The sequence below is a fragment of the Somniosus microcephalus genome, chromosome 29 (assembly GCF_052327205.1).
Source record: "Somniosus microcephalus isolate GS21.2 chromosome 29, FLI_Smic_1.0, whole genome shotgun sequence".
NCBI lineage: Eukaryota > Metazoa > Chordata > Chondrichthyes > Squaliformes > Somniosidae > Somniosus > Somniosus microcephalus.
Window position 1 is genome coordinate 38,510,041 of NC_141015.1, and position 106,899 is coordinate 38,616,939.

The 106,899-nt window shown below is 48.1% G+C and overlaps 2 protein-coding genes across 7 annotated transcripts; one reads left to right on the forward strand and one right to left on the reverse strand.

Annotated features, from left to right (window-relative positions):
- Window positions 1-4,353: 4,353 nt before the first annotated feature.
- anapc16 (anaphase promoting complex subunit 16) lies at window positions 4,354-30,095 on the reverse strand. The gene is made up of 3 exons (XM_085970653.1): window positions 29,921-30,095; window positions 6,332-6,406; window positions 4,354-4,751 (listed from the first exon to the last, which is right to left on the reverse strand). Exons 1-3 carry the CDS (start codon window positions 30,042-30,044, stop codon window positions 4,636-4,638), a joined length of 315 nt encoding a protein of 104 aa, XP_085826779.1. The 5' UTR covers window positions 30,045-30,095; the 3' UTR covers window positions 4,354-4,635.
- A 282-nt stretch (window positions 30,096-30,377) lies between these two features.
- ascc1 (activating signal cointegrator 1 complex subunit 1) lies at window positions 30,378-106,279 on the forward strand. 6 transcript variants are annotated; one of them, XM_085970648.1, is made up of 10 exons: window positions 30,378-30,479; window positions 31,982-32,151; window positions 35,004-35,103; window positions 49,070-49,167; window positions 50,216-50,394; window positions 58,744-58,880; window positions 79,273-79,392; window positions 83,418-83,542; window positions 91,103-91,182; window positions 104,154-106,279. In XM_085970648.1, the coding sequence occupies exons 2-10, from the start codon at window positions 32,040-32,042 to the stop codon at window positions 104,268-104,270; spliced, it is 1,068 nt and encodes a 355-aa protein (XP_085826774.1). In that variant the 5' UTR covers window positions 30,378-30,479; window positions 31,982-32,039; the 3' UTR covers window positions 104,271-106,279. The 6 variants fall into 6 exon arrangements, with proteins under 6 accessions (XP_085826774.1, XP_085826772.1, XP_085826778.1 ...); XM_085970646.1 differs by lacking the exon at window positions 30,378-30,479 and adding an exon at window positions 30,532-30,636; XM_085970647.1 differs by lacking the exon at window positions 30,378-30,479 and adding an exon at window positions 30,536-30,640.
- Window positions 106,280-106,899: the final 620 nt, after the last annotated feature.

A 106,899-nucleotide genomic window follows, 5' to 3' on the forward strand; every position in this document is an offset into this window, starting at 1 on the left:
CCCGGATACCAGAGAGTTTCCTGTACTAGGGTGTCAGCCCAGACTATGTGCTCAAGTCAGAGTAGAACTTGGACCCACGATCTTCTGACACCAACTGAATCAAGCTGATAAAGCCTCGTGCTAGCCTCAGGGTGAAATATGGTGGTTAATTCCACCTTGAAGGGTGGCACAATCTTGTACATCAATGTTTCAACTCACCTATGCAGCCACAAAGAATCCTGGACGTGTGAATTAGATGGATAGTAAGAGCCCTATTTAAATAAAATTCCCCTTAATTTTTCTCTTCCTTTCCCCCGGGAAAGATATGCTGAGACCCAAGGGGGGAGCATCTTTGCTGCTTGACACTTGGCTGCATAGCATGGGACACATTACATAGAAACATAGAAGATAGGAGCAGGAGTAGGCCATTCGGCCCCTCGAGCCTGCTTCGCCATTCAATGCGATCATGGCTGATCATCCAAATTCAGTACCCTGTCCCTGCTTTCTCCCCATACCCCTTGATCCCTTTAGCCTTAAGAAATATATCCAACTCCTTCTTGAATATATTTAATGAATTGGCCTCTACTGCCTTCTGTGGTAGAGAATTCCACAGGTTCACCACTCTCTGGGTGAAGAAATTCCTCCTCATTTCTGTCCTAAATGGCTTACCCCTTAGACTGTGACCCCTGGTTCTGGACTCCCTGACCATCAGGAACATCCTTCCTGCATCTAGTCTGTCCAGTCCTGTCAGAATTTTAAAAGTTTCAATGAGATCCCCTCTCATTCTTCTAAACTCCAGCGAGTATAAGCCCAATCGACCCAATCTCTCCTCATACGTCATTCCTGCCATCCCAGGTATCAGCCTGGTGAATCTTCGCTGAACTCCTTCCATGGCAAGAACATCCTTCCTCAGATAAGGCGACCAAAACTGCACACAATACTCAAGATGTGGTCTCACCAAGGCCCTGTACAACTGCAGCAAGACATCCTTGTTCTTGTACTCGAACCCTCTTGCTACGAAGGCCAACATACCATTTGCCTTCTTAACCCCCTGCTGCACCTGCATGCTTACCTTCAGCGACTGGTGCACAAGGACACCCAGGTCTCGTTGCACTTCCCCTTCTCCCAATCTATTGCCATTCAGATAATAATCTGCCTTCCTGTTTTTGACACCATGCTTCTGCCCAATCACCCAACCTGTCCAAATCATCCTGGAGTTTCTTGGCATCTTCCTCACAGCACACCCAGCTTTGTATCGTCTGCAAACTTGGAGATATTACATCTAGTTCCCTTGTCCAGATCATTAATATATATTGTGAATAGCTGAGATCCAAGGACCGATCCCTGCGGTACCCCACTAGTCACTGCCTGCCACTCAGAAAAAGACCCGTTTATTCCAACTCTTTGCTTTCTGTCTGCCAACCCGTTCTCTATCCAAGTCAATACCTTGCCCCCAACCCCATGTGCCTTAACTTTACACGCTAATCTCTTATGCGGGACCTTATCGAAATCCTTCTGAAAGTCCAAATACACCACATCCACTGGTTCTCCCTTATCTATTTTACCAGTTACATCCTCGAAAAATTCCCGTAGATTAGTCAAGCACGATTTACCTTTTGTAAATCCATGTTGACTTTGTCCGATCCTGTCACTGTTTTCCAAGTGCTCTGCTATTACATCTTTTATAATGGACTCTAGCATTTTCCCCACTACCGATGTCAGGCTTACCGGTCTGTAATTCCCCGTTTTCTCTCTACCACCTTTTTTGAATAGTGGGGTAACATTAGCTACCCTCCAATCCATGGGTACTGTTCCAGATTCCATCGAATGTTGGAAGATGATCAGCAATGCATCTACTATTTCTAGGGCCACTTCCTTAAGTACCCTAGGATGTAGATTATCAGGCCCTGGGGATTTATCGGCCTTCAATCCCGTCAATTTCCCTAACACCATTTCCCTACAAATACTGATTTCTTTCAGTTCCTCCCTTTCATCAGACCCTATGTTCCCCGACATCTCTGGGAGGTTATTTGTGTCCTCCTTTGTGAAGACAGAACCAAAATATGTATTTAATTGGTCTGCCATTTCTTTGTTCCCCATTATAAATTCCCCTGATTCTGACTGCAAGGGACCTACGCTTGACTTCACCAATCTTTTTCTCTTCACATATCTATAAAAGCTTTTACAGTCAGTTTTTATGTTCCCTGCAAGCTTACTCTCATATTCTATTTTCCCCTTCTTAATTAATCCCTTTGTCCTCCTTTGTTGAATCCTAAACTGCTCCCAATCCTCAGGTTTACTGCTTTTTCTGGCCAATTTATATGTCCTCTCCTTGGATCTTATGCTATCCCTAATTTCCCTTGTTAGCCACGGTTGAGTCACCTTTTGTTTTATTTTTATGCCAAACTGGGATGAACAAATTCTGTAGTTCATCCATGCGGTCTTTGAATGTTTGCCATTGCCTATCCACCGTCAACCCTTTTGAGTGACATTCCCAAATCAATCCTACCCAACTCGTGCCTCAGACCATCGTAGTTTCCTTTACTTAAATTCAGGACCTTAGTCTCTGAGTCAACTACTTCATTCTCCATCTTAATGAAGAATTCTATCATATTATGATCACTCCGACCCAAGGGGCCTCGTGCAACAAGATTGCTAATTAATCCTCTCAATACATAATACCCAGTCTAAGATGGCCTGATCTGGTTGGTTCCTCGACATATTGGTCCAGGAATTCCTCCTCCACAGTATTGTTACTAATTTGGTTGGCCCAATCTATATGTAGATTAAAGTCACCCATGATGACTGCTGTGCCCTTATTGCACGCTTCTCTAATTTCCCTTTTAATGCCATCCCCAACCTCCGCATTACTGTTTGGAGGTCTATATACCACTCCCACTAACGTTTTCTGGCCCTTGGTATTTCTCAGTTCTACCCATACAGATTCCACATCATCAGAGCTAATATCCTTCCTTACATTTGTGTTTAACTCACCACTCCATTAAAATTTGCAAATATCGAGTTGCAGACACTAACAGATCTTGATGTTCTGATTTAGGCTTTGTCCATCAACAGCACTAAGAACAGCCTGTTACGAAACTCCAGGCCTATGAAATTCAAAAAGAAAATAAGACAAACAGAAGTGAGTTGTCTCAACTCAAGTTATGGGCCATAACTTGGACACTCGTCATCCAAGATGATTTCTCCAAGCTCTTCCATTGTGTATTTTCTTTATATAACTTGCGCTTAGATAGTATTTAACATAGCGCAAGATCCCAAAGGGGCAACAGTGGACACCATGAGGCAAAAGCGCAGTGGAAGAGATAGAACATAGTGGGGTTAAAGGGAAGAACTCCAGACATGGGGCTGAAATGGCTGATGGATGAGCCTGGCAAATTACAATTAGATTTAATGGCCCAGAATTTGCCGGGAAAGTAACAGCGAGTTTGATGCACACACCGTTTAGTTTGTAAAAGACCCAGCAATTTGTGGCGAGGAAGAGATACACTGTGAATTGCGAATCGCCACAAGTTGCTGGACGAGTTGCGCCGCTCATTAGCCTCGCGAAAACCAGAGCTCACCATCAACTTCCCCGTGAGTTTCAACAAACTGCTGCATTTGCGCAGTTCAGAGGAATTAAACTTGCCGCAAAAAGTTGGGGCTGGTATTTAACAACGCAAAGACCCTTTTAATGACGAAATTTATGTTCCTGCAATGCCACTCAAGCTGGGAGCCCCAGAAAGGGAACAATTGAAACTGGAGTCTCACTCCAGCAGGTAGTAAATTGTTCCTAGAGCTTCTTAAAATTTTATTTCCTTACTTTTCCTTTTGTCTCTTATTTTCTTTCTTAATCCAATCCTTTCAACAAAAACTTGCATTTATATAGTGCCTTTAACGTAGTAAAAACATCCCAAGGCGTTTCATATTTCCCGCTCTAATTTGACTAATTCACCTGACTTCCTTCTCTCTTTCTTTCTTCATCCTTATTTCATTGGTTAAAAGGAGATAGACTGTTGGTCCCATTGCTCACCAAAGTCCCACATGGCCCATTACCAACTCGCACTTCCAGCAATTTGTGGTGCAATATTTTTGGAGCTGAAGGATGAGGGGGAAAAAATCCAACTGACAGGGCACACCACAAAATGCCCCGCTCCAGCAAATTCTGCCCCAATATTACAAATATGATCCATATTTGATCAGTTGGACCACCAGTAAGTTGCTAAAGATTTGCCCTATAAAAGTCTGGCTTCCAAACACAAGTTGTGAATATCCTAAGTGGAATTTTAGTCCTCCAGCCCTTCAACCACCAGATCCTTGTCTTTTCCAAACTAAACTAAATACATATTGTCTGAATTTAGCATTCAGTCCAAGAAATTAGTTTGTAAAATAATGTCAAAATTTATTAACTAACACAGTCCGGCTCTCTCAGATTCATACATCATTTAAAAAATCTTTAATGTCCCAAATAAATCCCCTGAACACACAGAACCCCACGTCTATTATGTACATTTAAAACAGTATTCAAAACACTCACTAGTACACATTTTTTTTTTTTTTTTTTTACAGAGAAGAATATTACGCGTTTCTCCCACAATTTCAATCTGCCAAGAAGCATAAAGCTTTCAAAGTGGCGAAATAAGCCCAGTCTGTTTCATCTCATCCAGAGGAAGGAGTGAATCCCAGCAGCTGCTCGATTGGTTTGTAGCGCCATTCATCTGCCTCCAACTCTTCGACCAAACTAGCCAGCTTCTCCATCCGTGAGCACTGTTGTTCTAAGAGGGGGAAGAGACGAGGGGAATAAATGAAATTATAAATTGGAAGAAATGTTTCAGATGCAAGTTCACCATTTGTTTTGGTATAGGCAACATCATTCTTCAGAGCCGTAGCTTGTTTCCTGATGACAGATATCCTCCTGATATGCACTTGAAGTGCCGTAAACTACAGGGCTACGGACCAAGAGCTGGAAAGTGGGATTAGGCTGGAGAGCTCTTTTTCGGCCGGCACAGACACAATGGGCCGAATGGCCTCCTTCTGTGCCGTAAATTTCTATGATTCTATGAAATCCAGCTCGGCTTCTCAATATAAAAATAGAGCTTTGGTTTCTCCTTCCAAGCCAATCTCACATTTACCGATTTCTCTACGGATAGCCTGACTCCCATTTCAGGAGAAAGATGTGCTCCTCTGGCTCGTTTGTCAAGAATAATGGAGTTTGGTGTTTGTGGAGACTTTCTAGGAACTTATTCAGCTACGGTAGATTTACAAAAATGACTGCAGTTCCGGGAAAACCTACTCTCATACAACCGAGTGCCTTCCAGAATAAAGAGCTTACTCTGAACTCTGACAAGTCTCAAAACCCTTTAAAATGTTTGCCATCTATGGCCAATATTCCTCCCTCAACAAGTACCCTGAGAAACAGATTAATTGCTCATTCATCTCCATACTGCTCAAGGCAAAGTAGATGCTGCAATTAAATAACAGAAAATGCTGGAAATACGCAGCATCTGCGGAGAGAGAAACAGAGTTAACGTTTCAGGTCGATGACCTTCCATTAGAACGTAGATGCTGCATTTGACCATCATAGCCCATCGCTTTCAAATTATTCATTGAATAAATCACTGTGGCATTTTGAGATAATGGCTAAAACGCTATGTAAATTTAAATCTTGCATTTCCGCCATGGAGAAAAATCAATAATCAGGAGGACTTGTCTGAAAGAGAAGGTAAGACTTGCATTTATATAGCGCCCTTCGTGACTTTAGGACATCCCAAAGCCCTTTACAACCAATTAAGTATTTTTGAAGTGTAGTCGCTGTAGGAAACGTGGCAGCCAATTTGCACACAGCAAGGTCCCACAAACAGCAATGTTATAATGAGCAAATAATCTGTTTTAGTGATGTTGATTGAGGGATAAATATTGGTCAGGACACCAGGGAGAACTCCCCTGCTCTTCTTCGAAATAGTGCCATGGGATCTTTTATGTCCACCTGAGAGCAGACGGGGCCTCGGTTTAACGTCTCATCCGAAAGACGGCACATCCGACAGTGCAGCACTCCCTCAGTACTGCATTGGGAGTGTCAGCCTAGATTATGTGCTCAAGTCTCTGGAGTGGGACTTGAACCCACAACCTTCTGATTCAGAGGCGAGTGTGCTGCCCACTGAGCCACGGCTGACACACCAAAGAATTTTTTTTTTTTTTTTTTTGAGGGGAAAATTGGTTGTACTAAATATAGTCCTGCAGCATTTTATATTCACTTCACATAATTATTCACATCATATATATATATGCACACACACTATATTTTCACATCATATAAATATATTGTTGTATCTCCACTGCTGCTCTGTGACTTTACCTCGTTTAACCTGCCTCAACGTGTGAGCCACCTGATAGCTGAAAACTGCTTCACACAGGAACCTCTCGGTAGCATCTGTCAAAACAGAAAGAAACAAAGCGCTGAAATACGGCCCACTTCATTTAGCAGCAAGTGCACACACAAATTCTCCTGAACAGAAAATGTCGTCTGTATGCAGATTCATTTTTCTCTCTCCTGCCCGTAAAAGTTATTTTACAACAGTGAAGTTTTACAGACGACGAACCTCTCGTGCACAGTGCACCCAGTCGCATTTAAACCGTCGGATTGTCGTAACCAATGCTTGGTCAGAGGTAGCTTTTAAAGAGCGACTTAATAGAGGAGAGATAGAGGTTCAGGGAGGGGATTCCAGAACTCAGGCAGCCGAAGGCACGGCTGCCAATGGTGGAGCGAAGGAAATCGGGGATGCGCAAGAGGCCAGAATTGGAGCAGATATTGGAGGGTCGTGGGGCTGGAGGAGGTTAGAGATAGGGAGGGGGCCAAGCCATGGAGGGATTTGAAAACAAGGATAACATTTCTTTTTAAATTGAGGGGTTGTCGGATTGGGAGCCAATGTAGGTCAGCGAGCACAGGGGTTAAGGGTGAATGGGACTTGGTGCGAGTTAAGATACGGGACAGCAGGAGTTTTGGATGAGCTCAAGATTAGAGGGTGGAAGCAACGTTCCTGCTAAGCTGCGCAGCCGGAGGTTGCACCCAGACCGGCTCAGCGGCTTTAACATGGAAGAAACCACACATGCGCGGAAATTTGACTGGGCCGCACAGCCAGTTAAAGGGAACACGCACAGAATTTTTTTTTTTTTTTTTTTTTTTTTAAAAAGAGGGAACATTGGGTGGAAGGCGGAAGGCTGGCCAGGAGAACATGGGAATAGTCAAGTCCAGAGGTAATGAGAATCTGTGAAAAGAGAAACTGTGTCTCCTCAGAGGCTGATGAGTGTTTGCAGCATTTTATATTCACTTCACATCATTATTCACTATATATCTATCTCATTAATTTTCCTACCTTTCCCCGTTTTTCCAGGTAGGCCTCGAAGCCTCGGCCTCTCCTCCGCACCTACGCCCGAGCTAGGCACCTCCCGGCCCCCGATCGCCGCCATCTTTGTGAAGGCTGGAGGGGCGGGCCTCAGCCGAGCGCCGCTACCGCCGCCATCTTAGTAAAGGCTGGTGCGGCGGTGGCGGCACGGAGCTCTGCGGAGCAGGTGCACGGCGTCGTCTAACTCGCGCGCCCCCCCCCCAGTCTGTCTCTCTCTCTCTCTTCCCCGCGCCTCCTGACTGCGCGGGGGAAGAGGCCCAGCGCACGCCGCATTCGGAGACTTCAACTCCGTGACAGGTAAGAAGGGTCTTCGTTGACGTTGGGCGGGTCCCTCGGGTGCTGATCCCTGGCGGTGTGGGCCGGAGCCCGGCTCTTACCTTGCCCGGAGAGCGGGCGGACGGCGGGGCCTGGAGTAGCAAATCGGGCACCACGGCAGAAGAAAAACTGAGAGCGACAGAGGGGAACAACGTCAGAGAGACAGAGAAATAGGGAGGGAGGAGAGGGAGAGGGGCAGGGAGGGAGAGGAAGAGAGAGAGAGGGTGGGGGGAGGGGAGCGAGAGAGAGGGGGGGAGGGGAGCGAGAGAGAGGGGGTGGGGGGAGGGGAGCGAGAGAGAGGGTGGGGGGGAGGGGAGCGAGAGAGGGTGGGGGGGAGGGGAGCGAGAGAGGGTGGGGGGGAGGGGAGCGAGAGAGGGGGAGGGGCGCGAGAGAGGGGGAGGGGGGCGAGAGAGGGTGGGGGGGAGGGGGGGCGAGAGGGGTGGGGGGAGGGGGCGAGAGGGGGGTGGGGGGCGGGGGGCGAGAGGGGGTGGGGGGGCGAGAGGGGGTGGGGGGGAGGGGAGCGAGAGGGGGTGGGGGGAGGGGAGCGAGAGGGGGTGGGGAGCGAGAGGGGGTGGGGGGAGGGGAGAGCGAGGGGGTGGGGGGAGGGGAGAGCGAGGGGGAGGGAGAGAGTAAAGCAGGGAGAGACAGGAGGAGAGAGAGGGTGAGGGAGGGAGAGCGTGAGGAGAGGGGGAGGGAGAGTAAAGCAGGGAGTAAAACTCCCATACCTACTGGGGGAGGAGAGAAGCTGTGTAACACTGGCGGCACACTATGTTACAGCTTGCCATGAACAGAGGGACAACCAGTAAACTAAGAAAAGAGTATATATAAATAATGCGATTGTATATTTATACACTCAGGGATATACCTGTTTATACACTATGAATAGAACTGCGTTTATGTGTTCAACCATAAATGTATTATGATGCTTTGGCAACATAAGATGTACCTTATCATGCCAATAAAGCGATTTGAATTTGAATTTGAGAGGGTGAGGGAGGGAAAGTGTGAGGGGGTGGGACAGGGAGGGAGAGCTTACCTTCTTCCTTCGCGGGGTCCATCGGGCCAAGTTCCCCCCCGTCGCACTCTCTCTTCCCCCCCGGTCGCTCTCTCTCTTCCCCCCCAGTCGCTCTCTCTCTTCCCCCCAGTCGCGGCTCACTCTCTCTTCCTCCCCCCCAGTCTCTCTCTCTCTCTTCCCCCCCCAGTCTCTCTCTCTCTTCCCCCCCCCCCCCCCAGTCGTTCTCTCTCTTCCCCCCCCCCACAGTCGCTCTCTCTCTCTCTTCCAACAACAACATGCCCTCAAAAAAGCCTCGGCACCGCCGGGCACTCCAGCTAGTATAAATATATATACACACACATCACATAATAAGAACATAGGAGCAGGAGAAGGCCATTCAGCCCCTTGAGCCTGTTCCGCCATTCAATGTGATCATGGCCGATCAGGGACCGAACTTTGCCCCATATCCTGTACTACCATTGGTTAACAAAAAGCTTTCAATCTCTGATTTTAAACTAACAATTGATCTAGCATCAATGGACATTTGCAGAAGAGGGTTCCAAACTTCTACCACCCTGTGTGTCTGGAAGTGTTTCCTAATTTCACTCCTGAAAAGGTCTGGCTCTAATTTTTAGACTCTGCCCCCTAGTCCTAGAATCCCCAACCAGCGGAAATAGTTTCTCTCTATCTACCATATCTGTTCCCCTTACTATCCTGAAAACTTCGATCAGATCACCCCTTAACTGTAGTGTATGTAACCTGTACCACCTTAAGAGACTACCTTAAGGTGATGAACTACTTTCTGATGGCTCCTGTATATTGTAGTACCGGTGGTGACCACACCGGTATATAAACCCTGTGGAGCAGTTTGTATTTCAGTTCAGCCCTGACCCTCAATTACTAAAGACCTGTTTAAGTATTCTGTTGTCTGGGTCCAGTTATTCAGCATAACTACATTTGGGAAAACACAGACTCAACAGTGGCGACGAGTCTGATCGTACCTAGCGGCAGAGTTGCATCCAAGGAAGCTTCGTCCTCAGAACGGGCGTCGAAAAGGGGCATCCGCCCTCATCATCCTGCTGAGCACCGCATCGCACGGGAGGCATCGAGAACCCGGTTTGGATTTGCTGGCCACGAAGTCCACCACCAGCAACAGGCAGTGATCATCCCTTCTACGACAGCGGCGGGTAAGCCCGATCTAGCGACACGGAGAGAAAGTCGGCCGAGTTGTCAGTGGGAGAAGGGGAGGGAAACCGAAGAAAAGGGCGGAGAACATGACCGCAGCCGGTGAAAAGGGCCGGACTGCAATCGGGCAGAGACGCGCAGCAGCCAGAAAAGCGTTAATGTCCACGAGGACCGCGGGAGCGGCGGGGAACAAGAACAGCAGCGTCGGGGGAAATAAGGACCGCTGGGAGGCGAGAACGGCAACAGCGCAGTAATCGCCATTTTAGTCGGAGGGGGAAGATGATAAGCGCGGGAAAAGCCGCCAAGCGCGGGAAGCCGCCATTTTGGAAAAATAAATAAAATAAAGGAAACTCAACAAGATGCCAAAAATGGGTAACATCACTGCTTTTGATAGCGATGTAGAAGATTGGGCCACTTATGTGGAACGCGTTGAAGTTTACTGTACAGCGAATGAGGTACCGGCGGATAAGAAAGCACTAACCATATTAAACTCGATGGGTGCGAAGACGTACGGGTTAAGGCACCTTGTAACACCAGATAAACCGGTAGGAAAGAGTTTCGCTGAGATTGTTACTATCCTGCAAGAGCATTTAAACCCCACGCCGCTGCTGATAGCAGAACGATTAAAATTTTACAAAAGAATTCAGCTTAAAGAGGAAAGCAACGCTGAATTCTTAATCGAACTGCGCAAGTTATCAAAGTACTGTCAGTTCGGTACAGGACTAACAGACGCTCTGAGAGATAAGTTCGTGTGTGGGCTACTAAAGGAAGGAACCCAGAAGCGACTGCTAGAGGAAAAGGATCTTACGCTGGACAAAGCTTTCAGCATTGCAGCATCGCACGAGGCAGCAGCATGAGGCACTGCGGAAATGCAGCAAAGGCCATCGGAATTCAGCACCAATGAAATGGCATTGGGTGCAGCAAAGTGTTATCGTTGCGGAAGGACAACGCATGATCAGAACCAGTGCTGGTTCAAAGATAAAGAATGCAGGAAATGCGACAGACTTGGTCACATAGCGAAAGTATGCCGGTCAGGAAAGACCAGCAACAAAAAGTCGCCGCAGGAGAAGTACAAGAAAGTACACAAGGTGACAGAGAACAGTTCGGATGAACAAAAGACAGATTCAGACTCCAGCAGTAAGGAACTGGGTTGTCTAAAAATACATAATGTGGGTAACACAGCAGACCACCAAACTATCTGGGGTCATGCCTCGGATAGCAGGAGTCCAAGTGAAGATGGAATTGGACACTGGATCGGCATTGACAGTCATGAATAAGCAAGAGTACAAAAGGTTATTCTCACACATTCCCCTGAGGGATACGGAGATTGTATTGAAAACATACACGGGGCAAAGAGTATACCCCATCGGAAAGATAAAGGTAAAGGTGGTCTACAATGGTAAAGAAAGTCAGGGAATGGACTTGTATGTGTTACCTGAGGGAGGTCCACCACTACTGGGACGGGAATGGATCCGGAGAATAAATATGGACTGGCATTCCTTACAAGCACTAACTGTAGATTCCTGTAAAGAGGACGATGTCAAACCTAAACGACTGTCCAAAATATTGGACGATGCTAAGGAGGTGTTCCAACAGGGACTGGGAACACTGAAAGGAATTACGGCAAACATCAAGGTTGAAGAACATGCAAACCCAAAATTTTTCAAAGCCAGACCGGTACCTTATGCGATACGACCTGCTGTGGAAGCAGAGCTGGAAGGGCTAGAGCGTTCAGGAGTACTGTCAAAGGTGGACTGGAGCGAATGGGCCACGCCCATTGTTCCCGTCATGAAGCGTTCATTGAGCAAAAAGCCGGGGGAACCTGGGAAGGTTCGCATCTGTGGCGATTTCAAGATCACTGTTAATCCGGTTCTTCACACGGTGCAATATCCGCTTCTGCGGATTGAGGATATCTTCGCTTCGCTGTCTGGCAGGAAACACTTCACCAAGATAGACCTGGCGCAGGCGTACTTACAGATGGAAGTTGATGAAGCGTCACGCCAGTATCTCACGATCAACACACATAAGGGCTTATATCGGTATAATAGACTGGTTTTTGGAGTGGCATCGGCTCCAGCGATTTGGCAAAGGGCCATGGAGCAGGTATTACAGGAAATTCCAGGCACACAATGCTACCTGGACGACATTCTGATTACAGGAGATGATGATAAGGAACACCTCGCGAATTTGGAGCAGGTGCTCACCAGATTGAAAGAATATGGACTCAGAGTTAATCGCCAGAAATGAGAGTTCTTTCAGAAGCGAATCTCGTACTGCGGTCACGTCATTGACCAGGAGGGGCTTCATAAGTCACCTGACAAGATCGAAGCTGTTGTGAAAGCTGCCGCTCCGGAAAATGTATCCCAGTTGAGGTCGTTCCTTGGGTTGATTAACTATTACCACAAGTTTCTTCCAAATTTATCCACGGTGTTACACCCGCTGAACACTTTTGCAAATGGGAGTAACATGGAAGTGGAGCGAAGACTGTAAGCGGGCTTTTCAAAAAAAGCAAGGCACTGATCACCTCTAAGGAAGTGTTGGCTCACTTTAACCCAACGCTGCCTATTCGTTTAGCTTGTGATGCTTCTCCATATGGTATCGGGGCAGTGCTCTCACATAAGTTGCCAAATGGCTTGGAAAGGCCAGTCGCGTTCGCATCCAGATCATTGACCTCCGCTGAGCGCAACTATGCTCAGATAGATAGGGAGGCTCTCAGCCTCGTGTGGGGAGTTAAGAAATTTAACCATTACCTGCAAGGCCAAAGGTTTACGCTGCTGACAGATCACCAGCCGTTGGTTTCCATCTTTAACCCTAAGAAGGGTGTTCCGGTTATGAAGGCGCAGAGGCTTCAGAGGTGGTCCCTTTTCCTAGGGGCACATCAATATGATATCGAATTCAAAGGTACAAAGCAACATGGTAATGCTGATGGGCTGTCGCGCCTGCCACTACCTACAGCGGAAGCGGCACCGGCAGTTGACCCTGTCGAGATATTTCACTCGACCATCATCGAATGCTTACCAGTCACCAATGCGAGTATTGAGAGAGACCAGAAATGACCCGACACTGTCTCGGGTCTACGATTTGACAGTGAAGGGATGGCCAACACATGGCGAACCACTGTTACCGGCATTCTCAGCCAGACGAGAGCAGCTGTCCGTCTGTCAAGGAACATTGATGTATGGAACAAGGGTGATTATTCCTCCTAAATTAAGGGAGAGAGTTCTGAAGGAACTGCATGAAGGTCATCTGGGGGGAGTCAAGATGAAAGGCCTTGCTAGGGCTTATGTGTGGTGGCCAGGTATCGACAAACAAATAGAGGATCTGACTAAAAGCTGCTCAGGGTGCCAAAAAGTTCAAAATGCACCTCCAATTGCACCGCTGCATCCGTGGGAATGGCCTTCAACCCCATGGCAACGTGTGCATATCGACTTTGCAGGTCCATTCATGGATTCCATGTTTTTGATAGCGGTAGACGCACATTCTAAATGGCCAGAAGTGATTAAGATGTCGACCACTACCTCTGAAAAGACGATCGCAGTTCTAAGAACCATATTTGCAAGGAATGGGCTGCCGGAACAGATATGTTCAGACAACGGACGACAGTTCGTGTCAGAAGAATTCCAGAAATTCATGAAGAAGAATGGGGTGAAACACTATACATCTGCCCCATATCATCCGGCTACAAATGGGTTGGCCGAGAGATTTGTACAAACGTTCAAAAAGGCGATAAAGGCCATGAGCGAAGACCATATTCCACTACAACACAAGGTGGACAATTTCCTGATGGCATATCGAAACACCACGCATGCAGTGACAAATCAAAGCCCTGCCATAATGTTCTATAACAGGAGGTTGCGGTCCCGATTGGATTTGTTAAAACCCAATGTGCGTAGGGAAGTCGAAAACAAACAATTCCAGCACGTAAATAACAAGGGCACTCGGAGTTTCGAAATAGGACAACCAGTGTTGGCCAGGGACTATAGGAATGATAAATGGCAATCCGGAACAATTCGTGCCCGACAAGGACCCTTGATGTACACGGTAGACGTTGGTGAGAACGTAATACGACGTCATGCTGACCAACTTGTGGAATCGAGAACAAGGGTCGACCCCATGTCTACGGCAGAGACACCAGTTGAAGAAGTTATTGAGCCTGTAGCATCTACCTCAGACTCGAACGTGCATGATGATGTTCAATCCATAAGAGATCAAATGGATGAGTCACCCCAGCAACGAGAACCAGAGACCCCTGAAAGGCGTTATCCGGCCCGGATCAGGAGGCCTCCTCAGAGACTGAATCTTTGAACAGTTTTGTATGAAAGTTGTATATATGTTATCCATGTTATGTTTAAATTGGGGTGTACACTGTTAAGCTAAAAGGGGAGGAATTGTAGTGTATGTAACCTGTACCACCTTAAGAGACAACCTTAAGGTGATGAACTACTTTCTGATGGCTCCTGTATATTGTAGTACCGGTGGTGACCACACCGGTATATAAACCCTGTGGGAGCAGTTTGTATTTCAGTTCAGCCCTGACCCTCAATTACTAAAGACCTGTTTAAGTATTCTGTTGTCTGTGTCCAGTTATTCAACATAACTACATTTGGGAAAACACAGACTCAACATTAACCTTCTAAATTCCAGGAATACAACCCTAGTTTGTGTAATCTCTCCTCGTAACTTAACCCTTGGAGTCCAGGTTTCATTCTGGTAAACCTACGCTGCACTCCCTCCAAGGCCAATATATCCTTCCTAAGGTGTGGTGCCCAGAACTGCTCACAGTGCTCCAGGTGTGGTCTAACCAGGGTTTTGTACAGCTGCAGCAGAACTTCTACCTCTTGTATTCTAGTCCTCTAGATGTAAAGGCCAGTGTGGTGTATGTGCCTTTAAGAGCCCCAGGTGTGCTTGATATACCTATCAATTCATCGCGACGAGTTAAGACAGTAACTATAGGTTTTTATTGGCTAAATAACAGAGCCCACCCTCGTGGGTGATCGGATCCAACAAGGAGGAATACCAACCAGTCGACCACCTTTATACCTGGGCAAGTAGGTGGAGCCATGGGCGGAGTCAGCAGTGGTCAGCCCAGGTATAACAGCGTGACAAGAGGCGACCTCGTGTAGTGATACAACAGTGTAAACAGTGATAACCATAGTGTAACGATAGTGAACGATAAAAGTGGTTTACCACATTCACCCCTTGTTTAGATTTGAGTCCGGCGGGGTGAAGTGTACTACCAGTTCGGGTATGTCAGTCTGTCCGGAGGCCTCGTAAGCCTTTCCGATCGTCGCAGCAGCGGCGGCGGTGATGCAGTATCCGATGTTAATGCTGGTGTCTGCGTGGTCGGCGAAGGCTCGTGGGGTTCCGGCATGCCGTCTACCTGGGCTGGATTTGGGGGGGTGGTGGGGGGTAACGGTGGTGTCTCAGGGGTGCCTGAGGGTGCAAGGTCTCGTAAGGAGACTGTGTCCTCCTGCCCGTCTGGGTATGCCACATAGGCGTACTGGGGGTTGGCGTGCAGGAGGTCCACCCTCTCGACCAGGGGGTCCGTTTTATGGGCCCTCGCGTGCTTTCGCAGCAAGACGGGCCCCGGAGAGGTCAGCCAAGTTGGTAGCGTGGTTCCCGTAGTCGACTTCCTGGGGAAAACAAACATTCGTTCATGGGGGGTGGCGTTAATGGCAGTGCAAAGCAGTGACCGGATGGAATGCAGCGCTGCTGGGAGGACTTCCTGCCAGCGAGAGGTTGGGAGGCCCTTGGACTTTAAGGCTAAGAGAACGGCCTTCCAGACAGTCGCGTTCTCTCTTTCCACCTGGCCGTTCCCTCGGGGGTTGTAGCTGGTGGTCCTGCTTGCAGCAATACCTCTCGCTAGTAGGAACTGGCGAAGTTCCTCGCTCATGAAGGAGGAGCCCCGGTCGCTATGTATATAGTTCGGGAACCCGAACACGGCGAAGAGGTCGTTCAGGCATTTGATGACCGTGGTACTGGTCATGTCTGGGCAGGGGAAGGCAAAGGGGAAACGGGAGTACTCGTCAATGATGTTGAGGAAGTACACATTGCGGTCAGAGGACGGGAGGGGCCCCTTAAAATCGATGCTCAAGCGCTCGAAGGGGCAGGTGGCCTTGATCAGGCTTGCTCTGTCCGGCCTAAAGAAATGCGGTTTGCATTCGGCACAGGTTTGGCAGTTCCTGGTCATGGTCCTGGCCTCCTCGATGGAGTAGGGCAGGTTGCGGGCCTTAATGAAGTGGTAAAGTCTGGTGACTCCGGGGTGGCAGAGGTCGTTGTGGAGGGTCTGCAGTCTATCAATTTGTGCGTTGGCGCATGTACTTCGTGATAGAGCATCTGGGGGTTCGTTCAGTTTACCAGGCCGGTACAAGATCTCATAATCATAGGTGGAGAGCTCGATTCTCCACCTCAAGATCTTGTCGTTCTTGATTTTGCCCCTCAGCTTGTTATTAAACATAAAAGCGACCGAACGCTGGTCGGTGAGGAGGGTAAATCGTTTGCCTGCCAGGTAATGCCTCCAGCGTCGTACAGCCTCCACGATCGCCTGGGCCTCCTTCTCGACCGAGGAGTGTCGGATCTCAGGGCCCTGGAGGGTCCTTGAGAAGGAGGCCACCGGTCTCCCCTCCTGGTTAAGGGTTGCGGCTAGGGCGAAGTCAGATGCATCGCTCTCCACTTGGAAAGGGATAGACTCATCCACCGTGTGCATTGTGGCCTTAGCAATGTCTCCCTTAATGAGGGAGAAGGCTGCGCACGCTTCTGCCGTCAGGGGGAAGGAGGCGGACTTCATGAGGGGTCTGGCTTTGTCCGCATAATTCGGCACCCATTGGGCATAGTAGGCGAAGAGCCCCAGGGTCCTCTTCAGCGCCTTTGGACAGTGGGGGAGGGGAAGCTCCATGAGGGGGCGCATTCTTTCGGGGTCGGGGCCGATGACTCTGTTCTCTACTACGCAGCCGAGGATGGCAAGGCGCGAGGTGTTAAACACACATTTCTCCTTATTGTAGGTGAGGTTCAGCCGTTGGGCCGTACGGAGGAATCTCTCCAGATTAACATCATGGTCCTGCCGGTCGCGGCCGCAGATGGTGACGTTATCTAGATAGGGGAACGTGGCTTGCAGCCCATTCTGGTCAACCATCCGGTCCATCTCCCTTTGGAAGACGGAAACCCCGTTGGTGACGCCGAAGGGAACCCTAAGGAAGTGGTAGAGGCGGCCATTCGCCTCAAAGGCGGTATACTGGCGGTCCTCAGGGCGGATAGGGAGTTGGTGGTAGGCCGACTTAAGGTCGATGGTAGAGAATACTCGGTACTGTGCAATCTGATTGACCATATCAGATATGCGGGGAAGGGGGTATGCGTCCAGCTGGGTGTACCGGTTTATGGTTTGGCTGTAGTCGATGACTAGGCGGTTTTTATCGCCGGTCTTAACAACTACGACCTGGGCACGCCAGGGGCTGTTGCTCCTCTCGATGATGCCCTCTTTCAGGAGATGCTGCACCTCAGAGCTAATAAAAGCTCTGTCCCCGGCGCTGTACCGCCTGCTCTTGGTAGCGACGGGTTTACAGTTGCGGGTGAGGTTGGCGAACAGGGAGGGGGGCGGAACCCTGAGGGTGGATAGGCCGCAGGTGGTACGCAGTGGGCGGTTTAAAGGCTGTTGGTTGTCGACTGAGAGTGGGGGGAGGGGTCCACCGTATGCCAAAGTGACACTTTGAAGGTGGGATTGGAAATCCAGCCCTAGTAGGACGGCAGCGCAGAGTTGGGGCAGGACGAGAAGTTTAAAATTTTTATACTCCGTGCCCCTAACCGACAGGGTCACAACACAGTATCCGCTGATGTCTGTTGAATGGGACCTCGACGCCATCGAGATCCGGTTGCGCGTTGGCTGGACAGTGAGGGAGTAGTGGCTCACCGTGTCTGGATGGATGAAACTCTCCGTGCTTCCGCTGTCGAACAGGCAGGTCGTGGCGTGGCCGTTTACTTTGATGTCCATCATGGACTTGGACAGGTGGTGCGGGCGAGCTTGGTCCAGTGTGACGGAGGCTAGTGTATGGCTGAGCGAGCTGTAGTCTGCGGGTGAGGCTGTGGTCGGGTCTGGAGACAAGGTGGCGGTCGAGTGTGGTGAACAAAATGGCGGTGCCCACGACGTTACACAAAATGGCGGAGAAGATGGCCGCCCCCACAACTCACGAGGCACTGCCGGTGTCGGTGGCCTTGATCAAAGATGGCCGCCCCCACGACTCACACGAGGGGATACTGGCATCTGTGGCCTTGATGAAAGATGGCCGCCCCCACAACTCGCATGAGGCACTGCTGGCGTCTGTGGCTTTCCCCCTGCAGGCCTTCGCGAAGTGGCCTTTCTTGTGGCAGTCGGAGCAGGTCGCGTTTCTTGCAGGGCAGCGCGCCCTCAGGTGTTTCGCCTGGCCACAGAAAAAGCAGCTGGCGTCCCGATCGCGGGGCTCCGATGTCGCAGCCGGTACCGGGGGTGGCGGTCCCGATCGGGTCCGGGATGCCGACGCTGAGGTAGGTCCCAGAGGCGGCGGTGCGAGGGGTATTGTGGTCGGGGTCGGGCCCGAGTCCCAGGGTCGCGCAGCACAGTACCTGGAATACGCCTCGAGGTCCCGATGGGCCACTTCCAGAGAGCGAGCGAGTGCTGCAGCTGTGTTCAGGTCGAGGTCCTTTGATTCGAGCAGTCTTTGCCGTGAGTAGTCGGACCGAAGGCCTTTCACGAAGGCATCGCAGATATTCCCTTCAGTATTTTCTGCAGCCGTTACAGCTTTAAAGTCACAGTCCCTGCCGAGTGTTTGTAGCGCCCGTAAAAATTCATCTACAGACTCTCCTGGCTGTTGCGGGCGGGATCTTAGGAGATGTCTGGCATACATAGAATTTACCGGGCTCCGGTACTGCTCTTTCAGCAGGTTGAGGGCGGCCTCGTATGTAGTAAGGTCCTGGATGAGTGCAAATACTTTAGGGCTCACTTGGGCGGTCAGAACTCTTAGTTTGGATCTCTGAGGCACGCCGGATTCTCCCAGGTAGGATTCGAAACAGCTCAGCCAGTGTTTGAAGTCGAGGACTGAGTTTGCTGCCTGTGGGTTTAGATCCAGGTACAGCGGTCGGAGGGCTCGCAGTCAGGCCGGCTGCTGTGGCTGTTGTAGCTGGGCGTCTGACTGGTCGTTTGGCTGCTCCGTTAAAGACATTTCAAAATTTAGCCAATAAAATTGATATACCTATCAATTCATCCAATGAAAAGCGACGAGTTAAGACAGTAACTATAGGTTTTTATTGGCTAAATAACAGAGCCCACCCTTGTGGGTGATCGGATCCAACAAGGAGGAATACCAGCCAGTCGACCACCTTTATACCTGGGCAAGTAGGTGGAGCCATGGGCGGAGTCAGCAGTGGTCAGCCCAGGTATAACAGCGTGACAAGAGGCGACCTCGTGTAGTGATACAACAGTGTAAACAGTGATAACCATAGTGTAACGATATAACAGTGATAACCATAGTGTAACGATAGTGAACGATAAAAGTGGTTTACCACAGTGCTGTAATGCCGGTAATTGCCACTCGGGCTATATAAGCCTGTATATTGTGTATATCCGTTAGAACCCCCCCCCCCCCCCCAGACTTTGCTTAGTAAATACCTATGAACCAACTCCTGTCTTCAGTGTCTTTATCAACACACGGACACTACAGTGGCGACGAAGTGGAAACGGACTTACCTGCAATTCGGCAGCACCTCAAGGACATCGATTCCTCGGGCGTCCAGAAGACTCAAGGAAGTGAGAGAAGCTGTGGTTTCACCAGCTGGCCAAGCTGGTGGCAGGTACGGCGCTAATCCTTCCTGGGCGTCAGGCTGGGGCTCCAGCGGCTGGCTCTACTGCTGAGACAGGCAGCGAAATCGGAGGCAAGCAATAACGGACTGGGAGGGAGCACTCGGGAGACGGCCCGCGCGGCAAGCAGGTCAACGTTCAGACCTCCGGCGGGAACGAGTCTCCAACAGTAAATAAAAAAGAGAACGGAAACCGCAGTAAACAGCGTTGTTATCGGCAGCAGCGGCGGGAAAGCGCGGGAAGCGCCATATCTTTGCTCCAGAAAAGAAAAAAAAAGCGCGGGAAGCGCCATATCTTTTCTGAAATGCTTAAATCTGGTAATATTGATGCTTTTGATAGCGAAAGAGAGGATTGGACCACATACGTGGAAAGAGTAGAGGTTTATTGCACTGCAAATGGAATAGAAGATGAAAAAAAAGCTTCAGTACTTCTGAACTTAATGGGCGCAAAGACATACAGGCTGTTACGAAATGTAATCACTCCAGCCGAACCAAAGGACAAGAATTTTAAAGAAATTGTTGATACCCTGCAGGAGCACTTAAACCCAACACCGCTGCTGGTAGCGGAACGATTCAAGTTCAAGAGAAATCAACACAAGAATGAAAGTAACGCTGATTACCTAACCTAATTAAGAAAGCTATCAAAGTACTGCCAATTCGGGGCAGGACTATCAGATTATCTTCGAGACAAATTCGTTTGCGGTCTTGTGGTAAACCACTTTTATCGTTCACTATCGTTACACTATAGTTATCACTGTTATATCGTTACTCTATGGTTATCACTGTTCACACTGTTGTATCACTATACGAGGTCACCTCTTGTCACGCTGCTATACCTGGGCTGACCGCTGCTGACTCCGCCCATGACTCCACCTACCTGCCCAGGTATAAAGGTAGTCGACTGGCTGGCATTCCTCCTTGTTGTATCCGATCACCCACGAGGGTGGGCTCTGTTATTTAGCCAATAAAAACCTATAGTTACTTTCTTAACTCGTCGCTTTTCATTGGATGAATTGATAGGTATATCAATTTTATTGGCTAAATTTAAAAATGTCGACACCTGAGCAGTCAAACGACCAGCCAAGCGACCAGCCAGACGCCCAGCTACAACAGCCACAGCAGCTGGCCTGGCTGCAAGCCCTCAGACCACCGTACCTGGATCTAAACCCACAGGCAGCAAACTCAGCCCTCGACTTCGAACACTGGCTGAGCTGCTTCGAAGCCTACCTGGGAGAATCCGGCGTGCCTCAGAAATCCATGCTAAGAGTTCTGAACGCCCAAGTGAGCCCTAAAGTATTCGCACTCATCCGGGACCTTAAAACATACGAGGACGCCATCAACCGGCTGAAAAGACAGTACCAAACCCCGGTAAATTCCATGTATGCCAGACACCTCCTGAGATCCCGCCCGCAACAGCCAGGAGAGCCCGTGGAGGAATTTTTACGGGTGCTACAAGCACTCGGCAGAGACTGTAACTTTAAAGCGGTAACGGCGGCAGAAAATACTGAAGACAATGTCCGCGATGCCTTCGTGAAAGGCCTGCGGTCCGACTACTCACGGCAAAGACTACTGGAAGCAAGGGACCTCGACCTGGACAAAGCTGCAGCCCTCGCTCTCTCTCTAGAGGTGGCCCATCGGGACCTCGAGACATACTCAAGGTACTGTAACTCGCGACCCTGGGACTTGGGACCGACCCCGACCGCGATACCCCCCGCAGCAACCCCCCTGGGACCTACCTCAGCGTCGGCGTCCCGGACCCGATCGAGACCGCCACCCCCGGTACCGGCCCCGACATCGGACCCCCGCGATCGCGCCGCCGGCTGCTTCTTCTGCGGCCAGGCGAAACACCCGAGGTCGCGCTGCCCAGCCAGGAACTCTACCTGCTCTAACTGCATGAAGAAAGGCCACTTCGCTAAGGCCTGCAGAGGTGGATCATCAGAGGCCAGCAGTGCCTCATGCGAGCTGTGGGGGCGGCCATCTTCCTTCAAGGCAACAGAGGCCAGCATCCCCACGTGAGTCATGGGGGCGGCCATCTTTGATACAGGCAACCGACACCAGCAGTGCCTCATGTGAGTTATGGGGGCAGCCATCTTCTCCGTCATTTTGTCCAACCTCTGGGGAGACGCCATTTTACCCACCACGCCCGACCGCCACCGTGCCTCTAGACCTGACTACCGCCTCAACCGCAGACTACAACAACTCGCTCAGCTATACACTAGCCTCCGTCACACTGGACCAGGCCCGCCCGCATCACCTGTCCAAGTCGATGATGGACATCAAAGTAAACGGCCACGCCACGACCTGCCTGTTCGACAGCGGAAGCACGGAGAGCTTCATCCACCCAAACACGGTGAGCCACTACTCCCTCCCTGTCCTGCCAATGCGCAACCGGATCTCAATGGCATCGAGGTCACACGCCACAGACATCAGCGGCTACTGTGTTGTGACCCTGTCGGTTAAGGGTACGGAGTATAAAAATTTTAAACTCCTCGTCCTGCCCCAGCTATGCGCTGCCGTCCTACTAGGCCTAGACTTCCAATCCCACCTCCAAAGCGTCACGCTAGCATACAGCGGACCCCTCCCCCCACTCACAGTCGACAACCAGCAGATTTTAAACCGCCCACCGCGTAACACCTGCGGCCTATCCACCCTCAAGGTCCCGCCACCTTCCCTGTTCGCTAACCTCACCCCCGACTGCAAACCCGTCGCTACCAAGAGCAGGCGGTACAGCGCCGGGGACAGAGCTTTCATTAGCTCTGAGGTGCAGCGTCTCCTGAAGGAGGGCATCATCGAGGGGAGCACCAGCCCCTGGCGTGCCCAGGTCGTGGTCGTTAAGACCGGCAATAAAAACCGCCTGGTCATCGACTACAGCCAGACCATAAACAGGTACACCCAGCTGGATGCATACCCCCTTCCCCGCATATCTGATATGGTCAATCAGATTGTGCAGTACCGGGTATTCTCCACCATCGACCTTAAGTCGGCCTATCACCAACTCCCTATCCGCCCCGAGGACCGCCAGTATACAGCCTTCGAGGCGAACGGCCGCCTCTACCACTTCCTTAGGGTTCCCTTCGGCGTCACCAACGGGGTTTCGGTCTTCCAAAGGGAGATGGACCGGATGGTTGACCAGAACGGGCTGCACGCCACGTTCCCCTATCTAGATAACGTCACCATCTGCGGCCGCGACCGGCAGGACCATGATGTTAATCTGGAGAGATTCCTCCGTACGGCCCAACGGCTGAACCTCACCTACAATAAGGATAAATGTGTGTTTAACACCTCGCGCCTTGCCATCCTCGGCTGTGTAGTAGAGAACGGAGTCATCGGCCCCGACCCCGAAAGAATGCGCCCCCTCATGGAGCTACCCCTCCCCCACTGTCCAAAGGCACTGAAGAGAACCCTGGGGCTCTTCGCCTACTATGCCCAATGGGTGCCCAATTATGCGGACAAAGCCAGACCCCTCATGAAGTCCACTTCCTTCCCCCTTACGGAGGAAGCGTGCGCAGCCTTCTCCCTCATTAAGGGAGACATTGCCAAGGCCACTATGCACGCAGTGGATGAGTCCATCCCCTTCCAAGTCGCGAGCGATGCATCCGACTTCGCCCTAGCCGCCACCCTTAACCAGGAGGGGAGACCGGTGGCCTTCTTCTCAAGGACCCTACAGGGCCCTGAGATCCGACACTCGTCGGTCGAGAAGGAGGCCCAGGCAATTGTGGAGGCGGTACGACGCTGGAGGCACTACCTGGCAGGCAAACGATTTACCCTCCTTACCGACCAACGTTCGGTCGCTTTTATGTTTAATAACAAGCTGAGGGGCAAAATCAAGAATGACAAGATCTTGAGGTGGAGAATCGAGCTCTCCACCTACGATTATGATATCTTGTACCGGCCAGGTAAGCTGAACGAACCCCCCGATGCTCTGTCACGAATTACATGCGCCAGCGCGCAAAGTGATAGACTTCAGACCCTCCACAACGACCTCTGCCACCCCGGGGTCACCAGACTTTACCACTTCATTAAGGCCCGCAACCTGCCCTACTCCATCGAGGAGGTCAGGACCATGACCAGGAACTGCCAGACCTGTGCCGAGTGCAAACCGCACTTCTTTAGGCCGGACAGAGCAAGCCTGATCAAGGCCACCCGCCCCTTCGAGCGCCTGAGCATCGACTTTAAGGGGCCCCTCCCGTCCTCTGACCGTAATGTGTACTTCCTCAACATTGTTGATGAGTACTCCCGTTTCCCCTTTGCCTTCCCCTGCCCAGACATGACCAGTACCACGGTCATTAAATGCCTGAACGACCTCTTCGCCTTGTTCGGGTTCCCAAACTATATACATAGTGACCGGGGCTCCTCCTTCATGAGCGAGGAACTCCGTCAGTTCCTACTAGCGAGAGGTATTGCTGCAAGCAGGACCACCAGCTACAACCCCCGAGGGAACGGCCAGGTAGAAAGAGAGAACGCGACGGTATGGAAGGCCGTCCTCTTAGCCTTAAAGTCCAAGGGCCTCCCAACCTCCCGCTGGCAGGAAGTCCTCCCGGCAGCGCTGCATTCCACCCGGTCACTACTTTGCACTGCCATCAACGCCACCCCCCATGAACGAATGTTTGCTTTCCCCAGGAAGTCGACTACGGGAACCACGCTACCAACCTGGCTGACCTCTCCGGGGCCCGTCTTGCTGCGAAAGCACGTGAGGGCCCATAAAACGGACCCCCTGGTCGAGAGGGTGGACCTCCTGCACGCCAACCCCCAGTACGCCTATGTGGCATACCCAGACGGGCGGGAGGACACAGTCTCCTTACGAGACCTCGCACCCTCGGGCACTCCGGAGACACCACCTTCACCCCCCCCCCCCAATTCCAGACCAGGTAGACGGCATGCCGGAACCCCACGAGCCTTCGCCGACCACGCAGACACCAGCATTAACACCGGATAATGCAACACCGCCGCTGCGACGATCAGAAAGGCTTACGAGGCCTCCGGACAGACTGACATACCAGAACTGGTAGTACACTTCACCCCACCGGACTTAAATCTAAACAAGGGGTGAATGTGGTAAACCACTTTTATCGTTCACTATCGTTACACTATAGTTATCACTGTTATATCGTTACTCTATGGTTATCACTGTTCACACTGTTGTATCACTATACGAGGTCGCCTCTTGTCACGCTGCTATACCTGGGCTGACCACTGCTGACTCCGCCCATGACTCCACCTACCTGCCCAGGTATAAAGGTAGTCGACTGGCTGGCATTCCTCCTTGTTGTATCCGATCACCCACGAGGGTGGGCTCTGTTATTTAGCCAATAAAAACCTATAGTTACTTTCTTAACTCGTCGCTTTTCATTGGATGAATTGATAGGTATATCAGGTCTCTTAAGTGAAGGAACACAAAAAAGACTGCTTTCTGAAAAAGATTTAACATTGGACAAAGCTTTCAGTATGGCCCCAAGTGCGAATTTTTCCAAAATCAGATATCATATTGTGGCCACAAAATTAATAATGAAGGGTTGCATAAGTCACCTGAAAAAATTGAAGCGGTTATAAAAGCCCCAGCACCTGAAAATGTTTCACAATTAAGGTCGTTCCTGGGATTAATAAATTACTATCATAAATTTTTACCGAACTTATCAACTCTTCTACACCCTCTTAATGAACTTCTACAAACAGGAGTGATTTGGAAATGGAACGAAGACTGTAAACGTGCCTTCCATAAATGCAAAGACTTAATCACATCCGAAGAAGTTTTGGCTCATTACAACCCGTCACTGCCAATCAGACTGGCGTGCGATGCATCCCCTTACGGCATAGGAGCAGTATTATCCCATAAATTCCCTGATGGCTCAGAACGGCCGATAGCTTTTGCGTCACGCTCATTAAACTAAGCTGAGCGTAACTATGCCCAAATCGACAGGGAAGCACTCAGCCTGGTATGGGGAGTGAAGAAATTCAACCATTACCTTACCTTGTTGACTGACCATCAACCCCTCATCTCCATATTCAACCCTAAAAAAGGTGTTCCCATTATGTCAGCACAAAGGCTACAGAGGTGGTCCCTTTTTCTCGGGGCACACCAATACAACATAGAATACAAAGGGTCAAAACAGCATGGGAATGCTGACGGTTTATCGCGCCTACCGTTGCCAACGGTAGAAGAGGCACCTACAGTAGACCCAGTAGAGATGTTCCACTCTACCATAGTGGAATGTCTACCAGTGACAAATTCTGCCATTGAAAGGGAGACGAGAAATGACCCGACTCTCTCACGGGTCTACGATTTAACAGTGAAGGGATGGCCAGCACATGGCGAACCACTGTTGCCAGCATTCTCGCAAAGAAGAGAACAGCTGTCAGTGTGCCGAGGAACCTTGATGTGTGGATCCAGAGTGGTGATTCCACCCAAACTCCAGGATAAAGTGCTAAAGGAGCTTCACGAGGGGCATCTGGGTGGAGTGAAAATGAAGAACCTAGCTAGGGCGTTTGTATGGTGGCCAGGTATCGATGGAGACATCGAAGAAATGACCAAGAGCTGCCTAGGATGCCAGAAGGTCCAAAACGCTCCACCACAAGCCCCTCTACATCCATGGGAGTGGCCCTCATCTCCCTGGCAAAGGGTGCACATCAACTTTGCTGGTCCATTTATGGACTCAATGTTCTTAATCGCGGTGGATGCACACGCCAAGTGGCCGGAGGTAATAAAGATGTCCTCCACCACCACGGAAAAAACCATCACAGTATTATGGACCATATTTGCCAGGAATGGGCTGCCGGAACAGATATGTTCTGATAATGGACCGCAATTTGTGTCCGAAGAATTCAGAAAGTTCTTAAAAAACAATGGGGTTAAGCACTACACGTCCGCCCCATACCATCCCGCCACCAATGGATTGGCTGAAAGGTTTGTCCAGACCTTCAAGAAGGCCATAAAGGCCATGGGTAATGAAGACATAAAACTTCAGCACAAGGTGGATAACTTCTTATTCGCATACAGGAATGCAACACATATGGTTACCAACCAAACTCCCGCCATGATGTTCTTCAATAGAAACCTAAGATGCCGGCTGGATTTGGTCAAGCCCAACATCAGAAGGGACGTGGAGAACCGGCAGTTTCAAGGCATGAATGAAAGGCCAACTAGGGCCTTCCAGATAGGTCAACAGGTTTTGGCCCGGGACTACCGTACCGAGAAATGGCAGCCTGAAACTATCTGCACACGACTAGGACCACTGATGTATACCGTGGACATCGGAGAAAGCATAATAAGGCGCCATGCTGACCAAATCATAAAGTCATCCGAAAAGGGACAACCTACACCACAACTCTATACATCTAACGATGAAGTAGAGATACCCATATCTACCTCCGATCCGGTGATACTGGAACCCGATGAACCCGACACTGGCATTCGAGCCGAATCAGCCTTGCCAGAAGAACCTACTACACCACAAGAAACTACTACACCCACGAGGCGTTATCCGGACCGAGTCAGGAAGCCTCCTGAGAGACTAACTTATAATTAATTAACTACAGCAATGTATATTATTTTGCTTATAACATGTAATTAATAATTACTTAAAATATGATGTACTGGTTAGCTAAAAAGGGAGGAATTGTGGTGTATGTGCCTTTAAGAGCCCCAGGTGTGCTGTAATGCCGGTAATTGCCACTCGGGCTATATAAGCCTGTATATTGTGTATATCCGTTAGAACCCCCCCCCCCCCCCCAGACTTTGCTTAGTAAATACCTATGAACCAACTCCTGTCTTCAGTGTCTTTATCAACACACGGACACTACAGCCAGCATTCCATTAGCCTTTGATTATTTTCTATACTTGTTCATGACATTTTAATGATCTATGTACCTGGACACCACCCTCCCCCCCAGTCCCAGTCTCTTTGGACATCCACTGCTTTTAGCCTTTCACCGTTAAGAAAGTACCCTGTTCTATCCTTTTTAGGTCCAAAGTTCACATTTGCTTACACTGCAATCCATTTGCCACAGTTTTGCCCATTCACTTAATCTATCAATATCCCTTTTTAATTTTATGTTTTCATCTACACTGCCACCTATCTTTGTGTCATCAACAAATCTGGATATGACTTTCTATGCCATCGTCTAAGTCGTTAATAAATATTGTGAATAGTTGAGGCCCCAACACAGATCCCTGTGGGTCACCACTGGTCACATCCTGCCAATTAGAGTATCTGCCCATTAGAAACATAGAAAATTAGGAGTAGGCCATTCGGCCCTTTGAGCCTGGTCCGCCATTCAATATGATCATGGCTGATCCTCCATCTCAATACCATATTCCCGCTCTCTCCCCATACCCCTTTCACGTCTAGAAATCTATCTATCTCCTTAAATATATTCAGTGACTTGGCCTCCACAGCCTTCTGTGGTAGAGAATTCCACAGGTTCACCACCCTCTGAGTGAAGAAATTTCTCAGCTCAGTCCTAAATGTCCTACCCCGTATCCTGAGACTGTGACCCCTCATTCTAGACCCCCCCCAGCCAGGGGAAACATCCTCACTGCATCCAGTCTGTCTAGCCCTGTCAGAATTTTACATGTTTCAATGAGATCCCTTCTCATTCTTCTAAACTCCAGTGAATACAAGCCTAGTTGACCCAATCTCTCCTCATACGACAGTCCTGCCATCCCAGGAATCAGTCTGCTGAACCTTCGCTGCACTCCCTCTATGGCAAGTTTATCCTTTCTTAGGTAAGGAGACCAAAACTGCACACAGTACTCCAGGTGTGGTCTCACCAAGACCCTGTATAACTGTAGTAAGACATACTTACTCCTGTACTCAAATCCTCTTGCAATGAAGGCCAACATATCATTTGCCTGCCTAACTGCTTGCTGCACCTGCATGTTTGCTTTCAGTGACTGGTGTACAAGGACACCCAGGTCCCTTTGTACATCAACATTTCCCAATCTATCACCATTTAAATAATACTCTGCCTTTCTGTTTTTCCTACCGAAGTGGATAACTTCACATTTATCCACGTTATACTGCATCTGCCATGTATTTGCCCATTCACTCAACTTGTCTAAATCACCTTGAAGCCTCTTTGCATCCTCCTTACATCTCACAATCCCACCTAGTTTCGTGTCATCAACAAACTTGGAAATATTACATTTGGTTCCCTCATCCAAATCATTGATATATATTGTGAATAGCTTGTGCCCAAGCACTGATTCCTGCGGTACCCTACTAGTCACCGCCTGCCACCCCGAAAAAGACCCATTTATTCCTACTCTGTTTCCTGTCTGTTAACCAATTTTCAATCCATTATCCCTACTGCCTGTCTCCTGCCACTCAGCCAATTTCCTAACCAGGTCACAGATAGACTTGTATTTATATAACACCTTTCATGACCTCAGGACGTCCCAAAGCTCTTTACAGCCAAAAGTGTAGTCACTGTTGTAAAGTAAGAAACGCGGAAGCCAATTTGCACACAGCAAGCTCCCACAAACAGCAATGTGATAATGACCAGATCATCTGTTTTTGTTATGTTGGTTGAGGGACAAATATTGGCCCCAGGACACCGGGGAGTGCTCTTCTTCAAAATAGTGCCACGGGATCTTGTGTGTGTCGGAGCTCCGAGTAGAGTGCTTGTTTTGGGAGTCTCGTATCGGGCATGCGGACAATGTGACCCGTCCATCGGAGCTGATCGAGCGTGGTCAAAGCTTCGATGCTGGGGATGTTGCGGAGGCAGCGTTGGTGGTACCTCTCCAGTGCTTTGAGGTGCCTGCTGTACATGGTCCATGTCTCTGAGGCATACAGCAGGGCGGGTATCACTGCTGCTCTGTAGACCATGAGCTTAGTGCCGGGTTTGAGGTCCTGGTCTTCAAACACTCTTCCTCAGGCGACCGAAGGCTGCACTGGCACACTGAAGGCGGTGTTGGACTTCATCGTCGCACTCCCTCAGCACTGCACAGGGGGTGTCAGCCTGGATTTTTATGCTCAAGTCCCAGGAGTGAGACTTGAACCCACAACCTTCTGACTGAGAGGGGAGTGTTGCCCACCGAGCCACAGGGTCAATAATTTGCCCTCAACTCCGTGGGCTTCTACCTTAGGATATATCCACACACCCATCATATATATTTCCATCTCTCTCTATATAGCGGCCCAGTTTAGCCCCGCAGGGGCCAGTGTGAAGGGACTGAGAATCAGTGCGGCCTCCCCGGGACCGAGCCCGGGGCCTGGCCTCGCCTCACCTTCCAGCAGCTCGCCGGCTCCCTTGGCCGAGGTGAAGAGCACTTTCCGCGGAGGGCTCAGCTCGGACACGCCAAAGCCGCCGCCCGCCGCCGAGGACGACGAAGACGACGCGGAGGCGGCCATCGCCGACACACTGCCGTCAACCGGAACCCCCGTGACCCGGCACACTTTACGGCGGAAGGTCAGCTTTCACCTCACTTCACGACACCCAGTGAAAAGGAGGTGGGGAGTTGGACGATACCATTCTCATCTAAGGGGGGGGGGGAAACATCATTGCTTACTGCATTTTAACATAAATAAACTGATCATTTTGAATTAAGTCAACATTTAAATCTTTTATTTTAATATTATAATCTATGTTCAAAACCCTTTGTCGTAACAATATACAGGAGTGCAGTATTTGTCTATTTTTACAAAATCTCAATAACCTGTATTTGTAAATAGAGGCGGCCCGGCGTTGCTGACATTTTTCGTTTAACTCTGTGGTGGGAAAAATGATTTTTACACCGAATCTGTGCAAGCAGACCAACGCCATGTATATTTCTGAAGAAAAATCAGGTAAATCTCGAGCTTGAATCCCTTCCAAAGCAAAGACCAGCGTCATTTACCCGGGGGGGAAGCAGGTTAGCGACGCACACCGGAAGTGGCCAAGTTAAGGGACGGACCGGGGTCCCGGCGGCGGCGGAGCGGCGTTGTTAAAAATTTTAATCGGACTGTGAGTGAGTGAGATTTATTCGGTGTGTAAACATCTTTCAGTTAGACATTAACCCCCCGCGAGTGTTGGGTCCGGGCGCAGCGGAATCACCGGGAGAGCACTGAGTGCGCATGCGCCACGTAGCTAACTACAACAACAACTTGCATTTCTATAGCGCCTTTCACAACCTCAGGACGTCCCAAAGCGCTTTACAGCCAATGAAGTACTTTTTTTGAAGTGTAGTCACTGTTGTAATGTAGTAGCCAATTTGCAGATGTAGGATAACGTGAGGTTATCCACTTTGGTGGCAAAAACAGGAAGGCAGATTATTATCTGAACGGCAATAGATTGGGAGAAGGGGAAATGCAACGAGACCTGGGAGTCCTTGTGCACCAGTCGCTGAAGGTAAGCATGCAGGTGCAGCAGGCGGCTAAGAAGGCAAATGGTATGTTGGCCTTTGTAGCGAGAGGGTTTGAGTACAGGAACAAGGATGTCTTGCTGCAGTTGTACAGGGCCTTGGTGAGACCACACCTTGAGTATTGTGTGCAGTTTTGATCACCTTATCTGAGGAAGGGTGTTCTTGCCATGGAGGGAGTGCAGCGAAGATTCACCAGACTGATACCTGGGATGGCAGGAATGACGTATGAGGAGAGATTGTGTCGATTGGGCTTATACTCGCTGGAGTTTAGAAGAATGAGAGGGGAGCTCATTGAAACTTATAAAATTCTAACAGGGCTAGACAGACTAGATGTAGGAAGGATGTTCCCGATGGCTGGGGAGTCCAGAACCAGGGGTCACAGTCTAAGGATAAGGGGTAAGCCATTTAGGACTGAGATGAGGAGGAATTTCTTCACCCAGAGAGTGGTGAACCTGTGGAATTCTCTACCACAGAAGGCAGTTGAGGCCAATTCATTAAATATATTCAAGAAGGAGTTAAATATATTTCTTAAGGCTAAAGGGATCAAGGGATATGGGGAGAAGGCAGGGACAGGGTACTGAATTTGGATGATCAGCCATGATCGCATTGAATGGCGGAGCAGGCTCAAGGGGCCGAATGGCCTACTATCAATATTTCAAACATAAGTTATTTTAAGTGTATGAAGGAAGGACAAGAGAATGTGACTAATTGGGTAGCTCTTTCAGAGAGCTGGCACAGGAATAATGGGCTGAATGGCCTTGTTCTGTTGTGTAAAATTCGATGATTCATCAGGTGGTTGTTGATGTGATCTGTGAGTGAGAGCCGGTGAGGGTGAAACCACGGGTGAGCACATTTCTGAGGGTTGTACACTTTTTAATGAATCTAAAGTTTCATTGAAGTTTTTTTGTGTGGTGCAATTCATGTTTACTTTGTTTTATTGGCCAACAGAGCTTGTATCGTGTTTTACCCACTGCTGGCTGTGCCCTCAGGGTGAGGACAAGATACAATGGAAGTTCTTCGGCCGACACTGATCAATATTGATGGACGGATTTACCGCAAAAACCATGTCAAAGAGCAGGTGTATCCGAATGAGGAAGAGGAAGACTTTGCATGCTCAGGTACTTGCAATCACAGACTGTAACTCCCCCTGTAAACATTGTCAGAAAACGTACCAGTGCTTTTCTTCCAGTGAGCTTTAAAAGAGTACGTTACCATATTATAGTCCTGGTGTGTATATACTGTATGTCTGTAATTCAGACAAATAATGCCTGGAAGTCACATTATAGTTTCGGTTGATGAAGGCCATTTTGTGTGTTCCCGTTGCAATCTCTAGCTGTTTCTTAAATAGGTCCAGTATTCTGGCCTCAACTCACTATTCCTGGCCACCTGATTTACCTGTTGATCATCCTCCTGGGGACCCCCAGCAAATACTGGCACGTTCCTGGGGACCCCCAGCAAATACTGGCACGTTCCTGGGGACCCCCTGCAAATACTGGCACGTACTTGGGGGCCCAGTGTCCTAACCTCTGAAAGGCAATGTCTGCTATTGTTATTGCAGAGAAGATTTTTCATTAGTGCACAGCAGGAATAATGTGCTAGTAAACCAGCAAATACAAAAAATATATAGAATACAGAATTCTTGAGACATTATCGGTGGCAATATGCCTGGCTACAGACAGGCAGAAATCTGATGACCTCCTGGACCCTGGAATATTTTTTATTCGTTCCTGGGATGTGGGCGTCACTGGCAAGGCCAGCATTTATTGCCCATCCCTAATTGCCCTTGAAAAGGTGGTGGTGAGCCCCCTTCTTGAACCGCTGCAGTCCGTGTGGTGAAGGTACTCCCACAGTGCTGTTAGGGAGGGAGTTCCAGGATTTTGACCCAGTGACGATGAAGGAATGGCGATATATTTCCAAGTCAAGATGGTGTGTAACTTGGAGGTGGTGGTGCTCCCATGTGCCTGCTGCCCTTGTCCTTCTAGGTGGTAGAGGTCGCGGGTTTGGGAGGTGCAGCCGAAGAAGCCTTGGCGAGTTGCTGCAGTGCATCTTGTAGATGGTACACACTGCAGCCCTGGTGATCCTCTTGCAGACCCCAGATTGAAACCTGATTTATACAGTGTGAGGAGCTGCGTGTCTGATGTGTGTCATTTCCTCAGAGCTACTTAAACTGTTCTGTCATCTGCTGCATCAAGTCTATAATACAGCGATCTCACTAACTAGGCCAGCCAGGTTAGGGATTTCTGCTGAGCACAGATTCTCAACCTACTCTACCAGTGCTGCCTCCTGCACAGGCTTTAAGTGGTCTCACAAGTTATACTAAAATTCGGTCCATTGCAGCTGCTTCTTGAGTTCTTCAGTGGAAAGGCTTGCACGACTTTAAGAGCAGAGTAACTCTATTATTGAAATTACAACCTTAGAGACATTAAAGCCTTCATATTGGCAGTTACTTTGATGGGCTGAAAATTGGGGGAGGGCAGCAGAAGAATTTTCCAATATACCTTTTTTTTTTGTATAACCGACCACATATTCACGGCATAACTAAGACCGCCTATTTCCACCTCCGTAACATTGCCCGTCTCCACCCCTGCCTCAGCTCATCCGCTGCTGAAACCCTCACCCATGCCTTTGTTATCTCTAGACTTGACTATTCCAACACACTCCTGGCTGGCCTCTCACATTCTACCCTACGTAAACTTGAGGTCATCCAAAACTCTGCTGCCCATGTCCTAACTCGCACCAAGTCCCGTTCACCCATCACCCCCGTGCTCGCTGACCTACATTGGCTCCCGGTTAAGCAACACCTCGATTTCAAAATTCTCATCCTTGTTTTCCAATCCCTCCATGACCTCGCCCCTCCCCATCTCTGTAATCTCCTTCAGCCCCACAACCCCCTGAGATATCTGCGCTCCTCTAATTCTGCCCTCCTGATTATAATTGCTCCACCTTTGGCGGCCGTGCCTTCAGCTGCCTAGGCCCTAAGCTCTGGAATTCCCTCCCTAAAGCTCTCCGCCCCTTTACCTCGCTTTCCTCCGTCAAGACGCACCTTAAAACCTACCTCTGACCAAGCTTTTGGTCATCTTCCCTAATTTCTTATGTGGCTCGGTGTCAATTTTTTGTCTTCAACTATCCTTTGAAGCGCCTTGGGACGTTTTACTACGTTGGAGGCGCTATATAAATACAAATTGTTCTAATTCCTTACAAGGAAAATATAAACATCGCTTAAACGATGACAGGAAAGTGTTTCGGTTCACAGGTGATGTGTTGCGATCAATGTTCCTTTTAATTTTTTTTGGGTGCGTGGCCCCTTTAAGGGGCAGCGTGGCCCATTCAAAATACCGCGCATACGTGGTTTTTCCTATTTAAAAGCCGGTGAGCCAACTGCGCGATAGTTGCAGAGCGCTGCATGGCCGCGCTGCTTAAAGGGGAACATTGGTTGGGGTGGAATAATGAATGCTGAGTTAAAATCAACTTGATTTTTCTGTATTTTACCTGGACTGTTCCATACTGGACTACCCTAATACATTCTAGAACTGAAGTAAGTTACCAAAACTGAGACTAATATTTCCCATTGTACGGGTAATGGAAAACCACCACTTGCAATTCCTTACAGAACTTTTAGCCGTCCGGTTTTGGATTCACGTGACCAGATGTCGCCAGTGAATTGGAGCTCAGAGGTTCAGTATTGCTGTTACATAGAAACATAGAAGATAGGAGCAGGAGTAGGCCATTCAGCCCCTCGAGCCTGCTCCGCCATTCAATGAGATCATGGCTGATCATCCAAATTCAGTACCCTGTCCCTGCTTTCTCCCCATATCCCTTGATCCCTTTAGCCTTAAGAAATATATCTAACTCCTTCTTGAATATATTTAATGAATTGGCCTCCACTGCCTTCTGTGGTAGAGAATTCCACAGGTTCACCACTCTCTGGGTGAAGAAATTCCTCCTGATTTATGTTCTTTATTTTTTGCAGGAGTTGTGGACTGTATGGATGAGCCTTGTGACTCTGTGCTTATAGAGCAGACAGACCGAGGCTATCGATGTGCCATGGATGTGCCCAGCGCTCTTTACAAGTGAGTTATTTCTATGTGTGATTTACAAATTTGAAGTGCTGTAACCTATGGGGCTACGGACCGAGAGCTGGTAAGTGGGATTAGGCTGGAGAGCTCTTTATGCCGGCACGGACACGATGGGCCGAATGACCTCCTTCTGTGCCGTAAATTTCTATGATTCTATGAGCACGATTCTGTTCGCCTGAGACTAAACCGTGCCCCTTCCCTACCCGGTCTGGTGATACCGGCGGGCCTTAAAGATCCTAAGGGACTGTTTGGATTAGAGCAGGAGGTTGTTCCAATGTCCTGGCCAACGTTCCTCCCTCGGCCAAACACCACCAAAAGCAGGTTAATTCATTTTTGATCTCACAGCTGTTCGTGTGATCTTGCGCGGGCAAAATAGCTGATACATTTGCCTGCATAACGCGTCACTGAACTTCCAAGTAATTCATAGAATCGTACATCACAGTCTGCGCCAGCTCTTTCGAAGAGCAATCCAGCTAGTCCCACTCTCCCGCTCTTCCCCATATCCCTGCAATTTTTTCTCCATCAAGTATTTATCCAATTCCCCTTTTGAAGGCTACTATTGAATCTATATCTGCCCCCCATCAGGCAGAGCGTTCTAAATCCTAATCGCTCGTTGCATTAAAACGTTTTTCCTCATGTCACCTCTGGTTCTTTTGCCAATCACCTTAACACTGTGCCCTCTGGTTATCGACCCTTCAGCCATTAGAAACAGTTTCTCTTTATTTACTCTATCTAAACCTTTCATGATTTTAAACACCTCTATCAAATCTCCTCTTAGCCTTCTCTGCTTTAAGGAGAACAACCCCAGCTTCTCCAGTCTATCCACGTAACTGTAATCCCTCATCCCTGGAACCATGCTAGTAAATCTCTTCTGCATCCCTTTCCAAATCCCTTTCCAAAGCCTTCACATCCTTCCTGAAGTGTGGTGCCCAGAATCGGTCACGGTACTCCAGCTGGGGCCCAGCTAGTGTTTTATAAAGGTTTAGCATAACTTCCTGGCTTTTGTCCTTTATACCTCTATTTATAAAGCCCAGGATCCCATATCCCTTCATGCGGAACTTTGTCAAAAGCCTTTTGGAAGTGGAGATACACCACGTCATAGGGCTTCCCACAGTCCATATGTGGCGTGCTTTGAGACTCGAGCTGTGATAAGGTGCTATATAAATGGAAGCTTTTCCTTTCTTTCATTTAGGGGTGTCGTAATAGATTGGTAAACTGAAGGGTTCTGACGAAAAGTCTCTACCCAAAATGTAAACCTAATTTCAATTTCTCTTTTCAGATTCTAATGGGCCTGCTTGTGTGCTACTGGGTTTTATTTCAGATTTGTGAACATTAGCAATTAATTTGAACCGATCTGAAAAATATTGTCACTGACCCTGTAAGTGAACAATGAAACTGTCCTTGGGAACATAGGAACAGGAGGAGGCCATTTAGCCGCACGAGCCTGTTCCGCCATTCAGTGAGATCATAGCTGACCTGTGACCTGACTCCACATCCCTTAATACTTTGGTTAACAAACGTCTTATTATCTCAGATTTACAATTAACGATTGATCTAGCATCAGTTGCCGTTTGCGGAAGAGTTTTCCAAACTTCCACCACCCTTTGTGTCTGGAAGTGTTTCCTAATTTCACTCTTGAAAGTCCTGGCTCTATTTTTTAGACTATGCCCCCCTAGTCCTAGACTCCCCAACCAGCGGAAACCGGGTCAGTAGAGAGAAACCATCAGTTCCCCTTAATATCTTGAAAACTTCGATCAAATCACCCCTTCACCTTCTAAATTCCAGGGAATACAACCCTAGTTTGTGTAATCTCTCCTCGTAATTTAACCCTTGGGGTCCAGGCATCATTCTGGTAAACCTACGCTGCACTCCCTCCCTCTTGGCTGCAAGAAATAAATGACTGCTTTCATGCACAAGATCAGTTGGGGACTGTCTTTGTTTTCCGTGTTGCCACTAGATGGCTGTGCGTTATGAGTATTCAATGTACAGCTATGGTGTGGAGATGCCGGTGTTGGACTGGGGTCAACAAATGTAAGAAGTCACACAACACCAGGTTATAGTCCAACAGTTTTATTTGAAATCACAAGCTTGCGGAGCGCTGCTCCTTCGTCAGGTGAAGTGGAGAGATGCATAAAGACACAGTTTATATAGTCAGAGAATAATGCCAGATGATTACAGGTAATCTTTCTAACTGCCATTTATCACACCTCGGCAGAGAGATAATCACAGCAATCAAAGGTGTGAATGGTGTACAAACAGGTTAGTCAGGAAAACATTACATCAAAGAACAATGAGGTGGGGTCACAAGGGGTCAAAAGTTGCAGATGCTGGGGTCTGTATGAAAAACAAAAAACAGACAAAAAAACATTTTTTTTGCTGGAAATCACAGCAGGTCCGGCCGCATCTGTGCAGAGAGAACAAGCCAACGACGACTCGAGTCTGGATGACCCTATGTCAGGTGGGGTTACATGTAGCGTGACATGAACCCAAGATCCTGGTTGAGGCCGTCCTCGTGAGTGCAGAACTTGGCTATCAGTTTCTGCTCTACGATTTTGCGTTGTCATGTGTCTCGAAGGCCGCCTTGGAGAATGCTTACCCGAAGATCGGAGGCTGAATGTCCTTGACTGCTGAAGTGTTTCCCGACTGGGAGGGAACACTCCTGCCTGGCGATTGTTGCGCGGTGTCCGTTCATCCGTTGTCGCAGTGTCTGCATGGTCTCGCCGATGTACCATGCTCCGGGGCATCCTTTCCTGCAACGTATGAGGTAGACAACGTTGGCCGAGTCACATGAGTATGTACCATGTACCTGGTGGGTGGTGTCCTCGCGTGTGATGATGGTATCTGTGTTGATGATCTGGCATGTCTTGCAGAGGTTGCCATGGCAGGGTTGTGTGGTGTCGTGGTTGCTGTTCTCCTGAAAGCTGGGTAATTTGCTGCGAACGATGGTCTGTTTGAGGTTAGGCGGCTGTTTGAAGGCGAGTAGTGGAGGCGTGGGGATGGCCTTAGCGAGGTGTTCGTTGTCATCGATGACATGTTGAAGGCTGCGAAGAACATGGCGTAGTTTCTCCGCTCCGGGGAAGTACTGGACGACGAAGGGTACTCTGTTGGTTGTGTCCCGTGTTTGTCTTCTGAGGAGGCCTATGCGATTTTTTTGCTGTGGCCTGTCGGAACTGTCGATCGACGAGTCGAGCGTCATATCCCGTTCTTACGAGGGCGTCTTAAAGCGTCTGTAGGTGTCCATCGCGTTCCTCCTCGTCTGAGCAGATCCTGTGTATTCGCAGGGCTTGTCCATAGGGGATGGCTTCTTTAACGTGGTTAGGGTGGAAGCTGGAGAAGTGGAGCATCCTGAGGTTGTCCGTGGGCTTGTGGTAGAGTGAAGTGCTGAGGTGTCCGTCTTTGATGGAGATTCGTGTGTCCAAGAATGAAACCGATTCTGAGGAGTAGTCCATGGTGAGTTTGATGGTGGGATGGAACTTGTTGATGTTATCATGTAGTCTTTTCAGTGATTCTTCGCCGTGGGTCCATAGGAAGAAAATGTCGTCGATGTATCTGGTGTATATAGCGTTGGTTGGAGGTCCTGTGCAGTGAAGAAGTCTTGCTCGAACTTGTGCATGAAGATGTTGGCGTATTGGGGTGCGAATTTGGTCCCCATGGCTGTTCCGTGTGTTTGGGTAAAGAACTGGTTGTCGAAGGTGAAGACGTTGTGGTCAAGGATGAAGCGGATGAGTTGTAGGATGGCGTTTGGAGATTGGCTGTTGGTGTTGAGTACTGAGGCTGTCGCAGTGATGCCGTCATCATGGGGGATACTGGTGTAGAGTGCCGAGACGTCCATCGTGGCGAGGAGTGTTCCTGGTTCAACTGGTCCGTGGGTGTTGAGTTTCTGTAAGAAGTCTGTAGTGTCGCGACAGAAGCTGGGGGTTCCCTGTACGATGGGTTTCAGAATGCCCTCGACGTATCCAGAGAGGTTCTCACACAGGGTTCCGTTGCCTGATACGATAGGACGTCCGGGTGTGTTGGCTTTGTGTATCTTTGGGAGGCAGTAGCAGTCTCCCACGCGGGGAGTACGTGTGATGAGAGCGCGTAGGATGCTTTGAAGGTCTGGATCGAAGGTCTTGATCAGTCTGTTGAGTTGGCGGGTGTGTTCTTTGGTCGGATCTGCGGGTAACTCTGTAGTGTTCCTGGTTGTCCAGTTGTCGGTATGCTTCTTTGCAATAGTCCGTTCTGTTCTGTATGATGATGGCTCCTCCTTTGTCTGCTGGTTTGATGACGATGTTGCGGTTGGTTTTGAGAGCGTGGATGGTGTTGCGTTGTGCTCGGGTGACATTCTGGACTGTCTTGTGAGTGCGGCTGATGAATCTGGCGTTGATGCATCTCCTGACAGCTTGAGCATACATGTCAAGCTTAGGGCAGCGACCCTCCGGAGGGGTCCAATTTGATTCTTTCTTCTTCGGTTGCTGCACTGCGGATCCCTCTGTCTGCTGTTCCGGATCATTGGTTGTCTCATTGGGTTCGCTGCTGACATCTTGGGATTCGTGGAAGAATTCCTGGAGCCTCATTCTCCTGATGAATTCCTCAGTGTCTGCCATGAGACCGATGGGGTCCATTTTGGTGGTGGGGCAGAAATTGAGCCCTCTGCTGAGAACTTCAATTTCGTCTGGTTGAAGGGTGTGGTCGGACAAGTTGACGATGGACTTCCCTGTGGTTTCAACCGTGGTACCGGGGTAGGCTTGGTTGCTGCTGGTGGTGATGCCGAGTTTCTCAAGCTTCCTGTTCTTGGTGTGCATATAGGCAGTGTAGTTCCGTTGCCTCATCTGTTTGGCGGTGTCTCTTAGCTGGTCTGCTGTGTCCTGAGCACAGGCTGAGAACATGGACTCTATCTCGGTTTCGAGGTTGCGGCTTCTGCTGTAGAGCTGGTGTACGAGACGGTTGAGGAGTGTGCGAGAGGTACGACGGCAGAGTCTCTCAGCGTAGTCTGTGTTGTAGGTCGACTTGAGTGGGTTCGTGATCTGTAGTCCTTTCGGGATCTTGTCTGCTTTCTTGCATCTCTGTAGAAACTTGATGTCTGTGTCGATATGCGCGATCTTCTTGGAGATCCTCTCCACTTTGAGCCGGCAGTTTGTGGTGTCGATAGTAGCCGGTGTTGGACTGGGGTGGACAAATGTAAGAAGTCACACAACACCAGGTTATAGTCCAACAGTTTTATTTGAAATCACAAGCTTTCGGAGCGCTGCTCCTTCGTCAGGTGAAGTGGAGAGATGCATAAAGACACATAAATGGCAGTTAGAAAGATTACCTGTAATCATCTGGCATTATTCTCTGACTATATAAACTGTGTCTTTATGCATCTCTCCACTTCACCTGACAAAGGAGCAGCGCTCCGAAAGCTTGTGATTTCAAATAAAACTGTTGGACTATAACCTGGTGTTGTGTGACTTCTTACAAATGTACAGCTACACCAAGAACCACTTTCACTTTAAAAGCACTTTCAGAGGGAGAAATTCAGTATCGCACCGTTTGGGACGCAATTATCGACCGGGCACCAAGTTTATCGCCTGGCGCTAATTATCGCCTCCGATGCAAACTTGGCTTCTATCGCCACTGGAGGTGATTGGAGCGCTAAATCAGGCGCTTCACACCTGTCTTAAGGCGCTAACGCCGAGGAGCGAGGCGTTACCTCAGAGCGCTGGCGAAGCTCATGTGATGTCAGTCAGCAATGGAACACACAACTGGCGCCGGCCAGCTCTTAAAGGGGAGGGTCGATCTTGCTCTCCATCCACATCCTGCTCATTGCAGCCTTGAATCTCGGCCTGGAGAGACCTGTACATCAAATCTGTTGGAAAGAACAATGAAGAGGCCCAGGGAAAGAGCTCAGAGTGCAGCCCCCATAATCTGTTCTAAATTGATGCAAGGAAGATCAAATCAAAATGAACCTGCAAAGTGCTGCTCAGTACCCAAAACTCCTTCACACAGCGTTGAATCTCTCCAGAAGTCTCTCTCTCTCTCTCTCCGAATGTGTGGTGCAAAAATGTCGCCGACAAAAAAAGGCAGGAAGCGGTCGCCTTTAAATAGCGCTCCCCCAGTCCCTTCCCGACTGCAAAACGCTCCCCTCAACCTGTCGTTGCTAGCGGCAGGCGGTAAGGTAGGGGGCGCCACTCAATATCCTGTCCGGGGCGTTGCATGCTCGACTGACATCACGATCTGCGGGTGCAGGAGATCGTGGCGGTAGTGTTTAGCGCCAGCGCAAAATGGTCAATTTCGCGAGCGGCGCAAACATCGCCGCGCCCGGGCGCAAGTTGCTTTGCGCCCCCGCTAACGGGAGGCGCAAAGCAACCAAATTTTCCCCCCAAAATGGATTAAAATGCCCCAAGATGCTTCATGGGTGGACATAGGGGAAAATTGGACACAGAGTCGTAGGGGTTAGGAGAAGAGCTAGGGGATAGAATATAAAAGCAAAGCGATCTTGCTGGAACTTTATAAATCACTGGGTTAGGCCTCAGCTGGAGTATTGTGGACAATTCTGGGCACCGCACTTCAGGAAAGATATAAAGGCCTTAGACAGGGTACAGAGGAGGTTTACCAGGGTGTTACCAGGGATGAGGGACTTGAGTTATGAGGAGAAGTTGGAAAATTTAGGACTGTTCTCCTTGGGACAGAGAAGGTTACGAGGTGACCTGATAGAGGTTTTCAAGATGGTGAAAGGTTTTGATAGAGTAAATAGGGAACAAATATTCCCACTGATGAGTGAGTCAGTAACCAGAGGTCATGGATTGAAAATCATTGGCAAAAGATGTAGAGGGGAGAGGAGGAGAAATTTTTTCACTGAGAATTGTCGGGATCTAGAACACTCTACTTGCAAATGTGGTGGAAGCTGATTCCATCAATCATTTTAAAAGGGAGTTGGACAGGTACTGGAGGATGAGGAACTGACAGGGTTACGGACAAAAAGCAGGGATGTGGGATTGAGCAGGCACAACAGGCCGAATGGCCTCCTTCTGTGCTATAAGTTTCTATGAGGTGACAAAGTTTTGTGGAGACCTTTGAAGGCAGGGAGTGACATAGCAAGGCAGAGTGGTTTAAGGAGAGAATTCCAGAGTTCGAGGGTGTGATGGCTTATGGCGTTCCTGCCAATAACATAGAAACATAGAAGATAGGAGCAGGAGTAGGCCATTCGGCCCCTCGAGCCTGCTCCGCCATTCAATGAGATCATGGCTGATCATGCAAATTTAGTACCCTGTCCCTGCCTTCTCCCCATATCCCTTGATCCCTTTAGCCTTAAGAAATATATCTAACTCCTTCTTGAATATATTGAATGAACTGGCCTCCACCGCCCTCTGTGGCAGCGAATTCCACAGGTTCACCACTCTCTGGGTGAAGAAATTCCTCCTCATTTCAGTCCTAAATGGCTTACCCCTTATCCTTAGACTGTGACCCCTGGCTCTGGACTCCCCGGCCATCGGGAACATCCTTCCTGCATCTAGTCTGTCCAGGCCTGACAGAATTTTATAGGTTTCGATGAGATCCCCTCTCAATCTTCTAAACTCCAGTGAGTATAAGCCCAATTGACACAATCTCTCCTCATACGTCATTCCTGCCATCCCAGGTATCAGCCTGGTGAATCTTCGCTGCACTCTTTCCATGGCAAAAACATCCTTCCTCAGGTAAGGCGACCAAAACTGCACACAATACTCAAGGTGCGGTCTCACCAAGGCCCTGTACAACTGCAGCAAGACCTCCTTGTTCCTGCACTCGAACCCTCTTGCTACGAAGGCCAACATACTTAAGAAAAGACATACTTGCTCTCGAGTCAGTACAAAGAAGGTTCACTCGGTTAATCCCGGGGATTGATCGGTGGTGGTCATATGAGGAGAGGTTGAGTAGATTGGGACTCTACTCATTGGAGTTCAGAAGAATGAGAGGCGATCTTATTGAAACATATAAGATTGTGAAGGGGCTTGATCGGGTGGATGCAGTGAGGATGTTCCCAATGATGGGTGAAACTAGAACTAGGGGGCATAATCTTAGAATAAGGGGCTGCTCTTTCAAAACTGAGATGAGGAGAAACTTCTTCACTCAGAGGGTGGTAGGTTTGTGGAATTTGCTGCCCCAGAAAGCTGTGGAAGGTACATCATTAAATAAATTTAAAACAGAAATAGATAGTTTCCTAGAAGTAAAGGGAATTAAGGGTTACGGGAAGCGGGCAGGAAATTAGACATGAGTCTAGGTTCAGAATGGTCATGGCCCTGTGGGTAGTGGAGTGGGCCCAGGGGCCGTGTAGCCTGGTTCTGCTCCTACTGTGTTCTAATTCTGTGTTAGATTTCAGGAGATGGTTTTATTCCTGTTCCTGGCTGGGGTGGAGATCGCCTTTACAGAAGGTAAGTACTGTAGAAAATATAGGGACAGAGTGATCTCCTGGAAGAATTTCGATCGCCTAGATGGGTCGGAGAGGAATTTCCCAGATTTTTTTCTCCCAAATTGGCCATTGGGTCTTTTATCTGGTTTTTCGCCTCTCCCGGGAGATCACATGGGTTCGGGTGGATGGAGAGTGATAGAAGATTTGAGGTTAGGATCAGATCAGCCATGATCTTATTGAATGGTGGAGCAGGCTCGAGCGGCCGATTGGCCTACTCCTGCTCCTATTTCTTATGTTAACATACCATTTGCCTTCTTAACCGCCTGCTGCACCTGCATGCTTACCTTCAGCGACTGGTGCACAAGAACACCCAGGTCTCTTTGCACTTCCCCTTCTCCCAATCTATTGCCATTCAAATAATAATCTGCCTTCCTGTTTTTGCCACCAAAGTGGATAACCTCACATTTATCCACATTATAGTGCATTTGCCATGTTTCTGCCCAATCACCCAACCTGTCCAAATCGTACTGGAGTTTCACAGCATCCTCCTCACAGCATACCCTCCCACCCAGCTTTGTGTCGTCTGCAAACTTGGAGATATTACATCTAGTTCCCTCGTCCAGATCATTAATATATATTGTGAACAGTTGGGGTCCTAGGACCGATCCTTGCGGTACCCCACTAGTCACTGCCTGCCACTTGGAAAACGACCTGTTTATTCCAATTCTTTGCTTTCTATCTGCCAACCAGTTTTCTATCCAAGTCAATACCTTGCCCCCAATCCCATGTGCCTTAATCTTGCACGCTAATCTCTTATGCGAGACCTTATCGAAAGCCTTTTGAAAGTCCAAATACACCACATCCACTGTTTCTTCCTTATCTATTTTACCAGTTACATCCTCAAAAAATTCCAGTAGATTAGTCAAGCATGATTTACCTTTTGTACAGGAATCTCTTTGGTATCCGGCACCGACGGGACCGGGATGGTGCCGGTTGATTAAAAATTCCGGATGACAGAGAGGGTTATCTACCAAGGCTATTTTTAACAAACAAAGAGTCAGACTCCTGTTATTGAGGTGTTCAGACTTTTGACAGTGCCAAGAAGCCGAGTAGTGGCAGTTTGGAGAACTACCCCCACTGACTAACTCGGCCACCGCGGGAGACTCGGACTTGGCAACATTTCCAGTTATTGAGGTGTTTTTGGAGTATGAATTTTGCTGGTTAATAGAGAATTCCGGCTGTTAGGTGCCGTTTAAACGAGAGTTTCCTGTAAATCCATGTTGACTTTGTCCGATCCTGTCACTGCTTTCCAAGTGCTCTGCTATTACATCTTTTATAATGGACTCTAGCATTTTCCCCACTACCCATGTCAGGCTTACCGGTCTATAATTCCCCGCTTTTTCTCTACCACCTTTTTTGAATAGTGGGGTAACATTAGCTACCCTCCAATCCATGGGTATTGTTCCAGAGTCTTATCGAGTTCTGGAAGGTGACCAGCAATGCATCTACTGTCTCCAGGGCCACTTCCTTAAGTACCCTAGGATGTAGATTATCAGGCCCTGGGGATTTATCGGCCTTCAATCCCGTCAACTTCCCCAACACCATTTCCCTACAAACACTGATTTCTTTCAGTTCCTCCCTCTCATTAGTCCCTATGCTCCCCGACATCTTTAGGAGGTTATTTGTGTCCTCCTTTGTGAAGACAGAACTAAAATATGTATTTAATTGGTCTGCTATTTCTTTGTTCCCCATTATAAATTCCCCTGATTCTGACTGCAAGGGACCTACGCTTGACTTCACCAATCTTTTTCTCTTCACACATCTATAAAAGTTTTCACAGTCAGTTTTTAGGTTCCCTGCAAGCTTACTTTCATAAACTATTTTCCCCCTCTTAATTAATCCCTTTGTCCTCCTTTGCTGAATCCTAAACTGCTCTCAATCCTCAGGTTTGCTGCTTTTTTTGGCCAATTTATATGTCCTCTCTTTGGATCTTATGTTATCCCTAATTTCCCTTGTTAGCCACGGTTGAGTCACCTTTTTTGATTTATTTTTATGCCAAACTGGGATAAACAAATTCTGTAGTTCATCCATGCGATCTTTGAATGTTAGCCATTGTCCATCCACCGTCAACCCTTTGAGTGACATTACCCAATCAATCCTACCCAACTTGCGTCTCATACCATCATAGTTCCCTTTATTTAAATTCAGGACCTTCGCCTCTGAGTCAACTACTTCACTTTCCATCTTAATGAGGAATTCTATCATATTATGATCGCTCCGACCCAAGGGGCCTCACACAACAAGATTGCTAATTAATCCTTTCTCATTGTATAATACCCAGCCTAAGATGGCCTGATCCCTAGTTGGTTCCTCGACATATTGGTCCAGGAAACCATCCCGTATACACTCCAGGAATTCCTCCTCCACAGTATTGTTACTAATTTGGTTAGCCCAATCTATATGTAGATTAAAGTCACCCATGATGACTGCTGTGCCCTTATTGCACGCTTCTCTAATTTCCCTTTTAATGCCATCCCCAACCTCTGCATTACTGTTTGGGGGTCTATACACCACTCCCACTAACGTTTTCTGCCCTTTGGTATTTCTCAGTTCTACCCATACAGATTCCACATCATCAGAGCTAATATCGTTCCTTACAATTGTGTTAATCCCCTCTTTAACCAGCAATGCTACCCCACCTCCTTTTCCTTTTTGCCTATCTTTCCTGAATATTGAATACCCCTGGATGTTGAGTTCCCAGCCTTGGTCCCCCTGGAGCCATGTTTCCGTAATCCCAATCATATCATATTCATTTACCTCTATTTGCGCTGCTAATTCATCCACCTTATTACGAATGCTCCTTGCATTAAGATACAAAGCCTTCAGGCTTGTTTTTTTAACGCTCTTAGACCTTTTAGAATTATTATTTACTGTGGCCATGTTTGTTTTTAAACCCTTGATTTCTCTGATTGTCACCTTTTGTTTTTCTCCTTCCTGTCTTTTGCTTCTATCCTTGTTTCCCTTTCCTTTGCCTCCCTGCTCAGGTTCCCAACCCCCTGCCATTTTAGTTTAAACCCTCCCCCACAGCACTAGCAAACACTCCCCCAAGGACATCGGTCCTGGTCCTGCCCAGGTGCAGACTGTCCGGTTTGTACTGGTCCCACCTCCCCCAGAACCGGTTCCAATGTCCTAGGAATTTGAATCCCTCCTCCTTGCACCATTCCTCTAGCCATGTATTCATTTGAATTATCCTTCTATTTCTACTCTGATTAGCATGTGGCACTGGTAGCAATCCTGCGATTACTACCTTTTTGAGGTCCTATTTTTTAATTTACCTCCTAACTCCCTATATTCAGCTTTTAGGACCTCATCCCGTTCTTTACCTGTATCGTTGGTACCTATATGCACCATGACAACTGGCTGTTCACCCTCCCTTTCCAAAATTTTCCCCTTACAATAGAATCCCCTATCACTATAGCTTTACCCTTTTTCCTCCCATCCTGTGCAGCAGACCCACCCCTGGTGCCAGGAGGTTGGCGGCTGCTGCTGCCTTCCCCTGTTAAGCCACCCCCCCCAACAGTATCCAAAACGGTATAACTGTTTGAGAGGGGGATGACCCCAGGGGATTCCTGCACTACCTGCCTGCGCCTAGTATTCTGCCTGATGGTTACCCATTCCCTTTCTGCCTGTGCAACCTTTACCTGCGGTGTGACCACCTCCCTAAACGTGCTATCCACGACTTCCTCAGCCTCGCGAATGCTCCAATATGTATCCATCCGCTGCTCCAGTGCCGCAATGCAGTCTGTCAGTAGCTTCAGCTGGACACATTTCCCGCACACATGGTCGTCAGGGACACAGGAAGTGTCCCTGATTTCCCACATAGCGCAGGAGGAGCAAACTACGGGGCTGAGCTGTCCTGACATGACTTACCCTTTACTTCCTTTAAATTAAGTTAAATTTTTGGTTACCAGCAGCCCCCGCTACACCTCAGAGCTTAGAAACTATAAACCACAGAGTTTAAGTTTGGGAAAAAAAAAGGAGAAAGAGAGAAATACTCACCAACCAATCACTTACCTGCTTTCTGGTGACGTCAAACTTTGATTACTTTTTGCCTCTCTCTCCCGCTGCTGAATTGGTCGGGCCTCGCCTCGCTCCTCACGCCATACCCAGGTCCGCCGCTGTGGTCTGGCCTCGCCTCGCTCCTCAGGCCACACCCAGGTCCGCCGCTGTGGTCGGGCCTCGCCTCGCTGCTGCCGGTTTTATACTCGCCTCGCTCCTCACGCCACACCCAGGTCCGCCGCTGTGGTCGGGCCTCGCCTCGCTGCTGCCGCTTTTAAGCCTCGCCTCCTCACGCCACACCCAGGTCCGCCGCTGTGGTCGGGCCTCGCCTCGCTGCTGCCGGTTTTATACTCGCCTCGCTCCTCGCGCCACACCCAGGTCCACCTCTGTGGTCGGGCCTTGCCTCGCTGCTGCCGGTTTTATACTCGCCTCGCTCCTCACGCCACACCCAGGTCCGCCGCTGTGGTCGGGCCTCGCCTCGCTGCTGCCGCTTTTAAGCCTCGCCTCGCTCCTCACGCCACACCCAGGTCCGCCGCTGTGGTCGGGCCTCGCCTTGCTCCTCACGCCACACCCAGATCCGCCGCTGTAAAAAAATAAGAAAAAAAGACTTGCATTTATACAGCGCCTTTCACGACCTCAGGACATCCCAAAGCACTTTTTGAAGTGTAGTCACTGTTGTAATGTAGGAAACATGGCAGTCAATTTGCGCACAACAAGCTCCCACAAACAGCAATGTGATAATGACCAGATAATCTGTTTTTGTGATGTTGATTGAGGGATAAATATTGGCCAGGACACCGGTGATGACTCCCCCGCTCTTCTTTGAAATAGTGCCATGGAATCTTTTACGTCCACCTGAGAGAGCAGATGGGGCCTCGGTTTAACATGTCATCCGAAAGACAGCACCTCCGACAGTGTAGCACTCCCTCAGCACTGCACTCGAGTGTCTGCCTGGATTTTTGTGCTCGAGTCTCTGGAGTGGGACTTGAACCCACAACCTTCTGACTCAGAGACGAGAGTGCCACCCACTGAGCCACGGCTAACTATTTGGGGGCAGGTGCGATTTCGCAACAGGTCCTTGGTCCCTCTGAAATTCTGAGTGACCTATCGGTGTGCAGGAAACACTGGAAACATCCTTCCCAAGTCTATATTTTATGTTTCAGGGTTTATTAAACAGTTTTTAACAGGGGATATAAATGTAATATTACCTGTGGAAACCACCTTCCCTGCATTTCAATAGCGGGTAAACATCAACAACTTTCAGTTCTAGATAAGTAACACACTGGTACCAGTTAACCCTTCTCTTCAATAGAAGTGCAGCAGCTTTATACAGGGGGAAAGTTTTAAGTTTTTGAAGTGAGATCTGTTCACACGATAAAATCCATCACAAGTGGTTAATGTAGGTACTTGTCCTGTCTGAGGAGTAACAGCTTCAAAATGAGATCTGGCGAATCTTCTTGGCAGTTTCATTCTTTCCTGCATCAAGGGCGGAATCACCCGACCGTGGAATGCATCCCGTGTGATTGAAAATATACTTTGCCTTCTTCGCAGATATGTAATCGGGAAGAAAGGGGAGACCAAACGGAGACTGGAGACTGAGACACGCACTTCCATAACCATCCCTAAACCTGGAGTGGAGGGAGAGATTGGTGAGCTTCAGCAGGGGCTGAAGGAGAACGTTTTATTTGTTCCTGAAATGCTTGTTAAGTTGTAAAAGAAAAGTATACTTCTGTTTTGAAACACTTATTATCAAGGTGCATTACAGGGTTCCTCAAATTCTACTTCTGATCCACAGTCCATCTACGGGAAACTTTTTTATCCGGGACCGGCGTGGTGCCGGTATATCAGAGAAGTATAGTAAAAGGTACGAGAGCCCCGTACACAGCAATAGATCCAGCCTTCCCTGTTGCTTAGCAACAGGTGCAGGAACCCTGGCCACAAGATCCAGGCATCCCCGTTGCTTAGCAACAGGTGCAGAAACCCCGGTTACACAGCCACAGATCCAGGAACGGCCACTAATATGAAGTAAAACTTACTTGAACCTACTCCTGAATTTTGCCGGTTAACAGAGATTTCCGGTTATTTAGGTGCCGGCAAATCGAGAGTTTCCTGTACATTGTGAGGTATGGGTGTTACTATCACAGTGACGGTAACACGTGTTGCCTGAGACTGCGGTCACCTCTGCAGTGTTGATGCATTCTCAAGGACTTAAGCGCATAGTCTAGGTTCCAGTGCAATACTGAAGGGGTGCTGCTTTGTTGGAGGTTGCTTTGTCCTCCGAATGAGATGATAAACCAAGGCCCCGCCGGCTTGGTCTGGTGGTTCGAGCCGATGTTAAAGATCCTGTGGCACTACTCGAAGGAGAACATGGTTTTCTTTCGGTGTGCTGATCAACAACCCCCCCCTCCCCACTCAACCATTGCCAAAAAAAACCCCGGTCATTTATTGCATTGCCTCGTGTGAGATTTTCAATGCAGGTTTTTAATGTAGTGAGTGCTGTTGGGGTCAAATTGGGCAATCTGTTGGAACATGCACAGGCCGCACTAATGCAGCCAGTGCTGTTGAGGTTAGAGTTGGGATACTCGGGGTAATGCAGAGAGAGCTCTGTACTGTAGCTGAGCAGAGAGTGCTTCATGCGGCTGCACGGTACAAAAAGGAGACACTCGTTCTAATCTCCAGTGCTTCTTTATTTTCCAGTTATCACTGGGCAGCAGCGAGCGGGTGTGGCTTCAGCCCAAACTCGAATCGAGGTGATGTTGGAGAGTTTCCGCAGGAAACAGCCCTTCACCCATTTCCTGTCTTTCGCCATTAATCACCCCACGATTCAGGAACAGTTCGTGAAGTTTAAAGAGCGGGTGTTGGATGTCTGCTCCCAGGTACGTTACCAAGGCTGGGGACAAGGCACTGCCGTATCTCTGGTCCAGGGTACACGGGCGAGTTGAAGACCCTGGGGATCGGGATGGACATGGGTTTGAAGCAGGCGGGTGTCTTTAAGAAGCAGGTACTCTTAGCAGACGCCACCTTTGAGTACCAGATTCGCAGAACCATAGAATGATACAGCACAGAAGGTCGTCATTCGGCCATTGTGCCTTTGCCGGCTCTATGGTAGAGCTATCCAATTAATCCCACTCCCCTGTTCTTACCCCAGAGCCCTGCAAATTTTTTCCCTTCAAGTATTTATCGAATTCCCCTTTGAATGTGACCATTAAATATGCTTCCACCACCTTTTCAGGCCATGCATTCCAGATCACAACAACTCACTGTTTATAAAAAAAAAAAAAAGTTTCCTCATGTCGCCTCTGGTTCTTTTGCCAATCACCTTAAATCTGTGTCCTCTGGTTACCGACCCTCCTGCCACTGGAAACAGTTTCTCCTTATTTACTCGGTATCAAAATCATTCATGATTTTGAACACCTCTATCAAGCTACCTCTTAACTTAATCTGCTCTAAGGAGAACAACAACTTGCATTTGTATAGCACCTTTAACGTAGTAAAACTTCCCAAGGTGCTTCACAGGAGTGTTATCATCGAACAAAATTTGACACCGAAGGAGGCATTAGGACAGATGACCAAAAGCTTGGTCAAAGAGGTAGGTTTTAAGGAGCATCTTAGAGTAGGAGAGAGAGAGGTAGAGAGGTTTAGGGAGGGAATTCCAGAGCTTAGGGCCCAGGCAGCTGAAGGCACGGCCGCCAATGGTGGAGCGATTAAAATCGGGGCTGCGCAAGAGGCCAAAATTGGAGGAGCGCAGAGATCTCGGAAGGTCATTGGGCTGGAGGCGATAGGGAGGGGTGAGGCCATGGAGGGTTTTGAAAAGAAGTTGCTCAGCCGGGAGCCAGTGTAGGTCAGCGAGCACAGCGGTGATGGGTGAACGGGGCTTGCTGCGAGTTAGGATACGGGCAGCAGAGTTTTGGATGAGTTTAAGTTTACGTAGGGTGGAATGTGGGAGGCCAGCCAGGAGTGCGTTGGAATAGTCAAGTCTAGAGGTAACAAAGGCATGGATGAGGGTTTCAGCAGCGGATGAGCTGAGGCAAGGGCGGAGACGGGCGATGTTACAGAGCTGGAAGCAGGCGGTCTTGGTGATATGTGGTCGGAAGCTCATCTCTGGGTCAAGTATGACACCGAGTTGTGAACAGCCTGGTTCAGCCTCAGACAGTTGCCATGGAGAGGGATGGAGTCAGTGGCTAGGGAACAACCCCAGCTTCACCAGTCTCTTCACATATCTGAAATCCCTCATCCCTGGCACCATTCTAGTAGAACACTTCTACACCCTCTCTAAGGCTTTGACATCCTTCCTAATGTGTGGTGCCTAATTTAAACACAATACACCAGCTGAGGCCTAACTAGTGTTATAATGGTTTAGATTGCTTGGAGTACTTTAAAAAGTAAGAGACTTGCATTTATATAGCGCTTTTCATGATCTCAGGATGTCCTAAAGCACTTTACAGCCAATGAAGTACTTTCGAAGTGTAGTCACTTGTAATGTAGGAAACGCGGCAGCCAATTTGTGCACAGCAAGCTCCCACAAACAGCAATACGATAGCAAAATACTGCAGATGCTGGAAATCCGAAATAACAACAGAAAATGCTGGAAAAACTCAGCAGGCCAGGCAACATCCGTGGAGAGAAATTAGAGTCGATCTATTTCATTTCCTTTCCAGTTTTGAAAAAGGGTTTTGACCCGAAACGTCGACTCTAATTTCTCTCCACGGACGTTGCCTGGCCTGCTGAGTTTTTCCAGCATGTTCTGTTGTTATTTCACACAAACAGCGATGTTGATTGAGGGATAAATATTGGCGAGAACTCCCCAGCTCTTCTTCGAAATAGTGCCATGGGATCTTTTACATCCACCTGAGAGAGCAGACAGGGTCTCGGTTTAATGTCTCATTCTAAAGACGGCACCTCCGACAGTGCAGCACTCCCTCAGCACTGCACTGGAGTGTCGGCCTAGGTTTTTGTACAACGGGCTGCTGATTTGCTGTGAGCCCATTTCGCCCCATTTATCGTCACTATATTCTGCTCTTGCTGAGGTGCATAACTGAGGGGCTAAGAAGTAACTTCGTTGCAGCATAATGTTTACTGGATTTAACATGCATTTTGCCGTGCTAACAAATTTTCTTTGAAGTGAAGACTATTACCAGAATAATCAGGTTTGCAGACTTGAATGAAGCAAGTCATTTTTAATTTTTGCATAAATAATGCACAATAATTGGCAAATACTAAAAGCACAATACATATCAAATCCGCACACAAGAAGAATGTCTGCAATGTGTTGGCTACCCTTCGGGTTCAGGAGGTTGTGTTAAAGGGCCGAGTGACTTCCTGTGATCACTGCTAACTGTACTGTCCCTTTTCTAACTTTCTGTATTTTAATTACAGTTTGATATTTAGAAACTCATCAATCTCGTGTTCCTAGGCAGAGCTCAAACTAAAGCACGCTAGTCACTGCACTAGAATGGCGCCACCTGCGGGACTCGCCCCTTTGTCCCTCTCTCTCGCCCTTTGTCCCTCTGTCAGGGCTAGATTTTCCTGGAGCCGTCAGGCGGGGTTTCAGGCGTGTGGGGGGGGAAATCCCTAATTTGGGGGTCCCGACACCATCCCGCCCAAAACCCCGCCCCACGCAACTTTCAGGGGCGGCGGGCACCCGCCCCGCACTGGGACCCACCGAAACAGGCACTAATCCCTTCCTGCCTGGTTAACAGGTAGTTTTTAGCCTAATCCCTATTTTGAGGGGTGTCGTGTGGGATTCCCGACGGCTCCAAACCACACCAGGTAGAGCAGGCGGGCCGTCGGGTTGGAGGGGTTGCGATGTCGGTGCTCAGGTGAGTGATGGGTGCATGAGTGCAAAGGTAAGTGTGTTTGGTGTGTCTAAAGTGTGTAAAGAACTTTTACTTACCAGTACTTACCTTAACAGCCTTTCTTCCTGTAGCCGTCGGGAGCGCATCACTCAGCCGGCACTTAAAGCTGAACGGCTGCGATCTGTGAAAAGTGACAGCCTTCAGCTTTGAGTGCTGCTGAGAGTTCTAACTGAGTCTGTGCAGAATGACTCATGGTAGAACTCAGACTGTCAGTGTTTCACAGCTTCAAACAGCTGTGAAACATTGATATTTCATCTGTCAAGGAAATATCAGTCTGTGACGTCACCTGTTGCTGGGTGGCCCTTAATTGGCCTGCTGAGCCCGCTGGGCGGGCTCAACAAGGTCAATCAAGGGAAAATCGTGCGGATTGGCCGGATGTCGATGTAGGCGGGTCAAAAACCCGAAAGCTGAAGTCCCGCCTTCTTCCCGACAGGTTTGGCAAAATCGAACCCTCAGTGTCAGCTGTGACTCAGTGGGCAGCACTCTCGCCTCTGAGTCAGAAGGTTGTGGGTTCGAGTCCCACTCCAGAGACTTGAGCACGAAAATCCAGGCTGACACTCCCAGTGCAGTGCTGAGGGAGTGCTGCACTGTCGGAGGTGCCGTCTTTCGGATGAGACGTTAAACCGAGGCCCCGTCTGCCCTCTCGGGTGGACGTAAAAGATTGCAGGGCACTATTTCAAAGAAGAGCAGGGGAGTTCTCCCTGGTGTCCTGGGGCCAATATTTATCCTTTAATCAACATCACTAAAACAGATTATCTGGCCATTATCACATTGCTGTTTGTGGGAGCTTGCTGTGCGCAAATTGGCTGCTGCTTTTCCCACATTACAACAGTGACTACACTTCAAAAGTACTTCATTGGCTGTAAAGCGCTTTGAGACGTCTGGTGGTCATGAAAGGCGCTATATAAATGCAAGTCTTTCTTTCCAAATACCAAAGAAAATTCTTGTATCAGCACAACAAATTCAGTCTCTCTTTGTCCGCTCGAATATCCTTTCACATCTGATGTGGTGTGCCTATCTGAGAACTTTTCATTCAGTTCAAAAGAACTCTTGTGATTAGAAAGAAAGCCAGTCGTTGACCTGGAGCATGAAACTTGTAAGCAGGTCGCAATTGACCTCTGACCCAAGTAATTTGGCAACTGTTGCATTAGCGTATTTAGACACGAGGTGTACTTGGAGACTCGACTAATGACAAAAACTCCAATCACTTGTCCCTCAGTAATTAAAATGTCTTGACGCCCATTATTTTGCACACCCGCTGTCAATATGAATCCTCAGGTGGTGAGAGAACCAACACGAGGGAATTTTTTTAAAATTCGTTTATAGGATATGGGCGTCGCTGGCAAGGCCAGCATTTATTGCCCATCCCTAGTTGCCCTTGAGAAGGTGGTGGTGAGCCGCCGCCTTGAAACGCTGCAGTCTGTGTGGTGAAGGTACTCCCACAGTGCTCTTAGGGAGGGAGTTCCAGGATTTTGACCCAGCGACGATGAAGGAACGGCCGATATACTTCTAAGTCAGGATGGTGTGTGAGTTGGAGGGGAACTTGGAGGTGGTGGTGTTCCCATGCGCCTGCTGCCCTTGTCCTTCTAGGTGGAAGAGGTCGTGGGTTTGGGAGGTGCTGCCGAAGAAGCCTTGGTGAGTTGCTGCAGTGCATCTTGTAGATGGTACACACTGCAGCCACGGTACGCCGGTGGTGGAGGGAGTGAATGTTTAAGGTGGTGGCTGGGGTGCCAATCAAGCGGGCTGCTTTGTCTTGGATGGTGTCGAGCTTCTTGAGTGTTGTTGGAGCTGCACTCATCCAGGCAAGTGGAGATTATTCCATCACACTCCTTACTTGTGCCTTGTAGATGGTGGAAAGGCTTTGGGGAGATAGGAGGTGAGTCACTCACCGCAGAATACCCAGCCTCTGACCTGCTCTTGTTACCACAGTATTTATGTGGCTGGTCCAGTTAAGTTTCTGGTCAATGGTGACCCCCAGGAGAATATTGGGCCTAGGAGTAAAATGGATATCTCTTGCTTGGCCATATTACACAATACAGGAAACTTTGTTATATCCGGCACCGACGGGACCGGCGTGTTGCCGATCTATCAAAACTGCCAGACATACAAAGTTAATGTTGAAGCATACGGAGGTTTTCATCTCCGTATCTGACAACAAACACTGTTGCTTAGCAACAGCTTCTAAAGAGTCATCTGCAGCTGCAAGTGTCTCTAGCTGAAGCTGTTGCTATAGCTACAGACCTTGCAGTGGCTGACTGGGGAAAAAAAAGAACGAGATCTAAAAAAAACTTATAGAAAATGGCTCCTGATTTTTGCCGTTAGATCGAGCATTCCGGACATACAACCTCCGGATAAACCAAAGTTTCCTGTATTTAGCCACGTTCCAGACTACTTGTGAGCCTCGCCAGGCAGATATGAACACTTTGCACATCAGTATCAAATTTACAACTGGTTAAAGTTTTTTATTTCGATCAAAAGAGCAGTGCTGCTATTTAAATCAAGGCAATGGACTAATTCGATCCTTGGATCAAAGACACATAGGAATGTAATCTTTATGAAGCGAGCACGTCAGGCTCTGCTACAGCTTGTAAAATTGATCTGGACCTGCCCTGGGGCCATTCCATTAATGGTGTGCGAGTCAAAATGATAGAAAACCTGGAGCTTATGTTGTGCGGACTGAAATGATCACGGCCCCGTAGCTTGTGGTCCCATTTCATACTGCTGCCCCTTGTGCCAGCATTCTAATTGCAACTCTAAACCTGTACCAGTAAGTAGGTGGAGGAAACCAGGGTAACTTTGGAGGCTGGAGCACCATCTAGGGCAAACTGTGGAGTCCCTGGATCTTCAGCGGCTCGATCAGATGATCCCAGAGGAGTCTGGAGAGCTAGATTTCCACCTACCCCGTCAGAATTTTGAATTTTTTGACATTCCTGTTGCAGCATACAAATAAAAATGTTTTCTGCCGCATGAATGCTGTTTTAATCTGGGTAGCTGAGACCGTCTTTCAGAAATTAAGACAGGAGTGTGCCAGTGTTTCCAGGAGGTCTTTGCACAGAAACGATTGAAAGCCACTGGTCTCAGGAGGTTGTGTCATTGGGATCAGGTTTCAAAATAATCGCAACATATTTACTGAGCTTGATTGGCACCCCATCCGCCACCTTAAACATTCACTCCCTCCACCACCGGCGCACTGTGGCTGCAGTGTCTACCATCTACAAGATGCACTGCAGCAACTCGCCAAGGCTTCTTCGGCAGCACCTCCCAAACCCGCGACCTCTTCCACCTAGAAGGACAAGGGCAGCAAGCGCATGGGAACACCACCACCTCCACATTCCCCTCCAAGTCACACACCATCCTGACTTAGAAGTATATTGCCGGTCCTTCATCGTCGTTGGGTCAAAATCCTGGAACTCCCTCCCTAACAGTACTGTGGGAGTATCTTCACCACACAGACTGCAGCGGTTCAAGAAGGCAGCTCACCACCACCTTCTCAAGGGGCAATTAGGGATGGGCAATAAATGCTGGCCTTGCCAGCGACGCCCACATCCCATGAATGCATGTTTTAAAAAAAAAAAGTAACTTCAGAAACTGCATTTTTTTGAGAGAGATTTTCTGTTTTAATTTGAGCTCTGAGGTTTGACACACAGGCTCTCAACTTGCTCTCTCTTTCTCTCATTGTTTCTGTTTTTTGGTCCTCTTCTCCCCCTCGCCAATTCCCTTTCTCCACTCTCTTTTTCCCCCCCCCCCTCTTTTTTTGTGCATAGTTTGTCACACGTTAAATCTGACTGTAGCAGGAAAAGGTGTCACAGTTCCTCATCGGCTCATACATTGTCCATCTGCTCAAGGGCCTGGTCATTGAAATGCAGCAATGGGCAAAGCATCCTGGAGGGTTGCTTCAGTATGTTCTGCTCTATTGCTGTTGTGTTTAGGTTGCCACAAAAAGCCTCACAACCCATACTCCAGGTCTTGGACTGCTCATGTGCGACACTGCGGGTGGACATCTAGTATAATATAAAGTTTCTAATGCTTCCTGACAACAGTTATCTCCAGGTAATTGACGAGAAATGTAAATTGATTACTTCACAATTACTGCATCTCAACACCACAAACTACAGCACAGAAACAGGCCATTCGGCCCAACTGGTCCATGTCTGTGTTTATGCTCCACACGAGCCTCCTCCCACCCTACCTCATCTCACCCTATCAGCATAGCCTTCTACGATAGCAAAATACTGCGGATGCTGGAAATCCGAAATAACAACAGAAAATGATGGAAAAACTCAGCAGGCCAGGCAACATCCGTGGAGAGAGAAATAGAGTCAACGTTTCAGGTCGAAACCCTTCATCATCAGTATAACCTTCTATTCCTTTCTCCCTTATCTACTTATCTAGCTTCCCCTTAAATGCATCTATGCCATTCACCGCAACCACTCCTTGTGGAAGCGCGTACCACATTCTAACCACTCTGGGTAAAGAGGTTTCTCCTGAGTTCCCTATTGGATTTGTTAGTGACTATCTTCTATTTATGGCCTCTAGTTTTCATTAACTATTCATCAGTTTCAATACTCAACACTGCTGTAGGCATATAAAGAACTCAGAATTGAATTAAGTCAACCCATGAGTTCCACAATGATATTAGTAATTGATACCTAGGAGTATTCTAAAAAGGACTTGCATTTCTATAGCACCTTTCAGGTCAGGATGACCCAAAGCGTTTCACAGCCAATGAAGTACTTTTGAAGCATAGTCACTGTTGTAATGTAGGAAAGGGAAAAGATGTGATTCCAGCAAATAAGAATTACAGATCAGCCAGACTCCTGCACTTTGTAACATCATCTGAAACCTTGATCAGCTTGCTGCTTTTAATAGGAACAGGAGTAGGACATTTAGCCCCTCAAGCCTGTTCCGCCGTTCAGTGAGATCATGTCTGATCTGCGACCTAACTCGATATACCTGCTTTTGCCCCATACCCCTTAATACCTTTGGATAACAAAAATCTATCAATCTCCAATTTAAAATTAACAATTGATCTAATATCAACTGCTGTTTGCGGAAGAGAGTTCCAAACTTCTACCACCCTTTGTGTGTAGAAGTGTTTCCTAACTTCACTCCTGAAAGGTCTGGCTCTAGTTTTTAGACTGCCCCCTAGTCCTAGACTCCCCAACCAGCAGAAATAGTTTCTCTCTATCTACCCTATCAGCTCCCCTTAATATCTTGAAAACTTCGATCAAATCACCCCTTACCCTTCTAAATTCCAGATCATTTCTGGATACCCGCTATTCTTTATCTGATGGACTTGTTAGCTTGTAGTGTTGCCCAGAGGGATGGAACAATGTGAAAATTAATTTGCTTATTCCTCGTTCCTTCTAGGACCGTGGGATTGACGGCAGTATTTTCCAGAACCCAGCAAAGCTCCACCTGACAATCGGAACGCTCATCCTGCTCAATGAACAAGAGATCACAAGAGCCGGTGAACTGCTGCAGAAATGCAAGGAGGACTTCATCAAGTGAGTAAAGCCCCAGTCAATTTTCAGCACTCTGCTCCTTTGATCTGAACGCGCTCCTCAGTTTACTGATGTCCCCGACAAAGACATAACACTGGGGTTCATTTGAATGGGAAGTATTAGAGTGGGAGGAATAGTTTGAAAACAACATGTACACTGCTCCTCAAAAAATCTTAACTTGCATGTATGTAGAGGGGGAGGAATCATTCACTAGCCGTGGCTCAGTGGGTAGCACCCTCGCCTCTGAGTCAGAAGGTTGTGGGTTCAAGTCCCACTCCAGCAACTTGAGCACATAAAACTAGGCTGACACTCCCAGTGCAGTGCTGAGGGAGTGCTGCACTGTCGGAGGTGCCGTCTTTTGGATGAGACATTAAACCGAGGCCCCGTCTGCCCTCTCAGGTGGACGTAAAAGATCCCATGGCACTATTTTGAAGAAGAGCAGGGGAGTTCTCCCCGGTGTCCTGGGGCCAATATTTATCCCTCAACCAACATCACTAAAACAGATGATCTGGTCGTTATCACATTGCGTTTTGTGGGACCTTGCTGTGCACAAATTGGCTGCCGCGTTTCCTACATTACAACAGTGACTACAGTTCAAAAAAAGTACTTCATTGGCTGTAAAGCACTTTGTGACGTCCGGTGGTCGTGAAAGGCGCTATGTAAATGCAAGTCGTCTTCTTCTTCTTCTAGTTCTATTTGCAGAAATCTCCTAGGCAGCCTTAGTTCCAACACGTCTGTTCTTCCCCCTCCCCTGCCCAGCTCCAACTGCCTAGACAAGAAAGGTTTAAGCAAGTATCCTAAAGGTGCAGGTGGTGGCTGTGCCAGTTTCTGAAATTTGCTTTATCCGCATCTCATCCCTTCAGCGAAGTAACTCTGGGTTCTCACAGCTGCCAGCCCAAACTTTAGCACTGCTCACCCGCTCAGATTCCCTGCAGTAGCTTTGCGCAGAGGAGCTGCATTCCATAAGTGGTCTTGTGGCGTCGCAAACATTTTAAAAAACCAGGGCCCTCATTGTCTGTCTGTCGCGCAGTAAGTGGTCTGATTTAGCCACCACTAGATGTCATTAAACACTTGAAAATGCTCTGCATTAGACAGCCTTGTGACTTCGAAGAGATTCCCTCTTCAGTCTGGATTGGGTCAGTTTGGATCTGCAGTGGAGCAACGCATTGTGACATGTTGGGACCAAGATGCATGGCAACCAGTAAATGTGCAATTTCCCATGAAAATCACAGAATAAAGTTAAGCGATTCAGAGCAATGCTAATCCACAGATAATACCATCGGTGCGTTCTGACTGCTACTGTATAATGAACTTAGTACAGGGGGATATGCAATAGTTCGTGTGGGGGAACTGCCTGCAAATATTGACACCATCCCAGGTACCTCATGCAAATATCAAATATCAACACACTCACATGGACCCTGTGCAATTCTTGGGGACCTCCTGCAAAGATTGACAACTCATAGGGACCCTCGCGCAAATAGCGACACACCTGGGGATACCTCCCTCCCCCCCCCCCCCCCCCCCCCCCCCCCACACACACATATTGACACACCTACAGGGTCCTGGTTCTAACTTCTGAAAGACGATGCCAGCAACCCAAAGGAAAATGGTACTATTGTTGCAAGAATGTGTTTTGTTAATGCACGGCAGCAGAAATAAAACGGCAATAATTCAACAGATGCAGAAAGACACAAACATCTGAAGACACGGCTCACAGCATTTCCTATAGCCAGCATCAGATGGACAGAAGTCTGGTGATTTCGGTTTATTACCTACAATTTTGGGCCGCGCGGTCTCCCTGCCCCTGTCTGTCCTTCCTCTCTCTCCCTCTTCCCCATTCCCTGTGCTGTCCTCTCCCTCCCCCCCCCCCCTCCCTCTCCTCTCCCTGCCTAGCGCCTGAGCCCCGGTGCCGTTGTGATAGCGGCCGTGCAGGGCCTAGCGCTTGAGGCGTGGCCAGGCTGTCGGGCCGAGACGGACCCGAGCTGAGCTCCCCCGCGGATCACGCGGCTGACGGCCGGCCGCTGCCGCTCCCCGGACCGCTGTGTGTGTCGGACCTAACATACGTGTAGGTACGCTCTATAACTTTTGATTGTATCGCCGGACAGACAGACAGACAGAGAGACAGACAGAGAGAGACGTACCGGTTTATATATATAGATGATCCACATTATTATATTGAAGAATTTTATATTTGGGAAATCTGCCCTATTTTAGAGTAATGGGTAGCAACAGATGTGCTACATCAGGGGAACAGCTGACTCTAAAACCAAGTGCAGTTACAAAATTTAAGAGATTTAGAAATTGCCAAGTTTTATAGTTTGTTTTAAAAGGCCTAAACCTCCCTTTTAAGCAACTCTCGCAATGATTGATTTATTTTCTCTAATTGTCTTCGCATAATCTTTACCAAACTCCTCCCTCTCATTTCTGAACACACTGATGCAGTTTATATACAAAGTATTTACAGCACAGAAACAGGCCATTCGGTCCAACTGGTCCGTGTCGGTGTTTATGCTCCACACGAGCCTCCTCTCACCCCTCTTCATCTCACCCCATCAACATATGCTTCTGTTCTTTTCTTCCGCATGTGCTTATCTCACTTCCTAGATAGCTGGAATGACTACACCAGGGCTGACTTAAGCCAGGAAAAAATCGGGGCTTTATTTTAGAATATAGGTTTTCCGATATGTTTTTCCGGCACCTTCGGAGAAAGCATCCGGGAAGGCGCCAAACACCTAGAGTCTTTTTGCCGGGAGCAAGCGGAAGCCAAGCGCAGGCAGCGCAAGGAGGGCACGTCAACCCAAGCACCCCACCCACCTGCCCCTTCAACCAGCGTCTGCCCCACCTGTGACACAGACTGTAGGTGCCGCATTGGACTCGTCAGTCACCTGAGAACTCATTTTTAATGTGGAAGCAAGTCAGCCTCGGTTCCAAGGGAATGCCTAAGAAGAAGAAGGTTTTCAAAAAGCATAACAGCACATGCAATTAGGGGGAACGTGGCAATATGAAGAGAGAGATTGTTGGGGCGGGCCGGCCGGCAGAAAGCAAAGGGTAAGCGTAAAGGGAAGTTTCTCAGACCGGAGGGATGTGAGAGCTGTTCCACCGGGCAGCTGTTTTTATTATATGCAGAGATGATCTAGACTTGGAAATTGAGGGAACAGTATCTAAATTTGCTGATGCTATATTTTGGAGCGGGGGCAGTGGTAATGAGGATGGCGAAAGACTGCAGGAGCACGTGGGTAAGTTAGCAGAATGGGCGGATAGGTGGCAGATGCAGTTCAGTCTAGAGAAATGTGACGTAATACAATTTGGATGTAGAAATAGGGGAAAGGAAGTGCATTTTAAATGCTAAGAATTTAAATGGAGTAGAGGAGAAGAGAGACCTCCGTGTGCAGGTATACAGATGATTAAATACAAGTAGATAAGGCGATTAAAAAGGCAGACAGATTCCCTTAGTTTTGTACCTAGTGCCACAGAACAGAGGCAAAGAGTTAATGTTGAAGTTGTACAAGTTAGGTCACAGTTGGAATATTGCTTACAGTTTTGGTACCTCATTATACCAAGGATATGAAAGCAATAGGAAGAATGTGCAATGTTATATATTGAAAAGGAGAAATTTGCAGGGCTATGGGGAAAGGGCAGGCGAGTGAGACTAATTGGTAGCTCTTTCAAAGAGCCACACAGACACGATGAGCCGAATGACCGCCTTCTGTGCTGTATGATTCTATGAGGTTCAGTGCATTTCTACTAAGGACATAGGGTTACATTTTTGAAGCCAGACTTGAGAAGTTGCTTTATCTCGATTATCTCCACTGGAGCTGAGCGGGTTGAAAGGTGAGCCTTTCAAGATTACGATGGGTTGTGATGGGAGTGAGTAGTGACGGGTTGTTTCCACTAGACAACGAGACAGTAACAGAGAGGGCAGAAAATCAAGATACCATCTGCAAGATGCACTGCAGCAACTCACCGCAGCTTCTTCAGCAGCACCTCAACCTCTACCAACTAGAAGGACAAGGGCAGCAGGCACATGGGAGCACCACGACCTCCAAGCTCCCCTCCAAGTCACACACCATCCTGACTTGGGAGTATATTGCCGATCCTTCATCATCGCTGGGTCAAAATCCTGGAACTCCCTCCCTAACAGCACTGTGGGAGCACCTTCACCACACGGACTGCAGCGGTTCAAGAAGGCCACCTTCTCGAGGGCAATTAGGGATGGGCAATAAATGCTGACCGTGCCAGCGACGCCCACATCCCATGAACGAATTTCTTTAAAAAGGGGAGGTTATTCTCTGCCACAAACCATTGTTGAAGCAGAGTCTGCAAATATTTTTAAAGGTAATTTTAAAACATTAACCCTGGACTACTTGTGTGCCTTTTGAACTCCCTACCACACTGATCTGCAAATCAATGCGCTGGGATACTCTGTGGTACAACATGTCGTTACAGCAACAACACTGCCAAAAGATTGACCCCCTCCCCCTGCCCCGCTGCACCAATGATCCAGCTAATTTTTTTGGATGCCCAGCCCATTCAAATTGCTGCACACGCGTGTTTTTTTTTCCATGATAAAGCCATTGAGCGACCCGGCCTGCGCAGGACCTCCCAATCACCATGCAGCTTAACGGAAATGTTGCCCCCGCCCTCCTTGCTAGCTCGCATGACTACACCAGGGCTGATTTAAGGCAGGAACAAATTGGAGCTTTGTTTTCGAAAGAAAACCTGAATATTGAACAAAACAGATTTGTGCATACAGTACAATGAGCTGCTAGTTGACACGCTCGTGATCGGTTTTACAGCAACTCTTTCAGATAACCCTGGGCTGCATGCCTGCATTAATCCTCCATAGTGGGAATCGGTAACGATTCCTGCTGCTAAGGGAACACGAAAATGTAGTATTAATGTAACTTAGCGAAGTAGTTACTGTAAAAAAAAATTTTTTTTAAAAATTGTCCATTTAACTATTTCAGTTAATTGCAGAAATAAAAGTGGAAAATAATGGAAATAGGGAGATTGGATGGTATCTGAAAAGAGAAAAGTTTAACCTGTCTTCTCTTTACAGATGCTGATGGGTCTGCTTCACATTTATGTTTTTATTTAAGATTTCCAACATTTGCAATTTATTTTAAAATCTGGATAGTGTATTTGGCTCTGTTGCCCCCCAAAACCCTCCAGTTTGAATAGAATCCTGTCCTCGTGTTTAAATTCCCTTCATGGCCGCGCTCCTCCCTCCGTAACCTCCGCCAGCCCCACAATCCTCTTTCCGAACTCTCTCTTCCTCAGACTCTGGCCTCCTGTGCAAACCCCTCCTCCCTCCCTTCACCCCAGTCTTGGTGGCCGTACCTTCAACCATTAGGACCCAGGCTCTGGAATCCTCTCCCCAAAACCCCTTTGCCTCTCCACCACCCTCTTCTTCTCCTTTCAGACCCTGCTTTTCGAATCATAGAATAGTACACTGGCAGGATAGGCGCACCAACGTCAGTGTTCTTGCTCAGGCCAACATCCCCAGCATCGAAGCTTTGACCACGCTCGATCAGCTCCGATGGACGGGCCACATTGTCCGCATGCCCGATACGAGACTTCCAAAACAAGTGCTCTACTCGGAGCTCCGGCACGGCAAGAGAGCCCCAGGTGGGCAGAGGAAACGCTTCAAGGACACCCTCAAAGCCTCCTTGAAAAAGTGTAACATCCCCACCGACACCTGGAATCCCTGGCCCAAGACCGCACAAAGTGGAGGAGAAACATCCGGGAAGGCGCCGAACACCTCGAGTTCTTCGCCGGGAGCAAGCAGAAGCCAAGCGCAAGGAGCGCACGTCAACCCAAGCACCCCACCCACCCGCCCCTTCAACCACCGTCTGCCCCACCTGTGACAGAGACTGTAGGTCCCGCATCGGACTCATCAGTCACCTGCGAACTCATTTTTAATGTGGAAGCAATTCATCCTCGGTTCCGAGGGACTGCCTAAGAAGAAGAAAAAGACAGCACAGAAGGAGGCCATTCAGCCCATCGAGTCAGCGCCAGCTCTTTCGAAGAGCAATCCAGTTAGTCCCACTGCCCCGCTCTTTCCCCATGTCCATGCAATTTTTTCTCCTTCAAGTATTTATATATATTTATATTTATCGAGTGCCTTATTGAATCTCCCACAAACGTCCCAAAGCACTTCACACAATGAATTACTTTTGGAGTGCAGTGACTGTTGTTACGTAAGCAAACCCTTTCCTCCTTTTTCTTTCTTTCCCTCGCATCTTTCCTTCCTCTGTCTCCTTCCCTCCTCCTTGGTAGTGGTTATGTGATTGAAAGCACGTATATTTTGGAAAATTCGTAGGGAAAGGCAATGCTCAACAAAAGGGGCTGATGTTTTACAGAATGTAGCACTTGTTCAGGACGTACCTTCCGGGTAAGATCAAACTGCCTTGAATTTGGAGTCTTTACTATTGCTGTGAGCAGCCCCTGAGGTAATATAGCGGGATCATGTTCCGCAGTGGGGCCACAATGGACAATTGAAGATTAAAAGCAGGCTCTTTGACCAAGCTTTTGGTCACTGCTTGCTCCTATACCACCTCCTTTGGCTCAGCGACCATTTTTTTTGATTGCACTTCTGTGAGGCACCAATGGAATGTTTTCTACGTTAAAGGCGCTATCTAAGTGCAAGTTGTTGCTGTTTCACTTGCAGTTTGGGCAATGAAGATTAGAAAAACATGTTTAGAAGTGATTTTGATTGAAGATGCAGATATGTGACATTAATCTGTCATAACTGGCACCCATTCTGAGACCTGTCCAGTGCCCGTGGCCTCGAGGGGCGTAACAACACTAAACAGAAAGACTTGCATTTATATAGCACCTTTCGCGACCTCCGGATGTCCCAAAGAAAGCGCTTTACAGCCAATGAAGTACTTTTTGACGTGTAGTCCCACAAACAACAATGTGATAATGACCAGATAATCTGTTTTAGTGATGTTGATTGAGGGATAAATATTGGCCCCAGGACACCGGGGAGAACTCCCCTGCTTTTCTTTGAAATAGTGCCATGGGATCTTTTACATCCACCTGAGAGAGCAGACGGGGCCTCAGTTTAACGTCTCACCTGAAGACGGCACCTCCTCCGACAGTGCAGCACTCCCTCAGCACCGCACTGGGAGTGTCTGCCTAGATTGTTGTGCTCCAGTCTCTGGCGTGGGGCTTGAACCTACAACCGCCTGACTCCAGAGGCGAGAGTGCGACCCTCTGAGCCACAGCTAACACTATTGAAGTACCACGTTTTTATTTTGTTACCGCGAGCTGTGCCACAGCAGAAACTGTCTGGTGACAAGGCCTCACTCTACCTTCTTGTCAAGTCAAATTTTAGTTTTGAAGAAAACAGTGTCTCGGAATTGGTATGTGTACAATCGCTTAATTCATATTTATTTATTTATACTGTGCATATCTTAGTCAATCTCCTATGGCATTGCAGATGAGCAGTAAAGACAAAAACAACAACAACATGCATTTATACAGCTCCTTTAACGTAGTAAAACATCCCAAGATGCTTCACAGGAGCGTAATCAAACAATATTTGACACAGAGGTAGGTTTTAAGAAGTGTCTAAAAGGAGGAGAAAGAGGTAGAGAGGAGAGAGGATTAGGGAGGGAATTCCAGAGTTTAGGGCCTAGACAGCTGAAGTCATGGCCACCAGTGGTGGAGCATTGAAAATCGGGGATGCGCAAGAGGCCAGAGGTCTCTGGGGGAACGCAGAGGTCTTGGAGGGTTGTAGGGCTGGAGGAGGTTACAAGAGATAGGGAGCGATGAGGCCATGGAGGGATTTTAACACAAGGATGAGAATTTTAAAATCAAGGCATTGCCGGACCGGGAGCCAAGGTAGGTGAAAGCAGCACAGAGTTAGGATACGGACAGCAGAGTTTTGGATGAGCTCAAGTTTACAGAGGGTGCAAGGTTAGAGGCAGACCAGAATAGCATTCGAATAGTCGAGTCTAGAGGTAACAAAGGCATGGATGAGGGTTTCAGCAGCAGATGAGCTGAGGCAAGGGCGGAGACAGGCGATATTACAGAGCGTAATGTTCAGTTGGAGGACAGGGACTAATTGGACTAGCGCATGCAGATGTAATTCAGTGCCCATTTAAAAGTCATACATACTGCCTTTATTTTTATTTTATACATATACTGACTGTAAATTTGTCACAGTGTAATTACACACTTTCTACAGTGGAAACGCTGCAGCACCACCTCTGGTGATGGGGTGTAATTTCGGCGCAAGCTTACATAAGAAAGAAAGGCCTAGAAATTCGGTGGGCTGCGCCACCAGTTAGCGCCCAAAGAGGGCACTTAGTGGGTTTAGCGCCACGCCTCCTGCGAAATTTAGCGGGGCGCTAATGGCGGCGTTAGCCGGTAGCGCTGCGCCGCCACCGATGACGTCATCGGTGTGCGCAGCCCTCCGCTACCCCGCCCCGATCGCCAAATTTGGTAGCACCCCCCCGCTGTAACGCCGGTCGCAATTTGCGACCGGTTCAGGGGGGCCTACCTGCGGCGGTAGAGGCGCTGAGGTACGGGGCGGCCATATTTTTTGCTGGCCGCCTGCCAGCACCTCTTCGCGCAGCCGTCCCCCGCCCCCCCCCCCCCCCCCCCCCCCGCGTTGTGCCGGCTGCCTCCCAAGAGCCCGGCACTTCTCCTCGGTGCCGGGCTCTTTTGCCGGCACTCGCGATCGCCGATCACGCTGCAGCAGGCCCCTCCCCTTTAAGAAGGGGAGGAAGGCCTGCAGTACAGCAGCGCGCTGCGCTGCGATTTTCAGTTGCAGCGCTCCAAGAGGGATGCGGGGCGCCTCGAGTAGCGCCGTGCTTCCGTTTGGGGCGCTCAAACTGAATTTCCGGCGGGCGCTTGCGACTCCTTCCAGGACGGTACTTTTGGCGCCCTGGCGGCCAAAGACTTGCATTTATATAGCACCTTTTACAACCTCCGGATGTCCCAAAGCGTTTTACAGCCAATAAAGTACTTTTGAAATGTAGTCACTGTTGTAATGTAGGAAATGCGGAAGCCATTGCGCACAGCAAGCTCCCACACACAGCAATGAAGTGAATAACCAGGTCATCTGTTTTAGCGATGTTGGTTAATGGATAGATATTGCCCAGGACACCAAGGAGAATTCCCCTGCTCTTCTTCAAAATAGTGGCCGTGGGATCTTTTGCATCCACATGTGAGGGCAGACGGGGACTCGGTTTAATGTCTCATCCGAAAGGCGGCACCTCCGACAGTGCAGCACTTTCCTCAGCAGAGCTTTTCTGCTCAAATTTCTGTAGCTGGTTCCATTATAAATGTGGACATAGGAATTCATAATGGAAAAGGTTGACGGGAATTGCCCACAATCCAGCCTGCACTTAGGCCTTGCCTTGCAGAAGCATCTGAGACTGTTACAGGAGCTGATTGCTCCCCCCGCCCAACTCCTGCTGCCAACAGGTAGCACTTCCAGTAGGATCTAGCAGGCCTGACATTTTAAGTCAATGCCTTTGTACAATATTACTTTGTCCATTATTTTAACAATCTTCTTCTTCTTAGGCAGTCCCTCGGAACCGAGGATGACTTGCTTCCACATTAAAAATGAGTTCTCAGGTGACTGATGAGTCCAATGCAGGACCTACAGTCTCTGTCACAGGTGGGGCAGACGGTGGTTGAAGGGGCGGGTGGGTGGGGTGCTTGGGTTGACGTGCGCTCCTTGCACTGCCTGCGCTTGGCTTCTGCTTGCTCCCGCCGAAGAGACTCGAGGTGTTCGGCGCCTTCCCGGATGCTTCTCCTCCACTTTGTGCGGTCTTGGGCCAGGGATTCCCAGGTGTCGGTGGGGATGTTACACCTTTTCAAGGGTGTTCTTGAAGCGTTTCCTCTGCCCACCTGGGGCTCTCTTGCCATGCCGGAGCTCCGAGTAGAGCGCTTGTTTTGGGAGCCTCATATCGGGCATGCGGACAATGTGACCCGTCCATTGGAGCTGATTGAGCGTGGTCAAAGCTTCGATGCTGGGGATGTTGGCCTGAGCAAGAACACTGACGTTGGTGCACCTACACAGTGTATTGTACAATACTCTGAAGCTCCGTATATGCTAATATTGCACAATCATTTCTAGGCTTGTGTGTTTTTGGGGGAGTGGTGGGAATCAAGCTCCAAACGTTTAGTAATTTATTCCAAATTTATCATTTGGTTGCATGTGACAGGCCTTTCATCATTCCCCCGCCGCCCCCCCCCCCAGAAATTTAGCTCCTGTTTCACACATTAATGAGGTGTGAGAGCCGGGCAAGCTGTGTTGATACAGAAGCAGGCATCCATTTGTCTGGTACCTCAGGCAGGTACGTCAATCCGAAATCTTGTCTGTGACTCGAGCTAAATTGGCACTCTGTCCATAGATGTTGCAGCTCCCAGTTTCTGCTTTTCTGAGGTGTTTATGACGAGTGAAATCAGCTTTATTTGCTTAAGAAACGAAGGGAGGAAAGGATGGTTCTGAATTACAAAAATCTTTAACATGCTTGCAGTACTGACTTTTTTTGCAGTGATTGGCAGCCGTAGCAAATAAGCCAAGCCTTTTCCTTGTTTCATTTAATATAAAGTGAACTGATATGACTAGTTTCCAGTGATTGCATTTCATGCTTTAATTCGGTTTTGTTATTTTTTAATTTGAATTAATAAAACACAAATTAAAAATGAGGTCAGAATTTTAAGGAGCTGAATTTTTCCGTCACTGTTTCCTGTTGGGACTGTAATGCGGTGTAATGTGAAGCGGAGAATGATATTCTGGGGAATTGAAATTCTGAATAATAACCATGACAGTTTGTAGCAAGGTACAGGATGGGGTGGGAGAGAGGAAACTGGCATGTCCGACATCTTTGAGGTACCTGTTCTACAGATAATTGAGGTTCGATCACCCCTGTGCTCGCTGACCTACATTGGCTCCCGGTCCAGCAATGCCTCGATTTTAAAATTCCCAAATCCCTCCCTATCTCTAACCTCCTCCAGCCCTACAACCTTCGGAGATCTCTGCGCTCCTCCAATTCTGGCCTCTTGCGCACCCCGATTTTAATCGCTCCACCATTGGCGGCCGTGCCTTCAGCTGCCTGGGTCCTAAGCTCTGGAATTCCCTCCCGCAACCTCTTTACCTCTCTCTTCTTTAAGACGCCCCTTAAAACCTGCCTCTTTAACCAAGCTCTGAACACGGCGCTGTAAAAATAGCTGACGTGTCCCTACGGGGAGTAAGCATTCCATTGTACTAGTTACATACGGCAAATAAAATGGAATTGAATTGAAAAGCTTTTGGTCACCTGTCCTAATATCTCCTTATGTGGCTCGGTGTCAAATATTGTTTGATGAAGCTCCTGTGCAGCGCCTTGGTACGTTTTACTATGCTAAAGGCGCTGTATAAATACAAGTTGTTGTTGAGACTGTGGGTGGAGGGGATGCAGGAAACGGATCCTACCTCCTGTCCTGATGCTCGAGGGTGAGAGGAGGTGAAGGAATTAGTCCTGCAGCAAGGTCTGCGATTAGTGGGATGGGGTGGTGGTGGGGGGGGGGGGGGGGGTTTAGAATCTGGTTTTACAGGCAGTAGGCAGGAGCAGTGAAAGGTGCTGCTCCCTGTTGTGCTGTTTGAGGGGAGGGGAAACGAGCTATGTGTCCAGAATCGCTCCTTGTAGGCAGGGGGAATAGGTCCTGCGGTTGGCTGTATGGTTTGGTAGGGGATGGGGAAACCGGTCCTACATCTGGGCTAGGAAAGGTTGGGCCCTTTGCATTTTGCTTGGGAGAGGCAGAAAGAGAAGAGTATTGTACAGCACAACCAGATGTAGGGTTATAAACATTTCCAGCACTCTGTGTGTTTAGTTGTGTAAGCGCTGGGCGGAACATGTTTGCAACCAACCTCGTGGTTCGGTTACATATTCACTGTTTTTCTCTCTCTGTTGTGCGAACGGTAATAAAGCAACAAAGCCTGCTGAGAGTCACCAGAGGACATGAATATAAATGAGTGGCAATGTATTCAGCCTTCTGCTTGAGTAAACACTTTTAAATAGTTTCTTTCCAAGGCCAGTGTAAGAGTGGAACAGTATCCCTCAGGAGATCATGACGCACTCTTGGATTGATGTTTGTTAAGAAAGCATCTTTTGGTTTACATAATGAGCACTAATGAGAAGTGAAGTAGTTAATGTTAATCGTGCAGTAGGTTAAGCACAGTTCCACCTGCTTCTTATGTCTTTGCCACCATAGATTTAAGGAAAAGCTTTGCAATATTGATGCCTTAAAAAGGCTTTTTTAATATCACGCCTTTCACGACCTCTGGACATCCCAAAGCACTTTACAGCCAATGAACTACTATCGAATTGCTGCCACTTGTTGTAATGTTGGAAACGCGGCAGCCAATTTGCGCACAGCAAGCTCCCACAAACAGCAATGTGATAATGACCGGATAATCTGTTTTAGTGATGTTGATTGAGGGATAAATATTGGCCCAGGACACCGGGGATAACTCCCCTGCTCTGCTTCGAAATAGTGCCATGGGATCTTTTGCGTCCACCTGAGAGGGCAGACGGGGCCTCATTTTAACGTCTCATCTGAAAGGCGGCACCTCCGACAGTGCGGCACTCCCTCAGTACTGCACTGGGAGTGCCAGCCTAGAATTTTGTGCTCGAGCTTCTGGTGTGAGGCGAGAGTGCTACCAACTGAGCCACGACTGACACTATTGGAGTGCTCAAGTGTCTCGAGTGGGACTTGAACCCACAACCTTCTGACTCGGAGGCGAGGGTGTTACCCACTGAGCCACGACTGACAGAATCAATAGATTATAACCTAACCTGCAGACTTTCTCTATCATCCCTTTAGTACTTGCAGATATTTTATAAATATATATATATAAGTGCATATCTTTTAATTGACTGTGTTTCCCACTTTCCTTTGCGCATCTGTTGTTAGTTCAGTTGTCCGTTTGGCTTCGTTAGTAGCACTCTCACCTCTAGGTCAGAAAGTTGCAGGTTCAACACCGCCCCAGAACTTGAACACATAATCTCGGCTGACCACTTGAGTGTAGTACTGAGGCGGTGCGGTCCGTCAGATGCGATGTGAAACACGCTCCTCGGGAAAAGGAACCATTGAAAACAACATAGTGTCTGCAGTGCCACAGGTCGGGCGTGCACAGCAGAGAACGGTGCCTCGGAGGTGGACTGTGGGGGGAGAGCTGTACAAGGAGAATGGTAGTAGCGAAGGCAACAGAGGGGTTAAGGAGGGGCCGAGCGCTGTGACTGCAGTCACATAGGATGTCCTTGAAAATTGGAGGGTTTCGAACGGGAATGTTGGGAACGATTGGTTCCAGGACTTTAGAAATACTTTATTTTCCCCGTGACAGATAATCTACTGCTTCAAAAAATAATATTTTAATCGTTTAATAGCATGCAGCGGAATCAGATGTGGTCTTATTGGCCATAGGATCATCCTCAGCGAGGCTGAAGGCTACACGTTTAGAATCGTACACAGCCCTTTCAATTTTTTTTTTAATTCATTGATGTGATGTGGGCGTCGCTGGCTAGGCCTGCATTTAGTGCCCATCCAGCTGTAAAACTTGTAATCCAAATTGTAAAACCATTTATGAATCTCAGCACATCTCAGAGATTGAATTGCAGCCTTTAATTCCCTTTGCAGCACATTGTATTCTATGCAACGCTTTTGCTTATAATTTTTATAAATGACAATGTGGTTGCGGAAGGCATCCCATTCTCTCTGGGATACTCTGATTACAGGCATGCGTCAGCATTTCTGTATCAGTCCAAAATGTCTGCTGGGGAGTCCTGCAGAAACTTCGCATCCGGCTTCTCCTGCCTGTCTGCACCTCTCTCCCCTTCGCTGGCATCGACTGAACAGCCGTCCCTTGTAAGCAGAAGTTCAGCTGCAGGTTTAACCATAACTAATACAAAGAGAAGAAAGGCCAGCATTTATATAGCGCCTTTCACCACCTCTGGACACACCGAAGCGTTTTACAGCCAATGAAGTACTGCTTTTGAAGTAGCAACAGAAAATCAGAAAATACTGGAAATACTCAGCAGGCCAGGCAGCATCCGTGGAGAGAGAAACAGAGTTAACGTTTCAGATCTGGGACCCTTCATCAGAACTGGAAAAAGCTGGAGATGTAACATATTAAGCAGGTGCAGAGACGGGGGGGTGGGGGGTGGTGAGGAAGGAATTGAAGGAATAATCTGTACTTTTGTAACAGGCAGGAAAGATAAAATGTTGCAAATGGGAATGGCAAAAATCATACAGCATGAAAAATGGGGGCAGGGGTTATTATCTGAAATTGTTGAACTCGATGTTGAGTCCGGAAGGCTGTAAAGTGCCTAATCGAAAGATGAGGTGCTGTTCCTTGAGCTTACGCTGAGCTTCAGTGGAACAATGTAATAGGCCGAGGACAGAGAGATCAGAGTGGGAGTGAAGCGGAGGATTAAAATGACAGGCGACCGGAAGCTCAGACCTGAAACGTTAACACTCTTTCTCTCTCCACGGATGCTGCCTGGCCTGCTGAGTATTTGCAGCATTTTCTGTTGTTATTTCAGATTTCCAGCATCCGCAGTATTTTGCTATTGTATTACTGCTTTTGAAGTGTAGTCACCGTTTTAATGTAGGAATTCCACTATAGCTGAATCCTGGGCTGGTGAACCATGGGGGTGGGGGGGGGGCTGAATTTCCTCGGCGCTTCTCCTGCTCTGTCGTGGTAACTTGGATGCGGTTTCTGCCAAAGTGACGGCAGCGGAGCGAGAGAAGCTCTGAGGAAATTCGCTCCCATCCCCACACCTCTTTACCATGTGCCAGGCTGCGCTAAGTGCTCTGCTGGACAGTACCTCAGTAATATTTCTCACAAGTTACTTTTAGGTGAGCGTGACCTCGGCGCGCCATTTAATTTGCAGCCAGAAACACGGGAAAAATGCATGAGGAAAAGGACGGTGAGGCAGAATGAAGTGTTGCTACACAGGAGAGCATGATGCAGAGAGTAACAGATGGCTGGATATGGAAGTGACACAACCAACATGACCAGGCTGCCCCGAACACGTCCTGAAACCGAGAGTGCTTCTATAAAGTCCTCACACTCCTGAGATTGTTACTGTCTGTCGCACGCAGGCTCGTCTTGTCAGCTGCTGTTGGCTTCACGTGGGGTGGGGGTGAGGAAGGGATATAGAGATTCGGAAGAGGAGGGGGTGGATGAGGGGGAAGGGAAAGAATCCACTGTTGAGTTTTGCCATGCAAGGAATGTGGAAGCAGCTGGATAGAGTTTGCTCACTCTTGAGTATTCCAGTCCATTCTCAAGAGCTTCCCTGTGTTTGGGTCTTGCAATGCACCCGAGGTAAATTTAATCGATGTTCATGGCCGAGCGCACGTTGCGAAACGTGCACTGGGGTGAAAGCAAATTAGGCGACTCAACATAAGAGTTTAACAATTTCAGATCATAACCTCGGCCCCTATATATATATATATATGTTTTTTAATCCACACTTTTTGTTTGGCCCCCTTTTTTCTTCCCTCCCACAGGGCAGCTGTCCTTCATTCTGCCAGCGCAATTCACACCCCATCTAGAGCCATCCTTTGTTCCTTAACCTGTCCCATTACCACCTCCTCTCGCCTTGAATATCTCTCAATGTCTCTTAATCTCTCCTGCTTTCTATCCTATCACTGACCTTCCCTTTTGTTCTTTCATCCCCTCCCCCTTTTCCCAGCCCCTAAACTTGCTTTCCATTTCCTGCTTTTTTCCAGTTCTGACGAAGAGTCATCGCCCTGAAACGTTGACTCCGTTTCTCTCTCTACGGATGCTGCCCTGGCCTGCTGAGTTTTTCCAGCGTTTTCTGTTGTTGTTTCGGATTTCCAGCATCCGCAGTATTTTGTTGTTGTGTAGGCGAGTTGGGTCCCTTTTTGAGAGTCGTGCAGTGTTGCATCTTTTCAGCGTGTGGGGTTCTACAGTATGTTGTGTGTTCTAAGCTCTCTGCAGTAGTTTACTGGGTTATAATTATGCAGTGGTGTACATTGAGGATATTACATAGGGCCGGGTGTGATTCTGACATTTCAGTGAGAAGTGGAGTGAACAAAGTAACCCGTGAGAAAGGCGAGTCCTCGAGTGTTTAAATGACGCATCACACCCAGGTGGTTTTTATTCTGTCTATACAATAAACAATGTCCCCTTTAAGCCGCGCAGCGGTGAGCTGGCTTTTAAATTGAAAAAAATGTTGAATGGGTCGCGCAGCCAATTAAAGGGGCCGCGCACCCCCCAAAAATTACAAGGAACAACAACAATAACTTGTGTTTATATAGCGCCTTTAACGTAGTAAAATGTCCCATGACGCTACACGGGAGTATTTTAAGACAAAAAATTTGACGCCGATCCACATACGGATGAATTAGGGCAGGTGACCAAAAGCTTGGTCAAAGAGGTAGGTTTTAAGGAACGTCTTAAAGGAGGAAAGAGAGGTAGAGAGGCAGACAGGTTTAGGCAGGGAATTCCAGAGCTTAGGGCCTAGGCAACAGAAGGCACGACTGTCAAAAGTTGAGCGATTATAATCAGGGATCCTCAAGAGAGCAGAATTAGAGGAGCACAGATATCTCGGCGGGGGGGGTGCGGGTGGCGGTTGCGGGGCTGGAGATTACAGAGATAGGGAGGGGCGAGGCCATGGTGGGATTTGAAAACAAGGATGAGAATTTTGAAATCGAGGCGCTGCTTAACCGGGAGCCAATGTAGGTCAGCGAGCACAGGGGTGATAGGCGAACGGGACTTGGTGCGAGTTAGGACACGGGCAGCCGAGTTTTGCATGACCTCAAGTTTACGTAGGGTAGAACGCGGGAGGCTGGCCAGGAGTGCGTTGGAATAGTCAAGTCTAGAGGTAACAAAGGCATGAATGAGGGTTTCAGCAGCGGATGAGCTGAGGCAAGGAACTTTGGCACTAACTATTCAAAATTGTAAAAAAAAAACTTTGTAAACATCCTATTTTCATGCTGAGTCATGGAGTAATGCTGTCGTTGCATGCAGTAATTTGATTGGTGTACTGGCAAGTGGAGTTGGGTCCTTCTCCCATATGAATATTTCAGCAGCCGTGGTTTCTGTAGTGTTTTTATGCAAAGGTTAAAGCTACTTTTTAAAGGGCAATCGAGTCAGTGCGGCGGAACCTCTTAGGATTTCAATGAAAACGGCTTAACCTCGACACCGTCGCAGCAGCGGCAACACCTTGATGCCCCTTATGGTGATCTTACTTGCAACCAATGTTTCCTCTAAGCTGTGCCCGTGCGCGGCCGCGCAGTAATCAGGAAGGTAACGCCCAAGCTTTCCATCTGAAATACCGCGCGCGCACATGGGCAGAAAATTGAAAGGGACCGCACGTTAAAATAAACAGGCCACGCACAACAAAGACAATTTAGAGGGTACATTGCCTGCGACCTTTGCGGTATTAGCACCACGCATTAACCAACTGAGCTAATCAGCCCAACCTTAAAGGGGAATGGGATAAGCATGTGAACAGGAAAATATAAAAAGGCATGGGAAACGGGTTAGAGTAGACAGTGCCATTGAAGAGCTAGCACCAGCATAGTTACAGGAACAGCAGGAGGCCATTCAGCCCCTTGAGCCTGTTCCACCATTCAATGAGATCATGGCTGATCTGCGATCTAACCCCATATGTATACCTTTGGTTAACAGAAAGCTATCAATCTCCGATTTAAAATTAACAATTGATCTAGCATCAATTGCCGTTTGCGGAAGAGAGTTCCAAACTTCTACCACCCTTTGTGTGTAGAAGTGTTTCCTAATTTCACTCCTGAAAGGTCTGGCTGTAATTTTTAGACTCTGCCCCCTAGTCCTAGACTCCCCAACCAGCGGAAATAGTTTCTCTCTCTCTACCCGATCCGTTCCCCTTAGTATCTTGAAAACTTCAATCAGATCACCCCTTAACCATCTAAATTCTAGGGAATATAACCCTAATTTGTGTAATCTCTCCTCGTAACTTAACCCTTGACGTCCGGATATCATTCTGATATAGGTGACAGATAGGTGCCCCTGTGAAGTTTAATAACATATACAAGAATATGTTTCCAAGTATGCACATGTCCTCGACACTTATCTTTTGCTTTGGTTGCCACTCTTCTGAAGGGCTGTACGTGAATTGGAGAGGGTGACATGAACAGCAGTGAGCATGGCTCCAATTGCTAAGGGTAGGAGCTATGAAAAAAGATTAAAAAGCAGTCAAGTAGAAAGAAATAGCTTGTATTTATATAGCGCCTTTCACGACTTCAGTCACTTTACGGCCAAGTACTTTTGAAGTGTAATCACTGTTGCAGTGCAGGAAACACGGCAGCCAGTTTGCGCACAGCAAGCTCCCACAAACCCCAATGAGATGGTGACCACCAGCTAACCTGTTTTTTTTTTAGTGATGTTGGTTGAGGGATAAATATTGCCCAGGACACCGGGGAGAACGCCCCTGTTTTTCTTCGAATAGTGGCCGTGGGATCTTTTACATCCACCTGAGAGAGCAGACGGGGCCTCGGTTTAACTTCTCATCTGAAAGACGGCACCTGCGACAGCGCAGCGCTCCCTCAGCACTGCGCTGGAGTGTCGGCCTGGATTATGTGCTCGCGTCTCTGGAGTGGGACTTGAACCCACAGCCTTTTGACTCAGAAGTGAGAGTGCTGTCCTCTGTCCAAGGCTTACATCCCAAGACGAAAGTTAAAGGGGTGAAACTCCGAGTATCTATATATATAAAGCGGCTCTTCTGTCTGTCCCGATGTCTGTCTGTCTGTCCGTTCTCTATACGTTTGAAAGTTATAGAGCGTACCGACACGCGCGTCGCCTCAAAAGAAAGCTTGCGATTCCGGACCGGTCATAGGCGTATTTACGTTTCGGCCGGACAAAAATCCCGCCCGCGGTATCCCAAAAACGTTCAGTGTTCCGCTCATTAGCGACCGTGTGACGTCGAGGTCCACCAATCGGACGGCGGGTTCCTTCCTACAGTTGAGTGTCGAGCGACTCGACGATTGACCAATCCTACGCTTCGGTGACCTGACTGGTCGACCAATCGGTGCGTGTGTGGGCGGGCCTTATCCTTCTGAACCGAGGTGAGTGGCCGCCATCTTGATTTTTCACAATTTTTTCCCCCACACTTTCTGTGTGTTAGGGAACTAAGGTAAATATTTTAATGATGTGTTAGGGAATTAAATAACAATTTAACAGGGGGGGGGGGGGAGAGCCTCGGGAAATCGCGGGGGGGGGGGGCAGCCTCGGGAAATCGCGGGGGGGGGGAGAGCCTCGGGAAATCGCGCGGGGGGGGGGGGGAGAGCCTCGGGAAATCGCGCGGGGGGGGGGGGGAGAGCCTCGGGAAATCGCGGGGGGGGGAGGAGAGCCTCGGGAAATCGCGGGGGGGATGGGAGGAGAGCCTCGGGAAATCGCGGGGGGGGGGGGAGGAGAGCCTCGGGAAATCGCCGGGGGGGGGAGGAGAGCCTCGGGAAATCGCGGGGGGGGTGGGGGAGAGCCTCGGGAAATCGCGGGGGGGGTGGGGGAGAGCCTCGGGAAATCGCGGGGGGGGGGCGAGCCTCGGGAAATCGCGGGGGGCTCGCGCCGACCGCGCATGCGCCGCCCGCACTGACCGCGCATGCGCCACCCGCACTGACCGCGCATGCGCCGCCCACAGCGGCCGTCCATCAGCCGCCCGATACACGGGGGACCTCAGCTCCGGACCTCAGGCGCTAGGCAGGGGGAGGGGCCGGAGAGAGGGACAGAGGGGAGTGGGGGAGCGGTGGGGGTGGGCGAGGGCAGGGAGACAGGGGAGGGGGGGAGGGAGGGATAGGACAGGGAGAGGACATGACGGGAAGAGGGGGGACACACAGGGGCAGGGAGACCAAGCGCCCCAAAATTGCCCTCGCAACGCGGGGCTCCCCAGCTAGTATAAAGTATAACATGGCATAGGTAAGGGGAGCCCAGATTGCTACTTTATTGTCAGTGAGGTAGAATATGAGGATGCAAATATAAATTAGTGAAAAGTAAATTAAAATGGATATTCTAAACTGCCTAGTCAATGGTAAATGTTTGAGTTGATCTACCAGGTAAGACAATGGAATCAAACACAGAGGAATTCATAATGCAGTCGGATACTAAGCTACACATCTTGAAGAGATGAGGCTCTGAGAGACAAATGGGCGTTTCCTACCCTTAACTTACTTTTTTGTGTCCCTGGGGGTGAGGTTCCGATGAAGCCCATTAAACAATTCACGGTTCGCTTTTTTCTGAAGCCCTTATTGTGCGACTATCTTGTATGTTTCTGGGTATCCCGTTTAAATCTGACACCCCAGCCTTCGAGCGGTTGCTGTGGCTGTACCTGTGTTGAGTGCCTTACTTGTCCTCTGATTGCCTTGCACTACCTGTCTTTTCCAGTAACCTTACTGGTGGAAAGCCACTCCTTGTGAGGGTGGAAGGGATCGAATACATGAACGACGACCCGAACATGGTGGATGTACTCTATGGAAAAATTCAAATGAAGAATGGAACAGACAAGTAAGTGATGAAGACTTTGATGATTCAATTTATCCCAAAGTGATTTCTTGGGGAAGTCTGAGACCTGAGGCGATTAGTTCGCTCTGTAGACCATTGATGTAATAATAAATATCCCTTCCCCTCTCCTCTCCTTTCTCCCGCCTGGTGATCAAACTTCTCCTGAGTCCTGCCCAACATTCTTGCATCAACCAATGGCTCGAAAAAACAGGTTAACCGGTTAACCATATTGTTGCTATTTGGGGAGTTCTTATGATCTGGAATGCACTGCCTGAAAGGGCGGTGGAAGCAGATTCAATAATAACCTTCAACGGGGAAATGGGTAAATACTTGAAGTGAAAAAAATTACAGAGCTATGGGGAAAGAGCAGGGGAAATGGGACTAATTGGATGGCTATTTCAAATAGCCGGAACAGGCACGACGGGCTGAATGACCCCCTTGTGTGCTGTATCATTCTACGATTCTGTGAAATGGCGGCTGGGGTTGCCTAGATGGGATGGCGGCCATTGCATTTCAAAGTAATTAATTGGGCCGTTTGAGAGACGTGATGAGGTGCAAAGCTGTTTTTATGTACTATGCAATTTCCCTTGTATTTTCCTAATTGCTCCATGGTCATTTTCAAGGCCATTGGTTTTCATGGGGTAGGGGGACAGACGGAGCAGTGAAATGGGATTCCAAGAATCCCATGTAATAAGGATGGAATTTGACTTGTTCAAGCACCGCAAATCACGGAATGGAATCGTAAAATGCTGGAAGTACTCAGCAGGTCCGTCAGCATCTGTACAGTTCTGACGTTACTGAAAAGTGCACCAGCTGTGTATTGCCAACATTTTCTGTTTTTATTTTACATTCAAGGTTTTACTCTTTTTTGCTTTTTATTTTGCTATAAGGGTCTTGGTTGTTTTCTTTATGGTTGTGAGTGAAAGGCACTGAAACTGTCAAATGTCCGAATGATGGTCTTTAGCCAAGCAATGAGGAAGTGAAATCCACTAAAATGTGTTCCAAGCACTTACACAAACCAGCATGTCTCCCGAGTGCACACAAATCAAGGGCAGCCATTTTTGGAATTGGGGGACCGCGCAGAGACCTGGTTGACTTGTGGTTACCCTTCCCATGGCCGAGTTAGACACCCGCACTTCTTGTAAAATACAGGACAAGAAAGTGTTGAGATTGCCACATGGCGTCAGACCTGCCGCCCCTCCTCCTGAGAAAGTGAGATGATCTGAACAGAAGACTGCCATAAGTCTGTTAATTTGCTGGTGGGGATGAGACCGCTCGAAGAAGACACTGATCCCCACAAGTATTGCGTTCTGTGTGGGATCATCGCAGGCCTGAAGGGTCTCTGCTTACCATCTATTGGAACGCCCTGCTGTCGGGAAGCGCTGAATCTAGTTGCCTGGGTAAGACCCCAGACCCAACAAGTATTCAGTCTGAATAACCGGTGTTTGTAATTTTGGTGGGGACGTCGCTCCTAATGGTAATGTAATGCTGCAACACTGCATTACTGGACAGTGCAAAGACCTATTTTAGCAACAGCCCATCCATGCACTGCAGTGAATTCTGGGTCAGACACCATTAAAGGCATCCTGTTTACAGTTGCTTATTTACATGGGAAATGAAAGCGATTCTCACCTATGCAGGGGACCTGACAGCTGTGCTGCTGTACATGCCTTAGTGCCCTGCATAAGAAATAGGAGTAGGAGTCGGCCATGCGGCCCCTCGAGCCTGCTCTGCCATTCAGTAAGATCATGGCTGATCTTCGACCTCAACTCCACTTTCCCGCCCAGTCTCCATATCCCTACTCCAGGGATGTTTGCACTGTGGCACTGTAAGTGGGGTTGGCTCCTGCCTTGTGGGTCCCACGTGGTTGATGGTATCGCTACTTTCTGTTCCCCGCAAGTCGGATGACGGGAGAGATCGAGTATTCGCTGGAGCTCTGTGGGTTTCCCATTTGGGAGTGGGAATGTTTGGGGGCTGGCCCTCCCTCCATAGATCACCGCAGTGTAAAAATACCTTCTACCTTGCTCCATCCGCCCAAAGGATCGAGTTACTGGCATCAGCTGTACTCCGTGAATTCTTAATGTAACCAGAGTTTCTGCGGGACAAGGCAAAGCCCCTGTCTACTCGAAGCGTCTTTACTCGGGTTACTGACAGACCATTTTAGTCATGCCCTTTTGAACGCCCCGAGATTAGAATTGTTTTTAACAATTTATATTGGTAAAGCACAGAGTGTGTTGGTGTATAAATTATCTGTCGGTATCCTTATGCGGGGTTATCTTCTGTAGCCTTGCAAAACACCTCCCTGTGGGAGTGCTGATTGGCTCTTTGAGAAATGTTCCCGAATACTGATGCCTTGAGACCGGAGACCCTTTGATGTCATTGAGCGACGTGTTTCCTAATTATGTCAAAACAGCAGCAGTTCTCTAGGGTTTCTGTGTTAACTGTTCCCATCTGCCAAAATTTCATTTACAGTTTTCAAGAAGTATATTTTGCTTTCATGCTTGGTACAAAATGAGAAATGATTTTCAGCTTTCAAAGAAAAATTACATCATTTTCCCCCCCCCCCCCCCCCCCCCCAAAACCCTTCTCACCATTAAAACAAGGTTCTCTGTTGGCTTGACTCTCCCTTGAGTCAGAAGGCCATGGGCTCAAGTCCCACTCCAGGATTTGAGCAAATAATCTAGGCTGATGCTTCAATGCAGTACTGAAAGAAAGACAGACTTGCATTTATATAGCACCTTTCACGACCACCGGATGTCCCAAAGCGCTTTACAGCCAATGAAGTACTTTTTTTGAAGTGTAGTCACTGTTGTAATGTAGGAAACACGGCAGCCAATTTGCGCACAGCAAGCTCCCACAAACAGCATTGTGATAATGACCAGATAATCTGTTTTAGTGATGTTGATTGAGGGATAAATATTGGCCCCAGGACACCGGGGAGAACTCCCCTGCTCTTCTTCGAAATAGTGCCGCGGGATCTTTCACATCCACCTGAGAGAGCAGATGGAATCTCAGTTTAACGTCTCGGCTGAAAGACAGCACCTCGGACAATGCAGCACTCCCTCAGCACCGCACAGGAGTGTCTGCTTAGATTTTTATGCTCAAGCCTCTGGAGTGGGACTTGAACCCAGAAGGAGTTATAAAAGCCAGGACACACACATACACACACTGCCTACTTTCCAAATTGCACTGCCCTAATGGCCTGGTGGGTAAAGGCACCCTCCAACGTAGGGCACTAAGCCCCACCGACATCAAAAGCTCCCAAGTTTAATTTCCTGAATTAGCATTTAGGATGCCTCAGTGCCCAGGGCTATGAAGGGACAACAATCGGCCAGTCTTCCAGTGACTCCTATTGAAGACAGATCTTGGATGAGAATAGATTGGATGAACCCCATGGATGAGCCAAGATGAACCCCATGGAGAAATAGGCCACCAATGAATGCTGTCTAGTACTGATGCTTTTTAAAAATTGAAATAAATGGGGAAGACTGGAGGGAGATGGTCATTAGTTTAGAATGTGAACAGAGCTGGCTAAAAGCAAATGGAGGAGACGGTCGATGCAGAATCAATTTGAGTGTTTAAAAGGGAGATGCTTGGGGAAAATGAGGATATTCAGGGACATGGAGAAAGGGCAGGGAATTGGGATTATAAAGTTAGAGGTGCCACAGGCAACGAAATAGCAAAGAAACCTTGATGGGCTCAACAGCCCATTCCAGTTCCTCTGTCCCAAGAAATGGTGGTTGAGACTTTGCCATGCTTGCTAACAATGGTGCATTGAGATTAGCTCACCGGGCTTGGGGTGAGCTGGACAACGGTTAGTTTCTTACTTCCCCCTTCTCCTTCCCATCCCCCATTGGAGTGAAAAGGCCCCAGCTTGAAACAAAAGCTGACCAAGAGCGATAGCAGGTGAGTTAGGCTGTTGTAAAACATGAATCTGTAATCATCTGGTTTTGGCGCACGCTCGTATTTTGCTGCTCGTGCTTCCTGTTGTGTTTGTGTGACCTTTCCTTTTATTCCTTTGTGCACAGATTGCAGCTGATTGTAGATGGGCTGATGGAGCGATTTATTGCCTCGGGGCTGATGGGGAAGGAGTGGGACAGGGTGAAGCTCCATGCTACTTTGATGAACACCCTTTTCAGAAAGGACCCAACAGGTAAGTGTGAAATACTCCTCCTGTTCCACTCGCCACACCCAGTGCAATATCACTCTCTCTCTGTCAGTTACAAACCGTGTCATCAATACTGACCTATCCACACACATTATTTTTTTTAATTAGTTTATGGGCTGTGGGTGTCGCTGGCAAAGCCAGCATTTATTGCCCATCCCTAGTTGCCCTTGAGAAGGTGGTGGTGAGCCGTCTCCTTGAGCCGCTGCAGCCCGTGTGGTGAAGGTGCTCCCACTGTTAGGTGGGGAGTTCCAGGATTTTGACCCAGCGACGATGAGACAGGATGGTGTGTGACTTGGAGGGGAACTTGGAGGTGGTGGTGTTCCTATGCGTCTGTTGCCCTTGTCCTTCTAGGTGGAAGATGTCGCGGGTTTGGATGGTGCTGCCGAAGAAGCCTTGGCGAGTTGCTGCAGTGCATCTTGTAGATGGTACACACTGCAGCCACGGTACGCCGGTGGTGGAGGGAGTGAATGTTTAAGGTGGTGGATGGGGTGCCAATCAAGCGGGCTGCTTTGTCCTGGATGGTGTCGAGCTTCTTGAGTATTGTTGGAGCTGCACTCATCCAGGCAAGTGGGGAGTATTCCATCACACTCCTTACTTGTGCCTTGTAGATGGTAGAAAGGCTTTGGGGAGTCAGGAGGTGAGACACTCGCCGCAGAATACCCAGCCTCTGACCTGCTCTTGTTGCCACAGTATTTATTACCTTAACATTAATAACCTTAACATGCCAATATACAGCAGGCTGTATAGGCCATGGTATTAACTCCCCAGAATTAAAGGTACTGGTATAAAGATGCTTCACAGGACTTGCACATCAGGTGTATCAACCCCTGTAACAGGAAAATGCAGGTTAAGGTTTCAGGTATAGTTCCACTGATGGCCCACACCTGAAATGTTAACTTGCCTTCTCATTGCTTATGCGTGATGTCGTCGTAACAAATGCAGGAAGACTTTTAAAAGTGTTTAGAATTTCATTAGAAATACTGGCCAGAGGCAACCACCCCCTCATCGCTACAGATTCTTACACAGGTTCATCCAAATCCAACATCGTTTTGCACATTAATTGATGCCTAAACTGGCTAAAGTTCCACAATCTCTTCCCAGATTCATCTCAGCTCTTGGTGTGACGCACAGATTAATTCCGAGCTTTGCAGAGTAAATAGGCGGTTGTGCTTTACTTCAAAAAATATGTACCTTCAACCAATGTTTCCCCCCCCCCATATATTTTTTTGGGTGCGCGGTCCCTTTAATGGGCTGTGCAGCCCATTCAGTTTCGTGCATGCACGAAATTTCACATTGGAAAAGTCTGTCCCGGGCTGTGCGGGACCGGCAGACAGCTGCGTGGCCAGTCCACACAGCTTAAAGGGAACATTACCTTCAACTGCTCCTCCAGTACGATGCACGCACATGGATCAGGCAGACAATCTTCCTCCATGGTTTGCTGGAGAGGGCAAGAGGTGTGAGGGGAATTGTGAAGGTGAGCAGGACGCTTGACATGAATCAGTCATTCATGAAAGAAAGACTTATGAAATGATACTGAGCGGCCTACGGGTGGCGCTGTCCAGGGAGAGTATAAATACTCGGGCACGGGCCCAGCTTGCGCAGGACATTCTTAACAGGAACTAGTGAAGGACACAACTAGACCTCCATGTTGTAAAACAGTTGATTAAAGCTTTGTTTAACGCTTAGACCAAGTGCCGAGTAGTTTTCTTATGTCAACACTGATATCAGTATTGAGCTGCCTGTTAGCTTTAGGCCTCCAAGAAACTGATGAAATTTTAGTCTCATTGGGGGAAAAATTCAGTTGTTTGCGCCTCCCGTTAGCGTCTTAAGAGGGCGCTAATGGGGCACAAAGCAACTAGCGCCCGGGCACGGCGATGTTTGTGCCGCTCGCGAAATTAACTAGACATTTTGCGGCGGCGCTAAACACTACCGCCACGATCTCCTGCGCCGGCAGATCATGACGTCAGTCGAGTGCGCAACGCCCCGGTAGCGCCCCGGACCGGATATTGAGTGGCGCCCCCTGCCTTACCGCCTGCCGCTAGCAACGACAGGTTGAGGGGAGCGTTTTGCAGTCAGGAAGGGACTGGGGGAGCGTTATTTAAAGGTGACCGCTTCCTGCCTTTTTTTGTTGGTGAAATTTTTGCACCACGCATTCTGAGAGAGAGAGACTTCTGGAAAGATTCAACACTGTGTGAAGGAGTTTTGGGTACTGAGCAGCACTTTGCAGGTTCATTTTGATTTGCCCTTCCTAGTATCGATTTAGAAGAGACTGTGGGGGCTGCACTGTGAGCTCTTTCCCTGGGTCTCTCCATTGTTCTTTCCAGCAGATTTGACGTACAGGTCTCTCCAGGCCGAGATTCAAGGCTGCAATGAGCAGGATGTGGATGGAGTGCAAAATCAACCCTCCCCTTTAAGATTGTAATGAAATCTGTTTGTCTTGCCTGTATTCGTTCTTGCCTGTATTCGTTTTGCACTCATGTATATTACCCTCCCCCACACGGTGTATAGTTTCACTTCCTCTTTCCTGACTAACCTGGAAGGTTCCAGGTCTTGGCTCTTGGCTCCGCCCCTGGCTTCTCTTACATAAAGATCCCAGGATCTGTATGACTCATTCCTGCGAGCCAGTCAGTGTGTTGAGATGTTAGCTCTGATCTTAGTGATTAAAAGCCAACTTGTTAAAGTCTATAACTTCTAGTTTTGTGGTTATTGAAGGCACATCAATTTTAATCACTAAAGAATACTAGGATGGATCGACTCCTAAAACCAGAGCGTCTGGACTTGGATCCACATTCTGCTGAAGCATCAAATCAATTTGGACACTGGCTCAAATGCTTCGAACTCTTCGCGAGGGCCTCATCCGCTAGCGAGGTAGATAAACTGAGTCTACTGACTACTCTCGTTAATCATCGGATTTATTCGTTCATCCGGGACGCCACCTCTTACACGGAGGCCATCACTATCCTGAAGGCCCAATACCAGAGGCCAGTAAACGAAGTGTACGCCAGACATCTGCTGGCTACATGCAGGCAGCGACCTGAGGAATCAATGGACGATTTCTTACAGGGCCTAAAGGACTTGGTCCGGGACTGTAACTGCAAGGCCGTGACGGCCAACGTGTACTCTGACGAATTGGTCCGCGATTCCTTCATCACGGGCCTCAAATCGAATTATATCCGGCAGAGACTGCTGGAGAAGGAGGTCCTGGACTTAAAAAAGGCAGTGGCCACTGCGCGATCGCTGGACGTGGCCCAGAAAAACTGTGACTCTTATTCTTCCGGCCATGCGGCCCTCACCGCTTCGTGCGCGCCGAGCGGGCCGCCATCTTGGAATCAGCCATCTTCCCCATCCAGGTCTCAGACCAGCTCTGCACCGCCGGAGTCCCCACACAGAAGTTCACCCAGGAGTCCTACTACAGCGGCAATGTCTCGAGGCCCGAAATGCTACTTCTGCGGCCAGGCCAAGCACCCCAGACAACGATGCCCAGCGAAGGACGCTACATGCTTCAAATATAAGAAAAAGGGGCATTTTAGCAAAGTCTGCAGGGGGAATCCGATTTCCAACTCCGTCACCGCCTCATGCGTGCCGTGCGGGCCGCCATCTTGGGATCCGCCATCTTTTCCCGACTCAACGGCCGCCCAGGGCCCAACAGTGGCTTCGATCACGGTGGATCAATCCAGGCCACACCCGTTGACAAAATCCATGATGGACATACAGGTAAATGGGAATTTAACGAAATGTTTAATTGACTGTGGAAGTACCGAGAGTTTTATCCACCCTAGCCTGGTACGGCAGCACTCATTAACGGTAACCCCTACACGGAGCAGAATTGCTATGGCTGCTAAGCCCCACACTTCGGACATTTTGGGCTACTGTGTGGTAACACTGACTGTAAAAGGCACGGACTACAAGGATTTTAAACTCCTCGTGATGCCAGAACTCTGTGTTAATGTAATCTTGAGCCTGGACTTCCAGTGCCACCACGAAAGTGTCACACTAGCATATGGTGGGTCCCAGCCGCCACTCACAGTCTGTGGCCTATCAACCGTAAAAATCAGCCCGCCCTCTTTATTCGCTAATCTCGCTCCGAACTGTAGGCCCATAGCGACCAAAAGTAGACGGTACAGTCTGGAAGACAGACTCCTGCGGGAAGGCATTATTGAATGCAGTACCAGTCCGTGGCATGCCCAAGTAGTCATAGTTAAAAATAGCGAAAAGAAACGGATGGTAATTGACTACAGCCAGACTGTTAATATTTATACCCAGCTGGACGCCTACCCTTTACCCCGCATATCAGAAATGGTCAACCAGATCGCGCAATACCGAGTCTTCTCGACTATCGACCTCAAATCCGCGTATCACCAGCCCCCCATTAGAACGGAGGACCGCCCATACACCGCCTTTGAGGCGAACGGACGCCTCTACCATTTTCTCAGAGTGCCCTTCGGGGTAACAAATGGGGTCTCGGTCTTCCAACGTGAGATGGACCGCATGGTTGACGAGAATAAACTACAAGCTACCCATCCCTATTTGGACAATGTCACTATCTGCGGGCACAACCAGCAAGACCACGATCTAAATCTTGCGAGATTTTTAAAAACTGCCCTAAAGCTGAATCTAACCTACAACGAAGACAAATGTGTCTTCAACACAACCCGTCTCTGTATCCTCGGCTGTGTGGTGGAAGATGGGGTAATTGGACCGGACCCTGACCGATTACGCCCCCTAAAGGAACTGCCCCTGCCACACAATCCCAAAGCTTTAAAAAGGTGCCTGGGATTTTTTTCGTATTATGCCCAATGGGTGCCCAATTACTCTGATAAGGCCCGACCCCTCATTAAATCGACGTCCTTCCCACTATCAGCTGAAGCTCGGGAGGCTTTCACCAGTATCAAACAGGACATTGAAAGGGCTGCACTGTGTGCAGTGGACGAAAGCATTCCCTTTCAAGTCGAAAGCGATGCGTCAGACTTTGCTTTAGCTGCGACCCTCAATCAGGCTGGGAGACCTGTGGCCTTCTTCTCCCGAACCCTTCAGGGACCTGAAATCAGGCACTCTTCTGTCGAGAAGGAGGCACAGGCTATAGTGGAGGCAGTGCGGCACTGGAGACACTACCTAGCCGGCAAACGTTTCACCCTGCTCACCGACCAGCGGTCGGTGGCTTTCATGTTTAATAACAAACAAAGGGGGAAAATCAAGAATGACAAAATACTCAGGTGGAGGATCGAACTATCCACGTTCGACTATGATATTATGTACAGGCCGGGAGCCCTTAATGAACCCCCAGACGCCCTATCGCGGGGAATGTGTGCCAGCATTCATACGGACAAATTACAGGGTCTCCACAACGACCTCTGTCACCCAGGGGTCACCCGACTATACCATTTTATAAAGTCCCGCAATCTGCCCCACTCCATCGAGGAGGTCAGGGCAATGACCAGAGCCTGCCGCATCTGTGCGGAATGCAAGCCTCGTTTCTACAGGCCTGACCGTGCACACCTTATCAAAGCCACACGGCCATTCGAGCGCCTAAGTCTGGACTTCAAGGGACCCCTTCCCTCTGCCGACCGTAACGTATACTTCCTCAATATCATCGATGAATATTCCCGCTTCCCCTTCGCCATTCCCTGCCCAGACATGACCAGTGCCACGGTCATCAAGTGTTTCGGTAATCTATTCTGCATGTTTGGCATGCCGAACTACATACACAGCGATAGGGGGACGTCATATATGAGTGACGAACTGCGCCAGTTCTTGCTCTCAAAGGGGATAGCCACTAGCAGAACCACTAGCTACAACCCCCGGGGTAATGGGCAAGTGGAAAGGGAGAATGCTACTGTTTGGAAGACTGTCACGTTAGCCTTAAAGTCAAAAAGCCTTCCGACCTCCCGCTGGCAGGAAGTCCTCCCAGACATGCTCCACTCCATAAGGTCTCTGTTATGTACAACCACTAACGCTACCCCTCACGAAAAGATGTTCGTTTTCCCCCGGAAATCGACCTCGGGCATATCTCTACCCGCGTGGCTGACGTCTCCGGGGACAGTACTATTGCGGAAGCACGTGAGAGGCCATAAAACGGACCCCCTTGTGGAAAAGGTACAGCTCCTCCATGCAAACCCTCAGTACGCCTATATCGAACACTCTGACGGGCGAGAGGACACTGTTTCCATAAAAGACCTCGCTCCCTCGGGGAGCGGAGAGAACGATGAGAGACTACCCGAGGAAGACCTACACCAAAAAGAGACAGGATGCCCAGAGGTATCAATACCCAACTTTAACCTGGAGGACACTGCAGATAACCTGGAAGACACTGCGGAGGCCCGGACAGCAGAGGAACCAGAATCCACTCCCCTAGAGGCACCCCAACCGACCTTGCGCCGATCACTGAGAACCGCAAAACCTCCTGACAGACTCACTTATACCAACTTTTAAGAAACATCACCCCGATGGACTAAATCTAAAGAAGGGGTGAATGTAATGAAATCTGTTTGTCTTGCCTGTATTCGTTCTTGCCTGTATTCGTTTTGCACTCATGTATATTACCCTCCCCCACACGGTGTATAGTTTCACTTCCTCTTTCCTGACTAACCTGGAAGGTTCCAGGTCTTGGCTCTTGGCTCCGCCCCTGACTTCTCTTACATAAAGATCCCAGGATCTGTATGACTCATTCCTGCGAGCCAGTCAGTGTGTTGAGATGTTAGCTCTGATCTTAGTGATTAAAAGCCAACTTGTTAAAGTCTATAACTTCTAGTTTTGTGGTTATTGAAGGCAGATCAAAGATAAAAACAGAAAAATGCTGGAGAAACTCAGCAGGTCAAGCAGCATCTGAGAAGAGAGAAACAAAGTTAGCGTTTCAGGTCGATGACCTTTCGTCAGAACTCCCCTTCAAGAACTGGCTGGCGCCAGTGTGTCGGTGTTCCATTCCTGACTGACGTCACATGAGCTTCGCCGGCGCTCTGAGCTACCGCCTTGCTCCTCGGCGTTAGCGCCTTAAGAGAGGTGTGAAGCGCCTGATTTAGCGCTCCAATCACCTCCAGGGGCGATAAAAGCCAAGTTTGCCGTCGGAGGCGATAATTAGCGCCAGGCGCTAAACTTTGTGCACGGCTGCTAATGGCGCCCCAAACGGGGCGATACTGAATTTTCCCCCCATTTTATCTGGGATGCGGCTTTTTTCTGTTGGCTTTTTGATGAGATTAGGTTCCCCAGGATGGTTTCAGAGTCGCGAGAAGCCCGCCCGCCCGCCCGCATTGACGTAGCTCACAACTGAAGAATGGTCAGTTGGAGTGAGGTGCCGGAGAACGAGCAGCGCCTGCGAAGCTGTCCTCCAGAAGGAGCTGACGCCTGCAGGAGGGAAGGGGAATCTTGGCACAGAAGTAAAGGTAGCTGGGATAGCTGTACCGACCTCACACCATCTGAGGTTTGCACGGGGGAGCTAACGAATGCGAGAGCCGGAGATATTTCTGAGCTGCAGTCACACGTCTGTTTTTTGTAATTCCAGTTTGGTGTCCGTGATGACCTGTTAATAATGAAAACTTTTGTCGCTTTTAGTGGAAGATCAAAACAACACCGCTTTGGGGAAACAGAATTTGCGTGACAGAGAGTCGTTCGATGCAAGAAATGTGTTAACGGTCGGTATCCTGGTTGGGAAAATAAATCCTGTTTCCTTGCTTCACAGCACAATTAATAGAATGTTAACTGCAATTTAAAAATACTCTGACCAGCTCCCAGTTGAGCCAGTGGCTAAGTGCTGCGACTGGTGTCGTGGCGAGTCGTACAGGACAGGTAGGTCCCAGCTACGATTCCTGGTCTTTGCTGATTTTTGGCCGTGGTGTTGGGGGTTCAACCATTGATCTCATTGTCTTTTTCACAACCCCAAATCTGTTGTGTTCGGAAGGAGCGGGCTTCTATTTATGGTACAATGAGTCCAAACTTCAGTACTCAAAATTGGAGATTTTTTTTCCAATGAGCAGTAAATATGTCAGCCGTGGCTCAGTGGTTGCACTTTCGCCTCTGAGTCAGAAGGTTGTGGGTTCAAGTCCCACTCCAGAGACTTTAGCTGAGGGAGCGCCGCACTGTCGGAGGTGCCGTCTTTCAGGTGAGACGTTAAAACGAGGCCCCGTCTGCTCTCTCAAGTGGACGTAAAAGATCCCACGGCACTATTTCGAAGAAGAGTAGGGGAGTTATCCCCGGTGTCCTGGCCAATATTTATCCCTCATTCACCATCACTAAAATCAGATTATCTGGTCATTATCACATTGCTGTTTTTGGGAGCTTGCTGTGCGCAAATTGGCTGCCGCGTTTCCCACATTACAACAGTGACTACACTTCAAAAGTACTTCATTGGCTGTAAAGTGCTTTGGGATGTCCTGAGGTCATGAAAGATACTATATAAATGCAAGTCTTTCTATATAAATTGAGAATAATTGCATTTTAGCAGCAGATCCATCAATGAACACCGTATCTGACAAAGTGTAAAATGGAGGAAGAGCCATTGTTCGATTCTACAGGATATCGGCTTGGCTCAGTTGATAGTCTTGTCTCCGAGTCAGAAAATTGTGAGTTTGAGCTGCACAGCGGGCCTTGAGCACATAATCTAGGCCAACACGCCACTGTAATACTGAGGGAATGCTGCATTGCCAGAGGTGCCTTCCTTCAAATAAGACATTAAATCGAGTTCCGATAGCCTGTTAAGACAGATGCCAAAGCTCCGAGCGCACTGTTGAAAGGGGAGAAGGGAGTTCTCCCGATTCCGTGGACAACATTCCCCTCTCTACCAACATCACCAGAAGAGCAGATTAATTGACCATTCATCTTGTGGCATGCTCGTAGGCTTTGATGGTATAGAATGGCTGCCTCATTTGCCTACAGAACAGTCTCTGTATTTGTGTAAAGTGCGATGGGGATGAAAGCTGCTATATAAATGCATGTTCTCAGAATGACCAGTGTCTTATTTCTGATTGTCTCGTGCCTCACAGTTTAGTTTGTTTTCTTTTACGTCTCCCTCCTACGCCCCACCATTTAGCAGCTGAACGGGTGAATAGACGGCCTATTCTGCTGTTCCCTGCTGTGCAGTTGGCCACAAGGAACTGCATGAGAGCAGCCAGGGCAGGGGATGGGAAGGGACGGCGACTCTCCATCTGAGTATCTGAGCCGACACCTGGGAATCCCTGGCCCAAGACCACACAAAGTGGAGGAGAAGCATCCGGGAAGGCGCCGAACACCTCGAGTCTCTTCGCCGGGAGCAAACGGAAGCCAAGCGCAGGCAGCGCACGTCAACCCAAGCACCCCACCCACCCGCCCCTTCAACCACCGTCTGCCCCACCTGTGACAGAGACTGTAGGTCCCGCATTGGACTCACCAGTCACCTGCGAACCCATTTTTAATGTGGAAGCAAGTCATCCTTGGTTCCGAGGAACTGCCTAAGAAGAAGGAGAATCTGAGCTGAGATTCCGAACTTGCCATGTGGGAACTGTAAACGGGATTCCCCCTTTAACTCCGACCCCATGGAGCACCTTGAGGTGCAGGGTCTCTCATAGCCACTGGCTCACTAACTGCTTAGCATCAGGCAACAGAGGTTTATAGGAAATTGTTTTTGCACGGAAGAAAATGATTCAAATCCCTCAGTCCCCAAAAGATTAAAGAAGATTGCAGTTTCACTGTAGTGAAAAGCCGTCACACTTAGTGATAAGCTTTTAACACAAAAACTTAGTTTCTTTTTAAATGGTTTAAAAACTGGAGGGTTTCAAACCAAGCCTTTCAGCAGATCTGACATGCGATGACTCCGCAGTCATACCACACGCCTTGCAAACCCTTTTCCATCATTAATTGGACCAGATGGTAAAAGTGGAGCATCAGCAATCGTTTGTTAAAAGTCAAAACGTATTGGGAGCAACTGTTCCTCGACACCCAATCGGGAAAAAAAAAGCATCTGAGCAGCGTTAAAATGTCATTATTTCTAATCTAAAGAATGTTCTTCAATCACATAAACAAAGGAAGCACAGGGTCATTCCGATGAAAGAGAGAGATGGGAAGTTAAAGCTCCCATTATTTTTCACACGGACTCAGAAGTTGACTTTTGACACTAGATTTGAGATATAATGGAAAATTACATTCTGCAAAAAGTAACTGTCAATCACGTATTATATTTACAAAGATGAATATCTGTGTTGCGCAGTGTTTTTTAAAAAAAAACAAGGATTCGATTCCTTGCTTAGCTTCACGATGGCGCCAAAAGTAACCTTAAAAGTTCGACCTTAATAGCGATGTGTAACGGGCAATTCTGTGCATTGGCCCAAGCAATCCTGTTCGTGAGTCCTGGCGGGTGTAAGCAACCTGGAAATTACTCGGAGGAATTGGGCAGAAAACAGGTGCAACGTCAGGTAATGAGTACAGAAAACATGACGAGCCCTCCCGGGTAATATCCACGTTATCAATCCCCATGTGGGTAGCTCCTGCCTTCAGAGGAAAGCAGTTGCTTGGTAAATGAGGCATTCTCCATGTAGAAGAAGAGATATTAAGAGTCAGTTAAGAATTGTCATTGGATTTAAGGCTTCAGATGTTGTTTACACGGTGTGCAATATTAGTTTATGATGTCATGTTTATCACTAAATTGCTTATTTTACTTCACTTTTGTCTATAATATTATTAACCATTTTACGTCTGTGCGCACTTCCTGTCTGCACAACTTATTTTTTTCACATTTTTGACGCACTTTTTGTGTCATCTTTCTTTCCCCCCCATTATAAATTTCATTCTCAGCTGTTTGTTTTCCCCAAAGACTTGCAGGGATTTTTTTTTCCAGTTTGCTGCAATGCCTCATAAAATCAGTGTGGAAAAGCATGAAGTTGGTAATCCATATGTGATCATCTTTATTTCTCTCCCTCCGAGACAGCTGTATCAATCAAGGGGTGGGGTTAGGGTTAGCGGAGGGTTTTTTAAAGTTAGGGTTAGCGTCCTGGGTTAGGGTCAGTGGAGGTTTTTTTTTAATTGAAGTTTAGGGTCTGGATTGGAGTTCTCCTGCATTATACAGGAAACTTTGGTTTATCCGGAGGTTGTATGTCTGGAATACTCGATCTAACGGCAAAAATCAGGAGCCGTTTTCTATAAGTTTTTTTAGTTCTCGTTCTTTTTTTTTCCCCAGTCAGTCACTGCAAGGTCTGTAGCTATAGCAACAGCTTCAGCTACAGACGCTTGCAGCTGCAGCCGACTCTTTAGAAGCTGTTGCTAAGCAACAGTGTTTGTTGTCAGATACGGAGATGAAAACCTCCGTATGCTTCAACATTAACTTTGTATGTCCGGCAGTTTTGATAGATTGGCAACACGCTGGTCCCGTCGGTGCCGGATATCACAAAGTTTCCTGTATTTGATTCAGACCATTTGGTGACTGTTTCTAATTTTGCAACCCAGTGTCTCTTTTTCCCTTTGTGGGAGTGTCCAGTCATATTGGTTTCAAGCCCCATAATTTCCAGGGATTGAACCCCATGTTCCATGAAATGTCTAGTGAGGGCTTTGTCTTCATATTTTGTTCTAATGGCACTGAGGTGCCCTGTATGCCTGGTTCTTCGAGTGTTGACTGTTTCACCTACATATAAAATGTGGCACTGTTTGCATCGCATTGCATAGATTACATTGTGCTGTTGGCATGTAATCTTGTGTTTTATTAAGGCTGTTTTCCCCGTGTTTTTGTTTTGTATCAGTTGTCCCTGACTAATCCATCTAACGTGATTTGTACATCAGCAAAGTTTTGCACTGTGATGGTAATTCAGAGCTCGAGCCACAGTGTGGTTTGTAGTCTTCATTACTGTCTTCAGGATGTCTTCCAGCTTCTTCGATATTGTGTCTGTCCGAGGCCAGCTTGATGATGCAAGCATTGAAGCAGGACAACTGAACACCTCACTTCCTGACTCAACAAGCCAGAAAGCTGATCCTTTCAGTCACAAATATTTCCACTACTGATGTCTTACTTTTGTGGACTGTCCTTGCATTTACACTGGTAAACTGAACAGCTTCACTATCATACAAATTTAGAAATCATAGAAATTTACAGCACAGAAGGAGGCCATTTGGCCCATCGTGTCTGTGCCGGCCGACAAAGAGCTATCCAGCCTAATCCCACTTTCCAGCTCTTGGTCCGTAGCCCTGCAGGTTACGGCACTTCAAGTGCATATCCAAGTACTTTTTAAATGTGATGAGGGTCTCTGCCTCTCCCACCCTTTCAGGTAGTGAGTTCCAGACTCCCACCACCCTCTGGGTGAAAAATTTCTCCTCAACTCCCCTCTAAACCTCCGACCAATTACTTTAAATCTATGCCCCCTGGTTATTGACCCTTCTGCTAAGGGAAATAGGTCCTTCCTATCCACTCTATCTAGGCCCCTCCATAACCTTATACACCTTGACATAAGAAAACTACTAGGCACTTGGTCTAAGTATTAAACAAAGCTTTAATCAACTGTTTTTCAACATGGCGATCTAGTTGTGTCCTTCACTAGTTCCTGTTAAAGAATGTCCTGAGCAAGCTGGGCCCGTGCCCGAGTATTTATACTCTCCCTGGACAGCGCCACCAGCAGGCCGCACAGTATCATTTCATAAGTCATTTCCAGATGAATGACAAGATTCATGTCACACCTCAATTAGGTCCCCCCTCAACCTCTTCTGTTCCAAAGAAAACAACCCCAGCCTATCCAATCTTTCCTCATAGTTAAAATTCCCCAGCCCAGGCAACATCCTCATAAATCTCCTCTGCACCCCCTCTAGTGCAATCACATCCTTCCTGTAATGTGGTGACCAGAACTGTGTGCAGTATTTAGCTGCAGCCTAACTAGTGTTTTATACAGTTCAAGCATAACCCCCCTGCTCTTATATTCTGTGCCTTGGCTAATAAAGGCAAGTATCCTGTATGCCTTCTTAACCACCTTATCTATCTGGCCTGCTACCTTCAGGGATCTGTGGACATGCACTCCAAGGTTCCTCTGATCTTCTGCACTTCTGAGTGTCCTACCATTTATCGTGTATTTCCTTGCCTTGTTAGCCCTCCGCAAATGCATTACCTCACACTTCTCCAGATTGAAATCCATTTGCCACTGTTCTGCCCACCTGACCAGTCCATTGATCTCTTCCTGCAGTCTGCAGCTTTCTTCTTCGACTAATTCGACATGCATCTTTGCACCAGCTGCAAATTGACAGTCACTTCCAGTCTCTATCTTGTTAGTCAAATTGGTAGTTCCATCAAGACACAGTTAGCAAACAGCAGCCTTTTGCAAACCAATCGTGAGTTGCTCGCTGATGTTTTTAGCTATGCACAGGACCTTGTCCTTCACAGTATTTTGACCAAGAGGCACTTCTGCTCTGCACTGCACAATTTTGTCCTTGTCGGGGAGAAAGTCACTGAACAATATGTCAGCACTACTCCGTGTAATGCTGTTGATAGTTTCACCATGGGTCAGAATGCAGTGTGATGTTTCTGGAGCTTGCTGCTACCAGATAGTGTGGTTCTGGTTTGCCCGCTGAATCCAGTGGCCCAGCTACAACACTGCACAGCTCCTGTGCTCAGTACACTTTTCCTTCTTGCTTACTTAACGCAGCCACAGTTTTGTGGTTCGTCGCCGGAAAAGCATTTCGCGCTGGAAGTTCTGGAAACAACAGCGCGGACACACCGTTTTGCCTCTGCATTCGATCACTGTGAACCTCTCTGCTCGCTAATCTTGAATTTCTTGCCACTGTCATCACATCCAGCGTTGCCAAGTTTTGGTTTCCTACTTTTGTTCATTTGCTGTTCCTCCCCGAGTGTTATGATCCAATCAGCGCATCGTTATTGTTTAATTAGCAACTCTCCGGTGGCATTGCTCCCCATCATCACTATCTTATAAGGACAAGGGTGTTACACCACGTAATGTACAATGTGTTACTTTGGTGATAATGCGGAGCTGTGTTTAACCTGGTCTATAAGGCCATGAAGTCTAATTCCTGTAAAATGGCACATAGTGGGAGTAATTAGCTTCTAACTGACTTTTACGTCAGATGCTACTTGTCCATTGTAGGTTCTGTACTTGTTTTGTTGTGACTATGATTGACATTTGAGCCAACCAGCTGATACTTTGAGATGTGACAGGTGCCCACAAAACACCAGATTTTTATATAGAGAGATAAACAGATTTTATTTTGTGGTTATGTATGACATGCATTCACCATCCTTTCTTCGGCAGCACCTCCCAAACCCGCGACCTCTACCACCTAGAAGGACAAGGGCAGCAGGCACATGGGAACACCACCACCTCTCAAGTTCCCCTCCAAGTCACACACCATCCTGACTTGTAAATATATCGGCCGAGCCTTCATCGTCGCTGGGTCAAAATCCTGGAACTCCCTCCCTAACAGCACTGTGGGAGTACCTTCACCGCACGGACTGCAGCGGTTCAAGAAGGCGGCTCACCACCACCTTCTCGAGGGCAATTAGGGATGGCCAATAAATTCTGGCCTTGCCAGCGACGCCCACATCCTGTGAACGAATAAAAAATAATTGTGGTACTAGGCCAGCAGGAGAGCGAATACTTTTATATCTAATGAGAAAAGCACATAATTCATCAAAGAAATTGCTGTTGTTGAAAAACAAATTGACCTCTCCGAGCTGTGTGAAAAAGGCCTGGTGATGAGGCTCTCTCTGGGTTTTATGTTCGCTATCCCCCTATAGGTGGCCAAACACTGACTCCGTCGGACCCGGAGCAAGCAGCTTTGTTCAGGCACCGCACGCTTCAGGCAGAAACTGCCCTTGAGTTTAACTGATGCTGAGCTGAACTAGCAGCTGAGGCAACGAGTTCACCTCTTCCTGCTTCAGCCGTAGACGGAGCGCATTAACCTGTACTTTATATAAAGAAAGACTTGCATTTATACAGCGCCTTTCACAAACACCAGACGCCCCAAAGCGCTTTAAAGCCAACTAAGTGCTTTTGAAGTGTAGTCGCTATTGTAATGTGGGAAACGCGGCATCCCAATTTGTGCACAGCAAGCTCCCACAAACAGCAATGTGATAACGACCAGATAATCTGTTTTTTAGTGATGTTGGTTGAGGGATAAATATTGGCCAAGCCACCGGGGATAACTCCCCTGCCCTTCTTCGAAATAGTGCCCATGGGATCTTTTACGTCCACCCGAGAGGGCAGACGGGGCCTCGGTTTAACGTCTCATCTGAAAGACGGCACCCCCCCCCTCCGACAGTGCCGCGCTCCCTCAGCACTGCACTGGAGTGTCAGCCTGGATTTTTGTGCTCAAGTCTCTGGAGTGGGTATAAAAAAAATACCTTCAGTCCCATTTAAACCAATGGAATAAAGGTACAGATTGAAATTGTGATGCTTACATTATACTACTCCTAGGAAAATGGTATTGGAAGCAAACAGTGTAAGAACGGAACAGTATTTTGGAACAGTAAAAGATCGTTAGGTCCAATCTTTTTCCAGAGATTCCTGCCCCCTTCGCACCATATCCTTCATTCTCCAGAAATACATCCAGTTATTTCTCGAGCTTTAATGTCCATCCCTAGTTGCGTGCTACAGCTCTTATTACCCATTAGGTGAGTAAGTTCCACCTGACCTATTGTAGTCCTTAATTTGTGTCACTTGCTATTTGAGCTCTGCAGCACAGTGAGCAATTCAATCACTATCAAGCCTTCTCTTTTCCAAAGAAACCTCTCATAATTTAGATTCCTGATACCTGGAATAACCTTTATTCCCTTCATGCTCTCACAAAGCTACATTGCATCCTCTTCATTGTTACATAGAATTACATAAAATTTACAGCATAGAAACAGGCCATTTTGACCCAGCGACGATGAAGGAACAGCGATATATTTCTAAGTAAGGATGGGGTGTGACTTGGAGGTGGTGGTGTTCCCGTGCGCCTGCTGCCCTTGTCCTTCTAGGTGGAAGAGGTCGCCGGTTTGGGAGGTGCTGTCAAAGAAGCCTTGGCGAGTTGCTGCAGTGCATCTTGTAGATGGTACACACTGCAGCCACGGTGCGCCGGTGGTGGAGGGAGTGAATGTTTAAGGTGGTGGATGGGGTGCCGATCAAGCGGGGCTGCTTTATCCTGGATGGTGTCGAGCTTCTTGGGTCTTGTTGGAGCTGCACTTATCCAGGCAAGTGGAGAGTATTCCAACACTTTGCACTGAGGGTGGTGGATGTGTGGAATGGTTGCCCGTGGAGGCAGTGAGGATGGACTGTATCAGCAAATTCAAAAGAAACTTGGACAAGTACCTGGCAAAAAGACCGATTGAGAGATATTGTAGGATATCATATTTTCTAGAGACTGGAACCAAGCAAATGGACGCAATTGTATTTTCGAGCCCTGTGCCCTCCCTATGTTCCTAAGCTAAATCCTTGCTGCTGTTTTCTCATAAGTAGAAAATTGTAATTTTAAAAAAAACTTGCATCTCTAAAATATCTCGATACTTCACATATGATGAGTTACTTTGAAATGCTGTAACTGCAGTTAAACATGACAGCCATTTATCACACATGAAGATCCCACAAACTGCAATGTGATAAATGAGCAGATAATCTGGGTATGGGATAAATATTGGCCAGGACGCTGGGGAGAACTTGCCTGCTCTCCTTGGAATAGTGCCATCCATGGGATGTTCATGGCTCCAACACCATCATCAAGTTTGCGGATGATACCACGGTAGTAGGCCAGATCACCAACAACGATGAGTCAGCCTACAGGGAGGAGGTCCAGCATCTCGTGAAGTGGTGCGCCGATAACAACCTGGCCCTTAACATCAAGGAAACCATTGTGGACTTCAGGAAGTCTAAAGGCGGAAGTCACACCCCCATCCACATCCATGGGCTGTGGTGGAAAGGGTGGGCAGCTTTAAGTTCCTCGGAGTCCACATCATGGAAGACCTCTCCTGGTCCCTCAACACCTCTTTGGTGAAGAAGGCCCAGCAGCGCCTATATTTCCTAAAGAGGCTGAAGGGATGTAACCTGTCACCCCTGATCCTCTAACTTTTACCGCTGCACAATAGAGAGCATCCTGACGAACTGTATCACAGTATGGTATGGCAGCTGTAGCTACTATGACCGGAAAGCCCTGCAGCGGGTAGTCAAAACTGCCCAACGTATTACCGGCACCCGGCTACCGACCATAGAGAACATCTACCAGAAACGCTGTTTACGGAGGTCACTGACCATCATCAAAGACCCTACCCACCCCAGCCACAGTGTGTTCGCCCCCCTGCCATCTGGGAGACGCTACAGATGCATTCGCACCCAAACGACCAGATTTAGGAACAGCTTCTTTCCCAGGGCTGTCATCCTACTGAACTCTGCAAATAAACTCTAAAGCCTGCACATCTGCCAATGCCCTTTATTATGTTTATGTTTATGTTAATGTGTTACAAGCCAAATGAATGTTGAATGTTAAATGTCTTAATCAAAATGTACACTCTCGGGAGCCGCAAGCCTACATTTCGTTGTACTGCACTTGTGCACTAACAATGACAAAGTTGATTATTATTATTATTATCTTTTACCTCCTCCTGAGAGGGCAGACGGGGCCTCGGTTTGATGTCTCTCTCATCCGGCCACTTTATTTTTAAACCTAAAGACTATTCTGCTTGGTAAAAGTTCTCTCATTCTAGGCTGACCCTCCAGTGCAGCACTGAGTGCTGCGTTGTCAGAGTTGCCATGTTTGGGATAAGAAGTTGAGGCTCTGCCTGCCGATTCGAATGGGTGTTAAGGATCCCGTTGGTACTATTTAAAGAAGAGCGGGGAGTTCTCCCGGGATCCAGCCAACATTGGACACTCAACAAATAAAGCCAAAAGCAGATTAAATTGTCAATTATTTCAGTGCTGCTTGTATGACATTGTTGGTACAGAATGGCTGTCGTGTTTGCCTACACAATAGTCTCCGCACTCCATAAAAGTAATTCATTTGGTGAAGTGCTTTGACCTGGTGACGAGGCACACAAACATAAATAGTATTATTGTTCTTGGGACTAAAATTACAGGTGCCCACTTTTTATATTCATTGAGAATGTTGGGGATGGGCAATAAATGCGGAACTTGCAACGCCCATAGAATCATAGAAATTTACGCCACAGAAGGAGGCCATTCGGCCCCTCGTGTCTGTGCCGGCCGAAAAAGAGCTATCCAACCTAATCCCACTTTCCAGCTCTTGGTCCGTAGCCCTGTAGGTTACGGCACTTCAAGCACAGATCCAAGCACTTTTTAAATGTGATGAGGGTTTCTGCCTCTACCACCCTTTCAGGCAGTGAGTTCCAGACCCCCACCACCCTCTGGGTGAAAAAAGTTCTCCTCAACACCCCTCTGTGTGCAGTTTTGGTCACCTTATCTGAGGAAGGATGTTCTTGCCATGGAGGGAGTGCAGCGAAGATTCACCAGACTGATACCTGGGATGGCAGCAATGACGTATGAAGAGAGATTGGGTCGATTGGGCTTGTATTCGCTGGAGTTTAGAAGAATGAGAGGGGATCTCATTGAAACTTATAAAATTCTGACAGGACTGGACAGACTAGATGCAGGAAGGATGTTCCCGATGGCGGGGGAGTCCAGAACCAGGGGTCACAGTCTAAGGATAAGGGGTAAGCCATTTAGGACAGAGATGAGGAGGAATTTCTTCACCCAGAGAGTGGTGAACCTGTGGAATTCTCTACCACACAAGGCAGTTGAGGCCAATTCATTAAATATATTCAAGAAGGAGTTAGATATATTTCTTAAGGCTAAAGGGATCAAGGAATATGGGGAGAAAGCAGGAACAGGGTACTGAATTTGGATGATCAGCCATGATCTCATTAAATGGTGGAACAGGCTCGAGGGGCCGAATGGCCTACTCCTGCTCCTATCTTCTATGTTTCCTATTTACTCTATCAAAACCTTTGTTTCTAATCCTTCTACCAATTGCTCAGAATGAATATATTTTTGCGCAGAATTAGTATTTTTTTTAGAATGACTATCATTGCTGGTAGAGAGCCAGTTTAGTCTGAAGCAGCTGTCCAGGTAACGTCAGCCTCTTTTGATTGAGAATTTATCGAATAGCTCGTCTAATCCTTTTCACTACAACTGGCAGCTTTTACACTGTTGACTGTCGCACCTCACCCACATTGTAAGATGCTCGGTTTTTTTCTGTGGTGAAGCTACCAGGCCAAAGTTTCTGACGTTTGAGATGCTCATTACAACACGTGGGTTGTTCCAGTATGAGATGCTTGGCTCTAAAGAATCTGTGGTATACTGAACGTGAACTAACCGACTAATCTGATTCAGCCCTTAGGAGCAGGTTAACATCAGGGCTCTAGAAATGGTCTTATCCAGAAAAAGAGATCGCACTCAAAATAAGAGTGAAATCTTAACTCAAAAGAATCCTGTCCACACGATGCCTCCAAGGGAGGGAACTTTATTTTTTAAATTGACTAAAAGGAGCTAAAATTATTTGCATTAAAATGTAAATGATTGTGTTTTTCTTCTCCAAACCCCCCTTACGCTCGGCATTTCTCGTTGCATGTGTTGTGCAGACTTCCTGTTTATTCCGAGGAATAAGGATTAAAGCACGTAGTTACCGTATTTTACGCGCAAGAGTTGCTGTTCATGGTATTTAATGTGCAGGAGTACAAGATTCCAGTTCAGCAGGGTAAGGATCAAATCACTAGTCACAGTAGTTGATGTGCAACTGTATGAGGTTCTTGTTTAGAAGGGTAATGGTTAAAGCCGTGATTTTCTGAAAATATTGATGTATTCTTGGGGAACCCCCCTGACCTCGTTGCCAAAAGACAGAGACCGCTACCCAAAAGAATACCGTGCTGTCTTTGCAAAAATCAGTGTTATTGGCAAACACCAAGAGGAATGACTTTTTAGTAAATCAACAAATACAAACAAAATACAAGATTCTACAGACACTGTGCTCACCACATGCAGTGTGTCTGACATCAGACACATAGAAATCTGCTGACGGCGTGAACCTCCTGTATCTGTGCAGCAGTATCTGTTGTAGCCAACTGTAGGTGTTTCTATTTATTCAGCAGGGTAAGGATTAAAAGAAAGACTTGCATTTCTATAGCACCTTTCACCTCAGGCTATCTCAAAGCACTTTACAGCCAATTCAGTACTTTTGAAGTGTAGTCACTGTTGTAATGTGGGAAACGCGGCAGCCAATTTGCGCACAGCAAGCTGCTACAAACAGCAATGGGATAATGACCAGATAATCTGTTTTTGTGATGTTGATTGAGGGATAAATATTGGCCAGGACACCGGGGAGAACTCCCCCTGCTCCTCTTCGAAATAGTGGCCGTGGGATCTTTTACGTCCACCTGAGAGGGCAGATGGGGCCTCGGTTTAACGCCTCATTCGAAAGACGGCACCTTTGACAGTGCAGCACTCCCTCGGCACTGCACTGGAGTGTCGGCCTAAATTTTTGTGCTCAAGTCACTGATTGTTGATCACAGTATTTGTGTAGTTGCACTGAGTCCCTGTTCAGCTCAGAATGTTTTTTTTCCCTCCTAGTGAGATGTACCAAGTTAGCAGTCGCCTTGAGTGTATCCAATGAGAAATTACCCTCCCTTTTGTGGGTTAAAGTATTAATACTTTCCATTCCGTTGCAGAAATGTGAAAATTATAATTTTGGCGAGGTGGAGCTGAGCACTGTGCACATCTCCCAGAGGTTCTCCACTGACAGTTCTGGGTTCTATTCTTCCTCTGGCAACATTAACTTTTCCTAGAGTCCGGATTTGTTGAGTCAAGATTCATCAACAGTCTGCCGGGTAACGCTCCCCAAAAAAACGTGACTGACAGATGAATCCTGCTGCTCAACTTGGAAACACAGCTGGACAAACTCACCTGCTGGTTAATCGCTGATGCACCAGGATTTCAACGGTGATCCATTTATCTCCTTTCTTCTGGAGTAAGGAGCTGAATTGACGTGACTTTGCAAGAACATCCTGCTAGCACAGTGACGGTGATGCATTAGGGACTGTAGGAGAAGACCTGTTTTCACTTCATTAACCCCTGGATTTCTTTAAAAGTCATCCCAGTTTTGCACAGTAAAATATTTGCAGTAATGTATTTAATTCTTGGTAATTTTTTTTTCCCCTTTGGGTGAGATGTTGATATTGAAAAATGGAGCACTTTCCCATTTGCTGGAGTCAAGTACTCCCAGGCCAGATATAGCATGGTCAGATGCAGAGTAAAGTTCCCCGTGCTTTGCCTCCACGGTGTCCCTCAGAAGAATGCCTCCTGTTGCACCAGTTTGGCATTTTGTCTCTCCCCTGCACCAGTCATCCTGCGCTCTCTCTGTCAGATTGCCGTTTTATTTTTGACATGGGCCACCACCCACCAGTGACTGAATTCAGACTGGCCGCACTCCTTTTGTAAACGACCCTTGGGGCCAACAAGACAGAGGAGACTTTCTTAAGACCATCGTCAATCCAGACTGGATTCAGAACCAAATCCCAGAAGCGAGAGGCCAGTCTGCTAACCCACTGCTCCACCCAGTCCCCTGATTGCCGTAAACCGTCTCGGTCTGTAGAACAGTTGCGGCAAGTATTTGGTTGCAGCATGTTGTGATAAATTAATGGTGGAACGCAGCAGATGTGGTTATCACGTAGCAAATAAATCATCACGGACAAGCAAAGCCGAATGTGCCCACATAATTCCTGTTAAGCAACCTCCTTTCTTCTCTGGTTCACAACAACATGTTTCGAGTAAGCACGAGACTTCATAACGGAGTATACGGAACAGACTTTATTGATACGCAGTAAAGGTGATTAGTCTTAACTGTATACAGAGAGTGAATATTCGGTTTCTGTATCTTTCAAGTACACCCTAAGATACTGTTGAAAACCATGTTCCTTTATATACTATATTTTGACTACATCAAAGGAAAATGTCAAAATGATGTATCTTATTTCCCAAACCCTCTGGGAACAGACTATCTGTGTAAACAGTTTGCAATTGTTTACCTCAGAACCATTTCCCCAACACGAGGCTTCCTGATGTAACATTTTCTAGCATCTGTGACCAATTGTTACCTGTATCTAATGGATACCTACTGCCTATGTTTATTACCCTAAAACTAAACATTACATAACCATAAGAAATAGGAGCAGGAATAGGCCACTTGGCCCCTCGAGCCTGCTCCACCATTCAATAAGATCATGGCTGATCTTGGGCTCAAAGCCACTTCCCTGCCCGCTCCCCATAACCCTTCACTCCCTTATCTTGCAAAAATCTGTCTATCTCCACCTGAAATGTATTTAATGACCCAGCCTCCACGGCTCTCTGGGGCAGAGAATTCCACAGATTTACGACCCTCTGAGAGAAGAAATTCCTCCTCATCTCAGTTCTAAAAGGGCGACCCTTTATTCTGAAACTATGCCCCCGAGTTCTAGATTTCCCCACGAGGGGAAACATCCTCTCTGCATCTGCCTTGTCGAGCCCCCTCAGTATCTTATGTGTGTCAATAAGATCACCTCTCATTCTTCTAAATTCCAATGAGTATAGGCCCAACCTGCTCAACTTTTCTTCATAAGTCAACCCCCTCATCTTAGGAATCAACCGAGTGAATTGTCTCTGAACTGCCTCCAATGCAAGTATATCCTTCCTTAAATAAGGAGACCAAAACTTTACGCAGTACTCCAGGTGTGGTCTCACCAATACCCTGTACAGTTGTAGCAGGACTTACCTGCTTTTATACTCCAACCCCCTTGCAATAAAGGCCAACATTCCATTTGCCTTTTTGATTACTTGCGGTACCTGCATGCTAACTTTTTGTGTTTCATGCACAAGGACCCCCAGGTCCCTCTGAACTGTAGCATTTTGTAATCTCCATTTAAATAATAATTAGCTTTTTTATTTTTCTTGCCAAAGTGGATAACCTCGCACTTTCCCACATCTGCCAAATGTTTGCCCACTCACTTAGCCTGTCTATATCCCTTTGCAGATTCTTTGAGTCCGCTGCACAACTTGCTTTCCCACCCATCATTGTATCATCCGCAAACTTGGCTACATTACACTCGGTCCCTTCATCCAAGTCATTAATGTACAGTAGATTGTAAATAGTTGAGGCCCCAGCACCGATCCCTGTGGCACCCCACTAGTTACCGTTTGCCAACTGGAAAATGACCCATTTATCCCGACTTTCTATTAGTTAGCCAATTCTCTATCCATGCTAATATATTACCCCAACTCCATGAGCTTTTATCTTGTGCAGTAACCTTTTTATGTGGCACCTTATCGAATGCCTTCTGGAAATCCAAATACACCACATCCACTGGCTCACCCTTATCCACCCTGCTCGTTACATCCTCAAGAACTCCAGCAAATTTGTTAAACATGATTTCCCTTTCATAA

Excerpts from the sequence above, each read along its gene's own strand:
- anapc16 (XM_085970653.1), bottom strand. The coding sequence starts at position 30,044 with ATGGCCGCCTCCGCGTCGTCTTCGTCGTCCTCGGCGGCGGGCGGCGGC. Across the intron at positions 6,407-29,920 it reads AGCCGGCGAGCTGCTGGAAG|ATGCTACCGAGAGGTTCCTG; the intron begins GTGAGGCGAGGC and ends CTGTTTTGACAG. Across the intron at positions 4,752-6,331 it reads GTTGAGGCAGGTTAAACGAG|AACAACAGTGCTCACGGATG; the intron begins GTAAAGTCACAG and ends TCCCCCTCTTAG.
- ascc1 (XM_085970648.1), top strand. The coding sequence starts at position 32,040 with ATGGAAGTTCTTCGGCCGACACTGATCAATATTGATGGACGGATTTAC. Across the intron at positions 49,168-50,215 it reads TGGAGTGGAGGGAGAGATTG|TTATCACTGGGCAGCAGCGA; the intron begins GTGAGCTTCAGC and ends TTTATTTTCCAG. Across the intron at positions 58,881-79,272 it reads TGCAAGGAGGACTTCATCAA|TAACCTTACTGGTGGAAAGC; the intron begins GTGAGTAAAGCC and ends TGTCTTTTCCAG.